Source organism: Peromyscus californicus, unplaced genomic scaffold (assembly GCF_007827085.1).
Source record: "Peromyscus californicus insignis strain IS unplaced genomic scaffold, ASM782708v3 Scaffold_8__1_contigs__length_139910024, whole genome shotgun sequence".
In the NCBI taxonomy this organism is placed as follows: Eukaryota; Metazoa; Chordata; class Mammalia; order Rodentia; family Cricetidae; genus Peromyscus; species Peromyscus californicus.
Genome location: NW_026294606.1, coordinates 63,938,583 through 64,044,210, shown reverse-complemented (window position 1 = coordinate 64,044,210; position 105,628 = coordinate 63,938,583). Strand labels below are relative to the sequence as shown.

The following is a 105,628-nucleotide window of genomic DNA, read 5'->3' as shown; positions in this document are numbered from 1 at the left end:
CCTTGGAAAAGCCCCGCCACTGCTGCTTCCTGACTTGAAAAGGCCACGCACATCCATACCTAATGAAAACCCCACCTCTTGGACCAAAACGCTCCTCTCAATTGGCTAGCATAACGGTGACAGAATCCTGTAACATTAAAGCCTTGGGATGATAGCTGGGCATAGAGGCACATGCTGTGGCTTAAGGAAGATGGGCCTTTGAGAGCCCTGGACCCTTTCTGTCCTGTTTCAGGTGAGTATAACTCAAGGGCCTAGGACTCTGGACAAATAAAGGCCAGGAAAGGAGTTTTATTATAGGATTACAGTTGGGAGTTTGAGGGAAAGAAGACAGAGCTGCCAGCAGCAGAAACCAACCCCAGAAAGTGGGGTGCCACAGAGCTGGAGCTGTCAACGGCGAAAGGGGCTTTTAATGGCCGAAGCCGTGGCATGGAGAGGGCTGGCTCGTGCAGCTGGTCCCTTCCGGTTTCCTTCATGTCCCCTTGTGCAGCAGTTTCCAGGCAGGCATGCTCATTTCAGGGACGACAGAGGCCTCCCTCCCAGTGTTCCCTGCCTCCAGCAAGGTCAGAGCCACAGAAAGGACCAAGGGCAGGCATTTCCACCTGCCAGCTCAGGACAAGAGTCAAAACTGCCCAAGTTTGGGGATCCTACCCTAAAACTGCCTGGCCAATGTCTACCCCCTGCTTTCATCACCGGGGCTCCAAGAGCTGAGACAGGAGGATTGCTGTGAATTTGAGGCCAACATAGGTGACCTAACGAGTGCTAGGCCAACTTGGACTACAGAGTGAGACACTGTCTCAAATAAAATTCAAACAAAAATCACGCAACAAAAACCCCTAGGGCATTGCCTGGGACACCCCAGGAATGAAGTTATATTCCTAGCACTGAAAACAGAAAAAACCCTAAGCAAATACCAAAAAATAATTTAAAAAAAAAAAAAAGTCGAGTGAATTGAGCTGAAGGAAAAACATGCTCCCCAGCGCGTGAGGCCTTGGCTGAATCGGCAGCACTGCCAAAGATCCTTGAATTTTCTCTAGCTAGAAATGTGACGCGAAACTCATTTCTTCATCATCTTAAGAAGAAATTCTAAAAGCTTGTGGGCATTTTAAAAATTGTATCTTGTCGACACTGCTTTCCTGAGCTTGTCATCAGCGGTTTGCCTCCTCCCAGCCTCCCCTCGAGGGCCTCTCACTGGAGCTGTCTCGCCCTTGGCTCCTGCCTGAATCTCAGTCTCACCCTGAGTTTGTCTTGGTTTGTTCCTTCCTATCCGTCATGGAGAGCGCCCCTCTGTCTGCCTCGCTGCCGTTGTTTTCCTGAAGATGTCCCCTGTTCCACGCAGTAATTCAGCTCTCTAACTTGCCTTGCCTTGCCTGACTTATCACCTCCACGTCTTTTTTCATTATCTCTGTCACATCCTCTCCCCGGTAGGGAAGAAAATACACACCCAAAGCCAGACATGGTGGCACACATGCCCCAGCACTTCAGAAACAAAGGCAGGAGGATGGAGAGTTCGAGACCAGTCAGGACTTCAACAGCGAGTGACAAACCAAGCTGAGCCACCTGGTGGGTACAAGGTCCTGGATTTGATTCTCAGGACTGCCAAATGAATAAACAACAGGGATTTTTAAAGAATGCTTTTTATTTTTGAAACAGAGTCTTGCTATATAGCCCTGACTGGCCTAGAACTAGCTATATAGACCAGCTAGCCTCAAATTCACAGGGATCCACCGGCCTCTGAGATTGAAGGCCTGTGACTTTATGTGTACATGTGTGGGTATGAGTATTTGAATACAGTGCTCTTGGGGCCCACAAGAGGGAGTGAGATATCCTGGAGCTGCAGTTATGGGTGGTTATGAGCTGCTAGACTTGGATGCAGACTTCCTGTCCTATCTGTCCTCAGTCCTCCAAAACCTCTGTGGTTAATTTTGGTCAGCTAGTGGCTGACTAACTCTGCCCTCTGACTCCAAGCAAGGTTTATTTGTCAGAACACGATCAAAATATCACACATTTCCCATTTTGTCTGAAAAAAAAAAAAAGATTATAAATAACACAGTAAAACTATATACAATAAGTACAATAACTATACACAAATATATACAGGCAATAATTGCATTAACAATATCCAGTCCATTTGCATTTGGCAAATTCAGAGAAAATACTCCATTATTTATCCTATTTTGGTGAGTCCAAAGTATTGTAACTAATTTGCTTTCTATCCTAATTTGTATTAGACTCCAAGCAAGCTTTATTTGTCAGAACGCAATCAAAATATCACACAACACTTAACTGCTAAGCCTTCTTTCCAGCCCTTTTTTCCTTTGAAACAGATGACACAGAGAAAAGACCGAAGGACTTTTCTCCCAGAATGCAATAGTGAGGGTGTGGTTAAGTAGTGGGGTACTTCCTAGGTTCCATTCCCGGCAGGGTCAAACACCACTTTGGGTACACCTCAGTCTGGCCGTGTTCAGGAACTTCTGTGGTGGTCTAGAGCTCTGCAAGCAGGAAGCTGCACATACCACCTGGGCACCCCAGGTTCCTCACCTCCTCTCTGGCAGCCCCCGCTGGTGCCCTGACCTGGGAATGATTGCTTCCCTCCTCCCCCATCTTCCTTGTCCCTTCCTCACCCATACCCCGAGCCACTTCCAGGTCCTCTGTCATCTCACCTTTTGACTGGGTCAAAAAGCCCTTCAATGACAATCCTCTTTATTTCCCCAAACTTCCCACCTCTTCCAGCATCCTTTTAACTCTGGTCTTTGGCGATCTGCCTCGGCTTATTTTATCTGCCCTTGGTCACACTGGAATCTTTGCTCAGGGACAAGTGGGGTGACTAGTTTTCACTGCTTCTTGGCCCTTTCTCACCTCGGATCATACAAACGTGCCATAGTTCCTTTTCTCCTTTGTTTACAAATCTCCCTCTAGGGCCAGTGAGATGGCTCAGCCAGTAAAGGCGCTTGCAGCAGAAACCTAATGACCTAAGGTCAGTTCCTAGAGCTCATGTAAAGGTGAAAGGAGAGAAATAGCTCTGCAAAACGGTCCCTCCGCTGCCATACACGCAGCTCACTCCCTCAACTGATATTGTGGTGGCTTCAGTACTGAGCTACACAGAGATCGCATTTTTCATGGCCATTTGCTTTCTCATTTAAGGCATAAATCAGTTATTTCCTGTTCAACCTGATGGGGTGCAATTATGAAATTAAGTAAGAGATCCCCGTTTTTCTCCTCCAACTTGCAGGCATGTCAGGAATTCTCCATTTCTGCATCTAGCAATGTACTTCTTCTAGGAATCTAAATTGCACAGTGTGTCTTTGGGGATTGGAGTCAAGATTTTGTAATTTAAATTCTCCTCACAAATTTCCTGTTGCAGAATATTTTTTAGATGACAAAATATCTTTTCTAAATGGCCAATGACCTGTTTCCTTCAGATCAGCCGACAACTTGTATTTCGTTCAATGAGTTTCCTTTTTTATCTTTGGGGAAATTATTAATAACAACAACAACAACAGTACCACTTCAGAGACCTGGCACTTCTCAATGAGTATTATTTTTCCTTCTTTTCTCCCATCTCATGTCAACCTAAATATTCTCTGCATTTTATTGTTTTATTTTATAGTTTGTTTCATTATTTTGTTTCTTGTCTGTGACTAGAACTCATTAGAAGAACATCATCCCCTGCTCCTTTCTGAAAACATAAGATTCCGTCACTTATCCAATCAACAAACACTCATCACTGGAACTGAAAGGAAATGAAAAAATTTGTGCCAAACAGAATAGAAAGACACATTTATTTAGTGCACTACAAGAGCGCACAGGCAAGGACAGTAACAGAAGAATCCACCCGACGATGGACAGTGATTTTTTGGGGAGGGCAGGATTGTTGTTGTTTTTTACTCTCTGGGCTCTTTTGGGTCTTTGGTCTTTGGGAGACCTGCCATCCAGCTCCTAAGTAGATCACTCACAGAGGCTTATTCTTAATTATAAATGCCCAGCCTTAGCTTGGCTTGTTTCTAGCCAAGCTTTTCTTAACTTTAAATTAACCCCTCTACCTTTTGCCTCTGGACTTTTTCCTTTTCTTACTTCTGTAAATCTTACTTTCACTCTCACTCCGTGGCTGGCTGGGTGGCTGGCCCCTAGCATCCTTCTCTCCTTGTTCTCTTGCTCTTCCTTCTCCTCCCAGATTTCTCCTTCTATATATTCTCTCTGCCTGCCAGCCCCGCCTATCCTTACTCCTGCCTTGCCATTGGCCATTCAGCTCTTTATTAAACCATCAGGTGTTTCAGACAGGCAAAGTAACACAGGTTTACAGAGTTAAACAAATGCAACGTAAACAAAAGTAACACCCCTTAAAATCATGTTTACAACAGGGAACACTTCTCTTTTTGGTTGGGGTCCCCACCATGCAATGCTTGCCATGCAAATGAGGGTAGGACTGTGATTGGTTGATGTTTGGCTCTGGGCAGGTAGGTTTACAAGGCAGAAGCTCTGACGTACCTAAAATGGTGGTTTTCCTACAGGGAAAGTGTACTAATACCACACTGAATTAAGTACTTTGGAATGTCTAGTTTTATCTTTCAACTGAAAGAAAAAGTAAAAAGAGAGAAAGGGGAAGAAAATGCACAGCCAGATCAAACAGATTACACTGGATCGCTAAGTGTCAAATACACGCTTCTCCCTCCCTACTCCTTAGAGCAGAAATCAGATACTTCAGGAAGATCTCCGAGTCCGAGGTAAACCTAGCTTCCTGCCTTCAGAGTTAGGCCCCTTTCCACCACTAACCAAAAGAGCAGCTGCTCTGAGCCTTCAGATCCTACCTTCCATATCACATTGCTGAGTGCCTGAAGCAAGCCAGAGGCCGTAGGCTCTCCCCCTCCCGCTGAGCAGCTCTTTCCTTGCAGTACGTGATGGAGTTGGTCCTTTAGAAGCAAGCAATTCTGATTTTTATAATTAACTTTGAATTCATTTCTAAGGGACTCCAATGGCTCGTGATCAGAAACTGTTGCCGTGGGATTTAAAAGGGGTTGTTCGGGGTTTGTTTTGACTTTGAAACAACCAAGAGATAATTAAAATTAAAGGGTATGTACATAAGGCTTCTAAGATTCCCAGTGTGTTGGAGTGGCTTTAAGCTCAGAGCAAGTCAGCAGATGACATTCAGGTCGAGGCCGCTAGCATCAATGGAATGGCCACAGCAATCAAAGTCTGCTGTCCAACACAACAATGGGGGCGTCTAGGCAGCCCTGGCCCCTTAAACTTGACTTTGTTGTGGATGGTATGACATAGGAAGCTATGAGATAGAGAATAGTAAGTCCTGGAAGGAGGGTGTCAGTTCAGTGGTAAAGTGCTTACCTAGCATGTCCAAGGCCCTGGGTTCGAGCCTTAGCACTGCAAAATAGATAAAGAAATTAAGATGGGATTCGCATAGTCAGTCCAGGATTCCAGACTTCACATCTCTGCTGGGAGCTGGCTTGAGCCTGTCTAGAACAAAGGAGAGTCAGGAGGTGTTGATGTAGGCCTTTAACCCCAGCTCTTGGGAGGCAGAAGCAGGTGGATCACTGTGCTGGAGGCCAGCCTAGTCTACAAAATGAATTCCAGGACAGCCAGGGCTACTCAGAGAAACCCTGTCTCAAAAACAAAAGCAAAAAAAAAAAAAAAAGAAAAAAGCAGAAAAGGAGGACTCTGGTGAGGAATGTGGCCACAGCAGAGATCCAGGAGGAGGGAGTAACATGAACATGTCGGGGGCAGGAGAAACCAACAGCATCCTCTCCATTTTGGATGGGAAATTTGAGCTGAAGTGAATCTTAACACTGCCCCAAAATTAGTCATAACAATAATAATAATAATAATAATAATAATAATAATAATAATAATAGACAAACAGGATGTTGAGCAAACCCAAATCTTACATGCTTCAAAGGAGCTACTCAAAAAATGTAAAGATGGTTCACAGAAAGGAAAAACTACTTGAAAATCATATATCCCATGTAAGTCCAGTGTCCAGGACACATGAAAGAATTCTTACAACTCAACTCTAAGAAGACAATGCATGAATTTTTAATAACTTACTTATTTTTATTTTATGTGCATTAGTGTTTTCCTTGCATATATGTTTGTGTGATGGTGGCAGGTCCCCCTGCCATGTGGGTGTGAGGAATTGAACCTGGGTCCTCTGGAAGAGCAGTCAGTGCTCTTAACCTCTGAGCCATCTCTCCAGCTCCAACAATGCATTTATTTTTAAAAAATAGGCAGAGGGAGAGATGCCACAGCAGTTAAGAGCACTGGCTGCTCTTCCTGAGGACCAGGGTTCAATTCCCAGTTCCCACATGCAGCTCACAACTGTAACTCTAGTCCCAGTGGTTTTGACACCCTCTTCTGGCCCCCAAGGTCACATATTCAAATGGCACACAGACAGACATGCAGGCAAAACACTAATATACATAAAATAAAGCCTCAAAAGAAGTTTTTATACGGCATTTCTCCAAAGAAGATGCACAAATGACCAATAGGCCCATGACAGAGCTTACCATCATTAGTTAGCAGAAAGATTCAAATTAGAGGCAAAGAGAGGCCCACTTCACTCCTACTAAAGGCTAGGATGAAAACCACAGACGATAAGAAGCTGCTGGTGAGGTGTTAAGGAATTTAAAGCCCTTTACAGGTGTTGGTGGGAATGTACCCCAGTGCAGCCTCTTTAGAAAAGAGTTTGGCCGGGCGGTGGTGGCGCACGCCTTTAATCCCAGCACTCGGGAGGCAGAGCCAGGCGGATCTCTGTGAGTTCGAGGCCAGCCTGGTCTCCAAAGCGAGTACCAGGAAAGGCGCAAAGCTACACAGAGAAACCCTGTCTCGAAAAACCAAAAAAAAAAAAAAAAAAAAAAAAAAAAAAAAAAAAAAAAAAAAAGAAAAGAGTTTGGCAGCTCCTTAAAACCTTAACCATAGAGCTGGCTCAGAAGGGTCAAGGCACCTGCTGCCAAGCCGCATGACCTCAGTTTGATCCCTGAGATCCACATAGTGGAAAGAGAGAAATGACTCCTACAAGGTGTCCTCTGACCTCCATTTGCATACTGTGATACACCCACGCTAAAATATAATTTTTATTTATTTATTTATTTATTTATTTATTTATTTATTTATTTATTTATTTATTTTGGTTTTTCAAGACAGGGTGTCTCTGTGTAGCTTTGGTGCCTTTCCTGGAACTCACTCTGTAGCCCAGGCTGGCCTTGAACTCATGGAGATCTGCCTGGCTCTGCCTCCCGTGCTGGGATTAAAGGCGTGCGCCACTGCTGCTGCTGCTGCTGCTGCTGTTGCTGCCGCCGCCGCCGCCGCCGCCCGGCTATAATTTTAAATTTTTCAATTAAACAGAGCATTGCTATAGAGACATGATTGTCTACTCTTAGAGATGTACCAAAGCACGAGAATAAAACCTGCACCCCACAAAAACTAAGGGACAAGTGCTCATGGCGACAGTGTTCACCAAGCCAGAACGTGGAAATAACACAAACGCTCCTCAACTGACGGATGAACAAGCATCATCCAGGCATAAAAAGGAGTGAAGTACTGCCCCCCAGGACATGGTGAACCTGGAAAAGGGTGGGCCCGGTGAGAGAAGCAGCCACACAGGGCTCACACTGTGACTGCTTTTACAGGACCCAGCAACCGTCAGGAGACAGAAAGTAGGTGAGTAGTTGCCAGGGGCTGAAGGGGACAGAATGAGGAGTGACCAGTGATGGGCATGGTTTCTCTCAGGGGTGACAAACATGTTCTGGAATCAGACAGTGGTGCCAACTGTACAACCTTATGAATTTACTAAAACCACTGAATTATAAACTGTAGGAGGACAGATTTTTCAATCTATGCATCTATGCAGTGTCTTTAAAATAAAAATCTGAAAGTAAAAGCTAGTTTCACTAATCTCTCTCTCTCTCTCTCTCTCTCTCTCTCTCTCTCTCTCTCTGTGTGTGTGTGTGTGTGTGTGTGTGTGTGTGTGTGTGTGTGTGTGTGTTTGTGGTACATGTATGTATATACACATATGTTTGCTTATGTATGACATGTGAAGATCAGAGGTTCACTTTGGGTGACAGGGTCTCTCACTGAACCTGCCACTCACTGTTTGGGCTAGACTGGGTGGTCAGTGAGTCTCCAAGATCTGCCTATCTCCACATTCCCCTCAGGGCTGGTGTTCCAGACATAGGCTGTCCTGCCCAGCTTCTCCATGGGTGCTAGGAAACCAAATGTAGGTTCTCGGGCTTGCACAACAAGCGGTGTACGCACCAAGTCATCTCACCAGCCCTAGGAACCAGCTGCTTTTCTGGGAGCAAATACTAAGTGGAGCAGAGTTGAGGATGAAGGAGCAGGAGGTCAGAGGAAGCCAAGTTCATGGTACAGACAGGCCCAGACAGGGAGCACGAGGCCACCAGGTCTGCACTAGTCTCCACCCTTGCCTACCTCACTACTCGCCTTGTCAAAGCAGCGTGAACTCAACCTTGGGACAGAAAGCAACCAAAAGCAACACTCTTGGCCTTAAAAGTTGTTGCAGCTTGCCGGGCGGTGGTGGCGCACGCCTTTAATCCCATCACTCGCGAGACAGAGGCAGGCTGATCTCTGTGAGTTCGAGGCCAGCCTGGGCTACAGAGTGAGTTCCATGAAAGGCGCAAAACTACACGAAGAAACCCTCCCTGTCTGGAAGAAAAAAAAAAAAAGTTGTTGTAGCCATCAAAAGCCAGACAGGGGACTTTCGAAAATGTCAACCAATGAAGCACATATGTACTTTTCTTTATTATATATAAAATAAAGGCTGCTTGTACTTTTCTTATAGCTAAGAACAGGAAAAGATAAGAGAAATGCCGGCTTTGGGAAGTGTGCACTGGCCAAAACATGGCTGAAAGCATGTGGCTCCCACTGGACTGCCTGGATCTACACAGCAGTCTCAAGACGCATGCTATTGTGTATGTTGATATAAAGCAGGTTGCCCTGTTCCAGGAGCAGCAATCGGATGGATAGCAGCTGAGTTGCATGCACCAGCCTTTGGAGAGGCAACCTGAGAACTTCGTACTCTGAGAGCATCTCGGGAGATCTACTGGCTTAGACCAGGTATCTTTGAACCTGGCTGGAATCATAACAAAAAGAGATGGCTGATCAGTAACCTTAGAGGCAGATTTGACGTTTAAATTGTTAACAGATTTTGGATCAAGAGGAGCACTTGGCAGGGGGAAAGGAAACACACTTTCTAGGGAGTTCTGCAGCAGCTTGGACATTCTGGAAAACCACTGAGCTGACTATAGTCCTAGGGCCTCCGTCCTCCACACCAGTGGAGAGCAACAGTCAGCATTGCTGAGAGGGCCGTCTTCTGACTTAGGTGAAATTACTCAGCGCCAACGACAATGGACCATATCGATTAATACACAGGATTGTAAAACGATTTTACAGAAGCGTAAGAAGGAATGTCAGAGCTAGTTAGGAGGAAAAGAATGTTTCAGGTTTGCCCCACGCATAACATCTGCACATGCAGTCTGGGGGAAGAAAGCTGGTCCAGAGATGTGATACAGGTAGGGGAGACCTGGTGTGGAGATTAGTTGCAGACACAGTGGAAAGTCGGGATGTCAGAAAATTGGGATGAGACTGAGAGACCTAAAATTGTCTCCAGTCACGGGTAAGATTCATCATCTGTGGGCCTTTTAAAATGAGCTCAGTGGCTGGTGAAAATGGACTGCTCAGCAGATAAAGACATTAGGCAGCCAGCCTGATGACCTGAGTTCGGTCCTCAAGATCCACCGGGTAAAAGGAGAGTACCCGGTTTTGGATTTAGCTCAGTGGTAGAGCGCTTGCCTAGCCAGTGCAAGGTCTCGGTCCTCAGCTCCCAAAAAAAAAAAAAAAAAAAAAAAAAAGGAGAGTACCAACTCTCCCACAGTTATCCTCTGACCTCCCACATGTGAAGTGTGACATTAGTGTGCAAACACATGTGCAAGCACACACACACACACACACACACACACACACACACACACACACACAATGGAAAAACAAATTTAAAATTAGGCTCAGCACCCTAGCAGAGGTGTCCAACCCTCAGCTCTCAGGCCACATGTGGCCCAGGAGAGTCCATCAAATCACAGTGTCATACAAAATAAATGTATGCTCTCACAATCCACAGGCTGCAGGCTGAACACCCCTGGATTTAATGTGGACAACCCTTCCTAGTCTCATGTGGCCAAAAGGCTGGACACCCTTGCCCAGCCCTCCAGACATCTAGAAGCAACAATGGTGCTAGAATTCAAAGCGACAGACAGACATGATAGAGTACCACCTCCTGGCTCTCCATCCATGCCTCTCCTCATTTCTGCCTAGGACGCTGAGGGAGATGCACAGAGTGCTGCTGAACAGGACGGTCCTCTAAGCCCAGCTACCACCGTCTCTGGCGTCCCATCCTACTGGGAACTTGTAGATCATTACAGCCGGGCCTGGGAACCATTTACCTTCCCTCATAGGAGGGGATCAAGAGAGTAACAGGACCCTCACCTCAGTTCAGAGCCACCCCTCCCAACCAGTTGTATACAGTTCTGCCCTAATTAACATCGTCATGGTGGAGGGGCCTGAGACTATGTGGTAATGGAGGGTACAGATGGGGGGGGTCCCATCTATGCAGTCATGGGGAGACCATCGTCCATGCTGAATACAGATCTTCCAGTGTGGCTGTTTTAAAGTCACCTATGTACCTGCCCCTAACCCCTCACTCATTGCCCTGTAAGTAAGCCTAATAAGCTCCTGAGTTCGCCGTGAACTATGGTGGAACTGTACCTCAGTTTGTTACTGGGACCTTAGGAGGGGTAGACGACGCTGTTGATGCCTCTCCCAAGGAAGGGGTTTTAGCAGCAGTGGTCATTAACCTTGAGCTAATTTTTTTTTAATAGACATGACTTTTTAAAATTTTTAATACTTTTAAAAAGCTGGCCGGGCGGTGGTGGTGGCGCACGCCTTTAATCCCAGCACTCGGGAGGCAGAGCCAGGCGGATCTCTGTGAGTTCGAGGCCAGCCTGGGCTACCAAGTGAGTTCCAGGAAAGGCGCAAAGCTACACAGAGAAACCCTGTCTCGAAAAACCAAAAAAAAAAAAAAAAAAAGCTGTGTGTGTGTGTGTGTGTGTGTGTGTGTGTGTGTGTGTGTGTGTGTGGTCTATGTATAAATGTGTGTGTACAGCAATATGTACAGGCCAGAGGAGGTGCCAGTGTCTTCTTCTATTACTCTCCACCTTATTCCTCCTGAGGCAGGGTCCTCCCCTCAACCTGGAGCTGGCATTTCAGTTAAGTCGGCAGCCGGCAAGCCCCAGTGACCTTCCTGTCTCCGTCCCCAACAACACCGGGGTCACAGGCACACACAGGACCACATCCACTTATCTCATGGGTTCCGAAATCCGAGCTCAGGTCCCCGTGCTGAAGCAGCAAATGCTCTTACCCACTGAGCTCATTTTTATAGTTTTGCATAATTGTCTATTGAATTCTAACTTAACCTTGTCGTCATCTAAGCTTTTTCCGGGACATACTCTCTTCTGACATCTTGTCTGTGTCGGCTACTTTTATTGTCATCGTGACAAAATTCCTCACAAATGACTTGAAGGGAAGAAAGATTTCCTGTGTGCAGTTTCAAAGGTTTCTATCCATCATGCGGAAAGGGCACGGCTGAGCTCACATCATGGCGGACCAGCAGCAGACTGGAGGACAACAGGAAGGAACTGGGAACTGGGGTAAGACGAAGCCCTGAAAGGACACACCCCCAGTGACCCATTTCCTCGAGCCAGATCCTACCTTCCTCAGAGCCACCACTTCCCAAGAGGAAATTGAAAATTTGAATCTATCCCTGGATTAAGTCAGCACCCTGCTGACCTAGTCATTTCTGGAAACACCCTCACAGACATGCTCAGTGGTGTGTGTTACTTACCTCCTCTGGACTCTTCAGTCCCATCAAATTGCCTATTGTCTTAGTCAGGGTTCCCATTGCTGTGATCAAACACCATGACCAAAAGCAACTGGAGGAGGAGAGGGTTTATTTGGCTCACACTTCGACACTGTAGTCCATCACTAAAGGAAGCCAGGACAGGAACTCAAACAGGGCAGCAACCTGGAGGCAGGAGCTGATACTGGCTTACATATCATGGCTTGCTCTGCCTGCGTTCTTATAGAACCCAGGACCACCAGCCCAGGGATGGCACCTCTCACAATGGGCTGGCCCTCCCCCATCAATCACTAACTTAAGAAATTGCCCTACAGGCTTACCTACAGGCCAATCTCATGGAGGCATTTTCTTAACTGAGGCTCCCTCCTCTCAAATGACTTTAATTTGAGTCAAGTTGCCATAAAACTCTCCACACACCTGGGACTGGGAAGATGACTCAGCTGTTAATAGTGTGTGCTGCTCTTTCAAAGGCCCAAGTTCACTTCCCAACACCCACATTAGCAACTCACAAGCACTCTACCTCCAGCTCCAGGGGATCCCATACCCTTTTCTGACCCCCCCCCCCAACCCCCGACACACACACACACACACACACACACACACACACACACACACACACGTACATACACAGGTAATTAAAAACAAAAATAAAGGGCTAGAGAGATGGGTCAGTGGTTAAGAGTATAATACTTGTTCTTGCAGAGGATCCAGCACCCACACAGCAACTCACCACCATCCATAATTCCAGTTCCAGGGGTCCAATGCCCTCTTCTGACCTCTGAGGGCCCATGGCATGGACATGGCATACTCATATACAGGCGAAACAGTCATACACATAAAGTAAAATAAATAGATCTTAAATTGAAAAAAAAAAATTCTGCCTTTTAGCAACACTGTACTTTCTATTATTTTCCATGAAACTCTTTGGTAACTTTTTGAGTTACATCTGGGGTTGTGGTGTTGTGCCCAGGTCGCAAGACCCCCAAACAAGACCACCACAGAGCCAATATCCAATGCAAGCACACAGAGGTTTTTTAATAACATAGCAAGCCCGGGGCTTGGTCCGTATTCCAAACACTCCACACAGGGACAGAGCGGGTGGAGGAGGACGGTCCTGAGCACTCACTTGAGGGGTTTTGTATAGGAAAGGTTTACATGCAGAGAGTTACATATCTTGGGACTGGACAAGGTGGGTAGGGGTGAGGTAGTTCTTTGAAGTTACTGGCTGAACTATAAGCATGAGATGGCTAACAGGATGCAGGGTATCTACAGAGACATAAATGTTTTACTCCCTATGTCCTGCTTTTGCTGAACCGAGAATATATATACATTCAGATTTATTGTTCCAGTCCTATTTTCCCATGAGTTCAATTTCTGGTCAGTTGAGTCCATTACTCCCCATATCCTGTTTTACCAAGTCCAGGATATATAGATTTATTGTTCCAGCCTTATCTTCCCATGAGCTCAACTTCTGGTCAGTTCTAAAACTGCTGGTCAGCAAATACCTTTAGAGGACGGGGGTGGGGGGTGGGGAGCGTCTCTCAAGATGAGTACTGATTTTTCCCTTTCAGTGGATTCTCTGATCTCATGCTGTCCAATACAGCAGCCACGATCCAGGTGGCTACTAAATCTTGACAAGTGGTCAGTCCCAGCTAGGATATACCCTGTGGTGATTTGAATGAGAATGGCCCCTATAGACTCATATATTTAATGTTTACTTCCCAGTTGGTGGACTGTTTAGGAAGGATTAGGGGGTGTGGCCTTGTTGGAGGAGGTGTGTCACTGGAGGGTGGGCTTTGAGGTTTCAAAATCCCATGGCAGGGCCAGTCCCTCCCTCCGGCTGCTTCCTGTTTATGGACCAGATAAAAGCTCTCAGCTGCTGCTCCAGTATCATGCCTGCCTGCCTGCTGCCTTGCTCTGGGCCATGATGGTCATGGACTCACCCTCTGAAACTGTAAGCAACTCCCTCACCCCACCCCCACCCCTGTGAAATGCTTCCTTTCCTAAGTTGCCTTGGTCATGGTGTCTCTTCCCAGCAATAGAACAGTAAGAAATACCCTAAGAGTAAAAAAAAAAACACATTTCGCCGGGCGGTGGTGGCACACGCCTTTAATCCCAGCACTCGGGAGGCAGAGCCAGGCGGATCTCTGTGAGTTCGAGGCCAGCCTGGGCTACCAAGTGAGTTCCAGGAAAGGCGCAAAGCTACACAGAGAAACCCTGTCTCAAAAAACCAAAAAAAAAAAAAAAAAAAACCACATTTCAAAGACTGGATAAAATGTTTTTAATGATTTTTTTAAGTTTTTGGTTACATGTTGAAATGGCACTAGTTAGGATTTATGGGTGTAACTAGAACAGTATTAGACTTAATTTCATCTGTGTCTTTTTTAACATGGCTCCTGAACAATTGAAAGTTGCAGCTGTGACTTCAATTCTGTTCCCATTGGTTAGAGGTTTGACTTCCTGTAAACGAAGTTGCCCGGAGTTTGTAAGGTGCTAACAGACACTATGAATCTCTTGAAAGGAAGCATGACAGAGTTTATAAGCTTATGTAGCCACAGTGTCATAATTTCTTGTTCAAATTATCTATTTAATTTTCCTCATGAACTCCAAAAGCATTGGCATGTATGTTAATTCCCCTGATCTCAGAGTCTCGTGTGAGAAAAATCAGCTGTTTCACATGCAGCCCGGAAGTGTACTTCTCAAAAGAGCTCATTGATTGAAACAAAGTCGCTTGTTAGTCCATCAACTTTAACTTGGTCAGTAGACTGGGCATGTGGTAAACTGTAGCCAGCATGCAGGAAACCCTGGGTTTGATCTTCAACCCTGCATAAACTGATCCTAGTCTTGCATGCTGTGGTGGTTTGAATAGGAATGGCCCCCATAGGCTTGTAGATTTGAATACTTGGGCACCAGGGAATGGCACTATTAGGAGATGTGGCTTTGTTGGGCCTGGGGTGTGCTCTGAGGTTTCAGACGCTCAAGCCAGGCCCAGTGTCTCTCTCTTCCTGCTGCCTGCAGATCCAGATGTAGAACTCTCAGCTACCTCTCCAGCATCATGTCTGCCTGCCTGCCACCATGCTTCCCACCATGATGATGACGGACTAAACCTCTGGAACATAAGCCAGCCCCAATGAAAGACTTTCTTTTGTAAAAGTTTCTGTGGTCATGGTGTGTCTTCACAGCAATAGAACACTGACACACACATACCTATAATCACAAGAGGAACAGAGGCAGAAGGATCCGAAGTTCAAGGTTATCCTCAGCTACATGGTGCATTACCTTGATGCTGAGAAGGAATGCAGTGGCAGAGATTGTCCTGGCATTTTCAAGGCCCTCATTCAATCACCAATGCCATGTTCAAGACCAGCAAAAACTTCTTCATTCAGGAGCTCGGTGTGCAGTAACTCAGCAATGCCAAAGAACAGTGTATGTCACCATCTCCCTGCACCCCACAAAACTGTTGAATCTGAGCTTTGGAAGGTAGCTATTCCAATCCCTGTGGTTGGTTGGTTTTGCTCTTTTACTCTTTACTCTTGGGGCTCTTTTGGGGGCCCACCACCCCGCTCCTAAATAAATCACACACAGAGGCTTATTATTACTTATAAATGCCTGGCCTTAACTTGGCTTGTTTCTTGCCAGCTTTATTTAAATTATCCCATCTACCTTTTGACTCTGGGGTTTTTCCTTTTCTTACTTCTGTATATCTTACTTTCACTCTTACTCCATGGCTGGCTGTGTGGCTGGGTGGTTAGCCCCTGATGTCCTCCTCCTTGATCCCTCTTGCTCTTCCTTTTTCTCCCAGATTTCTCCTTCTATTTATCCTCTCTGCCCGCCAGCCCTGCCTATCCTCTCTCCTGCCTTGCTATTGGCTCTTCAGCTCTTTATTAGACCAATCAGGTGTTTAGACAGGCAAAGCAACAACAGCTTCACAGAGTTAAACAAATGCAACATAAAAGAATGCAACGCCTCTTTACATCATTAAACAAATGTTCCACAGCATAAACAAATGTAACACATCTTAAAATAATATTCTACAACAAATCCCTAAAGTCATAGTTATGGTCAAACATCTAACCAGAAATCAGACACCAAATAGTCACCAAGTGTCTGCTCTATGCCAGGCACACATTTCATCCCGAGCAACAAACGCGGCAAGGTGGCTCTACTCCGATCGATCCAGTTCTGTATGTGCATCACAAAACAGTGAGAGCCCTCTCGGAGGCCGCACAGCTGGGAGAGGTCGGTGTGCTTCCTTAGTATGCTTTTCTGTTGTTGGAAAGTGGAGAGATTGGCAAAGACATCAAACAACCCATTCAGGCTTGTAACCTGGGTACTTCTGGAGGCTAGGGTAGGTAGGTCCCAGTTCAAGGCCTGCCTAGGCTAGACTACACAATTTAAAAGAGGACTGGGAATATAGAGCAATGGCAGAACATGCTTGAGGCCCTAGGTTCAATCCTCAGTACTGTAAACAAAACAAACCAGAAGTTGCCAGAAAAATCCTTGCTTTTCCAGGTTTCTGTACCAATGGGGAGTTTGCCCTGTTTCTTTCTTCTCTCTCTCTCTCTCTCTCTCTCTCTCTCTCTCTCTCTCTCTCTCTCTCTCTCTCTCTCTGTGTTTTTTTGTTGTGTTTTGTTTTGATTTTCGAGACAAGGTTTCTTGCTTTGTAGTCCAGACTGGCCTTGAACTCATAGAGATCCTCCTGCCTCTGCCTTCTGAGTGCTGGGATTAGAGGGAGTCCCCCAGGTGCCCTGTTTCTTTTAGTTTGATTTCTCTGTATACTGGCCTTCTACAGGGCACGTCTTGTAGCTTTCAATTTTATCTCTTCTGTACATACACATGACTAGACTTTCTCTCAGCAAGAATGTGAACAAGACCAGCTCAGAAAAAAGCGCTGAGCTTTTCAGATTTTACAGCCAGGTCAGAGCACGTAGCGTTGCATGCAGCTGCAGTTCCACAGCAATGCCTGGAACACCCACCGTATTTGACGTCTTGAAGGTGGTCACCTATTAACAGCCTCCCTCTCTCTCCCTCCCCTTCCCACCATTGCAGGTTATAGAAGAGGGCGGGGGAGGCGCGGAATGCACAGAACTGAGGAGCAGCTATCTGCACTAGACTCCAGCAAAGCATATCCTGACTCAGACCCCTGGGTTATGCTGCCGTCTGCTGGCCAGAGTGAGACATTGCGCCAAACACACTAGGAGGAAAATTGTAATTCGGAGCTCAACCTGATTAATGTTAATGAATAATACACAGACTCTCTTTAAGGATGTGGGGGTAAATCTCTTTGAAATACATCAGCAGTCCCAGAGTGAAAATCGCTACTCTAAATGTCACAAAGGACGAGGAAGGGCGTGTAACAACCAAGTCTCAAGTTCCACGGAGAGTTATCCGTGGGAGACCCTTTCAGGCGGGCGTTGCCTTAGTTCTTGGAATCACATACCTTGAGCCATCTCTGAAATAATCTTGCAGTAATGGCAACCCTTGGCCAAGACACCACTCCTCTCAGCCTTAGTACAGTTTATAACCTCACTCTTCCTCTGGCTTCTGTGAAACCACCCTGTGTCCTGCAAGTGCGGGTGCAGCCATACACATGTGGGTGCACTGGCACTTGTGTGTCTGCATGGAGAGGCCGGAGGTCAACTTGAGGTATCGTATACACTGTCCACCTTGTTAGTTTTTGTTTGTTTGTTGTGGGGTTTTTGTTTTGTCTTGTTTCTAGACAAAAGTTTCTCTGTGTAACATCGCTGGCAGTCCTGGAACTCGATTTGTAGACCAGGCTGGCTTTGAACTCACAGAGATCCACCTGACTCTGCCTCCCCAGTGCCCAGCCCCCACCTTGTTTTTTGGTTTTGTTTTGTTTTGTTTTTAAATGGGCTCTCTCACTTTCACCCAGAACTTGACAGATTCTGCTAGGCTGGCTGGCCAGTGAGGCCCAGGGATCCTGGCCTACCCAGTCCTGGGATTTCAAGCTCCTGCCACCATGTCCCACCTGTTTACATAGATTCTGGGGATCGAACTCAATTCCTATTGCAATGCAGGCACTTACTATGTCGTCTCCCAGCCCCGTCCTCCTGTCTTTACCCCACTCAGGTTCTTGTAATTTCCATCTAGAAGGGGAAGATGTCGCCTGCTCTCCACACTGTGTCCGTTCATGGTGTCCTTTCATGAGGTCACACATCTAGAAGAGGAAGATGTCGCCTGCTCTCCACACTGTGTCCGTTCATGGTGTCCTTTCATGAGGTCACACATCTAGAAGAGGAAGATGTCGCCTGGTCTCCACACTGTGTCCGTTCATGGTGTCCTTTCATGAGGTCACACATCTAGAAGAGGAAGATGTCGCCTGGTCTCCACACTGTGTCCGTTCATGGTGTCCTTTCATGAGGTCACACATCTAGAAGGGGAAGATGTCGCCTGCTCTCCACACTGTGTCCGTTCATGGTGTCCTTTCATGAGGTCACACATCTAGAAGAGGAAGATGTCGCCTGCTCTCCACACTGTGTCCGTTCATGGTGTCCTTTCATGAGGTCACACATCCTCAGTAGCTCCTTGACTGACCTTTCTATAAACTTGTCCCACCTTCCTCCCTGCATTTCTTCACTAACAGAACTGTTTCCAGACCACACCGATTCTAGGCTGTGACAGTTGCTGTCACCTTGTATATAACTACGTGCCTCACTCATTCTGGCCACCCCCGAGGGACAAACACCACATCATCCCCGTTTCTGAATAATACATTTTATTGCCTTGCATTAGAAGATATGCTTTGCGTTATTAGAGAAATCACCTTGTCTAAGATGTTTGAATAAAAGGTCCACAGCCTAAGAAGACAGATAAACAAACTGGAACCCAAGACAGAGTGCGACAGATAGATGACAGTTTCCAGAAGTTGATCAGGCTCTGCAGTGGCTTCTGGCTGAAGAGGGAGGAAATGGTGTTTGAGGCTAATTTGAAGAGATAAGCTCTGTACGTGGATGGGGCAGTGGAACTGTGGTACTGGGCAGCTGTTCCAGGCAGAAGAAATAAAAATAAGGTAAAATAATAATAAAGCATAGCCTCAGAGACAGGAAAGCACAGCCTCCATGAGCCAGCAGAAGTACTGTGTGTATTTCCTGACTCTCAGACAAAGGAGGAGCAGAGAGAAAGAGAAGCCGTGTCTTCAGGGACTGTAAAAGCCACGCTAAGTAAACAGCTTACTGGGCAAGCATGTGGTGTAGGTTTGATCCCCACGCCCACATAAAAATGACGAGCATGGTGGCACACACTGCCAATCCTGGCACTGGGGGGGGGGGCAGTTCTCTAAAGTTTGATGACCAGCCAATTTAGTCTAATTAGTGAGCTCTGGGCCAGTGAGGGACCCTGCCTCAAAGGAGGACGGCATTCCTGAGGCTGACACGCAAGGGTGGCAACCTCTAAGCACCTCTACGAAAGACTGAGCTCTACCACTGGGGTGATACATAGAATGCTGCCCACAGAGGCTCCCAAAGAGACCTGGGCTTCCAGGAAGAATCAGACAGACCCCATCCAAACTGGTGCTCCGAACACCACAGGGCAGGTGATACTACAGGTAGGTGATAGAATTCCTAGCCACTCCCCCAGGACCACGCATGCACTGGCAAGATACGTAGTCATCCTACAAAATCCTGTGCGTTGCATGATCACGTAATCTATGTGCATGCGTGGCATAGATACGGAAGCCCATATGTGCATGTTTGGGGGGATCCATAAAATAAAAGCAAGTCCCAAATACCCCTCCCCCACCTCTTCCTGCACAATCATTTCCCATAGGCCTAAGCACACGCTTCTGTCCCCTTTCCCTAATAAACTCTTATAGTGGGCTTTGTTGTACCTCATGGCTTTTCTCCTACGGTAAACAGCGCCCCTTAATGAATAACATTGCGCTGCATAATAAATAACACTAGGGCTGTCTCTAGGTGGCATCTGTGGCCCGAGATGAAAGAGTGGCATGTAAAAATCTAAAGAGAAGTTCTTTTTTGTTTTGGGAACCCTGCAGAAACCTCTGGTGAGTTGGGTGCAGGGAAGAGGTAGTGTTTCTTTTATCACATCAGAGGAAAGAGGTTCCCAGACTTGAGTATGCACCAGAGTGTCTCTAGAAGGGTCACCAAAGCACAGATTGTCCCCCACCCCCAGTGTCAGTCAACAGGTCAGGGGCAGTAGGCCCCCAATGTGCTTCCCCACCAAGTTCCAGCGGTAGGGGTGGGGAGCAGATGCAGAGCATCTAGGGACTGGCCTGTGTTTGTTTGTTTGTTTGTTTGTTTGTGTTTCAAGACAGGATTTCTTTGTGTAGCCCTGACTCACTCTGTAGATCAGTCTAGCCCTAAATTCAGAGATTCCCCCGCCTCTGCTTCCCAAGTGCTGTGGGATTAAAGGCGTGGGTTGCCACCACCACCACCATCAAGGGACTGGCCTTTGAAAGCCACGGTAAAAGAATGTGTCCTAAGACTAAGGCTGGTATGGTGTGATAGTAAATTCCAAAAGCTGAAGGAAGACCTAGTTCTCAACCTGTGGTACTACTGGGTGGTCGTGGACCCTCTGGGGGATGGGGCTTTGAGGAGGACATTGTAACCCGGAGCCCTCCTCCACTCTCCTTTCCCTCTCCTCCTTTCTCTCCTCTCCTCCTCTCTCCCTCTGTCCTTCCCAGACGCCATGAGTTAGGCAGCTTTACTCTACCACACCCCCAGTCATGATGCCCTGACCAAAGCCACAGGGCCAAGCACCCCCAGATGGAAACCTCAGAAAACTCAAACAGATGCCAAATAACCCTCCCCTCTTTTTGAATAGGCCAGGTAGCTTTTCCCGAGGACAGAAAGATGGCAGCAAGGGTCCCAGACAGTTTTACTACAGTACCCAGCATCTAGCCAGGCATCCGCAACACAAGAAGCCCTCCAGAGACACCTAGGCAAAACTTGCTCAGAAACACGGCACTAGCAGGTCTAGGCAGGTAGCTCAGCCCATGAAGTGCTTGCTTCAAAAACACAGGACCTGAGTTCTACCCCCAGAACCCACATGAAAAACAACAACAGCTCGGTAGTGGTGGCGCACACCTTCAATTCCAGCACTTGGGGGGCAGAAGTAGGTGGATCCCTGTGAGTTTGAGGCCAGCCTGGTCTACAGAGTGACTTCCGGGGCAGCCAGGGCTACACAGAGAAACCCTGTCTCACTCCCACCCCCCACCCAAAAAAACCCCAAACAACAAAAAGTAAAAATGGTAGCCCTCGATTGTAATCCCAGCAGTGGGAGGGTGGGAACAGGTGGACCCCTGGGACTCACTGGCCAGTCAGCATGGCCTAATTGGCAAACTCTAGGGTCCAGAATCTAGGCCAATAAGAAACCTTGTCTCATAAACAAGGTGGACAGTTCCTGAAGAATGATGGCTGAGATTTCTCTCTGCCTCCCCCAACACACACACTATAGTAACAGATAACATATGACAGAGATAGTTAAAATCAAGATGAAGGCAACACCTTTCTGAAGGCCCCAGGGAAGAAGCCATGTCTCGTCAGCCTCCAGAAGCCTTGCCCTTACCGCCATAAGAGGCCAGCAACAGTGAACCCCCATACTCTCTCTCTCTCTGTCTTTTGAGATAAGGCCATGCCTGTCTCAACTTCCCGAGTATAGGAACTATAGACATGAACCCTTCTTGATGGAATTGTATCTCTAATTTTTATATATTACGCACACCTTTTTGTGCACGCGTCCACCCAGAAGAGCCGCTGATGGGTGAGAGGGTGTGTATAGCTTCACCTTTACCAGACAATACCCAACCGCATGTCAAGGTGAAGTGAGCTCCAATGAGAGAAAGAGAGAGAGAGCTCCAAGCTCCTTGCCAGCTTAGCTCCAGGGTCAATGACAGACTCTGTCTCAAAGGAGCAAGATGGAGCAAGACACCCACTGTCTTTTTCTGGCCTCCACCTGTGCAGGCATGGGCACGCATGCACACACACACACACACACACACACACACACACACACACACACACACACACGTGCACACTCCCACTCATACACACAAAATAAAGCAGCTAAGAGAAAGAGAACCCAGTTCTCCCATGTGCCTACAAGATGGTTCAGCTGCAGAGGAACTTCCCACTAACTCTGATGGCCCTAGTTCAAGCACTGGCGTCCAGCTGATGGAAGGACAGGGCAGATGCCTGCAGGTTGTCCTCTGGCCTCGACAACAGGCTTGCCATCTCCCACATACTAATAAATAGATAGATAAATAAATAAATAATTAAATCTCACTAAGCTTTTCGTGTTTGCCAATGTGCTAAGTAAAAAAAAAATTAATTAATTTGCATTCTCTGGATTATGGTGAAATTGAAAATCTTTTCATGCATGCAATTCGGCTGTCCTATTAACTCCCTACTTATTTATATTTTACCACTTTTTCTAATTTTTTTAATTTGTCGAGTTCTTTACATATTCTGGAGAGTGTTGCTTTACTGATTTTGGATTCAACAGCACAGCAACAGTACAAATACCAACTTCTTGTCTGTGGCTTGTCTTTTTATGTGGGGTTCAATAGCTTTTTAATCGCGTAGAAGCGTTAGTATTGTCAAAATTATTAATATTTTCTTTTCTGGTTTGGGCTTTTTGTATTTTCTTTAACAAGACACAGTGACATGTGTTTCTGCTCCCAGCTGGTGAGAGGCTGAGGCAGGTGGATGGTGAGTTTGAGGCTACGCAGCATAACATGACTTGAAGGACAAGAGCTGTCACTCTGTTGTTTCTTGAAGGAGGACACGAAGGAGGAGAGGGAGAAGGAGGAAAGAAGGGAGGGAGGGGGAAGGGAAGGAGGGAGAGAGAAGGGGAGGGAGGAGGAAAGAAGGAAGAAGGGGAGAGAAAATAAGGACAGACCTAAACCTTCTTACTTTGAGGTCATAGCTTTACTTTTTTTTTTTTTTTTTTTTTTTTGGTTTTTCGAGACAGGGTTTCTCTGTGTAGCTTTGCGCCTTTCCTGGAACTCACTTGGTAGCCCAGGCTGGCCTCGAACTCACAGAGATCCGCCTGGCTCTGCCTCCCGAGTGCTGGGATTAAAGGCGTGCGCCACCACCGCCCGGCTCATAGCTTTACTTTTAAAAGCATAAAGACTGTAGACGAATTTTTTAAATGGTCTTATTAAATAAAAAACACGGAGCCAAATATAGAGATGAAAGCCTTAGATCAGGAAAATAGAGAAAGCCACCAGCCAACCTTACCTCACCAACTCTGCAGCTTCCAAATGCCGAGACTTCCTGTTTCCCACGCCTATATGCCTTGCTGTTCTGCCATCTGATTTGCTCTCTCCATTCAACTTCATCACTTCCTCTTCCTACCCAGCTCTGTCAATTCCTGTCCGTCTATACAGACCTCCAGACCTCCATGGTTAACTAGTTTTGGAATTTAAGGCATGTGCCACCACACTTGGCTCTGTTTCCAGTGTGGCCTTGAACACACAGAGATCCTGCCCGCCAAGTGATAGGATTAAGGGCGTGTGCTACCACTGCCTGACTTCTTTGTTTACTTAAAATGGCTTGCTATTTCCTCTGATCTCCAGGCAAACTTTACTTATTAAAACACAAATAAAATACCACCACATTTTAACACAAATAAAATATTACCACAAAAGACAAACTTCTTTTATGACATCACTAATTTACCAGTAACTAGCACAGTTGTATTGCATTGTGGGAGTGTACATAAAAGCATTACATCATTAAATGTATACATTTGGCTGTACTGCCTTACTGTTAGTTGACACATAATTACATACATTTACACGGATAGGCACTAACTAGATACATGTATTCATCATGTAATCATCAAATTGCAGTAATTAGTATTTCTTTGTGCTGGGAGCTTTCAGAGTCTTCTACTTACTTTGAGATACATAGTAAATCATTGTGAACTACAGTCACTGTGGTGTAGCAGAGAACCCCTGAAGCCGTTCCTCCCACCTAACTCTATTCTGCTCTTTGTCATTCAACTTCTCCCTCCCTTCCCAGCCTCTGGTAACCCTATTCTCCTCTCTACTTCTGTGGGATCAATGTTTTAGACTCTATAGAATAAGAACAGATGGCACTTGTCTTTCTGCGCCTGACTTATTTCACTTAACAACCTTTGAAACAAATGACAACACCAGACTCCTTTGGGGGGGAGGGCGGGTGCATACAATTTCACTGTGTCTGAATGCTGCTTTTCTTTATCCATTCAATCAATGCACCACTGTTGGCATTTTCCATTTTTAAAGCTAGAGCTCAGCCAAGTGTGGTGGTGCACACCTGTAATGCCAGCACACAGGAGGTAGAGGCGGGAAGATCAAAAGTTCAAGGTCAGCCGCAGCTGCATAGTGAGTTCCAGGGCGCATGAAACTCTATCTCATAAAGCTAAATGAGAGGCAGAGGAAATGGCTCAGTGGGGAAGGGTGCTTGCAGCGCTTAAGGGCTTAAGTTCAGATCACCAGCACCCACAGAAAAGCTGGCATGGCTTTATATGCACCTGCAACCCCAGCACTATAAGGGGCAGAGACAGGAAGATTGATAGAGCTTGCCGTCCATAAGCCTAGCTCCCAGTTCAGTGAGCGACCCTATCTTAAAGGAATAAGGTGGAGTGCCAAACCACAGCACCCAAGACCCTCCTTTAGCATTTGTGCTTAAGCATGGGCACCCTCCCCACATGCATATACATGAGACACACATACATATACACGGCACATACCACATTGCTGTGAGCAGTCTCCTCTGAGATCAAACATTCCCTCCTGCCGGGGAGCTCGTTAAGCAGGGAGGTAAAGAACACAAAAACAGCTTTAGGAAGTCCTTGAAACTGACCAGATTCATTAGGTCCCTTCCTGCATGAGGAAGCACAGCCCAGCTGCAAAGACTGAAACAGAACTGCCTGGAAGAGGTTTAGACCAGAGGAGACATTCTAGATGTCAAGAGACATTTAGACCCTGAAAGGACATTCTCAAAACTGCTGAGCGGCCTGCAGGCTCCAGGGTCCCAGCTTTTGTGAGCTGTCTGTCATCTGTGCTGGGGTGGGCCTTGGTGATGCAGCTGCCATTGAGTTATTTCTGCTCCTGTAAGTAACCACTGAGCTATACTCGTGTAAGTAACCCCAATAAAACCTATTGGCTCACCAAGTTGGACTTTGGTGGTATCTATACTTTGGTCTGTTGTGAGTTCCCTCTCTGGGGTGAAAAGATAAGTGTGTTTCATCTCTCCAGGAAAAGTTTTGCAATAACACACACACACACACACACACACACACACACACACACACACACGCACACGCACACGCACGCACGCACGCACGTGCGTGTGCGCTAAATTAAGCTAAAGATCAAAACAGGAAGAGACGCTGGCTGTTCTTGACCTCCATAAATTCTGATGTTTTTCATCTCATTTCAAGGATAAGGACAAGTCTCTGGTGCCGGGGTGACTTCAATGAGCATTAATGATCTTCAGTTGGAGATGTGTGAACACCTTGGGCTTTCCCAGGAATTTCAAAGGGAGGGCCTTCACTGGGGTCTTAGAATCTTGCACTGCATATGAATGCAGCAGACTGATGTGTCCTTCACTGCTAGCTTCAGGTGTTGGGTTCAAGAATGAAAGCCTTGTTTCTATAGACAGAGGCCCCTCCCCAGGTATTCAGGACGGGGTACAGCATCACCTGTGCTGTGCCTAGGATAAGTACCACTGGGAAAAACTTAGAAGTGGACTGGGATGGAGGATGGAGGCAAAGACTTATGTCAGCAAGCCGGTGAGTGAAGTGTGGATTAAGGCAAATCCATGGACAAGGACATGAATGGATGCATTCAAGAAAAATTCAGAGAAGCAGAATCAACCAGATGTCAGGCCTGGAGCTAAGAAATCGCCAGCAGCCAGGATGTCCCTCCCCCTCACAGGAATCGAGCACTCTGCAGGTGAAAAGCCTCATGACTGCAGCCACCCATCTGTCACTTGGCTCACCTGTCAAGCAACGGTGTTGAAACCTCACTGTCCTGGAAGGAAACAGAACTGCGGACTTCTACCCAGTGCTGAAAAACAGAGGAAGGCACAGAGAACCTCCAGCCAAGGTCAAAGCTGAATGACACCTGGAAAAGGAAACGCTGTGTGCTCTCTGTGTCCCAGACCCGAGTGCTCCGAGGAAGTTTGGATAAATGATACTTACTCTTCTCCTGTCGCTGTTCACTGTGTCTCCCTCAGCTTGCGTCTTGTTTGCTTTAGTGCTTTGCTTGTTTTGTGTTTTATTCTGTTTTGAGACAGGATCTTACTATGTATGCAGGCTACTCTGGAACTCACTATATAGCCCCATCTAGACCCAAACTCATGATCCTCCTGCCTCAGCCTCCTGGGTACTTGGATTACAAGCCTGTGCCACCTTGCCCAGCCCTCATCTTTCACCTTTCTGTCAAGGTTCAATTCTGGAGACGCAGAAGTCAGGTCTAACTCCAGAACCGTCTCCATCATAAGGCTAGCACACCGCTGACCCACAGCAAATGTCAAGGACAGTGAGTGAGGAGCAGGGTGAAGAGTTTGTGAGTCTTATCTCAGGCGGCCTCTGACCAAAGATTATCAAGGAAAGTAGCCCATCCTAGGGCAAAGGGTAAAGGGTGCCTTAGATTCAAAGCAGAAAACCAAGACTATGAATAAACAGCTTCCCCTAAGCTTGGAGAATGGTGAGCTGTAGTTAACTCTGGAACATTCTGGAGCCAAGTTTTATTTAATGATTTCTTATGGCAGGCAAGAGCCAGTCTGAAACACCCACCCACATATCTGTATCTTCTGTCTAGCCCCCCACTTCTCTCCCTCTCTCTCCGGCCCCCTCTCTCAGCTTTACTTCCCATTTTTTCTTCCCATGCTGGGAGTGTCTGGCTTCCAGTCCTCATCTGTCGCAGTATGAACATGAACATGTGTGCAGGTAGTCCCAAACACTTGAGGACATAGGAGAGCCTATCATATTTAAACCCCTCAGGGCTCAGAGAGCTATGTAGAAGGGGGGAAAGAGGAGGCCGAAAGATTGTTAAGAGCACAGAAGAACTATCGGAGACTGGCAGTGGGTACAGGGTCTGCAGAGGTCCAAGCCAGATGGGGTCCCAGTGCTGAGAGGGGGAAGTGGGCATGAGCTCCCATCCCAAACCGAGAAGCCATCTCTAATTGAAAACTGCTTGCAAAGCAACAATTAGTTTTCTCCAATGGAGTCTCACGGGGTGGGATATATAAACCACACCTAAGGGTATATGGCCCATACTCAGTAGTAGATGGCCAATACAAAATGAACTCAATGGTTTTTTTTTTTTCTTATATTGCTTTGTTTGGGTATTTTCCCCCTTACTGATCTTTTGCTTATATATTATGGTTTCTGATTTTGTGTTTTTTGTGTCCCCCCACCCTTGGATTTTTTTGTTCATTTGTTTAAATTCTGGTTTGTTATTTTATTTGCATGTTTGTTTTCTAGAAGGGGAGAGAAAGAAGGCATTGAATTGGATGGGTTTGGAAATGGGGAGGTGTAGTGGGTAGCCATTCTAGCTTTGATCTGGAAGTTCCAACCCCCATTGAGGCTTCGGCAACTGTCACGCCTACAAGGTGGGGCCAAGGGAGGCGCCAAGAGATCTGGATGGGCCAGCACACTCTCTGTTCCTGGACCCTAGACGGTGGAGGTTGACCGAGCAGAGCTCCAGGGAACACCACTAGACTGCGATACACCTTCCCCAGACCCCGCGACCTACCTATCCCTTCATTTGTAAGTTACCCACTAAATAAATCTTCCTTTTAACTACGTGGAGCGGCCTTAATAATTTCACCAATAGGGAGGATCTGAGAGAGGAAGCTATGATCTGAATGTATTATATAAAAATATTTTCAATTAAAAAAGAGGGGGCCAGTAAGAATCATTCCTCCATGGTCTCTGTGTCAGTTCTTGACTCCAGGTTCCTGCCATGACTTTCTTCATGATGAACCATAACCTGTCAGATGAAACCCTTTCCTCTCCAGGTTGCTTCTGGTCATGCAATCCTCCTGCCTCAACCTTCTGAGTAGTTGGAATTACAGGCCTGTGCCACATCTCTTACATTCTTAAGGAACTTTGCAGTTATCCCCATAATCTGGTTCGCCCCAACAATTCAAGATAATTGCCCTATTTTAAACTCAACTGATTAGTACGTTTCACTCCATCTGGAACATAAATTTTTCTTTCCTTGTGACATACCATATGCCCTCTTCTGGAGACAGGGACATTTATGAGTGAGCACTATTTCAGCACAGTCAACAACATTGACTTAATGCCTTTCTCTATAGTGCATTCCTGGTGGGAGGCATGTACCATGGTTTCTTAAAGAGCTCAATAAGGCTGAGTCCCAGCTACCCTCCATGCTTAGCCCTCAATTAGTATCCCTTGGAGCTTTCCTCCCTTCCTAGTTTCTTTCGGCCCACTTAAAGTTTCTGGGGTCAGTCCCCAAATAACCCCTTATCCCTAATTCTTCTGTGAGATTCACCTCATGGGACTGTTAACTAAGATAGCAACCAAGAAAATGACTGACTTAGCCTGAGCCCTACACACACACACACACACACCCCAGGAAAAAACATCCTCCTACCTCAGGGGCCTGTGGAGAGGCAGCTTCTAAAATGCTTTATATAGGAGGCACACCCTATATGGTAATAGGTTCTTAACAAAGATGAGCTACTGCCAGAGGACTGTAAGATGTGTGTTTGTGTGTGGGTATGTGTACATGAGTGGGGGTGCCTGCCGGGTGTTAAGTCTCTGAGACAAATGGCTGAGGCGTCCACCAGGTTCTCCCAGCATCCCTCAGTCTCTACCTGTTTAGTTAGCATACCCCACCCTCTATGCCCAACAACTCTACAGCCCAATAGGAAAGGGCTGCCCCTCCCCAGGCTCTTCCATATATATTCCAGCCATTTTGGTTACCTGCCCCCCCCACACACACACACTTTTTTTACCTTTTGCCCTCCTGGCTGCTGCACCTGGTTCCCCTCTCTCCCGTCTCCTCACATAGATTAATAGAAATGGGTTGATTTAAGATTTAATAGCTAGCTAGCAAGAAGTCTGAGCCATAGACCAGTTTGTAATTAATATAAGCCTCTGTGTGTTTATTTGGGACTGAATAGCTCCAGGAACGGTCGAGACAGAAACTTCTACCTACATACAGTAAACTTTCTCCTCCACCATACCTAGGAGCAGTCATGTCCTTTCTTTTTTACTTCTTTTCATTCACCAGGGAGGCCAGAGGTCTCGGATCCCTTTGGAATTTGAGTTACAGGTGACTGAGCTACCTGCTGCTGCTAGAGGGGTATTCATTTCTAAGCTATGCGCCATCTCTCAGCTCCATGACTGGGTACTCTAAAAGTGGTATAAATCATTGGATGGTGGTGGTGCACGCCTTTAATCCCAGCTCTCAGGAGGCAGAGACAGGTGGATCTCTGAGTTCAAGGCCAGCCTGGTCTTCAAACTGAGTTCCAGGACAGCCAGGGCTACACAAAGAAACCCTGTCTTGAAAAACCAAAAGAAAAAGAAAAGTGGTATAAATCAATTTTCCAGGTTCTGGAAACTGGTAACTTGAAATTAGGTGTCAATGTGAAACAGAACAGAAGAACAGAGAAAACCAGGAGATATGGAGAAGGAAACTCTCCACGGTTAAGAATCCCAGCACGCCGGGCGGTGGTGGCGCAGGCCTTTAATCCCAGCACTCGGGAGGCAGAGCCAGGTGGATCTCTGTGAGTTCGAGGCCAGCCTGGGCTACCAAGTGAGTTCCAGGAAAGGCGCAAAGCTACACAGAGAAACCCTGTCTCGAAAAACCAAAAAAAAAAAAAAAAAAAAAAGAATCCCAGCACAACAGCATTCAGGAGGCAGAGGCAGGCAGATCTCTGAGTTTGAGGCCAGCCTGGTCTGCATGAGTTCCAGGACAGCCAGGACTACATAGTGAGACCCTGTCTCAGGTAAAAAGAAAGCGGGACTGGTGGGATGGCTCAGCAGTTGAGACCGTGCACTGTCTTGAAGAGGACCTGAGGTCGGTTCACAGCACCCCTGTTGGGTGGCTCTCAACTGCCTGTAACTCCAGCCCCATGAGATTTGACTTACCTGGCTCCTTCAGGTCCTAGCACTCATATGCACATACCCACACAGAGACACATAAACATCATTTAAAATTCAGTCTTTAAAAAGAATTTCGCCGGGCGGTGGTGGTGCACACCTTTAATCCCAGCACTCGGGAGGCAGAGGCAGGCGGATCTCTGTGAGTTCGAGGCCAGCCTGGGCTACCAAGTGAGTCCCAGGAAAGGCGCAAAGCTACACAGAGAAACCCTGTCTCGAAAAAACCAAAAAAATAAAAAAAATAAAAAGAATTTCAACATAGTCAACAACATTTACTTAATGCCTTTCTCCCTTCCCAGCTGTACAGCTGTGATTTTCTTAGAATCTTGCCAGAAAACCCCTTTCCAGTAAAGGAACATTGTCCTAATCTCCTTCTGCAATCCTAACAACATCTAGATTGACCTAATCAGATTATAATCCCATGGAGGCACCACTGAAGCTAATATTAGGCATGGAAGAGAGAAAAGGAAAAAAATTCTTAGCAACCCTCTGCGATGCTCCTTGAAAGCCACAGAAGGATACATAAGTCTCCTGCTTAGACACTTAATTGCTACTCTCCTTTGAGGAGCCCACACACTTGGGTGTGTCTTCATTCCCAGAGCACGTTCTCTCTTAACTCCTCCATCCCCGTTTCAGATCTGTGTTAGGAGCTGGAGAGATGGCTCAGGGGTTAAGAGCACTAGTTGCTCTTCCAAAAGGACCTGCGTTTAATACCCAGCACCCACACGGCAGTTCACAACTGTCTGTAACTCCAGTTCCAGGGTACCTGGAATCCTCACACATACAGGCAAAACCCCAATGTACAGAAATAAACAAATTTCAAAAAAAAAAAAATCTGTGTTTAATACGCTATTTAATAATCGATGACTCCCAAGAAGCCCATACTCTTTGCGCTGGGTGTGCTTTATTCTTTGTCTGTTTTTCATACACTCATTCTTCTGACCAGTCCTGAGGTGATTTTGTGTGGAAGCCAGGGATCTGGTTTTACCAGCGTCAAGGTCCCTAACCGATCAGGGGAAATTCCTCAGGTTGCAGTGGTGACGGTGCTGAACTGTGTCCGTCCCTGTGCTGGAGCTAGCTTCTTCTGTTCTAGGGAAGACACCTTCCTTGCCTCTTCCAGAAGCGAGTGTTGGTGGGCTGTCCTTGAGCTGTTTCCTTGTGGTTGCATCACTCTCCATTCCTGGCCACTGTCTTCACAGAGCTGTCTTTTATGTGCCCATGTCTCCAAAAACACATTTTAAGAAAATAAATTATTTATGTGTAGTGTTTTTGCCTGCATGTATGTATATGCACCACATCCATGCCTAGTTGCTTCGGAATATTTGACTATGCAAAGATGTGTTGCATTTGTTTAACTATGTAAAGATGTGTTGCATTTGTTAATGTTTCAGAATATTTTTTTAACTATATAAAGATGTGTTGCTGTTTCACCTTGCCTGCCTAAGGCACCTGACTGGTCTAATAAAAAGGCTGAATGGCCAATAGAGAGAGGAGGTATAGATGGGGCTTCTGGGCAGAGAGAGTAAGTAGGAGTAATTTAGGCTCAGGGAAGAAAGAAAAGGAGACGACCCACCGAGACGCCAGGGGTCAGCCAGCTAGACATGGAGGAAGCAGCAAAGTAAGACCTACAGAATGAAAGAAAGGTAAAAAGCCCCAAGGCAAAACGTAGATGAATAGGAACAGGTTAAATTAAGTTAAAAGAGCTAGTGAGACAAGCCTAAGCTAGGGCTGAGCATTCATCATTAATAATAAGTCTCTGTCTTTATTTGGGAGCTGGTTGGTGGCCCAAAGAAAATGCCAACTATACTTAGTGCCCAAGGAGGTCTGAAGAACACTTCCAGCCATGGAACTGGAGTTAGAGATAATGATAATGAACATGTGGTGCTGGAAATCAAACCCAGGTCCTTTGCAAGAGCACCAAGTGCTCTTAACCACTCAACACCTCAGTACCCCTCCCTCTTTTTTTTAAAAACGCAGGTCTCACTTTGTAGCCTAGGCCGGCCTAAAACTCAAATCCATGACCTGCCTCTGCTTTACAAGTGCTGGGATTGCAGGTTTGTACCAACACGTCTGGCTGTCTTTTTTCTTTTGGCATGTTTGTGTAGCTGCCTGTGTGTCGGGTGTGATGCACATGTGGAGGAGTAGAGGATAACCTTAGGTGCCAGCCCTCCCCTGCCTTTCTACCTTATTTCAGACAAGATCGCTTCCCTGCTGTGCAAGCCAGGCTGGCTGCCTCCCACCTCCCCATACATATACTAGGACTACAGACACCTGCACTACAGCTTTTATGCCTGTTAAGTGGACTTTTATATGGGATGGGGGATTGGATCCCAGGTTATTAGGCTCGTACAGCAAACACTTATTCCCACAGAACCATCTCCCCATCCTGATCCCTTTTCCTTAGAACACTTCCAGCCATTAGATTTTGTTTTGTTTTGTTTTCTGAGACAGGGTCTCTCTGTAGCTTTGGAGCCTGTCCTGGAACTCACTCTGTAGACTAAGCTGGCCTAGAACTCACAGAGATCTGCCTGCCCCTGCCTCCTGAGTGCTGGGATCAAAGGTGTGCACCACCACCGCCCAGCCAGCCATTAGATTTATCCCTAATGATAGGCCATCTGAATTTATCCCGATTCATTTTAACTTGATTTCATTTGCAAAGACTCCATTTCTACAAGAGTTCTTTAGTACTGTTGTTTTTGACAATGCTAGAGATGGAACCCAGAGCCTCACACATGCTAGATCATCACTCTACTAGTAAGCTAAATTCCAGCTAGCCCTATTTCTAAATGAGGCCACATTCACACGCACTGTGCAAGTGTGGTAGGACTTGAACATCTCTTTGAGAATGGAAGGATACAACCAACTCACTGCACCTGCCAGATGTAACTTTAAAGGGTAGCTGGTAAAGTTTTATTTTTAGTAAGTCTCAGCATGGTAGTACAAGCCAGAGGAACTCCATTTCAGATGGAGCCAGTAGAACCTGAGGATATTAGGGAGGTGGCTCCCTGGAATGGGGTTCTGAGGACCTCTTTAGGGGAGCCCTTAGGAAGGACAGGTTGACAAGAAAAAAAGCTTAGAGGGAATGTGGTAGCAAAGCAATACACGTGGAAAAGGCATCATGTAGCACAAGAGGGACTGTGGCCCACTGGATCAGCTGGCCTCACAGGTCTAGTGCTGCCCCAGATGAATTAGGGCGTCTGTGGATCCATCAAGAGACTCCTAGACTCCAGGAGTTTGGGGATTGGAGTGTAGAGCTCTGTGGTAGAACTCTTACCTAGCACGCACAAGGCCCTGGGTTCCATCCCCCAGAACTGTGAGACAGGCAGAGAACTGTTTCAGAGCTGCTGAAGAGCTCCAGCCCACGGTCAGCGGAAGGAAGGGATGCATCTGAAGTACTTACTTACAGGTAGGGAAGAGCCTTTGGCTCACCCAGGCCTTGCATTTCCAAGTGTGCTGTGCTGGGTCCATGGTCTCCCTCTGCAATAATCCTACTTCTCTTTGAGGTAGGATTTACTTGCTGATGGTACAGAGATTTGCATCTCAAACCCCAAACTGGCTTCCCAATTGCCTGGAGTATTCAGTACAGAACTCGGTATCTGGAAGGCTGAGACTTGTTTGCTTCCCAGTGGTTCCCATATCAGAAGCATCACTCACTCACTAGTCATCCAGTCCCCAAAATTAAAAACTGGGGGATCTTACTCCTCTCTTCCGTACATATTCAATCCCATCAAATCCTTTCCTGTGGCTGTCCCCCCACCACCACCTTTCAATTCAAGTACATGTACAGCCTTAGTACGGTTTCACAATAACCCGATAACCAGAGCATGGCTTCTTCATCTCCATTGGGAAAGAGCATCCTTCAACATTATCACAGAGCTAAAACTCCTTGGAGTGACACACAAATCTCTACTGACCTCTGCTGTGTCATGAATCCCCCACATCTTAAAGCCCCCCCCTCTTGCAAAATAAATAAAATCACTTTTTCAAACTGAGAGTAAAAAAAAAAAAGTCACATTGCTCAAAATGCAAACTCAAATTTAAAGATACAAAGGTATCTTTATAACCCTCTCCCTCTGGTTCCAGAGCCCTGGAGTGGTACCTGGTGTTTGTGCCCTCTCTCCCGACCATTCACAGGAAACTCCATGTTCATCAACAATAAAGCGATGTTCAGAAGTCTAACGATAAGGAGCTCAGGTGCTACTGTATTCTCCCAAATGTATTGTGGAGAAAAAAACACAAAGACAGGAGGCACTTGCGTCCATCTGGCCACACTTTGCATCCTAGATTCCAGTCCTAAGAAACTGGCAAACGGCAATTTCAGGAATTAAAAGGACATCTTCGTAACATGCAAACCTAAAACAGCCGTAAAAGCCCAGTTCGGTTACCCCCAACAATTCTGCTCCCAAATAATTTGGAATACGAGGACATATATCCAAACCAAGTTCGCGCTGCTCAGCTTTCCAGGGAAGTCCTTCAAATGAAAGCACTTTGTATCCGCAATGCATTACCAAGTCGGAAATCTGAAGTTACTCCATGAAATGAAACTGCATCACCAATGTCAATTCAAGCACACGGGATTAGTCTGCCATGTTTACTAGGACATGGGAAGAACAAATGATGCAACCGGGCAACATAAACTCCCCCTTCCCCAAAATGCGCATCAAATATTCAAGAAACTTTACAGGGCATGTGCACATTTCACTGGGAGTCCCCTGAACTGCGGAGCTAGGCTTAAACAATAGAACGAGGAAAAAGATGGGAGTCACTGAGAATGAAGCGCGGGTTTAAGTTGATTTTCAAACGTCTCACTGGGGCTGAGGCGTTTGTCCTTGGCTCCCGCACTCCTCTGTAAATTGTTCCCACGGTCACTGGCTCGAAGCAGCAGAGATGCGGGAGCAGGTACCGCGTCCCGCGGGTGTTGCGGGGGTCGCACCCCACCAGGTTGTGCAAAAAACACTCTGGTGCTCTCCCGCGGATCAGAGGGGTGCGAAAGTCGATGGCCCCATCACTCAAGATTGCTATAAACGCAACTCGCAACTTTTGAAATCAATCTACCCCCCTCTTTTTTTTTTTTTTTTTCTTTTTTTGCATCATGCAACGGATGCCACCGTTCCTTGGGTTTGCAACCCCCCACCCCTCCCCCGAGACCAATCATTGCCGCGCTCGGGCCTCTGCACAGCGCCCCCGCCCCCTTCCCGGGCCGCACGCAAGCCACCACCGCCGCCGCCACCGCCACCAGCAACACGGAGCCGCTCCGGCCACCGGCCCGCCGCCTCTTAAAGGGAGGTGGCCGCTCTTAAAGGGACCCTCGCGCGCCCGGCCGGCGGGAGCGCGGCGGCCCGGTTCCCGGAGGGCCGCGCCCAGCCTAGGCCGAGCTCCACGCGGCGTCCAAAGCGCGGGGCCGTGCCGCCGCCACCGGGAGCAGCATTTTTATTCAGGCGACGCTTAAGGGAGCCCGGCGCGCCCGGTGCATTGTGGGAGCGCCGCGGCCCGTTTTCGGGAGGAGGCGGAGGGCGCAAAGCGAGCCGGTAAGCGGCGGGCCTGGCGAGGGGGGGCGAGACAGCAGGCTTAAAGGGGAATATCGGGCCGCAGGCCCGGCGCGGCCGTTGCAAATCCCCCTCCGGGCCGCCCGGGACGGCCGGGGAGCCGTGCACCGGGGCCCTTCGCGCGCCCTGCCTGGAGAGGGGCCGAGCCCAGGGTTTGGTGGGGCCGCTTTAAAAAAGAAGCGCCGCCCGCGCCGCTGCCTCCTCCGCCGTCGCCGCCGCCGCCGCAGCACGCGGGGCCGGGGAAGGAGGGAGGAGCGGAGGGGGAGGGCGGCGGCGGCCACGCAGGGGTTAATCTTTTCGCCCGCCGACATTTTTGTGTGGCGGCGCGGACGGGGAGCCCGCCCGCCCGCGCGCGCACGCAGCGCCGCAGCCGCCGGTGTCCTGGCGCTGCGCCTTGGGCCTCCCCCGCCCCCACTCGGCCCTCGTGTCCCTCCGGTCCCCGGCGACGGCGCCGGGCCTGTGGCGTGGCATGGCCCTGCCCGCGGCGCGGCACCGTACAAAGAACGCGGCCCGCGCCCGCCGCCGTGCCTTTAAAGGCGGCAGCCCGAGATTTAAGGTGTCCCCTGAGTGGCATCCTCCGCGTCCGGCCCCATGGAGGGCGCGGGGCTTCGGCACGCACGCCGCCGCTCCCGGGCCTGTGTGCACGCGCGGGGCCCGGGGACGGGCGGCGAGGTAGGTCTGCCGCCCCGCTGCACCCCGTTGCCTGAGCCCGCCCCGCGCGCGGGAGCGAAGGGGTTAAACGCGATCTTTAAATATTCATGTCATTGTTTTAAAGGTGTAAACATGTGGCTTCCAGGTTGGACTTAACTCTCCTCAAAGCACATCCCAATTTCATGCTCCCCGAATAGCCGGAGTTGCCTTTGAGGATAAGCCCATGTGACTTAACGTCCCCGTCGACTTGAGTTTTCGAACTGAGTTTTCTTGCTGTAAGGTGTTTTTAAACTTTTCTAGCCAGAAAGTGTTGAGAAATATAACGTGCAAAAAGAAAGGGACTCTGCAGAATTCCCTCTCCTTCCTTTGGCTTGAGGGCATAGGATTGGAGGTAGGAAAACAGATTCCTTATGCAAATAGGGTTTTCCGGTTTCGTACCTGGTAGAGATGAGGCAGGGTTAAATGCAAGTTTTTGTTTGTTTGGTTAGTTGGTTGGTTTTTGAGAGGGAGTTTGCTGTTCCAAACCTTTCTTCGAAGTTGAATTGTAATTCGCACTTTTTCCGAACTAGCATCAAAATCCCCACTCTTGGTAACTTGCTTGGTTCACATCGCTCTCTAGAGAAGTTTGGTTTCTTTGAATGATGTATGAAGTCTGTGCCTGTAGTTTCCCGCTGAAATCATTCTCTTGTCACGTTTGTAACAACAGTTTGGATTACTGCCCAAATTTGGTTTTTGTGAAATTTATTTTAAATGAGTGATTCCTGGGGGATGGAAAACTCTGTAAGTGGGAATTATGATCTCGATCATAAATTTTATAGGAGAAATCGTTCCTAAAACTTGAGTTGTATGTAATCCTATGCCCAATAAAGCATCAGTCAGAAAGTTTGTAAACCCTGGGAGCACTTACTGAGTTTTGATTTGGATGGAAGGCTGCAAACAGAGGAGCTTGTGCTAGAAATGTAGCGAGTGGTACCCAGAACCGTAATACTAGTGATTTGGTGTGATACTGTTTCATTTTGTAATGAGCTAGTAATGAGCAGTAGTTTTTTGTCAATGGTATGTGTACTGGTTTGTTGGGCGGGACGTTTGCTTTCTAGGAATGCTAAAAACATCAGAGAACTTTGCAAAGCACTCTTGAACACAGACCTCACTGTGTTTTACAGCCGTTGGAAGTGTTTGTTATTTTGTTTTTTAAGTAGTGTCTTTCGGTGACTTCTCCCATTAGTTTGGTACTGTGTTGTCTAGTTGGGAAGGAAACCTGTTTTTAAAATCAGAATTTAATGTCTTGAAGAATTTTGTCAGGCATAGGGGTGGACACCTTTAAGCACTTGGGAGGTAAAAGCAGGTGCATCTCTGTGAGGCCAGTCTGGTCTACATAGTGAATTCCAGAACAGTCAGAACTATGTAGAGGGACTCTGTCTCGATTTAAAAAAAAAAAAATCCATGGGATGCGTTTGTGTCCTGCTTTCTGCAGTTTCTGGTGGCTGTTTTATTATTATGTGTGAAGTTTTTCAGGAAAGTCACAGTAGCTAGCACGTCTGTCTTCCAAAGCATAGAACTTTCAGTCTGACAAACAGTACACACCAGTTCTCTTAACCCTGTACCCCAGAAGAACTTTGGAGAGTAACTGCCCACTTGGCAGGTGTCACATGAGCGTGCCCTCGGAGCCACCATTGTAACCACACTCCCACCATCGATCGGGTCTTCACTAGGTGTCTATGATGGTATCCATCACCTGGTACTCCAGCTTGACTGACAAAGTATTTCCCTGTGGTCTAGGCAAGTCCAGTCCTTGTACCTTTCTCTAATGGGTATTCATTCACTTGATTCTTGACAGATACCAGTTCAGAGTCTTTTAACAGTGACTTTTTGTGTTTTGGTGGTACCTAGGTGGATCACAACTAGAAAGGCCAGTGGATCAAGAGAGAGGGAGGGGAGGGGCTGAACTGTGAAGACTGTGGCCCCAGAACCATGTCTACTCGGGAGTCCTTTAACCCGGAAAGTTATGAGTTGGACAAGAGCTTCCGCCTAACCAGGTTTACAGAACTGAAAGGCACAGGCTGCAAAGTGCCCCAAGATGTCTTGCAGAAATTGCTGGAATCTTTACAAGAGAACCACTTCCAAGAAGATGAGCAGTTTTTGGGAGCTGTTATGCCACGGCTTGGTATGTATACCATCTCTTTGATACTCTGCCACCCAGAAGTGTGGTCAACAGTTAACAACCAGGTTTCCCCCTGTGTTGCTTCGTTCTGGCAGGGGATCTCAATAGCCAGTGTAACTGGTAATGCCACTTATTTAAAGGAAGAATTTGAAAAGTATCAGGGCATGTGGTTGGCAAGTTTTAAATTATAGGGTATATGTGTGACATCGTTATACTACAGTAAGACTTTTTTTACTTTAATTTTTTGGTTAGCTGAGGATAAGCAGAAACTCCTTTCTGTCCTTTCTCTCAAATGACCTCTACAATGCTATGTTCTCTTCATTGCCCTAGTGAAGGTGTTGCCCTAAGGGCGGTGACTAGGGGTTCTTGGCAGGTGTTTGGGTTGCAGACTTGAGATGGGCCACACAAGACTGCAGCAGACTCAGGACAGAAGACTGGGGGAATAGCTCGGGGACCTCAGTGAGTTGGATCCTCCGTACTCATATCTTTAAAAGTAAGGGGTGTGTGGGTGTGTGTGTGTGTGTGTGTGTGTGTGTGTGTGTGTGTGTGTTGGAGTATGCTTGTAATCCCAGGGCAGGAAAGGAAGAGACAGGTGTGTCCACGGGGCTTGCTGGCCAGTCTAGCCTACTTGCTGATTCTCAGGCCAGTGACTGTCTCAAAAAGAGGTGAGCCATGTCTGAGCACTGACACCTGAGGCTGTGCTCTGGCCTGCACATGCATGTACACACATGCATTTGTACCCACACCCATCATCCGTACACATGCACACAAAGGAGAGAAGACAGCATGAATTTGAAGTTGACCCCAGAGTGCCAACTGGAGCTAGGGCAATGTTGTTTTCTTTTCTTAGTTCTTTGTATCATTAGTGGTTTCCCTTTCTCAAACACAGAGCTCAGAAGAAATTCTAGGCTCTGAAATACAGTTCTTTGGGTGTATTTTATTATATGCATGATGTAAAACAGGCAGGAGCTGATGCAGGGGCCATTGAGGAGTGCTGGTTTGTGGGGGTTTTTTTTTTGGAGCTGAGGACAAACCCAGGGCCTTGTGCTTGCTAGGCAATTGCTCTACCACTGAGCTAAATCCCCAACCAAGGAGTGCTGTTTACTGGCTTGCTCAGCCTGCTTTCTTAAAGAACCCAGGACCACAACCCAGGGCTAGCATCACCTACAATGGCTGGGTCCTCCCCCATCAATCACTAATTGAGAAAATGCCCTACATACAGCTGGATCTTATGGAGGTATTTTCTTTCTTTCTTTCTTTCTTTCTTTCTTTCTTTCTTTCTTTCTTTCTTTCTTTCTTTCTTTCTTTCTTTCTGACATAATTTTCTAATTATTGATTCTTTGAGAATTTCATCACGTTCACCCCAATCCCATTCATTTCTCAGTCCTTCCATGTCTGCGCCACCCTTGTGGCCTCTTCCTCAAAAGAAAACAAACAAGCAAAAGACAGCAACAAAGATTTTGCTCCTCTGTCTTTTCCCTCCTCTTTATCATCTATTCTTTTTGCCGTAATGCTCTTGGGAGCCACGGTGTGTCACACGGTCTACCCTTTTGCCCAAACAGCTTCACTTGCAAATGTTCATTGTGATGAGTTGTTGGTTGGTTAAGACCTCTGGCTTCTGCTACACCATCAATACTGGACTCTCACCAAAACTTCTCTCAGATATCTTGCTGTGCTCCAGCCATGGAGATCCAGTGGCTATGGTTCTGCAGACTGGTCCCTTCACACATTTCAGCAGGTCATAGATTGGGTAGATGTTGGGGTGGGCCAACTCAAAGCCCTGAATGTGGGCCTGGGTGGTAGCTGAGTTGGTCAGTCCAGGCCTCCACTGGGACTGCTACCCTCAGGCAAGGCTCAGGGTCAGCTCTCCTGCATGCCTGGTGAGGGATGGGTCCAGCTCTCCCATTGCAGAGGCATTCTCTTAATTGAGGTTCCCTCCTCTCAGATGACTTTAACTTATGTAAAGTGAACATCCAACTAGCCAGCACACGAGGTAAGGGATGTTAAGAGCTGGAGAGAAAACTGTGAAGCATGTGCTATTGGAACTCTAGTGCGATGACTGTGTTCTTTTCTTGATAGACGGTTTCAGTTTTTGAGAAGACCTAGTATTCCCCATAAGTTGGCTTGAGTGTCTCAATCTTGCATTTGACCTCGCCCAGGACCACCTTACTCTGTTCCTCTACCTGGACTATTCCTGGCTCTCAATTTGAAGCTCTAGTTTTTTGAGACCCATCTCAGACTTACCCCTTCTTCCTTCCTTCCAGTGTCAGAGAAGGGTATGTGTGTGTGTGTGTGTGTGTGTGTGTGTGTGTGTGTGTGTGTGTGTGATCAAACCCAGGGCGGTATGAATGCCAAACAGGCCTGCTCTACTCCTGAGTCCCAGCCCTAGCCTCCCATAGATACTGTCCTGACTCCCTTTTTTTTTTTTGGATGAAGGCCTATTGGTAGTATTCCTGGAGTCTGCATCCTCTCTGTAAGGCTCATCTCCTCTTCCTGTCAGTAATGTGTTATCAACCTAATTACAAGCCACAGTCCAGGATGGCACCTTGAGCTCCAGTTTCTGGACAATTTCCTCCTCTGCCATGTGCTTCTCTTAGCCTGTCCGGTCTAACTGAAGCAGTGGTCTGGCCTGTCACCCAGCTCACCACCGCCTCTCCTTTATATTAGTGCTTCACACACTATGGCTCCAGGTACAAATCTTAACCTGCCACGGGTTTGTGAATAGAACTGCACTGGAATGCAGTCTCACTCATGTGTGAACATACCATCTATGGCTGTTTTGGTGACTGTTTGTCCCTTATGGAAGAAGTGTGTTGTCCTAGTTTGCTTTCCTGTTGCTGTGATAAACACGGTGACCAAAAGCTGCTTGGGAGGAAGGGTATTTGGTTTTCAGGTTACAGTCCCTCCCTCATCAGGGGAAGCCAAGGGGGAGGGATGCTGTGTGCTAGCTTGCTCAGCTAGCTTTTTTAAGGCCACTTGCTCAGGGATGGCACCACCCACAGTGGGCTGGGCCCTCCTATATCAATTCATTAACAATCAAGAAAATGCCCCACAGACGTGCCTACCAGGCCAATCTGATGGAAGTAGTCCTTAATTGAATTTCTCTCTTCTCAGATATGTCTAGATTTGTATCATGTTGACAAAAAATAACCAGCACATCGTCAGTGATAATCTAGGGCTGGCTTCCTTTTTAATAAGATCCTGAACTTCAGAAGATTTTTCCAGCATCAGATTAATCATATCTACTAAGTCCCCAACTTGCCTGCTCTGGAGGGAATCAGGAAGTGATTTCTAAAACAAGTTCTATATAGTACAGTGTTGTCTAAAAGAAGTATGATAGCTGGGCAGTGGTGGTGCACACCTTTAATCCCAGCACTTGGGAGGCAGAGGCAGGTGGATCTCTGTGAGTTCAAGGCCAGCCTGGTCTACAGAGCGAAATCCAGAAAAGGCACCAAAACTACATGGAGAAACCCTGTCTGGAAAAAAACAAACAAAAAAAGAGGTATGATGGGCTCACTGGCTGGCCATCCTAGCTGAAGCTGAATTGGTTTTGTCTAGGTTCAGTGAGAGGCCTTGTCTCAAAAAAAAGGTGGAGAGTAAGATTGGGGAAGAAACCAGATGTTGACCTCTGCCTCTGGATGCATACATGTGCACATACAAAAATATGTATGGATACACAAAGGTGTAGAAAGTGCTTTGGAGAAACTAAAACAAATAATTGAATTACACTGGTACTAGGTATTTATAACACACTTGGTTAGAAACTTTGAATTCCTGCTTTGTCCTTTACCATTACATTTAGGCTAAATACTAACTGGCATGTTCTGTATGAAAATATAGTACAGATACTCACTCTTGGGAAAGTAGAACACTATCTAGTATGGTATAACAACATTGAGGTAATTAATATCTCAAACTAGCTGTCGATAAAATAACAACAGTTCCATTTGTATTGTTACCTTCAAAGAAGTTCTGTGTAAGCCAGGTGTGGCGGTACATTATTGCCAGCACTTGGTAGGCAGAGGCAGTCTGAGCTCTGTGAGTTTGAGGCCAGCCTGGTCTACAGAGTGAATCTAGACTAACCAGGGCTATGTAGAGAAACTCTGTCTCAAAAAAAAAAAAAAAAAGACATCAATCACATGATTCAAGAATATAAAATAATACAAGAAAATGTTCAGGACCTCAGTAAGGTTCAAATTTTTTGCCATATTCCATCTTGGTGACTTAATTTTATTTCCATTTCCTATCCTATGCTGGTTATATTTCAAATTTATTTCAATTGTGCTTCTTGATGGCACATGCATAGTTGGTTGGTGGTGTGGAGTTTGCTATCTTATTGTCGTATTGTAGAAATCTTCCTGCAAAATGTTGCTCATACAAGATTAAGTGCTCTTCTTTTTCCCTTATATTTTTGGTTGCTGGCAATGTTCATCTTCCCAGGCATTGGAATGGATACTTGTGTCATTCCTTTGAGGCATGGTGGTCTTTCCTTGGTTCAAACCACAGATTACATTTATCCTATCGTCGACGACCCTTACATGATGGTAAGTTTGGCCTTGTATATTTTTGTAATTAAAACTAAAGCATTTGGTTTTGGTTTTGGCTGAGTTTTGTGTGTGCCTTTGGGTTTGGGTTTTGTTTATTTGTTATGTTTTTCTGCTTTTGCTGTATCCCAGTTATATTACTCTCCCCCGACTCCTGCAGTCACGGCAGGCGGACGTGGTCTCCTCTCACACTTGACACTGCGTGAATCAGGTAGAACAGGGACATCTCCGCTACTTTTATACCTGAAGGTGCATAACAGCAGCCGTTGTTTTAATAGATTGCTGTTGATTGGTGGTGTTCTCTTGTGTTTGTGTTTCTTTGTATTTGCAAAGTTACTGGTCTTTTATTTCTGTCTGGAGACGTTGCTATACTCTGTAATAACACTGATTCTAAATGTTTCCTCCTACAAATAAGGGAGCTTTCAAATCTCATCACATACACACACACACACACCCCAGGGTCTCTCTGTAGCTGTGGCTGTCCTAGAACTCTCTATGTGCTGGCATTAAAGGTGTATGCCACCATGCCTGGCTCACTGACAATTGGACTTTTTCAACTTTTATTCTTGTAAATGTTGGGGTAAATTGGTTACCACCTACCCAGCCACCTGCATGCCCACTCACCACTGTATTCTATGCCACTCTGTGGTCTAGCAGACCACTGAACTAAAGTTGTAGCTGCTGGGCAGGGGAGATGGCTCAGTGGAAAAAGTACATGTAAGCATGAAGACCCCAGCACCCAAGTAAAAAGCTAAGTGTGGCAACACACAGCTTTAATCCTAATGCCGAGAAACAGCGACAGGAGGGTTCCTGGGTCTTGCTGGTCATCCAGGCTAGCCGAATGGTTGAGATCCAGGTTCAGTAAGAGACCCTGTCTTGAAAAATAAGGTAGAGAGTGACTGAGGAAGACATCCGATGCCAATCTCTGTCCTCCAGGCACATGTGCACATGCACAAAGTTCTAGCTACTGTGTAGATACATTTTCCCATCATTCATTACGTGCTTGCAGCCAGCAGCCTTCTAATCTGCCTATTCTTTAACCCCACTTCTCTACCATGTAAGAACGGGAAGATCCTACTTGTTTAAGAATGCCGGGTGTCCTGGGCGGCAAGGACACTGGAATCAAGCTTTCCATGTAGGAACTCCGGCCATGGGGAGGGAAATGAGGACATTTCCCTCTTGGGTACAGTGGGAGTAAACAGGTTGTTAGGAAGCATACTCCCCATAAAGGAGCACATCCATGTGCCCCTCCTTCCAAGTGGCAAAGCTTCCCAGAATCCATCCTTTCCTAGCATCTCTTAGAAGCATTCGAGAGCAGCCAGTACCCGTCTGCCCCATGGCCCTTGATGCTACCTGTAGGCTCCTGGTGCTGACAGCAGGCCTGCAGAAAGAAGGCTGCAGATGTGCCTGGAATGCGTATGAACACGAACAGCCACTACAGCTGATGTACCACGTTCACGTTGATTAGCCTTATGTCCGAAGGAAGCCTTGCTATTTGTCTCCTTGTTTACTGTCTGTAAAAGACAATTTAGACAATGACAACATTTAAAAGTCATCCAGAGCAATAGAGTCTTTATTGCCACATTCCTACTGGATATTGTTTAAATTCCTCGTAAAGCAATAGAATTTACTGGGAAATGCTTTTTTTCAATCTGACTTTAGGCCTGTATGTTCTTATTTCTTTTATATTTGTTTCTCAAACAAGATGATTTTCGGCTGGGCTGTTATGGTGCACACCTTTAATCCCAGCACTCAGGAGGCAGAGCCAGGCGGATCTCTGTGAGTTCAAGGCCAGCCTGGTCTACAGAGTGAGATCCAGGAGAGGCACTAAACATGGAGAAACCCTGTCTCAAAAAACAAAAAAGATCGTTTTCCTGCTTATTTCTTATAGTTTGACAAAGAAGCTGCACCAGTTTCTTAATCCAACAACATAAAACCCATCTTCTGTTCTGTAACCGCCGAGGCAACCCTTCCCTGTGGTCTGCTGAGTTGCCTTTAGGTGACTGACTGTAGGCGTCTCGCTCCCTGGTCTCACCCACAGACAGATGCTAACTGCTTCTCTTCCTGATACCTCACCCCACCCCCATCTTCAGCCAGGGCTCTGAAATTTAGTGTGGGGAAGAATGTGAATTCTTTTGTTTTGCTCAGGTAGGAGGAGCTGGGGGAGTGGGTGACTGGACAGTTAAGTGAGGGTAACCAGCTGAGAGTCATAGCCTGGGAGCTGCCTGCCCTTCCTGGAAAGCCCCGAGGTCTCCGAGGCCACTGCTTCGTTGGCTCCATCTTTGTTTGGACAGGTGGAAAATCCCTGCCTGTGCTTTCTCACATCTCTGCTCTCTTCCTAGGGCAGGATAGCATGTGCTAATGTCCTCAGTGACCTCTATGCAATGGGCGTCACCGAGTGTGACAATATGCTGATGCTCCTTGGAGTCAGTAATAAAATGACTGACAGGGTAAGTCAGATGTTCGCTCACTGGGATTTGGGTTGACTCATTTTACGTTTACAGACATGGTCTCAAGTGCGCAGCCCTCCACTTAGGGGTATTTATCTGTACATTAAAATTAGCGTACCTAGTCTCTTTTCCCACCACCTCCTCCTCTCCTCTCTTGACAGAAAGCTGAACGTTTTTGGTGGAGGGGGAGACTTGGTAAAGCTTGGCTATACTACTAGAACCTTAGTACAGGCCTGTGAATCAGGCATTGCCTCGCTGGCTCAGACCTGAGACCACTTCCATAGCAAGCAGTCTCTCCGGGCCACGGCTCCACACTTTCACATGCTCATGTTTTTGGGTTACTGCCCAGTAGCTTGTTCTTTGAAGCAGGGTTGGATTCCTGTTTAGGTTATCTTTACTTATTTTTGTCTTATGTGCATGAGTATTTGCCAGTGTGTATGTAAGCACACCATGTGTGTGTCTGGAACTGGAGTTTGACAGTTGTGAGGTGCCATATGGCTGCTAGGAACCAAACTCGGGTCTCTTCGAGAGAAGCCATGCTCTTAACCATTGAGCCATCTCTCTGGCCCCATTACTTAGGTTATTTTTGACAAGATGTGTTTTTATTTCCTTATCTCCCCCCCCATCAGTTTGTCATGATTTACTGATAACCCAGTTTTCTATGGTCTCTCTTTTTTTTTTTTTTTTTTTAAAACCTAGCAGTGTATGCTTTGACCAGTAGTAGCTAGTGGTCTCAGCAAGGACTTTGCTGAGGATGTTACTTCACAGCTCTTAGCAGGTCCTCCCATTCCTTGTTAAACATAAACCTCTTTGAAAGCAGGGCTGTGAATATGTAGTTAGCTTGTCTGGTGTTCTTCAGGACCAGCAGAGAGCTGACTTCTAATAGTCATCAGCCTCTGGGCTAGGCCTGTGGGCAAATGGCATTATACTCCCTACTCTTTCCTGGGCTTCATTCACTTTGTAACTCATACACCTTCCAGCATTTGATAACATGCTTATAGCTAGAAGCACGCCCTGCTTTATTGTACCCTACCCTGTCCGTCAGTTTTTGGTTCTCTGAAGGTTTTTTTTATCTTTTTATAACTACAAATGTAGAACCATCCTCTCTGGGTTTTGAACAGAATTGCATGACTTTTCATCTGTGTCCTTTTAACCCTAGGAAAGGGATAAAGTGATACCGCTAATTATACAGGGTTTTAAAGATGCGGCAGAGGAAGCGGGAACCTCTGTAACAGGGGGCCAAACGGTGTTAAACCCCTGGATTGTTCTAGGAGGAGTCGCCACAACTGTCTGCCAGCCCAATGAATTTATCATGTAAGTTGGCTTTTGTTTCATGTGTCGGGACCTATTTTTCTCTCATTCTCTTTAAAAATAAGGTGTATTAAGGTACCATTCACTTGCTGTACAGCTCACCCATTTCAGGTATGCAGTTGAGTGGGTTTTGGCCTATCCGGAGTATAGAATCACCAGGGTCCCTTACAACACTTTCATCACCCTGAGCAGAAACGCTCCCACTCAGTTATCACTTGCTGGTCCTTCATACACATCTTGGTTGGTGTCTCACTTAGCATATTAACATGGAGTATTTTTATATTCATAAATTTTGTAGCATATATCTGAACTTTGATCCTATTTTTGAGTAATTTTAGACTTTGTAAATTTCACTTAACAAAAATATATACCTCGTTATTCAGCATTTTATTTGTCTATTTTTTGCCTTAGCTTTTTGAGACAAGGTGTCATTCTGTATCTCTTACTGACCTCAAACTCATGATCCTCCTGCCTCAGCCTCTTCAGTACAGGAATTGCAGGTAAGTGCGGCCTTGACAGCTTTTCTGATTTGTTTTATTGTACTTGGGATTGAGTACAGCTGCTTGTGTCTGTTAACCACATCCTCCACCACTGAGCTCTCCCTCCACGTCAGCGTTTTCAGTGCACAGTTCATTGGTTTTGTGAGTACAGGCTTGAGCGGTCATCAGCCTCTCCAGTAGCAGAACGTTTGCATCCATGCAGCAAGCCTGTCTGCATGCAGACATTTCCAGTTTCTTCCTCCAAATGCTCTGGAGACCAGAAAGCTTCCTTTTGTCTTTAAGGATCTGCCTGTTCTGAGCATTTTATATAAATGGAACCATTCTCTGTAGGACATTTTTTTATTGTTTTTTATTGTTTTTTGTTTGTTTGTTTGGTTGGTTGGTTGGTTGGTTGGTTTTTCCAGACAGGGTTTCTCTGTGTAGCCTTGGCCGGCCTGGAACTCACTCTGTAGACCAGGCTGGCCTTGAACTCACAGAGATCCACCTGCCTCTGCCTCCCAAGTACTGGGATTAAAGGTCTGTATTGCCACCCCTAAACTCCATAGTGTTTTTTATGGCCTAATAAGCTTTTGTTTGTATATACCACAATTCTGCTCACTGGTTGGTGGAATTTTGAGTTGTTTTCTCTTATTACTATGAATGCTGTACAGGTTCAGTTTTGTTTTGTTACTTTGTGTATGCACAGACACAAGTTCTCCACATCCCCTCTAGAAGTTGTTCTATGATGTCATTCTGCTCATAGCCAGGCCAGCATAGTGTAGGTGACATCCCACTGTGGTTTTGATTTGTGTTTCCTTGATGACTGATAATGTCGGGCATCTTGTCTTGTAGCTTTCTTTGGGGGTGGGAGAGCATTTCTCTGCGTTCTTTGGAGATGGATCTCAACACAGATTTTCACTTCCCATGTTTGATGTTAAGAAAAGGCACCCTCAGGCTGGAGAGGTGGCTCAGCTGTTAAAGGCTAGGCTCACCACCAGAAAATACAAGCAGAGGCACCCTGTCCTATTTTTTTAAAGTTAGTAGAAATTCCACTTACTTGTTTTACTCTGTGTTTATCTATTTATTTATGGGGGGCGGGGGACAACTTGCAGGAGTTGATTCTCTCCTATCACATGAGTCCTATGAATTGAACTCAGGCCCTGAGAGTTGGTGGCAAGTATCCACTGAGCCATCTCACTGGCCCTTCCGACAGTTTTTGATGACTCAGTAGTAGCTATATGTTAATCTGGGTCAGAATCTAAAAGATGTAAAAGAATCTACAGTAGAGTGGCCCTTATCTGTGCTGAGGCCCCACGTTTCCCATCCTAGGCACCCTCTTACTAGTTTGTGTATTTACTGTTGACATTTTAGTTATGTTTGGTTATTTTGATACCATAACTAACACTCCAAGAGTAATCTTAGAGCAGGTCATTAGGACAAGTTCTAGGAATCCCTAGGTCAGGGCTGTACCAGTAATGCTGAGAGCCTGCCCTTCATAAAGGCTCTCCCAGGATTCACTGCCAGCAGTGAACAGATCAGCCATATTCTCCATATCCCAAATGACAGTGGGTTAACAGACTTAATCTTTGCTGCTCTGCATGGTGGTTTTTTTTTTTTTTTTTTTTTTTTTTTTTGGTTTTTGGTTTTTCGAGACAGGGTTTCTCTGAGTAGCTTTGCGCCTTTCCTGGAACTCACTTGGTAGCCCAGGCTGGCCTCGAACTCACAGAGATCCGCCTGCCTCTGCCTCCCGAGTGCTGGGATTAAAGGCGTGCGCCACCACCGCCCGGCTCATGGTGGTTTTTGTTGGTTTGTTTTTCTAGTACTGGGGGGTTGAACCCCAGGCCTTGTGTATGGAAGGAATGACTCTGCTCTTGAGTGATCCTCACTCACTCTTGCTGTTAAGTGATCCTCGCTCACTCTTGCTCTTGAGTCATCCTTGCTCACTCTTGCTGTTGAGTCATCCTTGCTCACTCTTGCTCTTGAGTGATCCTCTCTCACTCTTGCTCTTGAGTGATCCTCGCTCACTCTTGCTCTTGAGTGATCCTCACTCACTCTTGCTGTTGAGTCATCCTCGCTCACTCTTGCTGTTGAGTCATCCTTCCTCACTCTTGCTGTTGAGCGATCCCCGATCACTCTTGCTGTTGAGCGATCCTCGCTCACTCTTGCTCTTGAGTCATCCTCGCTCACTCTTGTTCTTGAGTGATCCTCGCTCACTCTTGCTCTTGAGTGATCCTCGCTCACTCTTGTTCTTGAGTGATCCTCGTTGCTGTTGATCTTGAGGATCACTCTTGCTGTTGAGTGATCCTCGCTCACTCTGGGCGTGCTCTCTTTTTCAGTTGTTATTTTGGCTGTTGTGTAAAGCAGGGTTTGATCTTCCTGCCATAGTCTTCCAAGTACCTCAGATGACAAGTGGAGAGCAGTGTGCCCAGCTTCTGCTTGGTGGTTTGAATCTTACTCACAAGAGTGAAGTTGAACACCTTGTTTACTTTCCCCAAGCTCTTTTTACTCCAGTAGCTGAAGACATTCCCATTAAGCTTTCTGTGTCTTATTAGGAGGATTCCTTCTCCTAACGGGTGGCATTGGCATGTGTGGGGCAAGCATGAAGACCTGAGTTGTGTCTCCAGCAGCAACATAAAAGCTGGGTGTTGGGGCCGGGCAGTGGTGGCACACACCTTTAATCCCAGCACTCGGGAGGCAGAGGCAGGTGGATCTCTGAGTTTGAGGCCAGCCTGGGCTACAGAGTGAGTTCCAGGAAAGGCGCCAAAGCTACACAGAGAAACCCTGTCTTTAAAAAAAGAAAAAAAAAGTTGGGTGTTGGCAGTGTTCACTGTAACCCCAGCACTGGGAGACAAAAAAAGGCAAGCCCCCGGGGCTTACTAGCCGGCCAGTCTAGCCAAAATGGTGAGTCCTGGTTTCAGTGAGAGACCTTATTTCAAAAAAATAAGGTGGTAAAAGTGACGATAGCACTCAATATTGACTCTGGCTTCTGCCCAGCTCACACACACAAGCATTCATACATACACATACAGACACCAAAAAAAGTACAAAAATAGTTTTTAGCAAGATTTCCTGTTTTGCTTTAATAATTCGTTTATTTCCTTGGTTAGTTTGACTAGAACATGCTCTGTCTTCTTCGCAGGCCAGATAATGCAGTACCAGGAGATGTGCTGGTCTTGACAAAACCCCTGGGGACGCAAGTGGCGGTCGCTGTGCACCAGTGGCTGGATATTGTAAGTAAAGAGCTGTTGAGGAGTGAGGTGGAGGTGAGCTGGACAGTTAGCTTTCAGAGCTGCTTTTTAGTTTCAGTAAAGGCCTTAGATGAGTTATCCATATTCTTATAAAGGAAAATTTAATCCATCTAATGTTTGAAGGAGGTAAGGCCCAGCTTGAGGCATCAGATTGTGTGGATAAGAATTCTGGGAAGTGACATTCAAAATAATATAAATAGGGTTAGTTGTTGGCATATTAGTCCTGGGGTTTGGGGTTGTTGTGATACGCTACTGTTGTCTTTAAATTGGTTAGGAACTTAAGAACATTCAGATGTGTGATGTTCTTGTGGAGAATGAATAAAAAGATATTTCTCCTAAGCATTATCCCACAGAGCTATCATTCTTTTTTTTTGTCATGACAGCGCCAATGACTAAGATTTCCCTCTGCCCTCACATGTGGTGTGTTTAATTTCTGAAACTGCCAGGCTTGAGAAATAGTTGGGAAAGAATAATGCAGACTTATGTCACTTATCAACCATTTATCCTATCTTGATATAGCCACTAAGAAATCTCAGAGCTCAGCCACCTGAGTGCTCTTCCAGAGGACCTGGGTTTTCTTCTCAGCACCCACTTGTGACCAACTACTATTCCAGAGGGATCCAGTGCCCTCTTCTGGCCTCTGTGGGCACTGCATGCGTGTGGTATGCAGACTTATGTGTAGGCAAAATGCCCATATACATAAGATACTAAAAAACTAAATTTTGCCAAGTGGTGGCACACACCTTTAATCCTAGCACTTGGGAGGCAGAGGCAGGCAGATCTCTATGAGTTTTAAGCCAGCCTGGTCTACAGAGCGAGTTCCAGTATAGCCAGGGCTTCACAGAGAAACCCTGTCTTGAAGAAAGAATAATAATAATAAATAAAATTAAACCTCAAAAAAATTTTTTTTTCATCTCAGAGGTGGCAACATTCTTCACTTATTTTCCCTCTTTTTTTTTTTTTTTTTTTTTTTTTTGGTTTTTCGAGACAGGGTTTCTCTGTGTAGCTTTGCGCCTTTCCTACTCACTTGGTAGCCCAGGCTGGCCTCGAACTCACAGAGATCCGCCTGGCTCTGCCTCCCAAGTGCTGGGATTAAAGGCGTGCGCCACCACCGCCCAGTTATTTTCCCTCTTTACTCAGTGATGTGAACCCGCCTGGGAAGTTGCTGTGAAGATGGTCACAGAAGTGCTGTGCAGTTTAGCCTGCACACACTCTTACATGGGGGGGGGGGCAGAAGGGTAAGGGTGTCAGGAATGGGGGAGCCAGGGCCTTCTCTCTCTCCACTTCCACTTCCCAAACTACTGCTTCATGATTTATTTATTTTCAGTGAATACTCAGAATTTGAAAAGGCAGATAATAATGTTTTGGGTTTTGTTGTTGTTGTTTTTTATAAAGGTTAGAGGTAACTGTCAGAGTTTTAGAATCTGTAGTCTGAGGATACTGGTTTTTGACAGGCAGGGAATGATAGGTACAGATATCAGAGTGGATGCTTCTTCTGGGAGAGATGGAAGTTGGTCCTAACGCCTAGCAGTGTGTGGGAGGTTATTGGATTTTGTGATACTGGGGACCAAACTCGGCCTCACATATGCTAGGCAGGCTCTACCCCAGCGCCTTGGGTATTGTTTATAGTGTTCAAGACAGTTAAGTGAATGCGTGAATCATAGAGCAATTAGTGGTCTGTGATATCTTTGTGCCATGAACCTTACTTATATCATTGTGCTAAGTTCTGTGACAATCAGACAAAGGCCTTTTTGTCCCTTTGATAATACCTTATTTGCTCACCCAAGGCTGTCCTCAGTGTGGACAGTTAAAAATTCCACATGTTTGTATCAAGATAGTTTCACTGCACGAGTCAGTTAAAGTAAAAAAAAAAAAAAGGTATAACATAAAAAATGGAAGCCATTTACCTAATAGAGGAGATGGGAAAGGAAGCCAAGGCATGGGGAAAATTCTGTTCTTGTTACAGTGTTCAAGGTTTTGTGAATACTAGTCAAACTCTTACTGAAGCTGCATCCTCGGCCCTTGAAAACAATGTTAATAGAGGAATTTATACCTGGCCAAGTAAGAGTGGGGTCCAGCTTTGTGTCCTGTTAGATTTACATATCCAGCATGCTGTGATATTTACTATGGAAATGTGGGATAAGCAGACAATAGCATGGTGGTAGTTCTATGAAAAATACTAATCACAGAGGAGCACAGAGTTAGAACATTTCTCTGCCTTTTCACACTAGATAAATAAAATTCCTAGAGACTAGTGTGTGGCTTAGTGGTACAGGCTATGCTGAGCATGTGTGAGGCCCTGGGTTTGGTCACCAGCAATATGCATACATATCAGACATACCCCAGTCCCAGGAGATGACTAAGCAAAGTGATCCTTTTGTAAGTGCAGAGAAGTAAAGATGAATCACATTTTCATTTTTCTCTCTCACCTGTGTTCTATGGCTAGCCTGAAAAGTGGAATAAAATCAAGCTAGTGGTCACCCAGGAAGATGTAGAGTTGGCATACCAGGAAGCGATGATGAACATGGCGCGGCTCAACAGGACAGGTATGGGGCAAAGGGCGTTCTGGTGAGGGGTAGAGAGAGAAAGGAGGGAGACCCAGGACGAGGAAGAACATGGCAGTGACCAAACACCAGCATCTTCTCTTGGTACCTGCTTTGGGTCCGTAGATTACTACTGGGAATATAGGCAGATGGTGTTTAATTCATAATTTCAGTATGACAGCTCCCTAATACATTTCAGCTCTTGAATGTGGAAGTAGCATCGGGTTTTGAATCCTGTTGTGAGTCGAGGAGAAGCTGTTCTCAGTAAAAAGAGTTAGATGTGACTTCTAGTAGGTAATTTCTCACCATAATGTCCACATGGGCCTTCCTCCTCCTTCGAGCCAGTTGTTGGGGGGGGCACTTTACGAATCCCAGTAGGGCTCTGCACACCTTTAATCCCAGCACTCGGGAGGCAGAGGCAGATGGATCTCTTGAGTTTGAGGCCAGCCTGGTCTACAGAATGATTTCCAGGATAGCTAGGGCTACACACAGAAACCCTGTCTCAAAAAACAAACAAAAACCCCACCACCAACAAAGCAGTATGTGGGCTGGAGAGGTGGCTCAGTGGTTAAAAGAGCCAACTGCTCTTGCAGAAGTTCAGAGTTGAGTTCCTAGTACCCATCCTGGGTGATTGACCTCCAAGAGCACTTGACGTCATGTGCACATTAACATATTCATAATTTTAAAATAATGAGTTATTTTTTAATTAAAAAAACTGCAGTCAAAACAGTTTGCCCTTTCAATTGTGAAATGGACTCTTAATTACTTTTCTGTTGCTGTGGCAAACAAACACCATGACCAAGGCAACTTACAGAAGAAAGGGTATTGGAGGTTTCAGGGGGTAAGTCTCCTTCATGTCATGGCAGAGAGCAGGGAGCTACAGCAGGAGCTAAGCACTTACATCCTTATCCACAAGCAGGAGGCAGTGAGGGAGAGCTAACTGGGAATGGCATGGACTTTTGAAACCTCAAAGTCTGTCCCCAGTGACACACCTCCTCCAACAAGGCCACACCTCTTAATCCTTTCCAGACAGTTCCACAAACTGGGGACCAAATATTTGACTATATGAGCCTATGGTGGCCATTACTCATCCAGTCACTACACAGGCTTTAGTGCATGACTTTAAACTAGTTAAGATATAGTGGCTTGTTTGATTGAATGGAGAGATGTAAATCTTATTGTATAGGATTTTTATTCAGTTATATAAACCATCACAAAGCAGGTGCTGTACAAATGTCAAGTGCTGCTTTGTCTTTCACATATGTGTATGTATTAATATAGGTGGGTGCATGCATGTGTACAAGTGTACATGCATGTGTGTATACAGAGGCCAGAGGTCAACTTTGCCCTTCACCTTGTATTTTGAGGCAGGGTCTCACTGATCTAGAGCTCACCCATTAGGCTGGGCTGGCTGTCTAGCAAGCCCTAGGTGTCCACCTGTCTCCACCTCCCCAGCATGTGGCACCAGGCACAGGTTTTTTACTTGGGTTCTGGGCTCAGATTTCATACCGTACTGACTGAGCTTTCTCCCTGGCCCCAGCTGTTGTTTTAATTGTAGTAAAATAGCTTCTTTGGCCATAGACAACACCTGTAAATAAGAGATACAGTAAAATCACCCTGGCTGAGTGTGTTTCGCCTGCAAGCTTCAAATGTGTCAAGGAAAGGCTATTCTAAAACTTGACTGTTGGTTACAAGAAAGACAGGCGTTGAAAACTGAGTCTAGATGTACCATGGAGTGTCATTGTGTGGTTAGCTGTTCATCAGAACTTTGTCATTTCAAGTGTTTGCATTTAGACTTACTGGTCAGGTAACATGAAGATGTCCCAGCTACTCATCATGAGCCCCTTTGAAACTGGATCTGAGTTTGTATGTGATAGCCGGGGCATTATATGGCATGTTGACAGCACATCTCTTGATCAAATTTCCATGCTTCTGACTTAGTGTCTCCACCCTATCTCATGTGTACAGTGGACACTGTCAGGCACCCCCCCACACACACACACACACTTTGATCAAATTACAACTGGGATTCTAAGCAAGTCACTTGTTACCTTACGGTTGTGAGAATAGCCGTGAGAGTTTAGCTGTTTTTCTGTGATAAGAGTCAGCCATCACTTGGAAACTATAGCCTCCCAAAGACATATTGAATTATCAATTGTCTGGGGTTTTGTTTTTGAGACGAAGTATCAAGTGTCACTGTAGCCTTGGCTAACCACTCACTCCTAGAGTTCCTCCTGCCTCAGTCTCCTCAGGGCTGGGATTAAAGGTGTGGACCACTATGCCCCTCCTTTCTCAGACTCTTTTAACAATGTGTCTCCGAAGATTTAACTTAAAATATAAGGGGAGGGGGCTTTTTTTAAACTTCCAATCAATTAAATGTTCAGGGTGAGATAAATCACTCATTTGTCTGTAACCTTTTATTTTTGTTGTTTTTTGAGACAGTCTCATGTAGCCTGGGCTGGCCTCCACCACCCTTGAACTTTTAATCCTCCTGCCTCTGTCTCCTGAGTGCTGAAATACCAGGTGTGTATCACCCTGCTGGGTTCTGTGCAGTGCTGGGAATCAAAGCCTGTCTTATGCAGCCTGATTTGATGGAGGCATTTTCTTATTGGGGTTCCCTCCAGCTTGTGCCAAGTGGACGTAATACAAGCCAGCATACCAAGGCAATCCTTGACATGGTTTAAGCATCTTTTTAAAGTATGTCTTTATGTGTCTGTATGTATGAACACATTTGCACAGTGCCCTTGAAGGCCAGAAGAGGGCATCAGATCCCCCGAAGCTACAGTTACAGGAGGTTGTGAAGCTGTTGCTGTGGGTGCTGGGATCCAAACTTGGGTTCTCTGGAAGAGCAACACGCCCTCTGACCTGCTGAGCTGTCTCTCCAGCCCCTCCTTTAATCATCTTACACTGTTTTACTGGTGTTCACACCAGCTAAATAGTTTATAATTAAGCAGAGGCACTTCTCATGGATCTTTTAAAAACGGTAAGCCATTGTTTCTAGAAAGCTTGTTCTTAGCTTTTGATGCACTGCCCCCTGCCCCCGACGAGCACCACTGTGCACCTGTGTGACTGTGGGTATGTGGGTGCTGTGGGACTTAGGTGAGAGTCAGGGGACAGTCTCCTTGGTCCTCACCTTCCACCTTGAGACAGGTCTCTTGTTTGCTGCGGCATATGCCAGATCTGTGACCTGAGAAATTCCCATCCCTGCCTCGGTTCTCACCTTAGGGTGCAGAAATGCAGATGCTCCGTAGGCCCCGTGTTGGTTCTGGGGATCTGAATTCAGGGCCTTGTGCTTACACGGCAAGTGCTTTCCCCGAGGGCCCTCCTCCAGCTACTGACGTCTTCTGACAGTACTTGCTGTGTAGAAATGTGCTGCATTTGGCAGTAAAGCAGAGCTGAGCAGCAGAGACCAGAAAGACGGACTCCTCAGCAAAGTGCTGGAACTCAAAAACAGTCCAGGCACTGACCTTTATCCTTCATAAAATATAACTCCGTTTATAACAAGAATCCCCAAATCTTCCACAAATATGTTTTCCCAAGCCAGCTACTCAGGAGGCTGAGGGAAGATGATCATTGGTCAAGGCCTGCCTGGTTAAAAAGTTTATTGCTAACCTGGGCAGCGTGGTAAGGCTCTGTCTCAAAACTCCAGAAGGGAAAAAAAAAGAGGATGGAATTATACGCTTCCAATAGAGAAGTTTTTTGATTTTGTTGTTGTTTGTTTGTTTGAATTTTCAGTACAATATATATGTTATTTTTGTTTTTTTGAGACAGGGTTTCTCTGTGTAGTCCTTGCTGTCCTGGAACTCACTCTGTAAACCAGACTGGCTTTGAACTCACAGAGAACCCACTGCCTCTGCCGCCTAAGTGTTGGGATTAAAGGTGTGCACCACCATGCCCGGCTCAACATAATATATTTTGATCATATTCTTTCCCCTTCCTAGAGAAGTTTTAAAACTAATACAGATCAGTAGAGAAATCCCAAAGCCCATATTAAAGCCTCTTGTCTCTGTCTGATCCTTGTTTGGAATGTGTTTACTATTTTTTCTTTAACCTTTGTGTTTTTGCTTTGGGGGATTTCTACCTATCGTCCTACTACAATAATTATCTCATTAATGCAAATTGTTTTAGGAAATGCTTTTACACACAAAATATTTTATTTAGCTCTTCACATATGGAGGAAATAGTTCACCGTGTAAAGGGAAAGAGATAACCTTACAATCATGACGGTTCTTATACATGATTGATATTGAGTCTCCCTACACAGCACTTACTAAAGCACTTGAGTTTGAATTGCGTGTTACTTGAAAGATCTAATTAAACTAAATTTTAGTATATAGCGGTTGTACATGATTGCATGTTTATGTATCAAAATGCTTTGAAATGTACTAGTATTGAAATAGAAATGTAAAGATTGCTGTGGAATGTGTCTATTATATTTTCCTTATGTGTTTCATTTGTTTAGAGCATAAAATACCTCTTTTTTTAAAAATTGTTTAAACTGAATAAGGCTAAATGAATACTGTAACTGTGAAAATATCTTTTAAGTCTTTGTCATGTTTTTCTTTTAAAAAAACTATAAAAAACAGCTATTGCAAATTATGTCATTCCTGATTAACCAGAACTTTGTGGTTATTATTAAGTCAATTTTATACTTCCTTAAAAACAACAGCAAAAAAAAAAAAGTGCAAAGAAAATTATGCATGGTTGTCTACCTTAAAACCGCTTCCGTTTGCATTTTTAAGTATTCCTCCATGGCTTCTAGATATTTCCCTTCAGCTTACTGTCGTTGCCTTATTGGTTATTACAATGCACATGGACCTAGTGGCTGCTCTTACTCCTTTTGCATTACTGATTATTTATCCATGTACTTATCCATATACACTGGCACACAGAATTCTGCATGACCAAATGATGTTCTACTAGAAAGACAGTCTACCTTTAACAATCCATTTGAAAATGAAACTTGTCATAGTTTTACTAAGAAACTCGGGCTGTGCTGCTGCAGTCACCCTGACATCTGGCAGGAGAACAGAGCCAAACCGGCAGCAGGCAGGGGCTTTTGGCAAACGGTACTGGAACAAGTGTACATCCATGTGCAGAACCAAAGGGAAGATCGTTGTCTTTCATAGAAAGAAACTCAGAATAGCTGCAGACCTCCAGGAGCATAGCCCAGAAGAAAACTTAGTGGCCTTGGAGAAGACTTCTTAGATACAACAGTTAGATGAACAGAAGTTTGGTACTACCTGAGAGAAGAAGATGGCTGTTGACTGTAATTAAGATAAAACTGTTCTGTACACAACAGCTAAGGTGATGAAAGACACTTGGGAAATAGCTCAGTTGAAAAAGTACTTACCCACAGTCATGAGTACTTGGGTTCAAGTCCCCGAACCCACATAAGGAACTGGCTATGGTGATATACCCTTGAAATCCCAGTGCTGGGAGGCAGAGGCAGGTGGGTCCCTGGGGCTTGCTGCCAGCCAACCTATTATATATAACCAGTGAGCCTCGGGTCTCAGTGTCCCACAACGTAACATGAAGGACTAGAGAGATGGTTCAGTGGTAAAACTCTCTCACGGAGGACCTGGGTTCAATTCCCAACACCCACATGGCCACTCAAAGCCATCTATAACTCCAGTTCCAGAGCGTTGCATGCCCTTTTCAGGCCTCCATGGGCACCAGGCACACAAGTGAAGCCTAAACGCCAATCCACATAAAATAATAAAATATTTTTAAAAATCAAAAAGTAGGATGGGTGGTACCTGAGGAACAACACCTGCAGTTGCTTCTGGCCTCCACATGTACACATACACCACATACATTTAAACATACACCACATTACACGTACACATATACGTACACATACACCATATACATGTACACACAGAAGAAAAGGCAAGGCACAGAGTGGGAGAAAATCTTTACAAAACACATTGCTGGTAGTGGTCTGATGGCCAAAATTTATGACAAATTCTTAAAACTCAAAAGTAAGAAAACAACAAAATCGAAAGGTCTGAACTGACACCTCTTCAGGAAAGGTATTGACAGTAAGACACCCAGAGATGCTCGGGGTTCTGTGTCCTGAGAGAATCACACATTAAAACAGTGAGGTGCTCCTCACACGTGTCAGAATGCCAAACTACAGGCTGAGACAACACCAAACGCTGACAAGAACAGGGAGCAACAGGAACTCTTGTTCATTCCTGGTGGGAATGCAAAACGCACATCCGCTTTCCAGCAGAGTTAGGCCTCTTGGTACAGAACTAATGTTATTGCTAACCATATGATCTAACAGGTGTGCCTAACTGTTTACCCCAAAGCAATTGTCACCCAGGAACCTGCATGAATTGTTTATAGTGCCTTTGCCCCTAACTGCCGAGCTTAGAAACAGCCAAGATCAGTGGGTGAACAGATAAAATGGCACATCCAGGTGTCAAATATTACTATCAGTTTTTAAAGGGGGGTTGCCAATCAATGAAAGCCTGGGGAAGCCTGCTGCATATTGCTAAATGAAATGAAAGAAGCCAGTCATGACCTTCCCGAAAAGGCAAACCATGGAGGCAGTAAAGAGATGAGGGGCTGCCAGGGCGGAGAAGGGAGGAAGAGCTAGTGAAAGAGGCCCGTGAGGCCAGAGCAGTGGAGCTGCTTCTCACGTGCATGTTGTTACACGTTTATGAACACACGGTGGGTACTCATGTAAACCATGCTTCCTAGCTGACTGTAAAATACAAGTTGGACTCATCAAATGCACTAATGCACAGTGTTCCCGTAGGCCGTGTGGGAACCCTGGATGACATTTCAGTTTTTGTTTAAACATGCTCAGTTGATTCTTCTTCCCTAATGCTGCTCTGAATAAGAAAACCTGAAGGTCTGGAGTGGCACAGGCCTGTAATCCCAACACTTGGGAGGTGAGGCAGAAGGAATAGGAGCTTGAGGCCAGCCTGGATCACATATGGACCCTATCTCAAAGCTTTAAGTAAAAGTCATTCAATTCTCAGAAAACTCTAGTTATCTAAGAATATTTAAGTCAGGCATTCTTTCAATGTGTTAGTAGACTGTGGGTTTGTGTTGACGGGTTTCCTCTCTACAGCTTTTTTATTTACTAGGAAGTGGGCCTCGATGGACCTGCTGCTGGGTTCCATGTGGCTGAGTGGTTTCAGCTGCACTGAGAACCCAGTCTCCAGCGGTTAACTCTGGTCTCTGTTGACTTTGCAACGCTGCTTTGTGCCGTCTCTCCTCAGAGAGGCTTTGAGTGGGGAAAGGTGAGTTTTTCTCAAGTCACCCCTCTGCCTCTCTCAGCTGCAGGCCTTATGCACACGTTCAATGCTCACGCAGCCACTGACATCACAGGCTTCGGGATTCTGGGCCATGCACAGAACCTGGCCAAGCAACAGAGGAACGAGGTGTCATTTGTGATTCACAACCTTCCTGTCCTGGCCAAGATGGCAGCTGTGAGCAAAGCCTGTGGAAACATGTTCGGCCTTATGCATGGGACCTGCCCGGAGACATCAGGTACAAGGATCCTGTTCCCTGGTCAAGCTAAGAAAGCCCTGGGCACCAGTGAGTCCCCACTGGGTTTGAGGTCAGGCGTGACAGACGTGTCCCTCCTGCTGTGGGTTCGCAGTGCCCTCCAGTGGGACTGAGGTGCTGTTTTGAGTTGAATGTAGCTGTGTTCTTTTTTATAAGGTGGTGTGGAAGATGGACGCTCAGGAAAGATCACATATCACATTCACTGGAAACTTAATCCTTGAACTCTGACAACCATAGATAAGATTAAACAGGCTGTTTTTTATTTTTTTATTTTTCTTAAAAAGCCTTTAAACTTGGTGTTTTAGCAGAACATCACAGCATTCCCCATTACGTAGAAAGCAGAGTCAGGATGGTTACAAGTCTGAGGCTGATCTCTGCAACATAGCAAAGCCCTGACTATCTCAAAAAAAAAAAAAAAATCCAGGTGTGTCTTGTACATGCTTGTAATCCTCATACTCAGAGGGCGGAAGCAGGAGGATGGCTTCAAGCTTGAGATCAGCCCAGGCTATGTACTGTGATCCAGTTTTAAAAATAAAAAGTTGTTTTAAGAGTGCAATAGTATGGAGCTGGAGAGATGGCCCAATACAGCATGTATTGCCCTTTCTGAGAGGAGTTTCCAGCACTCACATCTGGCAGCTCACAACTGCCCGTAATTCCAACTCTTGGGGAGGTAACGTCTCTGGCCTCCATGGACACCCTCACTCATGAGCATAGGCATAATTAAAAAGGATGATCTTTTAAAAAGTGGTGTAGTGTGTGTACTGTGCTTCAGGGTGTATGTACCACTTCAGAGTCATGTTTCCCTTTTGCCCCATGTTTCTCTTTCCCCCTTTACCTTGCTGCCTCTGTTTACCTTCTAAGTTTTCTTTTCCCCCAATTTTTTTCTTCCTCAGTTTTCCTCATTTCCGTTTCATTTTCTCTAGAACTACTTTAATGCACATTGCTAGACCCAACTCCTAGGAAACTGGTTGGCATGGGCCCGAGTCCCTAAAAGATTCTGCTATCAGGCCAGGGTTGGAGCCCACAGAGCCCTCTACCAGGACTTGGGCATCCTCAGCTCACTGCTCCTTACTAGAAGTAGTTAAACTAGTCCCCTGTTAGCTGCTATCTGGCTAGAGCAGTTTCTGCCACCTAGTGGGCACCCAAGTGAGCATTACCTGAGCTAGCCGCCTCCATCACTTAGCTCAGTTCCTTCGTTTTCTGAAAGTTTTTCCCTGGTCACTTAGAAACTCAAGCTTTCTGGCCTGGCTGCTAGAAACAAGAAGGAAAATTGGTATTTTTGTGTTTTGCAGAAAGTTAAGAGTCAGGACTAGTGCCTAGATATCTTCAAGGAAAGGCCTTCTCATGAGTCTTAGGTTTAAAAACATGTCACAGCATCATTCTCGGTGAGCTGAGGCGTCTGCAGGGAAGCACAGGGGAGGAGCCCTTCTCTTGTGTCTCCTGGTGTGGAGCAGGTCACTCACTGCCCTGTGTGATTCTGGCCCCGCACGTCTTTCTCTTCTGCTAGTGTTGCAGTGGTGTGGAGGGAAGGTCATTTTCAGTGTGAAGTTAGCTGGGTTTATTAGTGTTTTACCGTAGTGGGAGTTTACCAGCAGATCACTTACCCTGTCTCTGGAGCGGAGCAGCCTCTGGGTGTGGGTTGGTTTCGGTGGGGGCACAGAAAGCCGCCGCCGCCTTCTTTCCCAGCACCACACAAATAGTAACCTCCTCTCTCTCTTTGCCAGGAGGCCTGCTAATCTGTCTACCACGTGAGCAAGCAGCTCGGTTCTGTGCAGAGATAAAGTCCCCCAAATATGGCGAAGGCCACCAAGCATGGATTATTGGGATTGTAGAGAAGGGCAACCGCACAGCCAGAATCATCGACAAACCTCGGATTATTGAAGTCGCACCTCAAGTAGCCACGCAAAACGTGAATCCCACACCTGGTGCCACCTCCTAATCTAGACAGAGCTAGCTACTGGATTTTGTTTTTAAATAGATCTATTTCTTTTATCATCACTTCAATTAAAGACTAAGAGCAACACAAATCTCATTGTGTCTACACATCTGGTGACCCTAGGTCGGTTTGTGAGTGGATGCAATTAATAAAATGAAATCCATGGCCTTCTTTTCCTGTTACATTAACTGAAGATGCACCCAACCTCGAGGCAGCTTCTGAGTTGAGAATGATCTTGTTATCCATACTGTTGATTCATTTTGAATCTTTAGATGCGTATCTCTTGCCGCATAGGCGCTTTCTAAAGGTGCTTCCCACCCCAGACATACTGAGAGCTGTGTCACTGGGCAGTTCCTGTCTCCTTTTCTATTTCAGTGTCTCGGTTGACATTCTAGAAAGACAGAATTGGTAAGTGACATGATGGTCTCCCAGGAATCAGAGGGTTGCATGATTCCTTGAGTCTTTGATTTGTGAAGCTGAGTCTAACAACTCGGGGGCATTTCTTCGACCCAGGACATTCTGCAGTAGCTCACACAGACTCAGTTCAGTAAGGTTTACTCTGCATGGAAAGCACTTAGAATAAAAAAAAAAAAAAAGAAAATTCTTTTTTTTTTTTTTTTTTTTAATTTTTTTGTTAGCTTTCCTGACACTTGCAGTAATACCATTAATGGTTCTTTACCAATAGGAAAAAGGATACTTTTTGCAATGTAATTAGATGTTCTATAGTGTGACAAGGAATTGCCTTCCGATAGGGGGTCCATGTATAATACTCATTTATAATTCAATATCTAATTTACTTCGGAAATAATTTTTAAATATAATCAACAATAAAGACTGTTCTGTGGATGGTAGCGTTTGATACATTTTATATTTTGTATAGTGATTTCAGGCCTCCTGTTTAAAATCAGCAGCTCTTTAGCCTAAATCTTAGCCTCGTTTTGTCCTCGCGCCCGTACTTCGCTGTGCACGCATTTTGTCATCTGTGTTCAAATCTGCATTGCCGCCGTGGCAGCTCCAATTTAAAAGTTGGTATTCAAATAAATATTTAATTTTTTTAATTGCTCTTGTATAATCAGATGCCCTTTTTAGTATTATTTCAGAAGCATTTGGGAGGGTTTTGCCTAAAGTACAATTTATTGGGGAAAACTAGATTTTAGTTTTATAAAACTTTTAAGTCTTTCATGGGACCTATATTTTCTTGAATTAAATTTTGTAGTTCTAGAACAAATAGGCAATCTACAAAGGTGTTGTCTGTGTTTCTTAAAAACAGGGGCTTCCTTATCTTTTAACTATGAAGCAGCTGGGGACTCCCATCGTTAAGCACAAGGGCACTGGGTCCTCAAGCACCTTCTTCAATAGAGAAAAGCACCACTTCTCCAGGTCACAATGCTTCCTGCTAACAGGCCCCAAAGCTGCACTTTGTAAACTCACCCAGCCTCACTCAACACAGAAAACCAGGAACCTGCCACTGGGCAAACGGATTCCCTGAAAGGAAGAGGCCGCAGCGTGGTTGTGTCCTTCAGGAGCCACAGGACCTCCTGTATCCACCTAGAGCTGGAACTGAAGCCACCAAGCGTGGCCCTGAGCAGTGGAAGCTGTCACAGAAGGACACTAACTGGACACTTTATAGGAATCTATATGATGTTGGTCCTCGAAAGTACGCACCAGTGGTCTGCAAAATAAAATGTGTTGGAATCCTGTGAGTGCAGAAAGCATACTGTTGGGCTTGCTTCCGTTTTGTTTCCTCACATAGGTGAAATCGAAGCTAATTCTATGTATGGTCTGTCCCCAGAGCTTGTACTTTTCTTGGTGGCAAGCCTGTTGAGATGAAGTTTGATGGATAATACCCTGAGTTGTCTTTAAAGATTCATATAAAAAGAAAATGCTGGGGACTTGAGGGGTCCATGGATTCATGATCCAAGAAAAGCCCTTGTGTTTTCAGAGTGCTCAGAAACCTGTGTGCTGGAATCACCCAGGCATTTGTCAAGAGACATTCCTGCCCTTTCCCCAGACCCACAGAATCAGTAGTTCTGGCTGTGGAGCCAGATAATCAGCCTTCAAAGTGAACCCTTTAGGGCTTTGTACGCTAAAGCTTGAGACCCACTAATCTCAAAAGGAATGCTGACGGGTGGTGTAGAAAGTGGGGCTCTTGGGGCTCTTTGTAGTCTTAGCCTTTCTATTTCCTGTGCTTGACCTGTGACCCAACAACACTGTGTGTGTCTGTGTGTGTGTGTGACTAGAAAGTCCCTTGACTCAAGTGTCTGTCACTGGGTTCAGTTCTTGAGTTCGGCAAAGTCAATGTGGAACTCTTACATTTATCCAGCAGTCACTCTTACCTGACTTCTGGTACCAGTCTAAAGCTTCACACTGAACACTGTTCATCTTGGAAATCTGTAAGTTCTGTGATGAACGTTGCACCCCTAATCGTTGGGTAGGATAAATAGGAATACTGCTTATACCTGGAGAAGCTGGACCCTACTAGAATCAATTCCACTCATATATCCAGAGTTTTTGCAAAGGAATGTCAAGGTTTAGCTGATTATTTCCACAGGCTGGGTTGAAACTAATTGTTTCTAAGAAAAAAATGTAATAACATACTTGTTCTTTTTGGCTCAGTATTTTGAAATATCTTAGTCTTAGAAGTTTTGTTTGAGTTATAATGAATTACCTGGAAGTGTTTTGATCTGATTATATACGTGTATGAGCGACACGTTTGCAGTCTGAATTCAACATTGCTTTGAAAAGTGTCCTGTCTTGAACTGGTAAGATGGCTCAGTGGGTACAAGGTGCTTCCCTCACAAGCCTGATGGCATGAGTTCCATCCCCGGAAGCCACGGAGGGAAACCTCCACATGCACACCGTGGCATGTACTCACACACTTAACAATAAATACAATCTAACGTATTTTAAATGTCAGAGTTGTAGATCTTTGTCTTCCTCTGTAGAGACAGGAATATTTTATTCCTATCTATTTTGTTTTTAGATAGATATTTGAGAGACTTGATGATAAACGTGCACAGACCCCGCTGGAGCTGCTCTTTTCCACATTGATCAGGGATTTTCCACATTGATCACAGCAATCTCTCCTCCCAACATTAGTGCGTTCTTTTCCCATTAGGGATCCACATAAGAGTCACAGTCGTGAAACACCAGGGACCACAGTGAAAATCCAGAATCCTGCCAAGAGTGGAGCACAAGCATGTTTTACCTTTGTGTAAATCTGTCTTGAATGAGAGTAGGCGTGGATGGATGAAACCAGCACTGAATGGAGTTGGGCAGCACTTCCGGGCATCTAGGCATGGTCACAAACCCCTGGAAGTCAAGCTTGCTGAACCTGAGAGTGACTGTGGCTTGCTCAGTGAGGATGGGGTACATAGGTCTTGTCTCTTCTCTGTAAGGTTTCCTGTACTTGACAGTCCTCAGATATCAACACTGTTGATTGATTGTCCTTGATAGGGAGTTTAATGCCCAGGAGAAAGGCATGTAATGAAGCCCATCAAACTCCATGGAACTGGGCCTGATAACACGGGGCTGTAACCCCATATATTCAGGAGGTTGACACAGGAGGACCACAAGTTCAAAGTCAGCCAAGGCAACCTAATGAGGCCCTGCTCTGCTCTCTTCCAGCAAAAAGGAAGGGGGAAAAAGCTTGGGAGTGTAGCTCAGTATTGCACGAGGACCCAGGTTTAGTCCACAGTATTAGCAAAAACCAAACTTCCATGAAAGAAAACAAAAGTAAAATTCACTATGGTTCCTGTAATCATGTGCAAAGGAAAAGGCTGATGTAGCTTTCATTATTGTGTTTCAGGAATAAAAATACATGTACATGGAAATATATAGGATGTAGTGTTTATCATCCAGGCACATTTTGTATAGTTTTAAAATAAAATTATATAAAATTTGATGTCTAGGCTATATTCCTGGGTTTCGGTCCACTTTGAGAAATAAAACTACAATAGTTTGAACCTTCATGTTTCTGTTTACTAAATGCTAGATTTTGTAGTACAGTCAGCAATAAAAAAATCAGAAATGCATAGTTCTTAAATGTTAGGATGATACAACTTACCAGGGCAGTTTAGAAAGCTGTGCAATTCATTGTCCTTCACCCATCTGCAGCTCCCAAGTGTGATGTAAAGCTGTGAGATGGGACGAAACTTCAGTGGAGACGCCAGGCTGCAAGCAGGGAGTTGAGCCAGCCTGGGAAAGGGCCATGTGGGCTGCCACCAGCAAGGCTGTAGGCTTGGGGCCGGCCGTTCAAGCCTTTGGAGCACCCATCGTGAGACAGGACATGCTTCAGGGCTGGACTATGGAGCCACTAGGTTTAATGTTTGTCCTGCTGAAGTTTGGTCCTGACTTGGTCTGACCATTCCTTGCTATTTTCCTAATCCTTTTAGACTGGACATACACACAATTAAAAACAATAGATTTAAATTTTTTGGGAGATTTTTTTTTTTTTAATATTGTTCTTAGCTTCCTGTGGGCAGAATGCTGACTGACGTTTAGGCAAAGTATTCATTGAACATGGTTGTTGGCCAAGCACTCTGTAGCTTCCTGGGGTCTACCTCCAGCCGGAGACCAGGTGTTCAAACACATCAGCCGATGGGGGACATCAGCTGTGGGGCTCAGTGCTGATGCTGTTCTGTAGTTTTATGCAGCAGAATTACTGTGAGTCCAGACTGGTATCTGGAAGTCTAATTCCTGTGACTCTTCTAACTGGAGCCAAGACCCAGACAATAACGTGGCACTGGGGCCGGTGTCAGGTGCTTACTGCTGGTTAGGGTGACATGGGCCCTCACACTTTCCAAACCTCTCCATCTGCTGTTTGGACTGCAGAGTTATGTCCATCAGCGTCCATCAAGCAGCTCATACTTAGAGAGACACACACACACACACACTTGAGTTTATAGAGTTTATGGAGCAGCTTAAATAAACTAGTTTGCTAGGGACTGTGTGCCATAAGACATGGTTCCTATAGCACCAAGCTACAAAGAATATATCCATTAGAATTCTTGGTAAAGACCTGGTGTTTTCAACATAAGAAGATACTGTGTCCATTTCTGGGCAGAATCCTGCCTTATTTATTTATTTATTTATTTATTTATTTATTTATTTATTTATTTATTTAGACTTATTTTAAGACAAGTTTTCACTGTGGTGGAGGCTGCCCTTCTGCATCGACTTCCCAGTGTTGGGATATATTTTTTATTATTATTATTTTCTTTCCTTTTTTTTTTTTTTTAAAGATTTATTTATTACGTTCACAGTGTTCTGCCTGCATATATGCCTGCAGGCCAAAAGAGGGCACCATATCTCATTAAGGATGGTTGTGAGCCACCATGCTGGGGACTGAACTCAGAACTTCTGGAAGAACAACCAGTGCCCTTAACTGCTGAGCCATCTCTCCAGCCCCTCCTCTTTCTTCGTTTTCTTTTTGTTTCTTGTCTTTGTTTATCTCATTGTTTTTGTTTTGTTGTTTGTTTTCCAAGACAGGGTTTCTCTGTGTGGTCCTGGAACTCACTCTGTAGAGCAGCCTCTTGAGCGCTGAGATTACAGCTGTGCATCTGCATTCCCAGGTCCATATGAATTTATATATAGTGAACAAAGCAAATTAATGCGGTCAACCCCAAGAAGAAAGTACACCCTGCAGGCCATGAAGATAAGAGGTTTCCCAGCGACACTGGCGGGGCCCTTTCTTCTTGCAGTTACAGGCGCTTTAGGAGTACAACAGGAGCTGGAGTGGGCAGCTCAAGAGTACAGAGTTTGCCTGGTGTACATGAGGGCCTGGGTCTGATTGATCCCTGGTACCACAAAAAAATTTAAAAATTTTTTAAAAGCTAATTAATTCGAGCCAAAGAAACAAAAAGCCTTGCCAGAATGATAGCAGGCCCTCCGATCGCAGCCTCCAGCCTCTTGTGCACTCTCACTGTTCAGATTTTATTGTTAGTTAGGTCCAGCACACATTGTTTTCTGCCACTGCTAACATGGATCAGTGCTCTGCTCCCTTCTACCCTGCCTTGTACTCTGTAAACAACTCAGGCCGTACAAGACACTTGATGGTTACGAAAGGCTTCATGCCAGCTGACTTAGCTTCATTGCACGCTCAGTAATTCACCCTGGCTTTCCTGGCCTCTCTCAAGCCGAATGATCCCATAAGTGACAACGTTATTCTTTCATCTTCTCCCAGATTCATACATACACATCTTTTAGCTTCTAGTTTAGGCTGAAAGATTAAAATCTCCTTGTGCTCCTGTCCTCTCGTTCTGCAGCCATGGCTTCATGAGGGCTGACGTCAGACTCAGGTTTGGAGAAAATAAGTTTGTTTCTCTTTGTCCCTTAATGATTTGTAGGATGATAGTGATGCAGGGATATCACTATCTGGCTTTTCTGAAATTATTCTTAGAAGACTGGTTTTTATGGGACAGAAGCTGAAGCTGTGGTTTAAGTCTACAGAAGAGCGAATAGATGTAAAGTGTGAGTGTGTGCATCATCCCTCCCACCTCTCTCTTCTTCCTTTGCTTCAAACTACTGTAGATCAGTGGCTGTCATTAAGATGGGGGGGGTGGGGGCTGGAGAGATGGCTCGGTGGTTAAGAACATGTACTGCTCTTGTACAGCACCTGAGTTCAGTTTCCAGCATCCACTTTAGGTGGCTTACAGCCACCTGTAACTGGAGTTTTAGGGAATCTGACACCTGTACCCTCTGTGGGCACCAGTTCTCACACAAACATGCCATCACACAGATATACACACATACTAGAAAGTAATTAAAAAATAAATCTGTTTTAAAAAATGGGAGTGGGACAAAGGGTGTGTCAGGGTCACTTTGGGGAGATTTTTTGAGTTTAGAACCCATGCAGTAGCCTAAATGCAAAGGGCCCAGGGCGAATGTGTCCTTACTTTTACATTGCTGGAACCAGATACTCCAGTGGAGTGACTTCAAGGTGGACAGGTGCATTCTGGCTCCTGTGGCTGCTTGGTCTCGTACACTTAAGCAGAGTATCGTGGCAGTACCAGTCTGTGGTGGGGGATGTTCTTCACTTCTTGGCAGACCAGAAATAGATAGCAGGACAGGAAGACAGCAGGGATAGTATACCTCCAGTGGGTAACCCCCAGTGGCCTACTTCCCCAGCAAGACCCTACCACCTATTTCCACAGCCTCTCAATAAAGTACCTTCTCTGAGTATGAAGCATTAAAAACATGAGCCTGAAACTGGATATGATGGTGCATGCTGTAATCCCAGGATTTGGGAGGTGGAAATGGGAAAATCAGGAGGTCAAGGTCATCCTCAACTTCATAGTGAGTTCAAGACCAGCCTGAGCTACTTGAAGATCTTGTCTGTAGGCAGAGTTCTCTGTCCCACCAACAACTCCCAAATACCCAGAAGCCGCTTCCCAATTAATTGACTCAGAGGCTTAATATTACTTATAAATGCTCAACTAGTAGCTCAGGCTTATTACTAACTAGCTCCTACACTTAAAATAACCCACAATTCTTATCTATGTTTAGCCATGTTAACATATCTATGTTACCTTTTCTCAGTATGACATTCTCATCTTGCTTCCTCTGTGTCTGGCTATCGACTCTCAACTCTGCCATTCCTCTTCCCAGCATTCTTAGTTTGGTCGCCCCCCTATACTTCCTGCCTGGCTACTGGCCAGTGTTTTATTAAACCAATTCAAATGACAAATCTTTACAGTATACAAAAAGATTATTCCACAGCACTTGTCTCAAATTGGGTGGAGGTAGAGAGTTGAGTCAATGGTTAGGAGCACTGGCTGCTCTTTTAGAGGGCCCAGGTTCAATTCCCAGCACCTACATGGCAACTGTAACTTCAGTTCCAGAGGATCCCACACCCTCTTCTGGCCTCTGAGTGCACAAGAGATAAGGTGCACTGTTGCGGGATATTTGATCACACTGTGACCCCTGAGACTGCATTTATTAAATAAAGTCAACTGCTGTGGAATGTCTTGTATGCTGTGAATATATGTTGCTATGATTCATTGATAAATAAAACACTGATTGACCAGTAGCCCAGGCAGGAAGTATAGGATAGGCGGGACAAACAGAGAAGAGAGGCTGGGAGGTGGAAGCTGGGGGTAGATGCCAGCCTGCCGTCCAGGGAGTAACATGTAAAGGCAGCAGGTAAAGCCACAGAACATGTGGCGACATATAGATGAACAGAAACGGGCTGAGTGTAAGTGTAAGAACTAGACAATGGTAGGCCTGAGCTAATGGCCGAGCAGTTTAAATAATACAAGCATCTGTGTGTTTATTTTATAAGTGGGCTACAGGACTGCCGGGGTTTGGCAGGACCCAGAGAGAAACTCGCTAGCTACAAATGGCGCCCAACAGGTTGGCAAGAGTTTCCACCTAAAACCTGAAAAACAAGATTGTAAAAACGGAGCTAAAAACAGCTTCCTAGTTATCTCTCTCAAGTTAGTGGCAGCCTGCATCTTTGAGCTACTATGGAATGAGGCATCCCCAAGCCACACATTACACTGCGTGGTGGATTTAGCCTTTACTAGTAAAAAAAAAAAAAAAGAGGTTTCTGGGCTACATGCTGCTTTGATAAAATCATAGACCCACTGTTTCTAAGAGTTGATGGCTCCCAGAGCTGGCAGTAAATGTACCACTGCCATGTTGGGAAACTGAGTTGGGCAGAGCCAGCAGCCACAGCGCCGTTTCAGTCTTAGAATGCTGCAGTTTAAAGCAATAGGTTCACAATAAGACAGATTCAGATGGAATAGTTTACAATGTGTGTAAAATATACGTAGGCTTGAAAGAGACATATATATATGTACACACACACATATATATACATTTATATAAAGAAATAATTTTTAAAAATAAAGTCTTTAAAGAGACAGTAAAGGTAGTATAAAAAATAAGCCACATAAAGATGGATATTACACAGAGTATCTGGATTGTGTTGTCTTTGGGATTCTTAACTGCAGAAAAACATTTGATTGTAAAAGCTGTTGAGTTAAGCCAATATGTATATTTTAAAGATACCTTGACTTCAAAATTTGGATCTAAGGATAAGTTGCTTTGGAAAGGAGGCTCTGCTTTTGTTTCCACAGAAAGCCAGAGGCTATGGATTTGTTCCAGATTAAGATACATCAGGTTTGACCAGCCAAGACCCCCTGAAAGGTCTCCGATGACAACATGGCCCAGATGATCCAACATCCAGAACAGTTTCGAGGCAACTGGCTCAGACAATACAGTCTCACGGACTACCCCATAAGCCTAAATTTTTCTACCCCATAAGATACTGCACCCCCCTCCAGCAGGAAGTAGTAAGAGAAGCTACATCCAAATTCCCAAATATACCAAGCTTGCTTTGGAGATGGAATTGGCTCACTCTTTGTCTAAACCCAGACATATTGCTAAAAAAAGGTTAAGAGATTCTTGTGTCCCAAATCAAAAGAGCCCTCTGGTGTGGGACAGAGAAAAACCAATATTTTTACTTAAAACAGGTTGATTATAAATATAATCTCTTTCTAAAGAAAAAAAGGGGATATGATATAGATATCATAAGATAAAAGGGTAGATTAATGAACCTACTTTTTTCTTTTTGTTGTTTTGTTTTTCAAGACAGGGTTTCTCTGTGTAGCTTTGTGCCTTTCCTGGAACTCACTTGGTAGTCCAGGCTGGCCTCGAACTCACAGAGATCCGCCTGCCTCTGCCTCCCGAGTGCTGGGATTAAAGGCGTGCGCCACCACCGCCCGGCTAATGAACCTACTTTTAAAGAGCAACAACTTGTTTGAAATGTTTTACATTGGTATAGATTTTAGTTTATTGATACAAATTTAAAGTTAATTTTGTTATACTTGTGTATATTTCTACTCTTGTTTAAGGTATTATGCTTGTACAGCTCATTTAAAATTGTAATGGATAATTAAGAAATAGATTAATAATTAGTCATCTATGATAATCATACTTGTAGCCATGTTAGTTAAGTCTTCTAGGTATACATAGATTTATTTCAGATAGATAGGTAATCTTCAGACACTTCAAAGACCTACAGAATATGGCATTTAAAATGTTTTAAAAAATTTAGACTTTCTGGACAGTGAGACATGTCTGCTCCTGGCAGCACCAGATTTACTTCAGAGAGGAGAATGGGCATCAAAGACACTCTATATAGAATTCATCTTCACCTTGACAAAAATAGCCATTTGGGCAAGAAACTGTTCTTGCCTGGACTGCTTGATCAACTGGACATGCAGGACCCATATAAAGGTGACCGCTGAACTTTGCTTGGCAAAATGGTCCTTCAGGTTCCTGCTTTGCAGAGGAAACTGCCAGACATTCTACAGGACACAGAGAGAAGTGACTGAGAGACTCTAGGCCTGAGGGCTGAAGACAGATGCCCCAACTTTACAAAGGAACTTTAGATGACTGTCCAGGCTGCCAACTGTCTCTGTCTACTGTCACAAGACTCCCGAAAGTTGCTTGCGTCCTTCTCCCATTTCTCAGATAATAGTATATCCTTCTGAGGTCTTTGATGTAGTTAAAGACTAAATAATTATAATTTCCTTAGTTAGGATAAGAGATAAGTTAGACATGAAACCTTAGACTCACAAATATAAAATAGATGGGATATCTTCTTTAATTTTGCCAAATACAAGTAGATTAGATATTGTAACTGTAATACTTTCTAGATAACTGTTTTGTTATATGTAATTTTACTGTGTTAAAGTTAAAATCTTCCTTAAAAAAAACAGAAAAGGGGAAGTGCTGTGGGATGTCCTGTATGTTGTGAATATATGTTGCTATGATTGATTGATAAATAAAACACTGATTGGACAGTAGCCAGGCAGGAAGTATGGGATAGGCGGGACAAACAGAGAAGAGAGGCTGGGAGGTGGAAGCTGGTGGTAGACGCCAGCCTGCCATCCAGGGAGTAACATGTAAAGGCAGCAGGTAAAGCTACAGAACACGTGGCGACATATAGATTAACAGAAATGGGTTAATTTAAGATAGAAGAACTAGATAACAAGAAGCCTGCCATGGCCATACAGTTTGTAAGCAATATAAGTCTCTGTGTGTTTACTCGGTTAGGTCTGAGCAGCAGCAGGACTGGCAGGTGAGAGAGATTTGTCCTGACCGTGGGTGAGGCAGGACTGGAGAAAACTTCAGCTACAGTCAGCCTAGGGTCAAGAGCGGAGCCAGTAACTAGTTGACAGGAAGTAGCCATAGACAGTAAGAAGAAGTCAGGAAAATGGATAAAGAAATGCACAGGAAGTAGTGAAGATGGGCTTGGAGTTTAGTGGCCTCTTTGGTTTGGGACAGTGGAAGAGAAGCTCTCTTCCTGGGACACTGGCTAAGGCGGGAGGTCAGCTGATTACTCCTCAGCCTCTCTGAGCTAGCAGGTTTTCACCCCAGCGTCTGACTCCTGAGTCTTTATTGGTAAAACTGTAAGACTGAGATTTAGCTTAAAAACAACAATACACAGATATACACACAGGCAAAACACTCATCCATGTAAAAAGTAAAAAAGACTATTAAACAAACAAAATACCACAAGCCTGTGATAGTGTGTATCAAAACTATGACAGCTTAGCTTAAGCTCCTTGATCATACCTTTTTCCAAATAAGCTCAAATTTGCCCTATCCTGGGGTCTGATGTGAACACACTTTGCAGGAGGGGTGGCATCTTTTATGAAGCAAGGTTAGAAATTCTACTTTTAGTTGGGTATGGTGGCACACTTAGGAGGCAGAGGCAGGAGGATCTCTGTGAGTTCAAGCCCAGCCTGGTTTACATAGGAAGTTCCAGGTCAGCCAGGCCTATATGATGAGAGTCTGTTGAGAGAAAGAGAGAGAGAGAGAGAGAGAGAGAGAGAGAGAGAGAGAGAGAGAGAGAGAGAGAGAGAGAGAGAGAGAAATTGTCTCCTTTTGATGTGTTAGAAATCTCAGTGGTGAATAAGGGCTGTGGTGGTGCACGCCTTTGATAACAGCACTTGGGAGGCAGAGGCAAATAGATCTCTGAGTTCTAGGCCAGTCTGGTCTGCAGGGTGAGTTCCAAGACAGCCAGGGCTACACAGAGTAACCCTGTCTCAAAGGGAAAAAAAGTGTGTGGGGGGGGGGGAGAGATCTCAGTGGCAGTGTGAAGTAGGCCTTTGGACATGTACAGTCTGGAGTTTAACAGTCCAAGTGAGGGTAACTAATTTGAGATCTTCACCTCATGGATGGAGTTTAAAATCTGAGACTGGAGGATGAAGCATGAACCTAATTAGTGTTATCAATAAAAACTAGGAGTCAGATATTGGGGATAATAACCTGAGAGAGCACAGGAGAAATCATCAGTGACCTCTTACCCCTCTGGATCCGCCAACAGAAAAAGGGCTGAGATCCTGTCTCCACCCTGCCTTATCACTTCCTGTCTCTGGCTCCTTAGTGCTGGGATTAAAGGTGTAAGCCACCATGGCCCAGCTTCTATAGTTAACTAGCGGCTAACTCCGCCCTCTGTCTCCAGGCAAGTTTTATCAGAACACAAACAAAATATTACACAAGAGGAGAAAGTATGCAGCATGCTTTTAGGTTGGTGGGGAAGTCCCTAGGAAGATGGAGGACAGAGGGTTCCTGTCACGTTCTTGACTAGGCAAGACAAGGAACGGGCACCAAAGGAAAGGGCTGGCTTTTCCTGGAAGCACTGGACAGTTGTACTATGGAAGTGCAAGTGAAGAAGCCCTTGGCAGGTTGCAGCAGAAAGAGATCAGGCTCGCTTCTGTAGGACATGGACCAACGAAGTGAACTTGCCACTAAAGCTAGGCAGGGTGGCATACCCTTACATCCAGCACTCAGGAATCAGGCAAGGATAGCCACAAGACTGTGGCCAATGTGACCTACATAGTGAGTTCGAGGCCAACCTGAGCTCTACATAGCCAGACCCTGTTTCAAAAATCAAACAACAGAAGGAAGACTCGCCACCGGCGTACTTGGCCTGCATTCATGTCTACTCTCAGAATTTCTCAATTTGGAGTTGATTACAGGCAATTTCTCAACCATGTAATGAGTGTCTCTTTCTCTTCCTTTTCAGACAGTATCTCAAACTCACTTGCAGATAAGGCTGATGTTGAACTGCCAACCCTCCTGCTTCTGTCTCCCGAGCACTGAGATTAGAGGCACACCAAGTTTCTTTGTGCTAGAGATCGAACCCAGGACTTCATGAACGCTAGGCAAGCTGAACTGTGTTATTTATTAAGCACTGAACTTTATTTATTTATTTATTTATTAAACACCGAAACACTTTATTTATTTATTTATTTATTAAACACTGAACTGTGTTATTTATTAAGCAGTGCAGTGTTATTCATTAAGCGCGCTGTTTACCATGTGAAAAAAGCCACAAGGTACAACAAAGCCCACTGTAAGAGTTTATTAAGGGAAGGGAACAGAAGGAATGTGCATAGGCCTCTGGGATGACCGTGCAGGAAGAGAGGGAGTAGGTGGAACCTGCTTTTGTAAGTTCCTACACACACACACACACACACACACACACACCCTACACATGCACTTTTGTATATGGGCTTACGTAGCTACCCCACTCATGCGCGTAGATTATGTGATCACGTTGCACGCAGATTACATAGGACGTAAGGCCCTAGGATGACTAAGTATCTTGCCTGGCTACTGGACAGCGCACGCACAGCCTAGTAGTTGGGGGAGCAGCTAGGAATTCTAACAAACTGCATCCCCAGAGATGGTGAAATGAAATTCTCTTAGGTGTGCACAGCTCTTGTGCAATTTAATCTGAGTTTTTTTGTTTGTTTGTTTTTTTGTTTCTACTGTTTTTAATTGCTTAAATGTAGTTATTTAAAAAGTCATTCTCTTTAACTTAGACATTTGGGGAAAATTTTTCTGAGATAGTTTTAAAAGTTGCCTTGGTCACTTCTCAGCCATCTGTCTAAAAACAAGTTATAAAAGTTGTTTTCAAAGCAGCAGAGTGGGGTTATAGCAGTGGTTCTCACCCTTCCTAACACTGCAACCCTTTAATACAGTTCCTCAGGTTGTGGTGACCCCCCAAGCATAAAATTATTCTTATTGCTACTTCATAACTGTAATTTTGCTTCTGTTATGAATCATAATGTAAACATCTGTGTTTTCCAGTGGTCTTAGGCGACCCCTGTGAAAGGGTCATCTGACCCCCCCAAAGGGTCCCGACCCACAGGTTGAGAATCACCGAGCTAAAGAGATGGCTCAGTGGTTAAGATGACTTGCTGCTCTTGTGGGAGGACCAGGCCTCAGTACCCAGCACCCACATGGTGGCTCACAAACATCCATAACTCTGGTTCTAGAGATAAATCGTGTTCTTCCAGCCTCTGCCAGCACCAGGTGTGTGGTGCACATACATACATGCAGGTAAAATACTCATACACATGAGATTAATACATCTAAAAAGGATCTTTAACGCAAGTGTGCGCCTGGCACTGGGGTGAATGCGTGCTGTGTCGTCTTCTCTGGAGGATGAGGCAGGAGGATCATTTCAGTCCAGAAGTCCTAGGTCAGCCTGGGCAGCGTAGTGAGGATACCCCAGCCTCTATCGCAGCAAGGCAAAGCAGATGTGGGACTGGAGATACAGCTTACTGCTAGGGTACTTGCCTAGTTGGTGTGAGCCCTGGGCTCTAAGCTCAGTTATCACGAGAAAAACAAAAAATACAGGTGTAGAGACCCTTGCACACATAGAACCACGAGGACATACTTCCTCACGCACCGCAATCATGCACCCCAAGCCGGTCATTTTTTTTCTGGCTAGAGGTGACCCGAATTCACACTAAGGGCAGTTTTATTTTCTTCCTTCTCCCTGCAGTTCCCACTTTACACCAGGTGAGGGCAGTAAGAAGACACCCCCCCCCCCCCCCCTCCCTATTTCCCAAGTGAAAAGTCGCAGCTAGTCCTACTTTTAAACTGGGGGCCATGTAAACTTCTCTTTGAGGACGCCCGTCAGGTTCCTCAGGTTGCTCAGGTTGGACGGATGAGGTTAGGAGCTAGCAAAGGAATCAACCGGCCCTGGGAGCTTCAGATACCAGGAGTCTTGTCCCAAAGGTCAAGGCCAAAGGGCAGGCTAATGAACCAATCTCTGCAACCCGAAAACAGGAAGTAGCCATCCGCCTTCTTGCTTGTCTCTCCTGAACTATGGCACTGTCACCAAATTATATAATGAAAGCACTTAAGAAATCATAGCATGTTTATGAAGAAGCAATCTAGACCTCACTCTCTATACTAAAGAAACCAGACACGGCGAGATGATGTGTAGTGGATGGATTTCAAAGAAATTTTAGGAAAAGAGTTTTTAGCTATGTAAGAAATTCTATGCTGAACTAGAGGTTAGTGAGATAACACAGCGGTTAAGGGAGTTTGCCGAACAAGCCTGACCATTGGAGTTCGATCCCCAGATGGTGGGAGATGAGAATCAACTTCCCCAGAGTGTTCTCTGATCTCCACAAACAAGGATGCAAACACACACACACACACACACACACACACACACACACACACACACACACACACAAATGTAACAAGAATGATAAATTATACTAGACTGCGTGGATCGTACTTTGGGAGCTATTTAATTCCACACACTCTTAAAAATGAACAGCCAAGCCTTCTAATATTTTGGGAGGAATTCACACTAAGTTAAATGCCTCCTTTGAACAGCACAGAAGATTTTAATTTTTATTGGCTCGCTGTGGGACGAATAGTCACTTAGATTGCTTGCTCATAGTTTAAAACTACGAACAGTGTGGCTCAGATCCCGAACTGCCTCGGTCGCCGGGAGACCTCGCCCCAGTCACTAGAACCTTCATGTTTCGGTGCCGCAGGAAGGATCCCAGCAGATTAGAACAAAGCCACAGTGACCCTGAGTGTGGACTCCCTGATCGCCTCGGTTGTCTCCCTTAACCCCAGCACCCTCCTCCGGCAGGAGGGCGTGGGAGGTGGGAGGTGGCGCTGCGTCCAGTCTTAGGCGGGTCACTCCACCCGCCGCCAGGAGGCGGGGCCTTGCGATGAGTTAAGTGAGGCCCAGGCCCGGGAGCGTCGTCTCCTGGCTTCTACCATGGACCGTCAGCGAGCTGGCGTCCGGCTGCAGGTCGTTCTGAGACACCTCAGCGGACCCTCGGTCCCAGCGATTGTATCCTTTGGGCTGCGGAGGGGCTCAGGCTGGAAGGAGCATCTCCACCCTGGTTGTGGCTCCAAGGGCACAAGACAGTCGCTGCGCTGCCGGCTCTTCCTTGTTTCCACTTCCCGGGGGAGCGGGGAGGAGGCTGCATCCCCACGTTCGGGGATCCCCCTACGTCCCCAGAGCACCCTTGACCGGGCGGCGGGCGTGTGTGACTCTGCCTGGCCTGGGTGGTTGGTGCGCGTCCCCGCACCGTTCCGAGACTGCTTAGCACCGTGGTTTCTTGCTTTGTGTAAAGCGAAAGAAGTAAAGCAAGAGGTGGCGACGTCGTCACAAAAAGAACTTTGCCATATTCAGCTGCCTTGGCATTTTTCTGCCCTGTATTTTCCTCCACCTAGAAATGCCAAGGACAATTACACTGTAAACAGAGGTGCAGAGCGGGATCCTCAGGGGTCAGGAGGGGGCGCCAGTCGTCAAAAAGAGAAGGAGCGGGATGCAGGACTCTGCCCTGCTGGTAGAAGCCCTGCTCTACCTGGCCCCTTCTCACAGAGCTGTGTGCTCCTGCAGGGTCCTGGTACTGCAGGTCTCCCCAGCTCTGCACTCGTTCCCCTTCCCGGAAAGGGACTTGGTCCCCTTGGCTTGCCCAGTTCCTTGGTCTTCAAAAGTGAGTGTCTGAGGGAATGTGTGAGGAAGCAGAGATGCAGAAAGAGGCCAGGAGTTCAGTCGATAAACGTACTGGCTCATCCAGCATTGCTAACTGAGTTGAGGAGCCGAGTTTCGTCCCCAAAACTTACTTTAAAAAATCCCAGGCCTGGTGGTAAATGCTTGTGATCTGGGAGGTGCAGACCGGAGGATCATTGGGGCTTGGTGGCCAGCCAGACTAGCTGATGGGTAACAGTGAGAGACAATGTCTCAAAAGCAAAACAAAACAAAAAACACTAAACCAAGGCTTTCAAGCAGGTACGCGCGCGGCACACACCTAACTGCGCCCGCAGCGGGTAAGAGGAGGTATCAAACTGTTGGCTGCTCAATCCTGCCCTGGAAATTTCTAAAATTAACTGCCTGGGATTTTCCCACAGGCAACCAGATTACACCAGTTCTGATTTCTTTCCTTCGGTACCCGGCATCTCTGAGGCTGGTCATGATGGCTGTTTATTTGACCTTCCCTATGGCTCTGACTGCTGGGTGGCTGGGTGTTTACAAGCAGCAGTGTGCCAGGCCTACCCCAAATTTAAACTTCCGTCTGCAGGTTGAGAGAGACAGGCAGTAATCTCAGATGATAACGATGTAACCTCATTTTACACTGAGAAACTGATGGGGAGAGATCAGACATCCCGAGCAAGAACATTGACTGAAAGCCATTGTTGGGTCTGCATAATATGTGGGGTGGAGGACCACAGTCCTTTTCTTCTTGGCAATTGGATGTATGCTAAATATTGAGAAATTTGGATATACCAGTGCTAGATGTATTTGGACTGAGATTGGTGCAGTCTCTTGCTACTCTTTTGGTTTTTTGGTTGTCTGTTTTGAGACAGGATCTTTCTATGTAGCTCTGGCTGGCTGGAATTTGCTATATAGGCTATGTTGTCCTAGAACTCACAGAGATCCACCTGCCTCTGCCTCTCAAGTGCTGGGATTAAAGGTATGATCCACCAAGCTTAGCTAGGTACTGCACTTTCAACTTGAGTCAGTTTTCAATTTAAATGTGTCTAGCAGCTGGTACTGGATTTTGGACAGTGCTGGCCAAGAACCATAGTGAATATATTACTTACGTAGACTTCTGGGAATTGGGGCAGTTTCTCCCCAGCCTTAATTTGCTTCTAAGAAATGTAGATTGGGGAAAAGTGAATGGTTTTTGTTTACGTAATTGGTATTTAACTGTAGTCACAGCTTTCTGTGTCCACTTTTCACTTAGTTTTTCATCATACATTTCAGCGTCATTAAACAGTTCTCTGAGAACAACAACCAAGTTGTAGAAACAGTGGAGAGAGGCCAAGGGACAGGGCTGGAGAGACGGCTCAGTGGTTAAGAGCACTGACTGCTCTTCCAGAGAACCCGGGTTCAATTCCAGCACCCACAATAGCAGCTCACAGCTGTCTGTAAGTTCAGTTCTAGGGGCACCTGACACCCTCACACAGACATGCACATAGGTGAAACACAAATGCACATAAAATACAAATAAAAATAATTAAAAAAAAAATAGACCAATTGGCAACTGTCTTTAATCCTGGCAGAGGCAGGCAGTCTCTGTGAGTTCAAGGTCAAGGTCAGCTTGGTTTATCTAGCAAGTTCCAGTCAGCCAGGGCTACATAGTGAGAGCCTGTCTTAAAAAACAGAAAAGAAAAAAAAAAAAAAAACAAGGAGAACAATGAACCAGGTATGGTGACTTACGTCTATAATTTCACTACTTAGGCAGTGGATGGAGGCAGGAGGATCAGAAGTTAAGATCATACTTGGTTACACATCAAATTCAAGGCCGGCACCTGTTACATAATACTCTATGTAACTCAAAAAGTCATTAAGCCAAAAAAAAAAAAAATCAAGATAACAATCCTGGCATGGTAATGCACACCTATAATCCCAGTATTTGGGAGGTTAAGGCAGGAGGAGTCTGAGGCCAGCTGACTATAAATCAACTTCCAGGCCCAATCTTAGCTACTTAGTGAGATCCTGCTTCAATAAATGAATGAAAATAAATGATAAACATGTTTAGTGAAGTAACATTGTGGGGTTAGTTGGTTGGTTGGTTGGTTGGTTGGTTTGAGACAGGGTCTCACTATGTACCCACGACTGGCCTCAAACTCACTATGTAGACCAAGACGGCCTCAAACTCATAAAAATCCACCTGCCTCTGCCTCCCAAGTGCTAGGATTAAAATTGTGTGCCCTCCCACACAATTTTATTCTCAGAAATGACATTCTGAGAGCAGCCATTTAAGCTAAAGAAGCAGAAAAAAAATGGCTGTCACTAATCTGTAGTTACTGCATGAAATAAGATCTTACAAACAAATTTCTAGCCTTTTTGATATTTAAAAATATACTTGACTGTTTAGCTCCTACTTTTTGTGCCCTAATGACTGCCAAACTCTTAACAGTTTAGACCAAAGTCACAACAGGCAAGTACGTAAGCCCATACGTCTCTCCTAACTTCTACAGTGTGACCTTTGGGGTTATTTGCTCAGTAGTTCATGAAAGGAAATCCCGGGAAGGGCTCCAGCTGAAGCTACAGGTAGAGATGGGGGTAATGCCCTGACTGGACCATTCTCTTCAGAGTGATAGCGACAGTGACTGAGCTGGTCAGACTTTTTTTTTTTCCTTTTTCTTTTTTTTTTTTTTTTTTTTTTTTTTTTTTGGTCTTTCGAGACAGGGTTTCTCTGTGTAGCTTTGCGCCTTTCCTGGAACTCACTTGGTAGTCCAGGCTGGCCTCGAACTCACAGAGATCCGCCTGGCTCTGCCTCCCGAGTGCTGGGATTAAAGGCGTGCGCCACCACCGCCCGGCCCTGGTCAGACTTTCTAAACAGCAGCTCACTCTCTCTCTCTTCAGGCCCCACTTCAGGCTGTGGTCACAAGGAGAGGAGGCAACCTAAGTCCCAGCAGTGTGGCCTGTGCAGGGTCACTCGAACCTCCTTTCCCCAGAAACAAGGCGGGAGGCGGGTGTTAGGCACAGAGTCTGGCTCCTTTGTTTTCCTTAACTCTTACCTAGGTAGCTCACCCCATATCAGGGCCAGTGTCCTCTGCCAGTTCCTATCCTCAACAATTCCAGTAAGTAGATCTCCTTTTACTCTGTAACTATACTGTGTACACATTCCTGTTTTATGCCAACTTGACACGAGAGAGAGAGAGAGAGAGAGAGAGAGAGAGAGAGAGAGAGAGAGAGAGAGAGAGAGAGGAGAGAGAGGAGAGAGAGAGAGAGAGAGAGAGAGAGAGAGAGAGAGAGAGAGAGAGAGAGAGTGAGAGAGAGAGAGAATCTAAGAATCTCAACTGAGTAATGCCTTCAGAAGTTGGGCTGTAAGCAAGCCTGTAGGGTATTTCTTAATTAGTGATTGATGGGTGAGGGCCCAGTCCATTGTGGGTGGTGCCACCTCTGCACTGGTGGTCCTGGTTTCTGTAAGAAAGCAGGCTGAGTAAGCCATGATGAGCAAGCCAGTAAGCCGACCCCTCCATGGCCTCTGCTCCTGCCTCGAAGTCCCTGCCCTGTTTGAGTTTCTGCCCTGAGTTCCTTCCATAACGAACAGTGATGTGGAAGTGTGAGCCAAATAAAGCCTTTTCTCCCCGAGTTGCTTTTGGTCATGCTGTTTTCGTTCAGCAAGAGTAACCTCAGCTAGGACGATATGGGAAAGTCTTTCCAGTGGCAGCCGGCGTAGAGTGTCCACTCTCCACCCGGTAACATGCAGCACCGTGCTGCATTAGAACTCACTCTAGAAACACCTCACCTCCAGAAAGCATTCTAAATGGTACAGCTTTGGGGAACTTTGGAGAGTCTAACTTAGGTTTTTTTTGCATAATCTAAAATCCAAAAGGAAGAAAAAAAAATAGAAAATACATAATCTAACCCCTGAAAAATCCAAGCTTTGTATGTCACAATTTAGTTTGGCTTCTCTTTTGGTTTCATTGACATATTGGCTAGCATTTTGAGTGTGTGTGTGTGTGTGTGTGTGTGTGTGTGTGTGTGTGTGTGTGTGTGTAATTTATTTATTTCTGTGAAGTAAGGTCTCATCAGGTAGGTCTTGAGCTTCACATCCTCCTGCCTCAGCCTCCTGAGCAGCTGAGACTATGCTAGGCCAGCACCTGGCATGTATATTGCCTTGTGTTGAAAGGGAAAAGCCCAGCCTTCATAAATATCATACACATAGTCGCAATGCCAACCTTAAGGAGTGGGTTGGTTGGTCTGAGTTTGTAAGCTTGTGAGCTGCTTATGCGAGCTTTGTTACTTTGCTTGTTTCTGAGACTGCACTGACCACACAATTTAAAATGTATTATCTGGGTGTGGTGGTACATGCCTGGAATCCCAGACTTTGCAAAGTCAGGGCAGAAGAATTCCAAGTTCAAAACCAGCCTGCTGTGCTACAAAGTGAGACCCTGTCTTAAGAAACACACACACACACACACACACACACACACACACACACACACACACACACACACACACACTTTATTATATTGATCCTTCATTTGAAAGACAATTCTTATTCACTGTAGGAAAAATTTTAAATTCAGAGTTTAGAATTATTACCGAAAGGCAACCAACGTTTTAAAACAAAACTTCTTTGCAACAGCTCTGTCACTGAGCAACATCTCCATGTCCCTTTGCCTTCTTCTCTCTCCCCCTTCCTCTCTCTCTCTCCCTCTCTTACTCTCTGTGGGTGTTTTGTTTTATATGACTTCATATAATATTCTATTATGACATGTGTTTCCACAGTATTCTGCCCTTCATTTTAAACATCTCTCGCATGGATATAATTCCTTCGTTAATATTTTTCCAGTAATACACATTTTTTTGGTGGCCATATGTAATGTTTTGGATTTAACATTCTTTAAAAACTTTTCTAGGTTACTTCAATAAAGCCTTATAAATAGAAATGTTGAATTAAAAAATATGAATGTAGGCTGGGTGTGGTGGCACACACCTTTGGTCCCAGTACTCAGGAGGCAGAGGCAGGTAGATCTCTGTGAGTTCAAGGTTAGCAAGTTCCAGGTCAGTCAGAGCTACACAGTGAGACCCTGTCTCCCCTCTCCCTATGAATAGATCTCAGGTTCTTTGTATACTATTAGCTTGTAATTTAAATTGGGACTTACATGGAGGTTTTTTTTTTTCTTTCTCTTTTTTTAGGTACACTTTGGATAATAATGTCCTAAGCCTGGAGCAGAGAAAATTTTATGAAGAAAATGGGTTTCTTGTCATTAAAAATCTGGTATCTGATGATGATATTCAACGTTTTCGGTATAATACTGATATTTATGATTTTACAAAAAAATGTATTACATGAATGTAATGATAACACAAGTTAGATTAGTTTCTGCATGTTCAGAGTTTGTGTGTCTGTGTGCGAGAGATGTGTGTCTGGGAATTGATGAATGTGAGTACCAACACACGCATGTGGGGGTCAGAGGACCACCTCGCTGTCTGCTCTCTCCTTCCACCTCGTCTGAGACAAGGTCTCCTTTCTGTTTGCCATTACTATTCACGGGGCTGTGAGCTTCCGGTAATTCTCCTGCCTCTGTGCACATCTCACAGAAGCAAGGCAGGGACTATAGCTCCACACTACCACATCTGCCTTTACGTGGTTTCCGGAGGGTCAAGCTCATGTTTGGGCAGCAGCTGCTTCAGGCCCCGACCCTCCTCCCCAGCCATGTTCAAATGTTTTTCAATGATGTGATTTGTTTGCGAGTCTTTAGAAGTGTGAGTTCCAGAGCCAGTCTTAGTCCTGCATGTAACGGGAAACATTCTGTGGTGATCTGCAAATGCCTCAGGTTTTTTAAATGAGGCCTTTTAATCCTACTGTGTCTTAGTGTTGTTGTTGGGACAAAATGAAGTGAGAGAGATGGAGGACACTAGGAACAGGGTTGGCACCCCAGAGTTGCTACACAGTGTTTGCTGTTCAGATTTTTTTGCATTAAGGATGTTCAACCTGGAACATCAAATAGATTTCACTGCCAAATCTAAAACCTCCTGGGTGATGACATGACGTAATAGCTGGAGAATCTCACATGTGCCCTCATGTGAAAGGTGGAAGTCAAAACACAGATGCACTAAAAATAGTACATAAAATGCCTTTAGGCCTGTGGAAAAGTTTTGATGGGAACTTTTGTGTATAGACCTGGGTCCCATATCCAGGATATCACATTATGCATATGTAAATATCCCAAGTATTTTTAAAAAATCTGAGATCCAAAACACTTCTGTTCCCAAGCATTTCAGGTAAGGGATACTCAATCTCTATTATTACAATGTCACCTTATCAAGAAACACTTCTCAGTCTAGGGAGATGGCTCAGCAGGTAAGGTCTTGCTGTGCGAGCATAAAGACCTGTGTTCTGAAAAGCCAGGAACAGCAAGCACTGGGGTGAGGGGGGAGCACTCAACGGCCAGCCAGTCTAGCCTAAACACACACACACACATGCACACACACACACACACACACACACACACACACACACACAAGCACACACAGCAGCATATATCTGTAACGCCAGCACTGAGGGTGGGGGAGGAGAATTAAACACACACACACACACACACACACACACACACACACACACACACACACAGAGTTTCCCTACTGGTCTGCTGTGGGTGAGGTATTTTGAGGTAATGGTTCCAGGTAGAAGGCAGAAAGAAGTCCTGGCCTTGTTCTCCTCCTTCCCATGAGCATTATTCTACTAGAGCAGAGAAGTGGTCCCCAAATCTGCAAATCTCTCAACAGGGCAGGGCCAGCCACAGTCATGACCTTCTTTGTACATCTCATTTCTAGAGCTGAGTTTGAAAGAATCTGCAGAAAGGAGGTGAAGCCACCAGGGATAATGGTGATGAGAGATGTGACCATTGCAAAACTGGACTATACACCAAGTGAGAAAGTGGTTACGAAGATCCAGGATTTCCAAGAAGACAAGGAGCTCTTTAGATACTGCACCCTCCCCCAGGTGAGAGCCCCGCCTGCCTTCCTGCTTGATGGCCCATCTACAAGTCTGCTTGTAACAACTGCTCAGTTTACTCCATCTTGCCCCTGCCCCTTTCCTGTTGGCCTCATAGCTGGTCTGCCTCCCTCCAGCCCCTTTCTACATGAAGGTGACTCTGCCCCACACTGGCTATAACAACATCCAGAGACATTAACAGTTGTCATAATTGGGGTGGGGTGAGCTAATGGCTTCTAATGGGTAGAGGCCACTAAGGCTGCTAATGGGACCCAGAGATTCTATAATGCACCGAGGAGTCCCCAGTCCAAATAAAGAATTATCTCAGTGGTTAAGAGCACTGACTGCTCTTCCAGAGGATCCAGGTTCAATTCCCAGCACCCACATGGCAGCTCACAACTGTCTTTGACTCTGACACATTCACACAGACATACATGCAGGCAAAACACATAATATAAAAATAAATAAATTTTTAAAAATTAGCTCACCTCAACTACCCATGGCATCCTGATTGAAAGACTTTCCATGGGGTTGGGGATTTAGCTCAGTGGTAGAGCGCTTGCCTAGCAAGCGCAAGGCCCTGGGTTCGGTCCTCAGCTCCAAAAAAAAAAAGAAAGACTTTCCTGCAGACTGTGTTAATTGTGTTTTGTGGTGAAAAACAAGAGACCTCACCTAAGACTTGATAACCAGAATGTCAACAGTTACAAAGCTATTATTTGTAAATTTATTTATTTATTGTAATGACTCTGGTCAGTAGAGGTATGAGATTAGTTTTTTTTTTTTTTTTTTTTTTTGGTGTTGTTGCTGACTCAACTCAGGGCCTTGGATACCCTAGTCAAATTGTTGCCCTCCCCTTTAGGTTCTGAAATATCTGGAATGTTTCACTGGACCCAATATATGGCATGCACACAATACTGATAACCCCCTGAGCTACCAGCCCTGCATTTTTCTTGCCAGTTTTGTGTTGTTATTGTTGTTGTTGTTTTAGACGGGAGTCTTACTTACACTGTATAAAACTGATCCTGGAACTCAGGATCTTTCCGCCATCTTGGTTCTTCTGTAGATCATTGTATGCTATATCATTTGCCTGTACTTCTGACTTCCTATGAAGTTACGTTTTTTTTACTGCTTTTCTCGTAGGTTCTGAAATATGTGGAGTGTTTCACTGGACCCAATATCATGGCTATGCACACCATGTTGATAAACAAACCTTCAGATTCTGGTAAAGAACTCTTCTTTGTTAGGGACACACAAAAGAAAAGTATTGCTAGATTAAGTATGTAAAGTTGATGTTCAAACCTAGGTCATGCGTATAACTATCAAACTTCAGATGACGGAATGTATAAGCTTTCATTTAACTCTTAAAACAACTTATATTATAACAACACTGTTGAGTAATAGTAATTTCAGATAGTGACTATAGGGAGTATTGCTAAATAGTCACACAACAGGCTATAGAGTTCATCAAACAATAGTTTGTATATCATAAACTTCTATTCAGTGTGTCTAAGCTTCTTCTTTTTTATTTATTATTTATTTATTTTATTTTATTTTCCTTTTTTAAAGTGTAGCCCAGGCTGGCCTTGAACTCGTGATCCTTCTGCCTCTGCCTCCTTCAGCAAATCCTACCGGCGTGCGCCACCACAACCAGCTAAGCTTCTTTTTTATTTCTTCGTCTAGACAGGGCTTCTCTGTGTAGCCCTGACTATCCTGGAACTCACTCTGTAGACCAGGCTGGCCTTGAACTCAGAGATCCACTTGCATGCTGAGCCTCCTGAGTGCTGGGATTAAAGGCATGGGCCACTACTGCCCAGCATGTCTGAGTTTTTTGATTTATTTTTTAACTATGTGCCATCTCTGGGCTGGTGGTCCTGAGCTCTATAAAAAAGCAGGTTGAGCAATCCATGAGGAGCAAGCCAGCAAGCAGCACCCCTCCACAGTCTCTGCGTCAGCAACTGTAGTTCCGGCCCTGTTTGAGTTCCTGTTCTGACTTCCTTTGATGATGAACAGTGATGTGGAAGTGTAAGCCAAATAAACCTTTTCCTCCCCGAGTTTCTTTGGTCATGGTGTTTCATCACAGCAGTAGAAACCCTGACTAAGACAGAACCCATGTAAAAATGCCAGGCAGGAGAGTGCATACTTGTAATCCCATCACTGGGGAGGCAGAAACAAGAGGCTTCCCAGGAACACTGACCATCCAGCCTAGCCTAATTGGTGAGCTACAGGCTAATGAAAGGCCCCGCCTCCAAGGAGATGGATAGGGTTCCTGAGGACACTCAGGCTGTCAACATGCAATCCCTCTCATGTGCACATAAGCACATGCACATGTGTGAGCACCTATACATACATGTCACCTTGCCAAGGACAAGGACTGAGAGAGCCTCCAAGCCACAGGAAAGAGGAACTGGAGCTTGGCTCCATATCATTCTCCTTAATTTCATAATCCAGCTCGAACTCATGGAGACCCGCCTGTCTCTGCCTCCTGAGTGCTGGAATTAAAGGCGTGCTCCACCACCACCCAGTGAGTTTGGTTTTTTGAGACAGGGTTTCTCTGTGTAGTCCTGGAACTTGCTCTGTAGACCAGGGTGACCTCCAACTCACAGAGATCCATCTGTCTCTGCCTCCCAAGTGTTGAGATTAAAGGTGTGCGCCACCACGGCCCAGCTCTTTACTTAGTTTTGGTAGATAGGTCAGTGTTCCAGGTTTTCAAGCAAATGAGGAAATTCCCAGACTTCATCATTTTTTGACAGTGGGTTCTGTTGCAGGCAAGAAAACATCCCGGCATCCCTTGCACCAGGATCTGCACTATTTCCCCTTCCGACCCAGCGATCGTATCGTTTGTGCTTGGACCGCCATGGAGCACATTGACAGAAACAACGGTTGTCTGGTTGTGCTCCCAGGCACCCACAAAGGCACACTGAAGCCGCACAGTTATCCCAAGTGGGAGGTAGGTCTGCATAACTGCTGCACCTCTCTGTGTGATTGTGGTGTGTGTGTGTGTGTGTGTGTGTGTGTGTGTGTGTGTGTGTGCATTCATGTGTGTGCACATGCACGTGCTGGCCAGAGGACAGACAGCCTTGGTGTCATTTCTCAGGTGCCTTCTATTCGTTTTTTTAAAGCAGGTCTCTCAACAGGTAGGCTAGACTGGCTGGCCAGTGAGTCCCAGGATCAGGGTGTCTCTTCCTCATCAGCACTGGGATTAAAGCAAACACTGCCAAACCCAGCCTTTTCTTTCCTTTTAACTTGTGTTCTGAGGACCAAGCTCAGGTCCTCAGGCTGGAACAGCCATCTCCTGAGCCCAGTGGCTGAGTCTTCCCAGAACCCTTTGCTGTTTTTAGTTTACATCAGTGGACAGGAGGAGCCTAGGAAGGAGACTGTACTTCCTTTCTTAGCAAATATCGTCTCGAGCTATACAGTTAGAATCAGAGCAATTTTGAGGATGTCAGGTAAAATATCCAATGACATCTATCCTTTCAACACGTGTTTGAAAGTGAAGCCAATGTGTGGGACTTGGGTCTGTGCTACATAAGTTCTGTCACAAAGGCCGGTCATAAATATTTCAGCCCCAGACACATGTGATAAATGACAAATTAGTCTTACCAACTGATGATGGATCTCAGAGTGAAGAAGAGGGCCAGACTGTCACCTACAATTGCAAAGACCATCAGACACTAGAGTGGTGGTTCTTGACCCTTGGGAGGAAGGCAAATACTCTTTTACATGGGGCAACACAAATATTTACAGTACAGTTCATAACAGTAACAAAATTACAGCTCTGAAGTAACAACAAAAATAATTTATGGTTGGGGGTCACCACAACGTGAGGAACTGTATTAACGGGTCGCAGCATTAGGAAGGTTGAGAACCATTGCCCTAGAAAGAGCTGAACATTGAAGGACATGGTAGAAATTCCTCCTAGAAAAAGAGACACGGAGGTCAAGCGCAAGCACAGGCATGCTAAGAGCTGGGTGTTCTTGGTGCAGACAGGTTGGGGGCTTCAGGGACACTGAAAAGATTGGCAGAGGGAAGGACCAGATTTGAGAAGACTTTCACGCTGGCTCTAGTTTGCTTGGGGCACATGGACCTTGCCTTTTGTGAGCAGCTGGCAGAGCTTTCATTTAAAGACAGTATTATACTCTGTTTGGAGTATAATTGTCATATAATTAACTATCTATTTCTACATACACATTGGTTATCATACTCAAGAGAATCAAAGTCCCTCTAGCTTGGTGTGGTGGCACATGCCTGTAATCTTAGCATTTAGGAGGCTGAGGCAGGAGGATGGGAAGTTCTAGGATGGTCTAGGCAACATTGCAAGAGCTTGTCAAAAAAAAAAAAAAAGGAAGGAAAAGAAAAACTCCTCTCTCTACCTGTTATCAAAAACAATCACTGAGCTCTTTTCCATTTTTACAGGTTTGTTTGCATTTTAAAAAATGTTGCATAAATACAGTTCTGTAGCATTCACTCTTTTGTGTGGCTTCTTTCACTTAGCATACTTGAGACTCACTGATGTGGTGTGTGTCTTGATAGCCCAGTTCTTTGCATTGCCAAGCTTCATTTTATTGCTCAGCTGCACCCTTTTTTCTTACCCACTGAGCTCTTGCTGTGGGGAGCTATTAAGGTTGTTGCATCTATGAATGAAGAGACCAAACCAATTCTTCAAGAACAGTTATTTGGGGGTATGGTACAAGATGCATTGAAAATTTGGGAAGCCAGTGGCAGAGAACCAGAGGGGGAGGTTCTCAACATTTCAAATCTAAGACTAGAAGACCCTGAGTTCTCAGATGAGGGTCAGTCTAGATAGCATATCCTTGGTAAAAAACAGGGAACTGATCTTCTGGAGGAAATGGAGAAGCCTGCTTGGAGAGCTTGTGGAACGAAGTCAGTTTCTGTTTTTTTGTGTTATTTGGGGGATACCTGTGTACACACGCACGCATGCTTGTGTGCACTATAGCACACACAAGGAGGCCACAGGGCACCTCACAAAAGTCTTGTTTTCTTCTTCCACTTCGTAGGTCCTGCAGGTTGCACTTGGCAGCAGCTACCTTTACCCACTAAGCCATCAAGCTAGCCCAGGATGTTAGGATTCTTAAAACCGATACTATGTGACATATCGTTATTATGTCAAAGTATTTCAGTCGGTTCATGGTGGTAACCCTGAAATTGTGGAATCCATCGATTTAGGGTTAGGTAGAGGCAGAAAGACAGATCAGCAGTACTTGTTGTCAAGCCTGATTGACCCGTGGGCCCCACATGGCGGAAGGAGAGAAATAAATCCCCTGAGTTGTCCTGTGGCTTCCACGCATGTGCTGTGGCCTGAGCACCCCCTCCTCACACAGTAAATATATATATTTGTATTATATATGTATATGGAAATATATATGTATAGATCTACAGTCTTTTAAGGTTAGGTAAGGGTTGGTCTGTACCAGGCTTTTTCCTTTGGGCCACCAACCAGCTCCCAAATCATGAAACAGAGACTTATTGTTAGTTTTGAGTGCTCGGCCTAGCTTAGCTCATTTCTGGCTAGCTCTTTTAACCTAACCTGTTTCTCTTTATCTACCTTTTGCCTCAGGGCTTTTTCCCTTTCTTACTTCTGTGTATCTTACTTTCCCTGCTTCTCTATGTCTGTCTGTCTGGTGTCTGCCTGGCCTCTTGCTCCAGGCATGTCCCTCCTTCTCTCCTCCTTCTCTCTCATTCCTCTTGTTCTTTTTCCTTCTCTTCTAGATTTCTCCTATGTATTCTCTCTGCCCACCAGCCCCGCCTAGACTTTCTTTGCCTAGCTACTGGTTGTTCAGCTCTTTATTAGACCAATCAGGTGCCTTAGGCAGGCAAGGGGAAGCAAATGCAACACATCTTTACGTAATTAAACAAATACAGCAGAAACAAATGTAACACATCTTTACACAGTTAATGTTCTGCAGCATAAACAAATGTAACACACCTTTGCCTAGTTAAAATCATATTCTACAGCACTGGTCATGGCACAGGGCCAGGCTCTGCTTGGCTTAAGCAAAAAGGAATGATCTGGAGGCTTTCCAAACAGCAGCATTTCCAAGCCAGATTAGCTTAGCTTCTAGGTCACATACCCACCTTGCTGGGAGAAAAGGGTCCTGGGTTCAAATTGCAATGCTAGCCCATAGGGAAATGGCCATTTCCCAAAAGGAATTTGGAATAGTCTTAGCAAGAACAGGATGCTGGGGCTGGGAAGATAGCCCAGTCAATAAAATGCTTGCCTTGCAAGCATAATTCCCCAGAACTTATTATTATTATTATTATTATTATTATTATTATTATTATTATTATTATTTAAAAGGCTGAGCATGGTGGGCACACTTGAAATCTCTGCTGAGGTGGAGACAGGCTGATGATCCCTAGAGCTCACTGGCCAGCCTAGCCTACTTGGTGAGAGAGATTGTCTCAAAAAAGAAGGTGGGAGTTTTTCCACTCCTCCTACCAGATATTTTGAGGTAGGAACTTATGCAAGCAACTCCAATTAAACTCTGTGAGTCACACACAGAAAGAAGACACAGAGTAGGCGTCTCGAGTACACTCCAGTGTGAAATTATCAAAAAACAAAAAAATGAAAAAACATATAAGGGAAAAATGGTAGACAGTAGCTGAGGAGCAACACTTAGGCTGATCTTGATCTTTGTACCTCGCCTCCTGAGTGCTGGGATTACGAGGATGTGCCATCACCCCTGGCCGTTGGTTCTTTTTTACTGTTCTTGGTTTACTCTGGGTGTGACATAAGAGTTTTGCACACAGACATCCCCACTGTGCCCTGGATTTGGAGAGAAGAATTAGCTTCCCCAGGATACTCCTGACAAGGAGGAGGAGGAGGAGGAGGAGGAGGAGGAGGAGGAGGAGGAGGAGGAGGATGCATAGGAAAATCTGGATAGGGAGAATGTCATGCTAGGAAAGAACATTCCTGATTCAGGTTGGACAAGCCTAAGGCAAATGTGTGTATTTGCCCATTATATTAGCCAGGGTTCCGTAGCAGAACTGAAACAGTAGGATGGATGGATATTCTATACATACATATAATTTATTATATCAGTTTACATTAAGATTGCAGCAGCAGTTGTCCTTTGAGGTTGGTGCTTTGTCAGTCAAAATGGTCCCACAGTGGCTGTCTCACACTGGAGAGGCCAACAGTAGTTGCTGTGCAGGTGACCAGATGAATATCTCAGCAGTCCCAGCCTGGTGTCCAAAACCTAGTCATTTTCTGGAGAGTCATTGGTCCTCCATCCATGATAGAAACCTGGAAACACGGGTTCTAAAGTCAGCAAAGGAACAGCAGCAGCAGCAGCCACCGCCGCCGCCGCCGCCGCCGCCGCCCGGAAAGGGAAGATAAAGTACCAAAATGCAGCTAGACTTTTGGCCTCCCCCTTTGTATCTACTGCCCCCCTACTCTGGGCAGGTTTCCTCTAGCAATTAAGGCAATCAGGACAATTCTTCAGGTGAGGCTCCCTACCCCGGAGATTCTAAAAGGTGGCAAATTAACATTAAGATAAGCATCACACTCCTGTTAACCATGAGAGGCAAAACTGGCCTAAATCAGTTATAATTAATTTGCTGTAATTGCACATGTGTGGTGGGCAGAGGACAACTTGTAATTAATTTGCTGTAATTGCGCATGTGTGGTGGGCAGAGGACAACTTGTAATTAATTTGCTGTAATTGCACATGTGTGGTGGGCCGAGGACAACTTTCAGGAGTAGGTTCTCTCATTCCTCTATGGGTCCTAGGTATCTGGGTGTCAGGATCTTGTAGCAAGTACTTTTAACCAGTGAGCCATCTCACTGGCCCACCGTGGGACTTGTGAAAAACAGACATCCGAGAAGATTCTGTATATTTAAAAAAAAATCGAGAGTCTAATTTAGACATGCTGTTGTCTTGGAGGAAGTTCAAGGGCTCTTGCTTCCCCGATAGACTGATGATGAAGTCTTGGCCATGGTGGCACCTCGAATATGAATGTGTCTTCTCCTGTGTGTTCTAGGGAGGGGTTAACAAAATGTACCATGGCATCCAAGACTTCGAGCTGGACAACAACAGGGTGCACCTGGTGATGGAGAAGGGAGACACTGTTTTCTTTCATCCTTTGCTCATCCATGGATCTGGTCGGAACAAAACTCAAGGATTCCGCAAGGTATGGATTCAGATTGCTACATCTCCAAAGATGAGTGGACTAGAACAAAGATCTCAATATACATTAAGATAGCAAAGAATGCAGGACTTTTCACTAAGGGTCCAGTTTATTTACCAGGATATACGCATATATTCACTCTGTTAGGCCCTCATCCTGTGAGCACTGCACCATTCATGCAATTACTTCTGAACAAAAGTGGCCTTTTCAGCACACAGCTGCTGCTGAGGCTAAAAACAATGGCTGAATTACTAAATTAGCATCATTTGGAATTCCTTTTGCTAATTCTAAGTACAACAGGAGAGAAGTTCATAATATCTTTACTATTGAGAAAAATAGTACTGATCCAAAACAGTACTGAGTTCCAAAGGGCGCACTCAGAAACTGGACTCAGCAGGCCCTTGTGTTTTCAATCCTTAGCTTCAGAATGTTTACAACTTAATACTCTGTTGCCTATGTTAAAAAGTTCACCACAGCCCGGCGGTGGTGGCGCACGCCTTTAATCCCAGCACTCGGGAAGCAGAAGCAGGTGGATCTCTGTGAGTTCGAGGCCAGCCTGGTCTACAGAGCGAGTTCCAGGACAGGCTCCAAAGCTACACGAAGAAACCCTGTCTTGAAAAAAACAAAACAAAAAAAGTTAAAGTTCCCCACAAATGCCACAACTTCTCATTTTGACCGGTCCAGTAGATCTGATAGTCCTGTGAGAGTGCACTTCCTCACGGAAACAGTGGTCCACACCGAACATCAGGGCTCCTTTGGGAGGGAGGCTTTCTGGCTCCTCACATGGTTCCCACCCATCCTTCCTGGCTCTTTGAACCCAAAGACAAGGCACCAACTGTATCTTCCACTCACTGATGTTCCTACTAGGTTGTTCTCTGGAGCTTGGGATTAGGCTGAGGCGGTGGAGGTGCTGCTCAGGACAAAAGTTAAAGGGCTGCCAAAAGTTCAGCATGAACTTTCAAAGAGCCGTGCTTCTTCTTATGCCAAATTTTAAAACAAGAGGCTGGTATTGTCTCTCATAGTTGTGCAAGTGTGAGGTGTAAGCATTGAAATATAAATAAGTTCTGATGCCGGGCGGTGGTGGCGCATGCCTTTAATCTCAGCACTCAGGAGGCAGAGCCAGGTGGATCTCTGTGAGTTCGAGGCCAGCCTGGTCTACAGAGTGAGATCTAGGATAGACACCAAAACTACACAGAGTAACCCTGTCTTGAAAAACTAAAAAGAAAAGAAAAAAAATTGATATACTGAATTTGCCCTTTTCTATACTTTGCTCGTGTCTTGCATAGTCTAGAAAAATAGTCACCGTTGTTTCATAATAAAATGCATATGGGAGAGCACATTTTCCCCTTTGTCTTGGTCTCTGATGCAGCTCGATCTAGCACACAGGTTTACACAGGTGACGGAATTTGAGACGCCACTGTAGAAATCAGTAGTTTGAGTAAAGTAGCAAGTCCTTCCGATGGATGTGATCACCTTTAGATAATGAACTAGTGACAAAAAAAGAGGAATTTTAATGACTGCTTTGCGAGCTTGGATTTGTTACAAATTTTTCCAGAATGGAGAGAAACGAGTAGTTCCAGCCTTCCTTCAGAAGGAGGCAAGGTGGGTTCATGGAACTGACCTTTAATGGCCCTTTTGACTTGAGAGGGTATGTGTATTCTTCCTCTAGAGGTATTTTCAGTTTCCATATCTATCTCCATTGAAATAATGACCTATCTCAAATTCACCTGGGTAACAAAGTTGACTGAGGTGATGCTGAAGTCCAGTGTGGCACACACTTGTCATTGCAGCACTCAGGAGGCTGATGCAGGAGGATCACATGTTCTGAGAACCAGGGGACAGTTTATGCAACACAGCCTTAGCTACATAGTGAACCTACCCCAAAAGGAAAAAAGATGAGAGATAATAGTGGAACACCATCCATTTAAGGACTTTAGGATATGGGAAATTTTAAATGTCTAAAAATATTGAAGATCTCTTAAGGGACTGGACTTCCTAAATATACCTTAAAAAACAAGTATCACAGCTAATTAAAAAAAAACTTTTGTGGGCTAGTGGGATGATTCAGCAAATACAGGTGCTTGCTCCCAAGCTTCATGAGCAGAGTTCAGTCTCTGGGAGTCGCAGGGTAGAAGAGCTCCAACCGTCAAAACCTGTCCTCTGAACTATGCGCGCGCGCGCGCGCGCGCGCGCGCGCACACACACACACACACACACACACACACACACACACACACACTCTTTAAAATCTTTTGTAATTTCTCAATTAGCCTTTGGCTGTGGAAGGAGGGGCCAAGCTATGCATGAGAAGACTGGGTTAGGATACTATAGGCCATCCTTCCAATTGAGAAATCAAATCTCAAGTGAAATATTTCCGTTCTAGGACTCTGCTTGATTTGGGGCATCATGGGATTAATAGGGTGCTCGTCTCTAATCTCAGTCTATCCTTCCTGCACAGGCAATTTCCTGCCACTACGCCAGTTCCGACTGCCACTATATCAACGTGAAGGGCACCAGTCAAGAAAACATCCAGAGGGAAATTCAAGAGTTAGCCGAGAAGCGGTATGGATTAGAAAGCAACGTCGACTTAAAGGTACGTTTATGAAACCAACCCCAAAGGAAACACTGGGGTTCTCTTTCTTCAGATTTAATTTGGAAGCATGCAGGCTTCTGTTTGCTCCCTTCAGAGCTGCTCCTGGGCCCACCAAGGACGGTGTAAGGCTTTCGCTATGGATAGTCGATGTTGATGCTGATCAGTCAATCCCAGTGAGTGGGCACATTCACTTTGGAAAGGTGGTTTTATTCTCTTAGCCATCACAAATGCAGGCCTGGGGCCTAAGGATACTGAGTTAGTGATAGTTAATGCGCTGTAGGTCACACGCCGTAGGTCACACAAATGCCATGCTCCCCAGCTGTCTCCAGTCATCTGGAGTATCTTGATCCCACTTTGGAACCGATAAAGGTGAGAATGTGGAATCTATATAATTACCAAATCTCAATAAGGAAATCACTTTGAGCTGGGCAGTGATGGCACACGCTTTTTATCCCAGCACTCGGGAGGCAGAGACAGTTGGATTTCTGTGAGTTTGAAGCCAGCCTGGTCTCCAGAATGAGTTCTAGGACAGCCAGGGCAAGAAAAGAAAAAGAAAAAAAGAATTCCCTTTGGAAATTAAAAACGAAAGTAGCCACAAATGTGTCCCATATCTGAAAATGCTCTCATTTCACATTTGCAGCCCCTAAAAATTCTTATCGCTCATCTCCCTCTGTCTGGGACTTAAAATGCCTCCCATGGATAACTAAGACTTGGGTCTAACAAGGATGTTGACAACTCTCCCTGTGTGAGGTTCCACATTTGTAGATTTGGCCAATTGAAATACTGGAAAATATTAAAAGTATTTAGGGTCTGGAGAAATGGTTCAGAAATGGATGAGAGCTGTTTCCGTAGAGGACCTAAGTTCAGCCCGTTACAGGCTTCTAATGGTCTCTACCTCCAGTTTCAGGGGATCCAGCACCTCTGACCTTTTTAGGCACTGCACCTACATGCACATACTCACACACAGACACACCTACATCCTTAAAAATAAATTAAACCTTTCAAAAAGTATTTGAAAAAGACTGCATATGCCCTGAATGTATACAGACAATTTTATCACTCCTTCCTTAAAACAATAAAACGTCTATTGATAGGACATTTACATTCTGTTGGGGAGAATGGGTAAGCCAGAGATGGTATATGGTACATGGTAGGGTGCATATGGGCTCTATTCAAATACTGCACCATTTCATACAAGGGTCTTGCCAGTCCATGGCTTACAGTATCCAAGGTGAATCCTGGACTGTACACCAGGCTTGAGGTTGGTAAGGTTATGCTAAATGAGGCCTCACATGTTGATTTTTATTACTTGAAAAGTTATAGTTTATCAGGTTTATTTAAAAGAATAATGCCAACTCCTACTATGTAATCATTTCTAAGAGACAAAAACACTTTTGTGTCACTTGTATTTCTCACTGAACTTCAGTAGAACAGTCAGAGTGGCTTCATGCCATTTTATAAAATTGGCTAAGTGGCAGAACTAGGTTTGGGAGCTGGACTGATTCATTCTTTCTACCATACCTTACGGCTCGCTCAAAAGATAAACAATAAACCAGAAAATAGACATTGTATTGTTAGAAATGAAAAGGAACTGGGCGTGGCGGCTAACTCTTAGAATTGCAGTACTCAGGAGGCTAAGGCAGGAAGACTGTCGCAAATTCAGAGCCAGCCTGGGCTACACAGTGGGTTCGAGGCTGACTTGGGCTACAGGGTGAGACCCTGTCTCAAAAATAAAAGCTGCTCGAGCAAGATGACTCAGAAAGTAAAGGTGCATGCCACCAAGCCTGAGTGCCTGAGTTCAGCTCCTTCAGCCCGCACGGGAGAAGGAGAGAATCGACCCCACAAGTTATTTCCTGACCTCCGTTTTCTAACTCACGTATGCCCCGTGTGCGCGTGCGCGCGCGCGCACACACATAAATAAATACATACATCAATACATAAATAAAATGTAATGAAAAACAAAACAGCAATGATAAAAACAAAGGTGGGGGAGAACAAAATTTGAAAACAAACTAGTCAGCTATGGCATCTTTCTCACAGTCATAATCCAATCATGAGTAGAATTTTCAACACACTCCAGGCAGATAACATCAAGGAGCAGCAGAAAGACAGCTAGTAAACAGTTTTTACTGTGGCCAAGTCGTGTATGGACCCAATAGCATCATCTGCCATTAGCACCTGTGTCCAATCAGTCAGGGCTGGCGGCTGGGAACCCACTGATCTAGCATAGTCAGCACTATTCTAGATACTGGGAGGTAGATGACTGGAGTCCCAGAACAGTTTTTATTTACTAATCCGTAGAACTATTAATATGTTTTCCTGTTTAGTCGTTTGTAGAGGCTTGAACCCTCTTTCTCATGGAGGGTAGGCCAATGGAAGTGTCCCACGAACTCTGTTTGATATTTCAGGATATTTGGATATTTCGAGGCCGATGTGTGAAAGGGGAAAGAACAAACCTTTGAAATAGCCCTTCAAGAGTGTGATACGATGACGATGAGTGCCTATAATCCCAACACTCAAGAGACTAAGAGCATCGTGAGTTCGAGTACCGCCTGGGCTACATAGCAAGATACTGTCTCCTCCCCTTCCCCCCCCCCCCACAGACAAAACAAAAATCATTAGCTCTTCATTATAATTCTTTTAAAGGAAACATCAAAGCAAGACATCTCAGGAAAATGTTTTCTTATTGAGATGATGCCATCTTTTCTATCTCCTGTTTATGAATCAAGACATGTACTGGGGCCTTAACTGCCCAGATTGAATTATGTGGTACTGTTGTTTTAATTGAGTGAAATGTTACTGTTTTAAGAAAAACTAACTTGGGGTATAACTAATAAAGGTGACCGAATATAATTTAAGCATTTCCAGTCAATTTCTTTCTCTCCACAGGCACTTTACCTGAGCAAAAATGATTTCTTAGAAGTTCAGTCTACATTCATCAGGGTGTACATCCTTTCCGCCATGAACTCGTCTCCTGCCGTCTCATGTTGTGACAGGCTTTTGTTCTAGCCTAGAACATAGAGTGAATATTCACAGTAAATGACAGACAGAGCAAGAGCAGTGTAGAGTCCAATAAAGGTGGAACCCCGTTTTCTGAAGCATGCTTCCTTGCAAGCCTTCACCCCAGCGCCTTCCATAAAACACAGACCAGTCATCTCCACTAGTTTCTTTTGATGCTGAGTAGGGAAGACCAGAGTGCCTGCCTGGTGTTTCCTGTTGGGCAAGGTGACTGACAACTTTCAAACCCAGGGCTTTTGGGATCCTTTTGTTTCCGTTAGCATTGAGTGTGGACTCCGGTGACTACCGCAACCTATCTCTACACCAGCTGGAGGCAGCAGCGAGCTGTGTGCCTTAGTTTTCAAAATTCTAGTTGGGGCTTTGGTGAGGAAAAAATAGCAAGTTCCTTTTCCTGAATTTGGAGTTTTGGTGTTTATCAATTTCTTTATCAAGACAGCCCTTCCCGCTTTTAAGCCCAGCTTCAGTGAACCCAGAGCTTTGAGTATGCATGGCAAGTGCCCTACAGCTACATCCTGAGCCCTTCATTTTTATTTGTTTTAGACAGGCCTTGCTAAGTTTTCCAGATGGCTTGGAACTATGTAGCCCAGGCTGGCCTGGAACTTGAAATCTTCATGCTTGCAGTGCAACTTTACCCAGCAAGCCATCCCCCAGCCTCAGATTTGCTGTTTCTCATTTACCTGTATGCCTTACTTTCTGACATCGTGAACACCTCCTGCTAATGCTCTGGACTCTACCGTACAATCGGCCACTTCTTCAAGGAGCCTTGGCTCCTTTTTCTGGCCAATGGGATTAGAAACAAGAACCTAGGTGCAGGATCTGAGTGCTGGGTGCTTGATCTGGGTGTGGGTATACGTGGGAGGCCTGCTCCCACCTTCTTAAAGGGTTCCTATGAGGAGGAGAGAGGGATAAGAAATGATAGATGGAAAGAGACCTAGCCAATGAGAGGAAAGACAGAAACACAGGATAGCTTCGGGAGGACCTGAGTCAATACCCAATGGCCCAGAACTTTATTCAAAAGAGTTTTATATAACAATGCCAATGGGCAGAGCAAAAGATCTCCCCCTTACTAGATACAGCCAAGTGTAGACCCTTCCAAACACCTGGTACCCAGGCCCGTGGTCCAGTCATCCTCTTATGCAGCCCTGCTGGTAAAGCAAGCTCAGATCTCACTAGGAAACCTCTGTGGGCTCTCACACTCCTAGTGCTCTGTAGTCCCACTCTGAGGTGACAGTTGTGTATCTCAGTGCTTTGAATTCCCTGCTGCAGCAACACTGGAGGATGGCAGACACCAGGTCTAAAGGTTTCTATCTGTTCTTAGAGACCCCAGAGTACCATTTGGTCCCTGGAATTGTCAGTCTTTTGTTCATTCTCCTTGAGGGTGGTCATCTCCTGGAACATGCTGTGTGATGTGGAGATGAGGGAACAGAACCTTTGTATTTGATTTCAACTGAACCACACAAATGTATGACCTATTTGGAAACTAGAATGCATTGTAAACTGAAGCAATGAACAGGAAGAAAGGGACAGTGATCAGCCCTCAGAAATATAAACAAAACTCGCATCCCAGTGGGTCCTTAGGTAAAACATCTGCAGCTCTAAGAGCCACAGACTCAGTATTCTTAGCTTTGCTGTCCAGGTATCTCTGCATCCGTGACTCAGCTCTGCCACTGGAACAGTCAGGTGGCCAGAGACAACATAACTAAAGGAGTATGGTCAGGAACCAAGGACACTCTTCGCAAAAACAGCCAGCCTGTCCGATTTGCCCACAGGCTATAGTTTGCCCATTGAGTTCTAATGAAAGCACAAATTCGGTAAGCAAATGAGTACTCTGTATCCTGGCAAGATGCACCCCATCACCAATGGTGCTTCTGGGGCTGCCACCTCTTTAGGGGCTGTGGGAAGACTGGGCTGGTGTCATCTTCCCTGTTCCCCAAAACAGTCTACCTACCCATGTGTTGCACACTGTGGCTCTCCCCCCAACCCTCAATGTGGCCAATTTTTAATCCAGTTTAAATTGGCATAGCATTTAAAATTCATACTTTAGCCGGGTGGTGGCGGCGGCGGCAGCGGCGGCGGCGGCGGCGGCGGCGGCGGCGGCGGCGGCGGCGGCGGCGGCGGCGGCGGCGGCGGCGGCGGCAGCGCACACCTTTAATCCCAGCACTTGGGAGGCAGAGCCAGGCGGATCTCTGTGAGTTTGAGGCCAGCCTGGTCTACAAAGTGAGTTCCAGGAAAGGCGCTAAGCTACACAGAGAAACCCTGTCTCAAAAAAAAAAAAAAAATCATACTCTAGAGGGGGAGCAATCAGAGGGGAGAAAGAGGGTAATGAAGGTGTGTGAATAAGATCAAAATACATTATATACATATTATATACATGCCTGAAAATGCATAATCAAACCTACTGTTTGTTTGTTTATTTATTTATTTATTTATTTATTTATTTATTTATTTATTTATTTATTTATGGTTTTTTGAGACAGGGTTCCTCTGAGTGACAGAACCCTGACTGTTCTGGAACTTGATTTGCAGACCAGGCTGGCCTCCAACTCAAGACTCCCAACAATACGTCATTGAGGCAGGAAGTCTGAGCTCGTAGTGTTGACTGGTTCTTTGTGAGGTTTCTGTTGTGGTTTCCATGTAATGTGATCGATCCCTGAAGGTGCACCTTGAACACTTGGCCCCCAGCTAATGGTACTGTTTAGGGCGGGCAGGGTGGGGGGAACTTTAAGAGGTAGAGCCTCTGTCTTAGTCAGTGTTCTACTGCTGTGAAGAGGCACCATGACCACAGCAACTCTTATATAGGAAAACATTTAATTGGGACTGGCTTACAGGTTCAGGAGTTTAGTGCATTATCATCATCATGACAGGAAGCGTGACTGCATGCAGGCAGACATGGTGCTAGAGAAGGAGCCGAGAGTTCTGCATCAGGATCCACAGGCAACAGGAAGAGAAAGAAAGATGCTGGGTCTGGTTTGTACATTTGAAACTTCAAAGCCCACCCCCCAGTGATCCACCTCCTCCAACAAGATCACATCTACTCCAACAAAGTCACCCCTCCTAATAGTGCCACTCCCTGGTGACCAATGCCTGTGTGTCTGTGTCATCCTTTCCTCTCCTTATGAGGGCACAGTCATATCAGGTTGGGTATTTATTTAACTCAACAAGTTCTTCATTGTTGTTGTTATTATTTGTGATGTGATGTTTTGTTTGTGTTCTGACAAATAAAGCTTGCCTGGAGATCAGAGGGCAGAGCTAGCCACTAGTTAACCATAGAGGCCAGGCGGTGGTGGCTCACACCTTTAATTCTAGCATTTGGAGGCTCATGCCTTTAATCCCAGGACTTGGGAAGTTCATGCCTTTGATCCCAGCACTTGGGAGGTGGAGACAGGATCATGGCTCCTTTCCGTCTGAGGATCCAGAGAGGTAAGAAGTCATTAGTGGCTACTTCTTTGTTTCTCTGATCTTTCAGGTTATTAACCTGATATTTGATCCTGGTGTTTATTGATAAGACTAATTAGGATTATGCTTCTATTATTACTACTACTACTATCATTATTATTATTGTTATTATTACTATTGAGACAGGATCTCTTTGTATAACCCTGGCTGGCCCAGACTTGCTATTTAGATCAAGTTGGCCTTGAACTTGCAGAGATTCCCTCTGCCTCTATCTCCCAGTTGGTGGGAGGTGTGTGCCATAATGCATAGACTACAAACTCTTTTTTTGTTTTTTGTTTTTTTTTTTTCAAGATAAGGTGTCTCTGTGTAGCTTTTGGAGCCTGTCCTGGAACTTGCTCTGTAGACCAGGCTGGCCTTGAACTCACAGAGATCTGCCTGCCTCTGCCTCCAGAGTGCTGCGATTAAAGGCATATGCCACCACCATCCAGCTAGACTACAAACTCTTTAAAAGTCTATGTCTGATGCAGTAAGGTTCTAGGGACATGGGAGTAAGTAATTTTCAAGGATGTAATTCAGGACGTGGCATACCCTCTTGGAGCTTTGAGCAGCCACGGGAGCCTCTGAGCTTCCTGGAATTGTTAGTCTCTGGGCTGTCATGTTTATCAGCTCACTAGGAATATATATTGCCAACTAGGAAAAGGAGAATCAAGACTCCCAACAATACGTCATTTAAAAATGTCTGTCGGGCTGGAGAGATGGCTCAGAGGTTAAGAGCACTGCTTGTTCTTCCAAAGGTCCTGAGTTCAATTCCCAGCAACCACATGGTGGCTTACAACCATCTGTAATGAGATCTGGTGCCCTCTTCTGGCGTGCAGGCAGAACACTGTATACATAATAAATAAATAAGTAAATCTTTAAAAAAAATAAATAAATAAATAAAAAATGTCTGTCTGTTCCTTTTTTCATCACTGTATCTAAAATGTCAATGGAAACAGCTTAAAGGGAGAAATCATCTACTTTGGTTCTTCCGTTTCAGAGTATGCCCAGTACGCTCTGATCATTAGATAGCACATCTCTCTAAAAACACAGCCCCAGGCCTCAGGAGATGGCTCAGTTGGTTATGAGCTTCCTATACAATCACCGAGACCTAACTTCAATTCCCTGAAACTCACACTTAAAAAGAAAGCATAGCCAGGCAGTGGTGGCGCATGCCTGTAATCCCAAAACTCAGGAGGCAGAGGCAGGTGGATCTTTGTGAGACTGAGGACAGCCTGATCTACAAAAGCAAGCTCCAGGACAGCCAGAGCTATTACACAGAGAAACCCTGTCTCAAAGAGGGGGCGGGGAGAGGGAGAATGAGAGAGAGAGACAGAGAGAGGGAGGGAAGGAGGGAGGGAGGGAGAGAAGCACAGTGGCCCATGCCTCTAATCCCAACGTCAAGGAAGTAGAGAGTCACTGATCCCCGGGGCTTGCTGCCCAGCCAGCCTAGCTGACACAGTGAGCTCCAGGGTCAGTGAGAAACCCTGCCTCAAAAACATAAGGTGGAGAGTGACTGAAGAAACACCTGATATTCTTCTGGGTAGATGGTTAAAAGAACTGAAATCAGAGGCACAAAATATATTTACATACATATTGCAGCATGATTTACTATGTAGAGGAAAACAATTCTTCCTTGGTGGGTGAGTGGGTAAGCAAAAAATGTCACCTATACACACGATAGAATATTATTCAACTTAAAATAGAAGGAAATTCTGATCCATGGATGCAGCTACAGGCTGCTGTGTTACGTGAAATAAGCCAGGCCCAAGGATCCCATATGGTATGAGTCCATTTATATGAGGTCTCTGCAGCAAACTCATACTGCAGAAAGATAGCTGAGTGTGATTTCCAGGGTTATAGGAGCAGAAATGGGAGCTGACGGTTAGCAGGTGCAGAGCTTCTGTTGTGGACCTATGGAAAGTGTTCTGGAGGCGAGTGTGGGGATGGTCACATGATAATGTGAATATAATCGGTACCACGGAGCTTTCCACTTACATATGGGTAAAATGGCTAATTTAATGTTCTACGTATTTTATCACATATTTGCATTTTTAAATTTTTATCATAAAAATTTAAATTACATGTTATTTGCTTATTTATTTATTTGTGTGTGTGTGTGTGTGTGTGTGTGTGTGTGTGTGTGTGTGTGTGTGTGTGATGGTATATATGTGGAGGTTAGAGATTGACTTGCAGGAATCTGTTCTCGCCATCATGTGGGTTCTAGGGATTGAACTCAGGTCCTCAGGCT

At 45.3% G+C, this 105,628-nt stretch overlaps 2 protein-coding genes and 1 long non-coding RNA gene across 6 annotated transcripts; 2 read left to right on the top strand and 1 right to left on the bottom strand.

Annotated features, from left to right (window-relative positions):
- Positions 1-29,019: 29,019 nt before the first annotated feature.
- On the bottom strand, positions 29,020-35,133 carry LOC128103141 (uncharacterized). The gene is made up of 2 exons (XR_008215639.1): positions 34,140-35,133; positions 29,020-31,262 (listed from the first exon to the last, which is right to left on the bottom strand). It is a non-coding gene; the product is annotated as an uncharacterized LOC128103141 (long non-coding RNA).
- Positions 35,134-35,418: 285 nt separating this feature from the next.
- On the top strand, positions 35,419-64,151 carry Sephs1 (selenophosphate synthetase 1). Of its 4 annotated transcripts, XR_008215638.1 has the most exons (10): positions 35,419-35,568; positions 38,128-38,401; positions 42,839-42,942; positions 45,285-45,392; positions 46,552-46,706; positions 50,322-50,412; positions 52,877-52,976; positions 60,270-60,482; positions 62,225-62,844; positions 63,707-64,151. XR_008215638.1 is itself a non-coding variant. In XM_052727216.1 (9 exons), exons 2-9 carry the CDS (start codon positions 38,209-38,211, stop codon positions 62,437-62,439), a joined length of 1,179 nt encoding a protein of 392 aa, XP_052583176.1. In that variant the 5' UTR covers positions 35,419-35,568; positions 38,128-38,208; the 3' UTR covers positions 62,440-64,151. The 4 variants fall into 4 exon arrangements, 3 of the variants coding, with proteins under 3 accessions (XP_052583176.1, XP_052583177.1, XP_052583178.1); XM_052727216.1 differs by having other exon boundaries at positions 62,225-64,151; XM_052727217.1 differs by lacking the exon at positions 35,419-35,568 and adding an exon at positions 36,143-36,258 and having other exon boundaries at positions 62,225-64,151.
- Positions 64,152-78,213: 14,062 nt separating this feature from the next.
- Phyh (phytanoyl-CoA 2-hydroxylase) lies at positions 78,214-99,785 on the top strand. Its single transcript, XM_052728938.1, has 9 exons — positions 78,214-78,568; positions 82,259-82,317; positions 84,386-84,496; positions 86,027-86,195; positions 87,327-87,408; positions 88,952-89,133; positions 94,188-94,337; positions 96,793-96,927; positions 99,336-99,785. The coding sequence occupies exons 1-9, from the start codon at positions 78,494-78,496 to the stop codon at positions 99,387-99,389; spliced, it is 1,017 nt and encodes a 338-aa protein (XP_052584898.1). The 5' UTR covers positions 78,214-78,493; the 3' UTR covers positions 99,390-99,785.
- Positions 99,786-105,628: the final 5,843 nt, after the last annotated feature.

Bases quoted from the DNA above. Each gene is read 5' to 3' on its own strand.
- Sephs1 (XM_052727216.1), top strand. From the start codon at position 38,209: ATGTCTACTCGGGAGTCCTTTAACCCGGAAAGTTATGAGTTGGACAAG. The intron at 50,413-52,876 runs GTAAGTAAAGAG...TTCTATGGCTAG, and splicing joins TGCACCAGTGGCTGGATATT to CCTGAAAAGTGGAATAAAAT. The intron at 60,483-62,224 runs GTACAAGGATCC...TCTCTTTGCCAG, and splicing joins GACCTGCCCGGAGACATCAG to GAGGCCTGCTAATCTGTCTA.
- Phyh (XM_052728938.1), top strand. From the start codon at position 78,494: ATGGACCGTCAGCGAGCTGGCGTCCGGCTGCAGGTCGTTCTGAGACAC. The intron at 87,409-88,951 runs GTAAAGAACTCT...GTTCTGTTGCAG, and splicing joins AAACAAACCTTCAGATTCTG to GCAAGAAAACATCCCGGCAT. The intron at 94,338-96,792 runs GTATGGATTCAG...CTTCCTGCACAG, and splicing joins AAACTCAAGGATTCCGCAAG to GCAATTTCCTGCCACTACGC.